The sequence below is a fragment of the Fistularia commersonii genome, chromosome 11 (assembly GCF_037954325.1).
Source record: "Fistularia commersonii isolate RoL2024-O1a breed Wild chromosome 11, RoL_Fcom_v1.0, whole genome shotgun sequence".
NCBI lineage: Eukaryota > Metazoa > Chordata > Actinopteri > Syngnathiformes > Fistulariidae > Fistularia > Fistularia commersonii.
The window spans coordinates 11,698,743-11,823,649 of NC_141294.1; the positions used below are offsets into that span (position 1 = coordinate 11,698,743).

At 40.4% G+C, this 124,907-nt stretch overlaps 7 protein-coding genes across 10 annotated transcripts in view; 6 read left to right on the top strand and 1 right to left on the bottom strand.

Annotated features, from left to right (window-relative positions):
* The window catches only part of LOC147229469 (TGF-beta receptor type-2-like), a 31,987-nt gene extending 29,529 nt beyond the window's left edge, over positions 1 to 2,458 (top strand). The window contains exon 10 of the mRNA XM_086154932.1: positions 843 to 2,458. Coding sequence (XP_086011058.1) covers positions 843 to 1,106 — 264 coding nt within the window. The 3' untranslated portion in view covers positions 1,107 to 2,458. The remainder of the gene's footprint in view (positions 1 to 842) is intronic.
* Positions 2,459 to 3,810: 1,352 nt separating this feature from the next.
* Positions 3,811 to 11,472, bottom strand: myl4 (myosin, light chain 4, alkali; atrial, embryonic). Its single transcript, XM_086154934.1, has 9 exons — positions 11,449 to 11,472; positions 11,064 to 11,207; positions 10,744 to 10,771; positions 8,266 to 8,415; positions 8,098 to 8,171; positions 5,177 to 5,276; positions 4,836 to 4,913; positions 4,719 to 4,755; positions 3,811 to 3,915 (listed from the first exon to the last, which is right to left on the bottom strand). The coding sequence occupies exons 1-8, from the start codon at positions 11,455 to 11,457 to the stop codon at positions 4,727 to 4,729; spliced, it is 612 nt and encodes a 203-aa protein (XP_086011060.1). The 5' UTR covers positions 11,458 to 11,472; the 3' UTR covers positions 3,811 to 3,915; positions 4,719 to 4,726.
* A 12,681-nt stretch (positions 11,473 to 24,153) lies between these two features.
* On the top strand, positions 24,154 to 48,024 carry scn4ab (sodium channel, voltage-gated, type IV, alpha, b). The gene is given in 30 exon segments (XM_086154931.1): positions 24,154 to 24,379; positions 24,974 to 25,157; positions 27,347 to 27,484; positions 27,625 to 27,742; positions 27,818 to 27,908; positions 28,307 to 28,435; positions 28,518 to 28,609; positions 28,897 to 29,097; positions 29,903 to 29,966; positions 30,069 to 30,210; positions 30,776 to 30,973; positions 31,120 to 31,207; positions 31,283 to 31,521; positions 31,744 to 31,815; positions 31,899 to 32,000; positions 32,109 to 32,465; positions 32,828 to 33,011; positions 35,867 to 36,039; positions 36,115 to 36,220; positions 36,341 to 36,495; positions 37,300 to 37,713; positions 39,211 to 39,495; positions 39,654 to 39,707; positions 39,868 to 40,005; positions 40,191 to 40,295; positions 40,392 to 40,662; positions 40,976 to 41,597; positions 41,673 to 41,817; positions 45,167 to 45,244; positions 47,130 to 48,024. Coding segments are annotated over 30 exon segments (5,403 nt in total). The 5' UTR covers positions 24,154 to 24,275; the 3' UTR covers positions 47,484 to 48,024.
* A 5,975-nt stretch (positions 48,025 to 53,999) lies between these two features.
* On the top strand, positions 54,000 to 57,064 carry gh1 (growth hormone 1). The gene is made up of 6 exons (XM_086154935.1): positions 54,000 to 54,009; positions 54,703 to 54,836; positions 55,001 to 55,117; positions 56,307 to 56,450; positions 56,783 to 56,929; positions 57,002 to 57,064. Exons 1-6 carry the CDS (start codon positions 54,000 to 54,002, stop codon positions 57,062 to 57,064), a joined length of 615 nt encoding a protein of 204 aa, XP_086011061.1.
* A 5,725-nt stretch (positions 57,065 to 62,789) lies between these two features.
* Positions 62,790 to 79,816, top strand: cdc27 (cell division cycle 27). Its single transcript, XM_086154928.1, has 20 exons — positions 62,790 to 62,957; positions 66,230 to 66,305; positions 66,885 to 67,032; positions 67,537 to 67,662; positions 67,795 to 67,892; positions 67,983 to 68,128; positions 70,032 to 70,252; positions 70,339 to 70,438; positions 70,581 to 70,690; positions 70,764 to 70,863; positions 71,031 to 71,211; positions 73,923 to 74,095; positions 74,220 to 74,372; positions 74,447 to 74,527; positions 74,921 to 75,048; positions 75,124 to 75,241; positions 75,394 to 75,522; positions 75,895 to 75,969; positions 77,113 to 77,242; positions 79,449 to 79,816. The coding sequence occupies exons 1-20, from the start codon at positions 62,931 to 62,933 to the stop codon at positions 79,538 to 79,540; spliced, it is 2,412 nt and encodes an 803-aa protein (XP_086011054.1). The 5' UTR covers positions 62,790 to 62,930; the 3' UTR covers positions 79,541 to 79,816.
* A 1,805-nt stretch (positions 79,817 to 81,621) lies between these two features.
* crhr1 (corticotropin releasing hormone receptor 1) lies at positions 81,622 to 108,122 on the top strand. Its single transcript, XM_086155880.1, has 14 exons — positions 81,622 to 81,803; positions 86,480 to 86,573; positions 87,094 to 87,138; positions 87,214 to 87,333; positions 99,283 to 99,365; positions 100,150 to 100,256; positions 103,114 to 103,234; positions 103,390 to 103,543; positions 103,664 to 103,724; positions 104,626 to 104,698; positions 104,950 to 105,035; positions 106,105 to 106,243; positions 106,717 to 106,758; positions 106,894 to 108,122. Exons 1-14 carry the CDS (start codon positions 81,783 to 81,785, stop codon positions 107,032 to 107,034), a joined length of 1,287 nt encoding a protein of 428 aa, XP_086012006.1. The 5' UTR covers positions 81,622 to 81,782; the 3' UTR covers positions 107,035 to 108,122.
* Positions 108,123 to 108,636: 514 nt separating this feature from the next.
* Positions 108,637 to 116,826, top strand: syngr1a (synaptogyrin 1a). 4 transcript variants are annotated; one of them, XR_015106793.1, is made up of 5 exons: positions 108,638 to 109,228; positions 111,016 to 111,253; positions 111,332 to 111,477; positions 112,544 to 112,718; positions 116,329 to 116,435. XR_015106793.1 is itself a non-coding variant. In XM_086154930.1 (4 exons), the coding sequence occupies exons 1-4, from the start codon at positions 109,146 to 109,148 to the stop codon at positions 116,452 to 116,454; spliced, it is 447 nt and encodes a 148-aa protein (XP_086011056.1). In that variant the 5' UTR covers positions 108,637 to 109,145; the 3' UTR covers positions 116,455 to 116,826. The 4 variants fall into 4 exon arrangements, 2 of the variants coding, with proteins under 2 accessions (XP_086011056.1, XP_086011055.1); XR_015106792.1 differs by having other exon boundaries at positions 108,639 to 109,228; positions 112,423 to 112,718; XM_086154930.1 differs by lacking the exon at positions 112,544 to 112,718 and having other exon boundaries at positions 108,637 to 109,228; positions 111,162 to 111,253; positions 116,329 to 116,826.
* Positions 116,827 to 124,907: the final 8,081 nt, after the last annotated feature.

Genomic DNA, 124,907 nt, shown 5'->3' on the forward strand with positions numbered 1-124,907 from the left:
TCCATAGCATTTGCAAAACTGACCCCCCTGCAGGGGTCAGGTACCTTTTTGATTTGGAGAGCCATAAAAGCCAAATATTCCTAACTGTATTTCATTGAGAGCTATATAGTATTTTTAACATGTAATAAATTAAATATGTTTTACTTTTAATGCAACCTGTGGCACTGCATGGATTTGTTCGAAGTGACGCTTTAAATTTGACTGTTTCATCTATGCAATTTTATCATTGCATATTAGACATACCACAGATCTATATGCAAATTCCTCTGTCCACGCAGCCTGAGGTGCACGCTAATCATTTAAACGCTTTTTTTTCTTTTCAACATCTTTTCCATTACGAGGGTTGAAGCGGATAAACTAGTTGGCTATCTGATAAAATTAATTTCTTCACCTTTACAATGAACCGGAAGCCATTGGTTGCTGACCCGGCCAACGCTTGACCGCTTGAAATTTATCCTCAAAACCAATTCTGTTTATTTTAAAATGACACAGTACTATGGTGAAATATCAAAAGTATTTTAAAATCAGTTCCAAACTGATTTTTTTTTTCAACTCAAAATTGTCCGGGTGCCATATGCCGTCACTGGAAGAGCCATATATGACTCATGAGTCATAGGTTCCCGACCGCTGCTCTATGGTTATAGATTAAGTCACCTGAATCTTTTTTTGACATAGTTATCACATTCAAAATGCTCTTAATTATAATGAGTTATTACACTTCAATTACAAGACATAGAAGGCAAAAAAGAGAAACAACTGTTAATCAGTCTTGAAATTGTACCTACATAGTTACCAAAGTGAATCCCAAATCTCATATCCCTCCTGTTTTGTTCCGTCTCCAGGGCATAGCTGTGTTCTGTGCCACTATCATGGAATGCTGGGACCACGACCCCGAGGCCCGTCTCACCGCGCAGTGTGTCGCCGAGCGCATCTCCGAGGTGGAAGACGAAATGGAAAAACTGCATAGCCGCAGCTCGTCGGCAGAAAAAATCCCAGATGAGCTGGAGATGCCGGTGGTTGAGGTGGAGATCCCAGAGGAGGAAGTGAAAATCACAGAAATACAGAACATCATAGCTATGGACTGTTCAGACAGTGACAAGAAATGAGATAAAGCTTGTCATGTTCACGGACTTGAAGGGAAGATTGTTTTGATGTTGTTTGTTTTTTTTTGTTCTAAATAAAAGTGCCTACTTTGTTAGGACTGATCACGATAACCTCAGGGAGGCTGAGGTAGAGATAAGGAGCTGCGCTCCACTCACAGCGTCATATAGAATTCTGCCAAAGCAAAAAAAAAAAAAAAAAAAAAAACATAATCAGTCTGAAAGCTAAAGTGCCAAAGTTAACTGGAAGCTTCCAAAGGTGTACTTTGCAAGAGATCGATGCTTCTCGAAGCAAGAGATAACTAAACAAGCCAATAACTAGTAAACCAAAGACATTTGACATGCACTTTACCGCCTGAGAAGTCTGTCTGTTGTGATCGCAGGTCCTCAAATAACAATACTTTAACTTTCTCTTCCCTGTTTTAGTTATAAAAATAGGGAAGCGGCGGATTCGTTAGGACCTTTGTGATTCTTGTTGTTGTTGTTTAGCGCCTGGCGGTGAAAGCTCCTGAGACGTATTGAGATGCTTTACGTTCCTCTGACATTGTTTTATCTTCTGCCATGTCATTATTCTGACATTTAGTTCAGATAATTGTACTACTTTGTCTTCTTTCGAGCCAAGTTATCTCCAGTTATCCTAACACTATTACTCTGTGGACTTGCCTTCAGAAATTCAGAGGTGTTGGTGTGTGTGTGTGTGTGTGTGTGTGTGTGTGTGTGTGTGTGTGTGTGTGTGTGTGTGCGTGTGTGTGTGTGTGTGAGATCAGCAACTGTTGTTGTTAATCAAAGCACAATGCACCATGTCTATGGAGGTTCTAAGTCATCCGGGTCATGGTAATCCTGGTCAAAGTTTGTTTTGAGGCAACTGGACTTGAATTTCTTTCCTTGAAGACAGTTTCACACAATTAGAATTTTAACAGTACCTATTCAAATTTTAAACTCAGGTAAGTCCCCCAAAGTTTTACCTTTGGTCCCCCCCCCCCCCCCCCCACCTAACAAGTACCCCCTTGAACGCAACATCCCCATTTAACCTAGTTACTGCAAAATGACATTCTCATTAATGTAATAACACTGAAGAAGCCTCTCTGATGAGAATTGAAACTTCTTGAATGGAAGTAAAATTGGAGTCCAGCTGCCATTAAGATATTTTGACAAGGAGTGACAATGCACAAAATCAGCCAACAAGGGAAAGTAATTGTACTAAGCTGCACTTGTCTACATATGCAAAGATTTTATAGATATTTTAATGTATGTGTTCTGTCAATATAAACAGATGCCAAAATGTATTTTACACTACCCTATAAACAGAATGTGCCATTTGTAAATCTTTTATGAATTAAAGTTAGTTCTAAGATTTACGCCGCTCTTTCTTCCAGGCTTGTAGCTGATATTCGTGTTGTTGTTTCAACCTTTCCAATTTTTCATTCACTCTACTTTCTTCACTATACTTCTCATCCTGGAGGCCAGAGGTCCAAATAGTCATTCAATTGAGGGTCTCCAATGAGCCTTATTGATAGATTGATTCATTATCTATAACTTATCCAACACTAGTCGCGGGGATGCTGGAACCAGTGCTGGCTATCAAAGGGTGAGAGGCGGATATCAGTCAACAGTCGGGGCCAAATATCAAGGCAAAACTACCATTTTGGATTGAAACGAGAGAAACCAGAGAATGTAGGAGGAAACTGGAGAAACCCACACAGAGAAAGTGGGAATCAAATCTTCTTGCTTAAGTGCTAACCACTGCGCCACTGTGTTGCCTCTATTGATATCTAGTATATCTATAATTTGAGATGTGAGTTTGAGTGAGATTGACTCAGTTGATTGGAGGCAAAGGGGTATCCTTGACTTTACATCATCATTTGTCATGTTGTTTCTATCTTCAGGCCATTTCGCAGGTGGGTTGGATCAGAGATAACACACATGGCCTTCTTCTGGACAAGGTTAGAGCATAATGAATATAGAACCGGGAAAGGACTCTGTTGTCCTTAGCCTTGCAGTGCCCAAACCACACCTTCACACAGGATGCTCTCAATTGCGCCAAAAGGTACTTCTCTGACCACAAACCTCAGCCATGCAGTGAGAGTGCCAATCCTAACCACAAGACCATCCAGGACTTGTGAGTGTGATGCCTGTTAGTTAGTCTGGTAACGATGAAATGAAATTAGAAAAATCCATCAACCGACGTCTGCTTTCATTTTTTTTTTTTTTCAAATTGATAGGAAATGCTGAAACAGAGCATTTGGAGTGAGCTTTTGTTTTAGAGGTTTATTCCCAATGGGAGTTGGACTCCCATTCAATTCATAATCTTTATGGAGGGGATTCGGTTACATTTGGTCGCGATAATGCTTTTTTACATGTGAAAAAGGGGAATGTAAATTTGTGAGTAACTCTAAGAAGATAAATAAAAAATGATGGTTTTATTTATTACTGTGATCTTGGAACTGATATTTAATTACCCTTGCACACTAGAAAGTGTAAAAAGTGGAGAGTAAAAGGGGCAGGTGTTCCTCTCGGTGGGGGATCGATGGTATAAATAAGGGATACATTTCCCACACCAGGGTGAAGAGGGTCAAGGGTTTCCTTGACCTTTCACAATTGTTTAATCAACATCCTTGCAAATAAAGTTTGTCAGCCATTTCTCATCATCAACCTTGTCATGAAATGCGTACTTTAAACTCCCTCAATGCAATCATGACTCATAGGGAAATGTTTTGAAATTTTATTGAACCTGAACACATTTCCAAGGTTTATCCTCATAGATATGCAGCAAGATTTCCAGTTGACACGATGTTCGTTGATGAAGAAGCCTGGCCTTGGAATAAAAGAAGGTAAAAAGAAAGAAATATCTTAAATATTTTCTTGGATAAGAACGCTGTACCGATGTTTTGTTTGTGTCCTTGTGACTCTATAATGTGTTGCATGTCACTGGTTATTTATTCATTCAATTACTTATACCACTTATCCCACACTTATGGTCACCGGACGGGGGTCTATTCCAGCTGTCATCTGGCGAGGGGTGGGGTTCACTCTGGACCAAGCAGCATAGAGACAACCATTCACCCTCTCATACACACATTTGGGTAATTTAGGGTGTCAATGAATGTACTGCGTGTTTTTGGCATGTAGGAGGAAACCCAAGAACCCGGAGAACAGTGGGGAGAACATACTACTCCACACAGAAAGGCCCCAGTGTCAAATTAAACCACAGACCTTCTTGCTTTGTGACAGAAGAGTAACCATTCTACCAGTACAACCCATATATATCATCAATGTCTGTAACTGGTGATGTTTTTCATTAACCTTTGGTTAATAAAGAACATCATTCTCAGAGGACATTGTTATTGTGAACTTTGTTTCTGTAAGAAACGCCAAAATCCAAGTATCCAAATTCAGTTTTTGGGAGCTGACTCTAAAAATGGACCCATGGTTCACTGCTGTCAATCAAAAAGCCGTCATAAAGAATAGAGCTTGAATTCTGAGTCCAGGAGGTGTTGTGGCTCAAATGGCACAATTCCCAGCTCCAGGACAGACCACGGGAGTTATCTTGGCCCGGACTTTTGTTGTCATGGCAGTAGAAGTGTCATATCAAAATAACCAATGTTCACTTTCTACTCACCAGACCTTCAGCCAGCCATGACGTGTTTCACGAAAGCTGCATCATAAAAAGTAATCCGTCAGTAAAAAAGTGAAAATCTGTCCTCATGTGATCCTTTGCATTGACGCGAGCCTTACCTTCATAGTTGATGCATCCATTTCCATCCTCCTCTCCGGCCAGCAGCTGGTCCACCTCGGCCTCTGTCATCCGCTCCCCTCATGAAACAAAAGAATAAAAATATTTTTTGGGTTTATATGTCACCCCCCTCCCCCCCCATCAATAATTGTCATAAAGTGTGTCCGTCTCTAAAAAGGACAACTGATAAGAACAGGAGATCAGCTGGATTTATTTGGCAGTGACGGTATGTGAAAAAGTCAAATTCTGATCATACTCAGACTTTTCAAATGTGTTACATCAAATTGTAGAACAAATAGTGCATTTAAGTGTTTCTTTCAACAGGGATGTCAAGTGTTCATACCAAGAGTAACCAGCATGTGTCTCAGTTCAGCTCCCATCACAGTTCCGTTCCCTTCTTTATCAAAAACTCGCAAGCCTTCAACAAAATCGTCATATGTCCCCTGGTCATGCATACACACACACAAACACACAAACACACACAGACACACAAACACACAATTTGATTGTAGTCGACATCTGACCTAACATAAAAAAGACATTTTTTAACTATCAATTACCGGGAACAACTTTAGAGAAATTTCTGACTCATCAACCGTTAAGGAAGCGTGAGCGACACCATATTTATCTAAATAATCCGAATCTATTCCAGAACATGTCTTTTTAACTTTTGTAGACCTAGAAAAGGCATATGACAGGGTGCCAAGAGAGGAGCTCTGGTATTGTATGAGGAAGTCTGGGGTGGCAGAGAAGTATGTTAGACTGGTGCAGGACATGTATGCTCGCTGTGAGACACTGGTACGGTGTGCTGTAGGGGTAACAGAGAAGTTCAAGGTGGAGGTGGGACTCCATCAGGGATCAGCTCTGAGCCCCTTCTTGTTCGCAATGGTGATGGATAGGCTGACAGATGAGGTTAGACAGGAACCCCCATGGACCATGATGTTTGCGGATGACATTGTGATCTGTAGTGAGAGCAGACACAAATCTAGAGAGGTGGAGGTATGCTCTGGAAAGGAGAGGAATGAAAGTTAGTCGCAGCAAGACAGAATATATGTGTGTGAATGAGAGAAACTTGGGTGGAACGGTGAGGCTACAGGGAGTGGAGATCAAGAAGCTGGAGGATTTCAGGTACTTAGGGTCAACAGTCCAGAGCAACGGATAGTGCGGAAAAGAGGTGAAGAGACGGGTCCAAGCAGGTTGGAATGGGTGGAGAAAAGTCTCAGGGGTACTATATGATAGAAGACTTTCAGCCAGAATAAAAGGAAAGGTGTACAAGACAGTGGTGAGACCAGCGATGATGTATGGACTAGAAACTGTTACAATGACCAAAAGACAGCAGGCAGAACTAGAGGTCGCAGAGCTGAAGATGTTGAGGTTCTCTTTGGGAGTGACCAGGATGAATAGGATCAGGAATGAGTCTATCAGAGGGACGGCACATGTTCGATGTTTTGGAGAGAAGGTCAGAGAAGCCAGACTGAGATGGTTCGGTCACGTACAGAGGAGGGATAGTGAATATAATGGTAGACGGATGCTGGAATTGGAGCTGCCAGGCAAGAGGTCTCGAGGAAGACCAAAGAGAATATTTATGGACGTAGTGAGAGAGGATATGAAGGTAGTTGGTGTGAGAGAGGAAGATACAGAGAATAGGGTTAGATGGAGAAAGTTGACTCGCTGTGGCGACCCCTGAAGGGAAAAGCCGAAAGAAGAAGAAGAAGAAGAAGAACTGTTCAATATATTACCTTCCTAAAGCCATCGCTACCCTATTTGGCACCTTGGGAAAATTATTATATTTCGCACCATCTACCTGCAATTTACATTTGCTTACGAAATAACAGGTGGAAAAGTAGCAAGGCTAGAAGCTTAGGTTCAGGTTTTAAGTTGTACCACCATGGTATTGACAGGAAATAAATTTAGTAGGTGTTATCTTGATGGAGGACATTGTGAGGAATGTTCTGGAAGTGCAAAGGGGTTTCAGAGGGAATGAATAGTCTGAAGCTAGAAATTAAAGGTGTGATGCCAAATGTTTAGCGGCTATGCTCCACAGGTGGGATGTGAGTTGGAAGAGAAGAAGAAGTTCTGGAATGAATGAGATGAAGTGATGCAGAATATCCCCAGAGGTGAGAAGTTGGTGAGAATTCATACTTCAATGGACATGATGGTGCAGGAAATAGATGTGACAAAGTACTGATGGACAGATTTGGCATCCAGGATAAGAGCACTGAGGGACAGGAGATGGGATACTTTGCAAAGATGTGAATCCTTTTTCCACAAGAGGCAAGAACATAGGTAACTTATAAAAGCGAAGGTATGAGCACGCAGGCAGACTACATGTACATTACTTGTATAAACAATCCAATCTGAGGGAGATCAGTGACTGCAACGTCGTGGTAGGTGGGAGTGTAACTAGACAGTATAAGATGGTTTGAATGATAGATGGGGTGACAAAGAAAATAAAAAGGATAAAGGGGGGGCAGTAGATGAAGTAGTGGAAAATGTATTACATTGTTGACTATATATAATATAGGTATAATAAATGACTGCACAGAACTGTGCAAATTGTACAATTGGTAGAAGAGACAGGCTGGGAGTGGCTGGTATGGCGATAAGGGTTTGCACGGTTCCTGGGAATTGAGGAGTTGGACAGCTCTGGGGACTAAAGTTACCCTTTCCTCTGGGTTTTGCAGGTGGGGCAGCGGAGTCTGTGACCTGAAGGGAAGACACTCAAAGGCTGAGTGTAAGGTGTGGGACTGATCTTGAAGGATCAGAGTACAGAGAAGGTCAGAAGGAGCTGCATTGTGCCTTTGCAGATCTTCAAAAGCATAGACAGGAACTATGGTACTGTATGAGGCGGTCTGGAATGGCAGAGATGTAGAGAAATTAGACTAGTGCATGTGCATGTGTGAGACGGTGGTGAGGTGTGCTACAGGTGTGACAGAGAAGTTCAAGATAGAGGTGGGACTACATGAGGGATCAGCCCGGAGACCCTTCTTTTTTGGAAAGGTGATGGACAGGCTGGACAGATGAGGCTAGACAGGAATCACCATGATGTTATAGATGACATTGTGATCTGTAGTGAGAGCAGGCAGCAGGTGGAGGAAAACCTCAAGAGTTTAACTAATCAAAAATAACAGATCGAGGTAATATGTGCAGTGCACCGCCATGTACACGACCAGTGTATTCTGGGAGCAATTTAAAAAAATACATTTGTCATGCTCAACTGATCCCTATATTCCTGTCCTCTGAGACAAAGAAGATTTATTTTACTTGGTCTTTGGACTGGGATACGTGTTGCAACATGGCCAGGAAGGTCTCAAAGTCCACCTCAGTGCCATCCATGTCTGCACAAAGAGATTATCAACTTACCATTAAACATGGGGATTTTGTGATCCTGACACATTTTCAGTGTGTGCATGTGTCTGTGTGGGTGTATACCCTCAGCTTTGGGTCGCCCCAGGACACGGACGACTTCGTCATTGGTTGGGTTCTGTCCAAGAGCTCTCATCACATTTCCACACTGAGCCAGGGAGATTTTCATGCAGTTTTCGGGAGTCCTGTCAAACAGCTGGAATGCCTCTTTGAACTCTGCAGACCCATCAAAGGTTACACTTAGCATATCATCTCATTATCACAAGGATAACCGTAATTCGAATATACATCTTATGTTTTTCCTGTGGTTCGTGACAAAAAATGTATCCAGTGAGTAGTGTTGATTTTTCTTTTTCTTTTTTTAGCCTAAATATTTTACTAGTTCATGTCCAAAAAAAACGTAGACAAAGATTGATTTCTTCTCCTTTCAGCTTTTTCCTTCAAGGGTCACCACAGCAAATCCACTTTCTCCACCTAACCCTATTCTCTATATCCTCCTCTCTCACACCAACTACCTTCAAATCCTCTCTCACTACGTCCATAAATGTTCTCTTTGGTCTTCCTCAAGACCTCCTGCCTGGCAGCTCCAATTCCAACATCTGTCTACCAATATATTCAGTATGCCTCCTCTGTACATGACCGAACCATCTCAGTCTGGCTTCTCTGATCTTCTCTCCAAAACATCTAACATGTGCTGTTCCTCTGATAGACTCATTCCTGATCCTATCCATCCTGGTCACTCCCAAAGAGAACCTTGACATATTCATCTCTGTGACCTCTAGCGCTGCCTCCTGTCTTTTCGTCATTGTAACTGTTTCTAAGCCACCTGTCATATACACCTTTTCATTAATTCTGGCTGATAGTCTTCCATCGCATAGTAACTCTGACACTTTTCTCCACCCATTCCAACCTCCTTGTATTCATTTCTTTGCCTCTTTTCCACACTCTCCATTTCTCAGGACTGTTGACCCCAAGTACCTGAAATCCTCCAACTTCTTGATCTCCACTCCCTGTAGCCTCACCCTTCCCCCTGGGTTCCTGTCAGTCACACACATATAATCTGTCTTGGTGCGACTAACTTCCATTCCTCTCCTTTCCAGAGTATGCCTCCACCTCTCTAGATTTTCCTCAACCTGTTCTCTACTCTCACTTCAGATCACAATATCATCTGCAAACATCATGGTCCATGGAGATTCCTGTCTAACCTCATCTGTCAGCCTATCCATCACCACTGCAAACAAGAAGGGGCTCAGAGCTGATCCTTGATGGAGTCCCGCCTCCACCTTGAACTTCTCTGCTAGCCCTACAGCACACCACACCACTGTCTCAGAGCTAGCATACATGTCCTGCACCATAAGTCTAACATACTTTACTGCCACTCCATATTTCATCATACAATACCAGAGTTCCTCTCTTGGCACCCTGTCATATGTTTTTTTCCAGGTCGACAAAAGCACAATGCAGCTTCCTCTGGCCTTCTCTGTACTTATCTATTAGCATTTTCAATGCAAATACCACATCTGTAGTACTCTTTCTAGGCCTGAAGCCATACTGCTGTTCACAAATGCTGACTTCTGCTCTCAGTCTAGTTACCACTACTCTTTCCCATAATTTCATTGTATGTCTTATCAACCTTATCCCTCTATAGTTGCCGCAATTTCCAAGTCTATCTGACATTCTTTTCACCTCCAGAGCGTTTTAACAAACTCCTCCTTCAAGACAACTCCTACTTCGTTTCTCTTCCTGTCAGTACCATGATAGTACAACTTATACCTGCTCCTAAGCTTCCAGCCTTACTACTTTTCCACCTGGTCTCCTGCACACACACTTCCACTTTTCTTCTCTGCATCATGTTGACCAACTCTACCTTTTCCTGTCATTGTCCCAATACTCAAAGTCTTTACTCTCAGTCCCAAACGCTTGCCTTTCCTCTTCTCTCTCTGCTTCAGTGCATGCCTTCCTCCTCTTCTTCTTTGACCTTCACTAGCCCAGTTTCCATTGGTTCCCTGTAGGTCATCGGTACCAATGGCAGTCGTTGTTTACCCAGGTCTCGACTGATCCGATATGATCTGAGTTTTTTGCCGGATGCCCTTCCTGAAACAATCCTCTGCATTTATCCGGGCTTGGGACCAGCTCAGGAAGACACTGGCCCATGCCCCCTCGAGGCTGGCTCAGGGAGACAACAGCCTGTGCCGCCTTGAGGCTGCATTAAATTACTTTAAATTTAATTACATTTAGATTACATTACATTTTTTACATTGCAGTCATTTGACAGATGTTTTTATCCAAAGTGACTTACACAATGTAGAAACAGATCCCTCTCTTTTATTTAGCTATGTCTTCATGTCGATATAAACAGATCATTCGGATTAAGAATTTGAAGTCCTGGAGTGGGGCCACTTCTGGTTTTGGTTAAAACAGACATGAATTAGGTCAAGCATAGACCCAGCATAATCAATTAAAGTCGATGTTTTTATTAGGATAGCTGTGCATTGAATTTAATGTATTTGCATCTGTATGTGCACATGCGTTTGTTTACTTCACCTTCAGTTTGTTCAGTTGTAAATTGAATCTGGAAGAGATTAAAAAACAAAATATATTAAAAATATTTAAGGCTGATTATCTACAACATAACTAAACATTTTCTAATGACATTTGGGCACCAGGATTTCCCGGTTGGAGATCACTGCTATAAGAACACATTTACTAAATAATTATATCACATTTTACGTACAGGTGTCTGCTGGTTACCAAACTCACAGTATATCACAGATGTCACATGAAAGTTTGAAATCACTTCACATTACACTGCATATCTTAAAGTGCACTTCATTTGATTTAATGATAAATAATGATGACACTACCTTAGTGGTCTCTGGGTGAAAGTCTGGACCTTTTTCGTCTTTGAGCTCTGAGGATATCTTCACTTCCATCATGTCTGATTGTGATTTTTTAGGGGCCATGATGGTCAGACGGATACGGAGAACAAAGCAATGGATGAATTCTGACTAGAGAAGGAGATGCAGCGTTTGGGGCTTAAATACATCGTGCGCACCATCACTATTTATGGTCAGAGACATGAATTAGGTGATAAATGAATCTCTTAGGAATGCTCCCATCAAGACGCTTTAAATAGATCTGGAACGAATTCCACCATCCTCCACTGACTCACCATAGAACACAAGCTCTGGGGAGAAAAGCTTAACATATGAACATTTAAAGAGTATACCTTAAATAGAAAACGTTTACCAGTCGCATTTTAATGCCACGATGTCTCTTATTTTTCACTGAAGCACTGGTGAACTGCCGTCTTGTCACGTCCGCCTCTCTGAGGAAATTAAGTGTTCTCAGTTGCTCCATGCAGTAAGAATTACTATACTCTATAAATTCTCCCGAAGAATAAAACATTGAGTATCCCTTTTTCACAGTTCATTGAGGTTATTTAAGAACTTGTAGTTTTAACAAAATAATAAGAAAGTACAGCTCTGGCAGCCAGCATGGAAACTGCCCTTCCCTTCCTGTTTAGAGGGATCGGCAGTCAGCTCCTGGTGGGAAACTTTGACTTTTTGATATTAAAAGTCATGATATTGATGTTATTTTTAGTGGTTACAGGTTTTACGGAGATACATCTGATACTTTACACTGCTCCCAAATTTTGTTCTAATATGACAGTAAAAGGAGCCAATCGGCTCTATTTTTTTTTACTTTTATCCTCGATTGTAACCCTCATCACCTTCATTTTCTATCACTTAAAATAAAGCATTTCCAACTATCAAAATTGTTTAAAAAACCATAAATTCTGAATGTGAAGCCACAAATGCATCACTGATGCCTTAACTGCTGATACAGGACTAAAAACTAAGGCAATTGCAAAGTTCGCTTTTATGGTTATTTAACAGTTTTGGTGTAATAACTATGTTGGATATATCAGTTTACCAAGTATTTGGTTTTTATGATTACCTAAATCACCTATCAAATTTTTCTAAAAACCCATAAATTCTGATTGTGAAGCCACAAATGCATCACTGATGCCTTTACTGCTGATACAGGACTAAAAACAAAGGCAATTGCAAAGTTCGCTTTTATGCTTATTTATCAGTTTTGGGGTAATAACTATGTTGGATATATCAGTTTTGTTGTTGTTGATACAGTTTTGTTGATATATCAGTTTGAGTTGGTTGTTTGAACAATTAATTATGAACCAAGTATTTGGTTTTTATGATCACCTAAATTAACTTTTTAAATAAAAAAAAACTTCTTCCCACAATCATGTGGTTTCAGAAAATGTTTTGGATATGATTGTGACCCCCCTAAACAAATTAGTTTGTTTTTATCGCAGATGCTACACTGGACAGTGAATTTCTCGAAAGGGGTCTCGAAAGTTTTGAAGAAATCCGTTAATGTTGCTTAATAGCAACTGATGAACATGTGACCCCTGAGTGTGTGTGTGTGTGTGTGTGTGTGTGTGTGTGTGTGTGTGTGTGTGTGTGTGTGTGTGATGACACAGTACCTGACCTCTCGGGTTTCATTCAGCCAGGCGAAGTAACGCTAGGCCAAAAGACACCAGACAGACAGAAAGACAGAAGGAAGGAGAGACAGAAAGAAGTTGGAACTCTGTTGAATCTAGAATAATTTCACCAGAAACAACATTGCCAGGTAAAGATGATCCATTGTTTGTTACAAGACTGATACTCTTTGTGAACGTGTGCCTATGTGTGTGTGTGTCTGCATGTGTATGTGTGTGTGTGTGTGTCTGTGTGTGTGCATAGTGCACTTGTTGTGCTGCTGTTAAACTGATACTCTGATTTTCTTAAACTGGTCTTGGACCGGAAAGATTTCTGTTTTCGAAAGAAAAGGAATTCAGTTGCACTTGTCGAGTTCTTCACCTGCAGGTGCTTCACCTGCTGAGGTTTGAAACTTCAGTGTCATTAAAGTAGCAGCTGATGCTATAAAACATGAGGTCTGGTAAAGGAGTGTGTGTGTGTGTGTCTGTGTGTGTGTGGAGGTGGGGGGGAGGCTGTATTCAACTGAAACGTGCTCCAGAAGCCGAGAAGTCGCGTACATGGTATGTTCGAGCTCAAGTAGATAAGTCGCATGAAAAGCAGTCGCTAGGCAATGTAGAGGTTCTTTCATGACTCGTAGGCTGTTCAAGAAATGTTGCCAAATCCTATCTTTTTATTTATAATCACCAAGAAAAAGTTAATCCAAGAGAAGTTTACTTTCCATCAGATTTGGCAGCTCTATGACCTTCAACAGTTAACTGTCCATCAAGCCTATATAGCAAGTCTTGTCATAGGTGCCTCCTCATGTGTTAAAGATGAAACAAATTCCAAATGGAAGGTAATAATCTGTATTAGGTGTGATAATGGCATGATAAAGTCCTCAGGACCACTTGAACAAAACTAATGGCGGGTGGGAGAGACCTGAAATCCTACAGGATATGTCACGGATTGTCGCTGAGTCATAGGGCAAGTCAGAGGATCCCGAAATTAATTACAAACACAGTGTTGGTGCTTGATCGGCCACGTCAGTGCCATGACCCCGAGATGATCTTTTACCGTCCAGGTCGGTTTGGATGAAACATCAGCTAATGTGACTGATCTCAGTTACCCTTTCTTACCACTGATGGAGATTTGCACCGGTTGTAGTTCTCGCAGAGGGAAAGGATGAACTGTCATGAGGTGGAAACATGTTTAGCCCCATCAGTCATTGGATGTGAGGCTCTTACTTCAAATCGACTCCCGCTGCCTTGTTCACCACTCTCAAACAGGATAAACGTTGTCCCCCATCAAACCGCAGGCCCTGTAATCCAGTGGGCCTAAAATATAAATCCGCCAGTAGGGGAAGAGCCGGCATTGTGGCCCATCAAGGGATTATGGCCTCTGGAGGTGACCATAAAATCGGGGAAAAAAAATCACTTTCACTATAATATAATATAATATAATATAATATAATATAATATAATATAATATAATATAATATCATATAATATCATATAATATCATATAATATCATATAATATATATATATAAATAAATTATAATAAAACCAGCTGTTACACTTAACTCTTAAAACGCAGGAGCTCATATTGATTAAGAATATATAGCAATGCCAAGTTAATCTTTTTTACAAATGATACTACCAAATAAGTGCCCCTGCCCAAGCTCATCAGGCATCTGGCTCATACTCACTTTTTATTGATGTGATCGCTTATTGAATTTATAATTTTCCAATATTATTATTATTTATTCACTTATTTTTAGGGCTTTTTATTTTGTGATAAGGGTATAATATAATTGTTTAGATTTTTTTTGTATTTGTTTGATATTTGTTAAGCGCATAAAATGGGGGGACATGCTATCCACTGAATAAATGAAAATGTTAAAGGTAGTGCCATTTGATTTCATTTCGAAGCATATGTAAATTGCAGATGAAGGGGGATGCTATATAATATCTTTCCTAAGGTGCAATATTGGGTAGGGGCAGCTCCTCCGGGCTTTGGCCACACTGGGACCACGGAGGAGATTCTCCGCAAAATAAGATACAGACTTTAAATAGTTTTAAAAGGCCAACTCATCAGCCCGAAGAAGAGAATCATGTCAAGAGGAGTGTTTACCTCAGGGAGGGGGCAACTGCAGCATCTGTTCATCTGCATCTTTGCTGTTAAAGGGGGGCACTCTGGGGTCAGTCTGCACCCTGGTGCAGCGAAATCACAGATTTTTAAGGGGTTCTAGAAAATGAAAAGTTTTTTTTTTTCAAATTTCTTAAGAAAAGGGATTTTTTTTTATTTTGGATACCAGCTATGAATTGTGGTAATAAAGGATGTGAGCCTTTTTATGGTGTGATATCACCACTTAGAGATTCAAATAAACCCTTGAAAATATCCCATGAGGCATTGGAAAACTATTAAGTGTGTGTTCTAATTTTCACAAGTATAAAAATGACAACTACACAAACACATAATAACAACCCTTACACAACACCAGAGATGCCAGTTATAAAATGTCATTGTACAGCAGTCACACACAGACACACCCCTTTGTTCTTGTTTTGGCCGGAAAATGAATGACTGATATTCTTCTTTTATCACGTTTTTGGAGATTACTCTTCATGAGAAGCAGAACATTCACTCGGGTGGAGAAGCGGGTAGAGCAGCCCAATACCCTCTGCAGCAAACTTCCACAACAGTTCCCAGAAGCCGACACGTGAAAACTCGAGTCAGATGAATTTTACTTGACAGCGGATAAACAAAAGTAAGAGTGCAGGAAGGATCACCTCAAAAGATTTTTCAGATTTTTGGTTATGCATACGGCAGATGACATGATTGTGACAATTCAGGATCCAGAAACAGTTGATCTCGTACAGATTGTTCAGATGTCTTACTGCAGAACCCATAGGTTCTCTCAGAAACCACAGCAACCTTAAAGGAACATCTGGTGGTTCTTTAATGATTGTTATTACGGAATGGATGCTGGGAAAAATAAAAATCTGGAGAGTAGGGGTCAGCTGTAGCCTGTCATTCAAAAACACTCACAAACACATGTGGGAGCGAGCACGCAATTACACACAGACATACACGCACACACACACAGAGTTTAATTCAATATGAAGAGCTGCCATACAGAGACAGGAAATGCCTGGCGTCTCTGAGCAACAACATTCTGCAGTCGACAGTGTTACACTCTCTCTCTCTCTCTTGCTCTCTTTCTCGCTCTCGCTCTCTCTCTCTCTCTCTCTTGCCACCACACTTATGCACACCCTCACACACACCACATAACACACACACACACACACACACACACGAACACACATATACACGGCATACACGGAGAGCATGTGTTTATCAATGACATCCAGACAACTTAACAGCTGTGTGGATGAGTGTGTGTGTGTGTGTGTGTGTGTGTGTGTGTGTGTGTGTGTGTGTGTGTGTGTGTGTGTGTGTGTGTGCGTGCGTGCGTGCGTGTGCGCGTACACGTGTGTGTGTGTCCACATTAAACTTTGTACTGGCTGACTTATCTTCAAGCACCCTCACAAAAAAATATTTTACATTTTTTTGATGTTGAATATCATTGTTGATACAAATTTTCATAGAGCAATCAAATATTTCTCATGTAAGTTAAAGTCTACACCATAGCATCAAATAATTTCAAATAATAATTTGATTTTTGGTAAATTTGTGTGTCAGGATGGGGTCAAGTTTTCTCAGTCAAGAACTAATTTTACAGATTAGCGACATTATATAAATGCCCTTTACTGTAAAATCAATACAGAGCCATAACCACCAGATGTAATCATAACTCATTGATGCTTGAATATAGGCTTCTGTTTAATTTAATGTATTTATTAACTGCAGAACTGTCAGTGACCCCTGATGTCCTTCATGTTACTGCTATTGTTCGCATTTCTTTGGCATTCTTTGTGATATTGATTTGGCTGTAGTTGTGTCTTTCATCAAAATTTGAGACGATCAGTTTGTTTCCTCTGTTCTTTATAGGAGAGTGTGTTCCTCATTTTTTCCGCATCTTTTTATTCTCTTCTCCTCTCCTCTCTGAGTTTTTGGGAAGCTAATACAGAATGCTGTAAAGTGCTTTAAACTGAATAAACTTAAACTAAACTAAATCAAATATATCTTATGAACCGGTGACTTGCGTCACTGGTTCACCTCAACACTGAATAAATAGATCAGCAGATAAATGAATACATTAAGAAATGAGTTGATTAAATAGGTAAATAAATAAATGCTGATAACACATTGACAGAAACATTGATAAATGTCTAACTGTGTTTATTCAAACATTTGCTATAAAACAATGAACCACATTCTTACAACATATATTATTTTCCAATCACAAAGGTATATATTGGAGCAATAAAAGGAGTTTACAGAGTTACACAGGTCATGCAGGGCAGTCGACACCAGAGCAAGCCATCCATCCCAGAGGACAGTGAGCCACCTGTCTGTCGCTGAAAGCTGCGTAAAGATTTTAATTTTTGGTTGTTGTAACTCAGAATTCCCAAGTCTTTTCAGTGTTTGCATGTTTGCTTTGGTATTGTGACACAAAGAGGAGTTTCTCTCTGCTCCTAATCATATTGATACTCGGATATGTAGATTATTAGCAGACAGTGTTGATTGTCATGCTGTGAGGTGGTATCGGTGACAGTATAAAACCAGAAATATCTAATATTTCAGTCTTGTGCTCCAATCAAATGGGTGGTGCTCGCTGAACTGATGATATACAAATATGCAAGCAAATACACACCAGTCAGTCAAACCATGTGCATTAGGATTCTTTAGCATATTAGCGAAATGTAATAATAAAAATAATAATAATAATAATAGTAATAATAACAATAATAATAATAATAATAATAATAATAATAATAATAATAATAATAACAATAATAATAATAATAACAATAATAACAATAATAATAATAATAATAATAATAATAATAATAATAATAATAATAATAATAATAATATGCCTGGTACATCACTTCCATGTTTGCCTCATCCAACCATCAGGTAAAATTCAGCTGATGAGGCTTTCACAGGGGATATTAAGTGTCTTTCGGTGGTCTTTTTGGTTGTTATTGAAGCACTGGACATTTCTTGATACAAAGAAGTCAGATTGACCAAAAGAGATGACAATAGTGATGAAAGTTTTATTCTTCTGATTTTTTTTTTTATCTATTGTTTAATTTATGTAATGTCAAAAGACTGGCGCCACCTGACGCAGAAAATGTTATTTGATATATGTGTACGTTATTTCTCTCATTGTTAGATCTGGTAACCTGGCGATCACTTCCATTCACCAATGAAGAACGTGCCAGTGTTTGATGAAACCATGTAAACTCCTGAACACAAACGTTCTATGGCCAAATTAGGCCTTGCAACTGAAATGGATTTGAGATTTGAGATCTGAGACTTCAGGTGACCACAGGACTATGACACGAGTCACGTGTTATTGCTGGTTGTTTGAAGAGTACAAGCGCAAGTGTGCTTGTTAGACTGTATTTAGCCTGCATCCTGATATTTGTGGGAACCTGCAGCCGACAGATGATCTCAGACAGACTTTGGTTGCCGTAGTAATGAGCAGTGTCCATACATTTAACCATAAATCAATTTGCTTGCGTCATCTTCCTTTCTGTTCAAAAGGTACATCAAATATACTGTATTCTCATTTTAATTTGTTAATGTGACCTTTGACCTTCAAACATCCAATGACAAGATCAATGACATCACATTATTGACCTGTGATTGGCTGAAAGTCAATTAAGGTGATGAAGAGGCATGTGTGTGTCAGCGCGCATGTGTGTGTGTGTACGTGGGGGGGGTCTGTATGTCTGTGTTTTGGAATGAGCTGGATCATCGTACTGTGTGTAACTTCACACCGGGGAGGGGGGGGGGGTCAAACTGAAGACTTGCAACAGCTGCTGTCATGGCAACATAAGGGCGTGGTCACCCCTGGCAACACCCCGGACACCATAGATGTGAAAGACAGAGCGAGAGTCTGCCTCATATTTCAATGGCAACCTGCAGTGGTTCATCTGACAATTTAATTAGGGTGATATGTAAGATCTGTTTTCCATCAGTGATAGAAAAATCCATGCAGGTTGCTCTGGTGTTGCCTAGTGGGTGGATATGAGCGCTGCATGATTCTTTCAGACACTTTTTTTTTTTTTTGTAAGTAAACAAGGTGAATTGTAACCGAACACAGGGTTGGCACTCAGTTGCGGTTCGACCCGGCACCCAGACCCAGCAGAGGAGCTGCGGAGTGAAGCACGGTGGATCTGAGCCAGTTGATCCATTCAAACCTTAAAATGCCCTCGCTGCTTCAACCCTCACAACCTTTTAACCCTTTCCAGGGGAAACGTCATGATATGTGCCTGGCACGGTTAGAGGACACAAAACCTTTGGTTTTTGTACCTTCGGTACAATCAGGTCTTTTACTCTGATGTTAAAGATGAAAATTAGATAAAGAACCATCAATTGCTTCATCTCTGGGTTTGTACAAAATCATGATCACTTTTACCTGCTTCATTACATCTTTATTGGTTTCCCCTGAACTATGCTGAGTGCTGAGTGTATTAAACTCATTGACAATCACAATATAGCTGAACTGGTCAACTGACAAACCATGTTAAAAGTGCTATAAAATGACATGAAGTGACCAGTAAGGATCAAGTGTTGGTTGGAGATCATTGAGGATGAAAAAAGAGGTGCCCAAATCAGGGGGGTTTGGGTAACTGCACAGAGAGCTGCAGCACCACCACAAGCCACATTTATCATTTATCCTTTGTTAATCCCTTGTGGGGAAATTCATTCTCTGCAGGGGAGCAGTCAGGGGTTCAGTGTCTTGCTCAACAACACTTTGACACACTAGGAGGAGGCTGGAATTGAATCAGGAATGCTCGGCTCCAAAGATGATTGATCTACCTCCTGTGCCACGCCGCCCCCTAGCATGCACAGCTACTAGTTCTTTGATGTTTAAAAACCTGCTAAAATGATCCTAATGGCATGCCAAAAAAAAAACCTGTAATATCAGGAAGAGACTTGTTCATCAAATCATGAAATGCACTGGCAGTTTATTTCAATTACAAAATATTACATGGTGAGCTCATTTGAGTCAAGCTATTGAGCAGCCTGATAGCTGACTAGCTGCCCGGATGCATGAAGCCGGATGCAGATTTGACCTTGAAAAGGTCAGGGAATGGAAATGGTAGTAATCCACTCTACTAGATGACACAGGGTCCAGGCATATGCCAATCTTTTGGCAGAGTGTATAAAGGAAATAAATGATAAAGAAACCCGGCCAAGCCAAAAAGTCGAAAGATTAACCAGACAGCGCCCATTGCAACAACAGGAAAATGATTTCTGATTTCCTAGAATAATATCTGTGTTGACATTAAGGTCTCCACTCACAATGTGTTAAATGTGATATGCAGAGGCAGAGGTCTCATTATCCTCTAGAAAACAACAGACCCTCTGATGGGGCTGCGGGAGCCACATAGATGTATCCCGGAAGAAAGAGATTAGAATTTTTTTCACACACACATACACACGCACACACACACACACTATGCACCATCAGTGAGCCAAAGTTCATGGCATGTCTGCATGGCATCACGATGGAGACTCTGACAACTTGCGCAAACATGTGCAGTGGGATCAGCGAGGTGCAGCAGCCATATGCCAACAAGTGGAGCTCTGGCAACCCACTAAACCCTGCCAGCCTGTCAGTTTTGCATCTGACCCAAGTAATAGCAAAACAAATATGGTGGATGTCATCTGCTTCATTGATAAGGTGCTGTTGTTGGGTTGAAAATAGGAGCAGGAGCCCTAGCTTTATTCCGTGCCGGGTAAGATTGACTAAAAAAAAAAGAATGAACACTTGATTGATCGGAGCGACCATTCGACAGGAGGTTACTTTGAGAAGCAACGTGATATCCATCGCCAGTATTAGCTGTGACTCAAGAACACAGTGGATGTCGGGATAAATGAGCAGCTGGCAAACGTGGTCTATCTGAGGCGATTTATCAGTATGTTAAGTACAGGGAGAAGTTCATCCCACAGCTGACTGTGACACAAGTCACAGCTAAAGCTCCTGTCAGAGAAGAAAGTGCTGACTTGGGAGTGTGGAGCAGGCCGCAGATTTTTAAGAGCTTTAAGATGCACTGTTCTTGCCATCGGCGTAAGCCATGTAAGATCTGAAAAGATTATATTAATAATGGCATATGTATAATCTTACAGTTTATGAGGTGTTTCTTTCTGGGATTGGGTGTGGACAAAGGTAGACTATACAACTTAGTGATGGACTGGGAGGTTGAAGAGATAGTCAGATGACACCGCAACCCCCCTTATTTCTCGCCAAAGAAAAGCAGTAGCAGCACAGTGGAGCACCCACTGGAGTGTCTTCGAAGGAAGGCTGTGGCAGGTTCAACTTAATAGAACGGTATAAAATCCACTTCTGGTGCAAGAACCTGCTCTGTCGGACTTTGGCTAATGAACTGAGCCAAGCAGTGAAAAAATAGAGGGACTGCCAAAAACAAGGTTAATCAGTACATTTCCTTAGGCTGTGGGGTAATATTGATGAAAAGCAACACACTTTTGCCGAATAATTGTGATTTATTTCATGCGGCATAGGGTTCTAGATGAAAAATAGAAAAACGAAAAGACAATATCAATCAAACAGAATATTTCTTAACAGGTCCAGATAGGAGCAGACAGCCAAAACAGCCAAGATAGCCAAGCCATGGAGGTCGAATAATCACTCTATGGTCAGGTGGATCAATGACAGTCTAACCTTTCATTCTAGGCAGGGGAGATTTGGTGTTTTGTTACCGTTATACAGGCAATACTACAAATCCCCACAAATAGACTGTGGGCAATGGGGAATGATGCCATAGGTGGTCAACATAAAAGTAGCTATACTATGACGGGGGACATTTCAGGTAAACCATAATTGAGGGCATAGCCTGGAACAGATACATTCCATTCAAGATACAGATGGACTCAATGTCTATGAAGAGAATCTCTCCACTGTCAGTGATTGAATATTTTTAAGGAAAAGTTGTTTCCCAGTTTAGTTGAAAACATACTTACAAACATGCAACTTAAACCTAAACAAATATAAAGAATTTATTCCAGACAGTAAAGACTAAAAAAGAGCACACATAGCAGAGTCAAAGTGTGGGAGGGAAAAAAATAAACACTTAAAATGGAGGTCAAAGGTCTTTAGATGAGTCAGTATATGATGGATCAATATCATCGATAGATAGATAGATAGATAGATAGATAGACAGATAGATAGATAGATAGATAGATAGATAGATAGATAGATAGATAGATAGATAGATAGATAGATAGATAGATAGATAGATAGATAGATAGATAGATAGATAGATAGATAGATAGATAGATAGATAGATAGATAGATAGATAGATAGATTTACATATTAAAGGAGGCAGTATAACCTAAAGTAAAGACAGTGTTATCAGTACAAGAATAGATATACGTTTATGAAGAGTGTACTGGATAAGTTAGCAAGAATAAACTGGAAAGTATTGAAAATACTGCACAAATAATGTACACTACAGTTCTGTTTGAGTGTGTTTGCATGCAGTGCAGGAGATGTTGGAGGCACCTCAGTGCAGCACCTCTGCTTAACTAAATCAGACAAGATGTACAATCAGATGGAACAGGCAGGAACAAAGCCTTGTATCCTTCCCTGAGACATCGAGGTTGATTCCCATTCAGTGACATTCTTTTTTTGTCCCCAACGGGCAAGTCAAGGGCACATGGGGTAGTATAATCACCCGAAGAACTACACAGATATAAATACAGTAGCTGTATGAGTACGTTGCTGAAGTTGCTCTTGAGATTTTCCCAGTGTTTTTAAGAAGAAACACTTTTGCCAAAATTGCACTTTTGATTCAGTTTGTTTAGTTTATTCCTTTCAGTCCTTTGCTTTGATGCCTCCATTCCAACAAACCTCCACAAAGAAAATGGTTGTCTCAACACCAGACTTATAGAATATATGGAGCATCCTGTTGCATACATAGAAAGACCTGAGCCTCCGAATGAAGCGGAGGCAACTCAGGTCCTTCTCTTTCAAGGCCTCTGTGTATGTGGACTACAACGCATTGTTTGGTACTTACAGGTACTTATGGCATGTTCCCATCTCCATATATGTCCTATTTATAGAGATTGGAGAGGCATTGTGTTTTTTTTCTGCAAAAGTCTAATGTAATCTATCAAGTTTTGTCAACCAGCATTAGCATCATTCCATCTGATGTTTGAAAGTGTTAAAGGGAAAACAGGGAAAAAAACAAATATAAAAAAAAACATATATAGATACATACAATACAAAGGGAATTCTTTGTCTATAGGGAACATACAAATGCCAAAATACAAGGAGGAATGGGCTGGAGTTAGTTTTCTCACAGTTCCGTCAAATCTCAACTTCAGAACCTCAAACCAAAAGCATTTATTTAAATTAAATCATAATATTGGGGAGGCTGCATTTTCCTCTATCACATAAAAGGCCACAGTGAGAATTGAACCAGGGACTTTCTTGCTACAAAGTGCAAAACCACTGCAGCCAATGAATGTTTTTTGTATTTTCATTCACGATACAATACCCAGATGATTTCTACTGTTATGGGTTTGTTCAGTCACACTGAGAGTATAATGGGCTTGGTCTTGGAATGAATTCGAAAAGGATATGGTAAAACCCAAGGGGAGAGCCCATGAACTCATAAAGAGAACTTACCCCAAATAGACAGGCTGCTGATGCCAATGTATTTTCAACAGGGATGCATTGTGACTAAAAAGGGATGAAAAGTCAAGTAACACAGTCTCTTAAAAAAAACCTAAATGTTATCTCAATGAATATTTTAGGAGTTTTATACCTGGAAGCTCAATGAACGCTGATGACTGAAATTATGAATCCATTAAAATTGTCCGGAAGAAAGACAAAAAAAGGATTTAATGTTCTCCTTCTGCATGTGTGTGTGTGTGTGTGTGTGTGTGTGTGTGTGTGTGTGTGTGTGTGTACAAGGGACAGCTCCTGGAAATCACAGTGATGTTCTCTTTTAGGAATTTTGATAACAGGAAGTCTCTTCATTGCTGTTCAATGTTCAAGCTTCTCTTTGTATGTGTGTGTGTGTGTGTGTGTGTGTGTGTGTGTGTGTGTGTGTGTGTGTGTGTGTGTGTGTGTGTGTGTGTGTGTGTGTGTGTGTGCGTGTGTGTGTGTGTGTGATGAAAAAAGTAAAAAAAATCTCAAAAAATCTCTTTGTGGATGAACTACAAATGTGGGTATTGTTAAGCTGAAAAACAAGAAGCATGGATAGCAAGCACACATGACATTTAGAGTATTGCAAAAGCTTTAGGGCGGAGTTAAAATGACTTACTTGGAAAGCCTCTACATAACTGGACAAAACAACAAGATATGTGAGATAACCATAAACTAAAGAGGGAACCAGTTATACAGCAAGAGACTGGCAGATTAAAATTGACCATAGCTGAAGGGAGTTCAAGAAGAATTTTAGGGCTCTGAAAACTGCAGCAATGGCAATTAGAAAAAGGTCAGTTTATGAGATATGGAAAACCAGGTTCGAGACGAGGGAACTCCTGGAGAGAACCAGAAAACTGCATCTTTTGCCGTCGCAACTGTGAGTCCGCCTGAAAATTACAGCAGCTCTGGACATTAATTGACACTGACATTTCTCTTTGATTTTATTCGTATTACAACTGTATCTCAGACACAAAGAGTAGCCAACTGTGTTTTTTGTACCCATTTACAGATACATCAATGCAGAATCAGTAGTACAAAGTGATGAGGTGAGGTGGAAAAATAGGCAGTGGGAGGGCGAAGACTGTCTTGAAAGGATTAACAGTGATAGACTTGTAGTCAATGATAAATGCTAACGTGGCATAATCAATATCAGTAAAAGATTCTGTGGACTCAATATATTTCTGTTTCTGATGAGCAATGGTCTTTGACGATCAATGTTCCACTGATGGTATTGCCTGTCGTGTTTCACATTACGGTTAAAATCGTGGTGTTAATTTGAATAGTGTGTGATATCCATGTTCTATCTCGACACTTGTGAGAAATGTTCTTTTCCCTTTGCCGCTCAGTGTTATCGATTATTTGGTTTTCATGTCTTTCGTCCAGTTCAGAAAGGTTCAATACAAATAAATGTTATCATGCACCCCTCCCCCCAACGCCCACCCCTACACAAACAAACAAATTTGCACAACAGGAGCCAACTTCTAGGCGACAGTGGAGTCCAGGAGAAACTGCACAATGCCAGGATGGCACCGCTACTGCCCCCTGTCGGTATGGAGGTCTTCCGGTCCTTCACACCTGCATCATTGGAGAAGATCCAACAATGCATTGATGCTGAAAAGAAGGAGGAACAGAGGAGGAAGGAGAAGAACATAGAGGTATATAGTATACCAATCATCCATTAGCTGTCAACAGAACATGAAAGTTGTGTTTGTCATTAATAAACACTAACAAAAATCAATCATTATCATCCTCTTCATCTTCATCCTCATGACAAACCTTTTTTTTTCTTGGACAAAGAGTATCATACCTTCATACATATAAAAGTATCAAGTGCGTATCCTATGCAAAAGAAAGATGCCTCCTTGAATCGTTGAACTCGAGGTAGGGATTGAGGTGCAGCCACACCAGTATGTTAGTTTTTCCACCAACTGTAAAAAAGGGTCACCTCCCTTGGTTTATCTGGAGAGGGAAGCAGGTCTCTGACAGTTGCTTGTTTTTTTGTGCGACATTGTACACCGGAGTATCCAGCCCTCTTGGAATCACTGATTGGTGTCCTCAATTTTGGATTGTTGTGGCAGTAGCCTGAGAACCTGTGCATGGACACCAGAAAGAGACTATCCAGCCAAAGAAGGTGGCAATTTGGGCTTGATAGGCCAACAGGGTGTCCTGACACTGATGGCGAGGGCCAAAAGGCTAAAACGACTCTATCTTTGATGGTCACAGGACCCAAGAGATGAGGTTGGAGTTTGGAGACAGTGAGGAACAGGAATTGTGTAGCCTTGAGGAACTTCTGGTGACTTTGGAGAGAAAAGACTGGGCTTAAGCTGTCAGCAGTGAGATAGGACATCTTTTGCCTTGACCTGGGATATAATTGGATGATGAAAAGAGCACTCTGGAGAACTTCTGGGAGTGTAATTCCCTACTTGGTGGAGACTTAGCTGAAAAAGTCAGACAAACCTTTGGATATCACAGGCTACTTAATGACAAGGTGCAACTTGTGCCAATCCCTGGTTGGATTAGATTTGTACAAAAGATGCTATAGTGCCAGACATTGTATGACTATCTTGGCAGACAACCCTCTTCAATGTCACATGGAGGTTGGGGATTTTGCGAGTGTGCTGGCATGCCGCGCAGGGGGTTCCTATTTCTATAAAGGGGGACTGGAGGATGTTTTCCAACAAGAAAATTCCAACGGTCAACTTGAATTGTAAAGCGCATGCCTGATTGAGAGGGAACAATGTGCAGTCTGTGTAGATTGTGAAATACTGAGCCAGAGTTTCCTCACATCCTTACAAGGATCTTCGATTGGAAGTACACTTATCCTGCCTGCCTGTGGATATGGGGAAGGTATATGAACAACTGTAAAAGGTGTCTTGCGTAAGATCATGTGATACCAGGGTTATTATAACGAGACATCTGTACGCTCTATAAATGTCACAGGAGTTGTGTCTGTTCTCTCAAAACGGCATCAAACAAGTCTCTCAGGAGTGTTTGGCGCAAATGGTTTAACAATCAGAATCTATAGGTTGGTTGGTAGAAGAACGTATGAGGCCCTCTTGTTTGCTCCTCTACTTTTTGCAATTGGCCTCATCACCCCATGACTGCCGATCTAATCCGGCAGATGAGTTTCTGATGTAAGCGAAGGAATTTAAGCTTTTTGTTTACAAGTGAGGATGAGCTGGTATGTGTATCTGACAGGTGAATTAGATAGGCCATAGCAGAGAGTGGGGTGCTACACCAGTATTGTGGCAAAAAAGGAGCTAGGCCAGTAAGTAAAGTTTTCAGTTTGCCAGTCCATTTATGTTTGAACTCAACCCTAAGCTCAGGACCTTCGGAATATGACAGAATAAAATGAGGCCACAGCTGCAAATGCCTCACACATAGTGGCTGGACTTGGCCTCAGAGTTAGTGTGAATGCAGACGCCTCAGGGAGCTTGGAATAGGGTATTTGTACTTTCACTCCAAAAGGAGTCAGCTGCAGTCGTCAAGAAATGTGCCTTCTAGTCACCTCCCGTAAATGTATTTCATTGACACATATCGGCAGGAGACCATTTGGTCAACGCAGAGTACATTGGAGAGATTATATATTCTGTTTGGTCAGGGCACACACCAGTGTTACTGAGAAAGTGCCACAGAGTGTCACCAAGGACAGAAATGTTTGGCTTGACCTGTTCCGTCTGCTGCCACTGGCTAAGCTTGTGCCGATGAAAATTAAGTTCTAATGATAGAGAAGGTAATTAAATAATACGTTTATTTCTTTATGAACCAGGTGATACTCTCTGAGGAATCTTTTTTGAATGATGTTTAACAAAATAATACCTTGTTTGGTAATGTCAAATGACAGCTGGCAGAAGAAGATCTTCCAAAACCCGCCAGTGACTTGGAGGCAGGGAAGCCACTCCCATTCATATATGGAAAGCCACCCCCTGAACTGCTTCAAACCCCGTTGGAGGACCTGGATCCCTTCTACAAATCGCAGAAGGTGTTCAGAAAAAAATAAACGCATAAAAAGAAAACATGTATAATATTTGTTGTTTTGTGTTCAAACCATCTAGAAAATAACTTTGTCCCATGATGGTCTTTTTTTGATGCTGACCTCGGCTTGCTTTTTTGTCCCTACAGACCTTCATCGTGCTTGATAAAGGAAATGTTTTATATAGATTTAACGCTGAACCAGCCTGCTACCTGCTGAGTCCGTTCAACCCACTGAGGACTTGCGCCATCAAAATTCTTATTCATTCATATCCTTGATTACATTGATACGCTGAGACAATGAGATGTGACACCAAAAATGAATTCTTCCTTAAAACTAAAACATTATTCAGTTTGTTTATCATGTTGACGATTCTGACCAACTGCGTGTTCATGACTATGAGTGACCCACCAGCATGGAGCAAAAATGTGGAGTGAGTTGCATGTTTTGTAAATTGGATCAGAATCACCAGAATGTTTTTAAACCAGCGAAGTCTTTCCTAAATTTTTATCCTTTCCCTTTGAGGAGCAGATGATGGTATTTATTCACTCATTTTAGACTAAAAGACTTAACGCCAAGAGTTCTGACTGAATTTTAGTATGCAATCTATTTTAAGTCAAAACCTTTTTCTTTAAAAAAAAAAAGGCAGATAAACCTTTGTAGCATATGGATTAATAGACTGTAAAGATCGTTTTTTGGTCTTGTTTACAAACTGGAACTTATTATTAACACTAATTGATGAAAATATCTCTATATATAAACAAATATATCCGTGATAATCATAACTATAATTATAATTATATGTGAAACTATGTTTTCATCTCTGAGCAGATATGCTTTCACTGCCATCTACACCTTCGAAGCGCTCATCAAGGTGCTGTCCCGAGGCTTTTGTGTTGGGAACTTCACCTTCTTCAGAGACCCATGGAACTGGCTGGACTTCATGGTCATCAGCATGGCGTAATATATGCAAACACAGCCAAAGCAAACATGACAATGGCAATTGTGAAGGCGGCAATCAAAACCTCTTTCTGTTTTGTAGATATCTTACTGAGTTTATCGACCTAGGGAATGTTTCTGCACTGAGGGCCTTCAGAGTTCTGCGAGCACTAAAGACCATCACGATCATCCCAGGTGAGTTCCTCCGTGTTCATGGGATCAGTCCGATCCTTGCTGGAAGTTGCAAGATGATATTGCTGAGCAAAATTAGGTCACTATCAACAAGGCAAATTCTATAGACTTTGAGAGCAAGAGAGGAGGTAAGCTGTCAGAACAGTCAACTCAAAGAGGACAAGCTCAGAGGAAAAGCTCAGAACTCAGAGGACAGCCCGCTTTTTCCCACAATTTTATGCATTAATCTTTAATCTTTAAAAAATTATGATCTGTCACAGTAATATTGAGACAATTTCTATCCTGATCAGGTTTGAAGACAATTGTTGGAGCTCTCATCCAGTCCATGAAGAAGTTGGCCGATGCCATGATCCTGACAGTCTTCTGCCTGAGCGTCTTCGCTCTGATTGGTCTACAGCTCTTTATGGGAAATTTGAAGCAAAAATGTGTTTTGGATTGGTCTCACAACATGACGGAAGACTTCAACTTCCAAGACCACATCAGTAATTCTGGTATGAGATGATGGTGATGATGATCATGATGATGATCATGATGACTAATCACTTCCCAACTTTAAATGCTGGCAGCTGAGAAAAGTATATAGGAAGTAACCAATCATTTTCAATGGTTTTACACCATACTTAAAGTAAGGTCAATGACATTATCGTAAGCTGTGTGATTTCCTGTCATTTCTGGACACACACAGCTTCTGAATTGATTTCATGTTTGGATTTATATATTATTTTCATGTTTATCTCTGTTTTTTTTTTTTTGCATCCGATAGTTTTTTTTTTTTATCAAGATAGCCTTTATTTTAGCTCTAAATAGCTGTAATGTGTAATTGCTGCTCAGGGATTTAGAAAATGCCTAAGTCTCGCATCAATTCTCATCATTTATTCAATCAATCATTCATTATCTACTGCAGGACAGCAGTAGATAATGATAATGAGATGCATGGCTATTATTGCATACTATGTAACGCATACTATACTCATGCTAATGAGTTCAATATAACTCATTGTTACAGATGTTTATTCTGTCACAGGTCCCCACTTCATAGAATATTCAGTTTATAGTCTGCAATGTTGTAGTAGTAGTAGTAGTGGTGTTTTGACAGTCCTGTTAATGTAGGAGCACTGTTAAAGTGAATTGTACTACATTGTGGTTAGAGAAAATCTTTCACTTTGTGACGTGGAATTAATCTTGCAGTTGAAAAGACACACCCTCATGCAAGATCTTGAACATGCTGCAAGAAACTTCCTTTCTTGTTGATATCTCTGGTAATCATCATATTTTCTCTGTCTGTCTAATTGATAGAAAATTATTACTACCTTCCTGGTCAATTTGATGCTTTGTTGTGTGGAAACAGCTCTGATGCAGGGTATGTGTCTCATGAAAATAATGGCGGTCATATTGACAAAAGTGATACTGGTATTAATGAAGATGCTGATAATAACTGTAATGATGATGCTGATGTCTCCAGGATCTGTCCAGAGGGTTATATTTGCCTGAGAACGGGTAGAAACCCAAACTATGGATACACCAATTACGACTCATTCGGATATGCCTTCCTTGCCCTGTTCAGGCTGATGACCCAGGACTTCTGGGAAAACCTCTTCCTGCTGGTTAGTCCAATTCCTGTCCTGGGTTGGGTGTTGTTTATTCAAGGTCCCAGTCTGGTCCCTGTCCATTGTCAGTCAGATTCAAGATTCAGAGATTCAAAGCATTTATTGTCACATGAACAGTGTAGAAAAATTTCCTCGTACATTGAAATTCCTACTTTGCTGTTCACAGAGCATTTGAATATGTATTGATGAAAAATAATGATAGTAAACGTTATTATAAACATGAACCATGTTGGCAGGGCAAAAAACATTTGAATGCAGCTTGTTGTGCAACTCACAAAGTGCATGTGCAAGGATGAGTGTAGTTTAAATGGGCAGTAGTTACATGTACAGATGAGCACACCACTGGCCGTGCTGCATGTAAAGAGCAGGCAAGAAAAAGTCAGGTGCAGGTCCCAGTCTTGGTCAAATGTGTTTCCAAGATTTCCAAAGTCTAAATCTGCCCTCTGTCAGGCCTTGATCAGTGTGCTGTTGACTCAGTCACAGTCCCGTCTTATCTATCTCAGTCTGGTAAGTTTCTTTTCCCGTCGCTCACCTGCCCCTTCTCTCTCTTGTCTCTCCACAGACATTAAGAGCAGCAGGTAAAAGCTACATGCTCTTTTTTGTGGTGATCATCTTCCTTGGCTCGTTCTACCTTGTCAATCTGATCTTGGCGGTCGTTGCGATGGCGTATGCTGAGCAGAACGAGGCCACAATCAGTGAGGCCAAACGGAAAGAAGAGGAGTATGCACAAATTCTGGAGGCACTGAGAGAGAGGGAGGAAGTAAGCTGACAGCGCTAACATGATCTTATTAACAATTTAAAGCAACATACAACTGTATTACAAACTTAACAGGTAACACTGCATTAACTACAGGCCTAAACTATACGACAATGTGTGTCTGTGTATCTGTGTGTGCACCACTCAAGGAGCGATTAGAAAAACAAGATTCAATGCCACAGGGAGACCATGGAGACCACGAAAAGAATCACGGACAGGGAAACACTAACAAGGAAGGTACACAAACATACGGTCGATTAATAATAATGGTATCTGTGATATGTTAGATGAATGTGTGATGCTGGATTTCAGACTTCGAGGATGATATGCGGCCATGTCCGCCCCGTTGTTATGTGTTCTTGGACACATTCCTGAAGTGGAACTGCTGTGGCTGCTGGCGATGGCTCAAACAACGGCTCCACACCTTTGTAATGGACCCATTTTTTGACCTTGCCATCACGATCTGCATCATCCTCAACACAATCTTCCTGGCAATGGAACATTACCCAATGACAGAAGAATTTGACCTCATGCTGAGCACTGCAAATCTGGTACGTGACTGGGAAACACAAGCAAAGTCAGTATTTCTATGTGTGGAGTATTTCAGGAGAGCTTGTTTTTTTTTGGCAATAAAGTTTTTTTTGCCTATTTTTAGTGCCATTATTGTCAGCAGTGTCAGTTTCAACAATTGAGTTTTTATTTCCGAAGAGTCTGTTTCTTCCAATTTATTGGAGGCAGACAATATTTTTCATCAGTCATTTCTTATTCCTCAGATCTTCACAGGGATATTCACAGCAGAGATGGTCCTTAAACTTCTTGCTATGGATCCATACTTTTACTTCCAGGTAAGATTTCCTGGACTCTGGTAATGATATGGTAACAATTTGGAGTTGATTAGTCATGACTGTGTTTATTGGCACGGTTTCAGGTGGGTTGGAACATTTTTGACAGTCTCATTGTCACCCTGAGTCTGGTGGAGATGGGACTGGCTGATATCGAGGGCTTTTCTGTCCTGCGGTCCTTCCGACTGGTATGTGTCACGACATTATCAGCTTTGTCATTAACATCTGCAACAGCTGCTGTGAATTGCATGCTCACGTGTGAGTGTGTGTGTGTGCGTGTGTGTTTGTGCATCTAGCTGCGAGTCTTCAAGTTGGCAAAGTCATGGCCGACACTCAACATGTTGATAAAGATCATCGGGAATTCAGTTGGAGCACTGGGAAACCTGACGCTGGTCCTCGCTATCTTCGTCTTCATCTTTGCCGTGGTTGGAATGCAGCTGTTTGGGAACTCTTACAAAGACTGCGTTTGTCGCATCTCAGAGACCTGTGAGCTCCCTCGCTGGCACATGAATGATTTCTTCCACGCCTTCCTGATCATCTTCCGTATACTGTGCGGCGAGTGGATCGAGACCATGTGGGACTGCATGGAAGTGGCCAGTCAGACCATGTGTCTGGTTGTCTACATGATGGTCCTCATCATTGGGAATCTGGTGGTAAGTCTGGTCTGTGTTTCTGTCAATCGATGCAGGTTTAGATCAAACAATAAGTCTTGAAAGAGGCTCAATTAGGAAACGTAATCTAACATCTATAATTTTCTCCTTAATCAACTCAGTCTAAATGTGCAATCTGATCCCCTGTGATTATTTGAAGCCATAAATGTGGACGTCCTTGTTTCAAGCTGGTGTTCTTGTCCCTAGTCTGATTACAGGTCCTGAACCACCCTGCAGCTTGTTTGTTTTTAGGTCTTGAGCTGATTTCTTACACTATTTTAGGTCCTGTTTTACCTGGTCTTGTCTCCTGTCCTTCATCTGTTTTTGCTTCATGGGATTGTATCTTTTCTTTTGTCATCTTTCAGGTCTTGAACCTGTTCTTGGCACTTCTCCTGAGTTCCTTCAGTGGTGACAATCTGGCAGCTCAAGGAGAAGAAGGAGAAAACAACCTCCAGATTGTAGGGAATCGAATTGAAAGGGCTGTGGCATGGGTCTCGAACCATTTCCGGACTATGCATGGAAAAGAGTGTATGGACTCAGACAACCCAGGTAGGGCCAGACAGTTATTGTGATGTCAGATCTGTATTCACTCAGTGACTTCCTTCATTCACTATCTATACCGCTTGCCTTGCAATCACTGTTGTGCGGGAATTTGGAGACTATTCCAAGGTGTCATTGGGCGAAGTAGGGTTTACACCCTTGGCCAGGCGGCAGTTGATCACAGGGCCACATGCAAAGACATACAACCATTCACTCAGTTATTCACAGGTCTGGGCAATTTACGGTCTCCAGTTAACCTACTGTATGTTTTCGGAATGCAAGAGGAAAATGGAGAACCCAGAGGAAACTGATATAGACAGGGACAGTGGCATGCAGTGAGGTTCTTGGATGGTGAGACACCTTTGGAGTCAGTTTTATAATTGTAAAAACTCAAAAGAATATCTTATTCAGTATTGATTTGGTAACATACACATTAAGTCCTGGTAAGATATCACATCTCATCAGCATTCCTCTATCTCTCACACAAGTACAAACACACACCAACAGATACGTACATGTACACAAACATATACATAGGGACATATTTGGCCCAGAGAGAATGTTTCTTTTATAGGGGCAAGAGATAACTTCTTCTTCTTTTTCTTTCGGCTTTTTCCCTCAGGGATCACCACAGCGAATCAACTTTCTCCATCTAACCCTATTCTCTGTATCTTCCTCTCTCACACCAACTAACTTCATATCCTCTCTCACTACATCCATAAATCTTCCCTTTGGTCTTCCTCAAGACCTCTTGCCTAGCAGCTCCAATTCCAGCATCCGTCTACCAATATATTCACTAACCCTCCTTTGTACATGACCGAACCATCTCAGTCTGGCCTCTCTGACCTTCTCTCCAAAGCATCTAGCGTGCTATTCCTCTGATTGATACATTCCTGATCCTATCCATCCTGGTCACTCCCAAAGAGAACCTCAACATCTTCATCTCTGCAACCTCTAGCTCTGCCTCCTGTCTTTTTGTCATTGTAACTGTAAGGGGGCAAGAGATAACATACAGACCAAATTGCTATGAGCCCTCCATCAATGTTCCCTCTAAGTTTTCATATGTCTGGGCATACAGACAACCTCCCTGAGCAGACTGAGGACCACTGTGAGCCACATTCGATGTGCACGCCATGGCTACACACCAGTATCACATCTGGGATCATAGCAAGTTTCATGGCTTATTAAAAGAATCAAATTACAACAGCAATTACATTATTTTGCTTTTAATATAACTCATTTGGCCAACTGACAGCATTGATGCAATCATTTTGATGGCAAGTAAAATATTGTCAATGAGAACTTTAACTTGCTCAGGGTCAGACTTTTTTTTTTTGTGTGACCGCTTGTTATTTTTGTCCTGGTCATTTGCGATCTCCCGCAATAATGTACCAGTACCTTTTTCCATCTTGAGTCTTCCTTTATATCCAACAGCCAACAACATTCATATGATTTTTCAGCTGAATGTGTCACTTGAGGTAGTCCAGCTTCCATTTTGTCCATATTTTTCCATCAGAAAACTCGCTTACTTCTTTAGCTTTGCTGCATGTTTTGCAAAGCAGACCTTTTGCACTCGAAAAAAAAAAACGCTTGTTATATTTGCACATACTCAGACAGCCATTCCATCTTAAAAGAACCGCATTTCTTTTTGACTTTGCTTTTGTGAGTGGACAAATCACCTTCACTGCCCGCTCATTTCGCCATGACAAAGGGTTAGACCCGCTTCACACTTGCTCTGCATTATTTGCGATACGTGGCTGACAGCGAGCTAATGAAGCCATGACACCCTCAAAACTACTTTCCCACACAGACACCAAGCGTCTTGCATTAAAAGACAAGCCTTTAGATTCTTTGGACAAAAAAAAATGTGAACAGGAAGGACATAAGCAATTATTGAAGGCCAAAACATGATTAAGGAATTGTCTCAACATAAGGAAGACACTTTGAGCATCATTGTCTACCATGACCTCAAGACTGGGTCGTCTAGTTCTGGGAAAACAAGGCTAGGGCTAATGTAAGGCGTAGTGGTAACATTTTCTCTGTTTTTATTACTCCCCCAGGTCCAGGAAAAAGTTGTCCGGCATGAAAGTTCACGACTTCTTCTTCTTTTCAGCTTTTCCCTCAGGAGTCGTCACAGCGAATCAACTTTCTCCATCTAACCCTATTCTCTTTATCCTCCTCTCTCACACATACTACCTTCTTATCCTCTCTCACTACGTCCATAAATCCTCTCATCGGTCTTAGAGACCTCCTGACTGGCAGCTCCAATTTCAGCATCCGTCTACCAATATATATTCACTATTAAAGTTCAATTTGCTTATTAAGGTTCGATTTGGATTTGGCACAAGTTTTATGCCAGATGCCCTCCCTGACACAACACTCCACATTTATCAGGGCTTGAGACCAGCTTAGAGAGAGACTTGCCTGTGCCCTCCGGAGGCTGCATTGACCATTGTTCCAAACAATTCATATTAATTTTAAGAATTAAAATAAAAATAAGAACAACTGTATTTATCTCCAAGGAAATTGTTGAAAAGCAGCGCAACATTTAAACATTGCTGCCACACCTCAGGTTTCTAACCTGTAATTGATGGGGAAATGCAAAAATACAGCGATTTTTACTTCACTAAATGTTAAAAATGATTGCAATAATAAGGGAAATACAGTAATATGTCATAGGTCAGTGATCAGATTTTATGTTATCATCATTCGTTAGGTTCTGCCAACAGAAAGGCCCCCTGTCAGAATCAAACCAGGAGCCTTCCCGCCCTCCAGGCGAAACTTTTAATAACCATGCCATTGTGCCACCTGTACGTTATCATAATTAAACCTACCTTTTTATTTGTTATTTTTGTCTACACCAGGCAACATCACCAATGATAAGGAGCTCTTGGCATTAACTTCAGTGACATCAGAGCAGGAGCCCCACGGCAACCCTGTCAATTTGACCACCCTGAGGGTCCCCATTGCTACAGGAGAGTCAGACACGGAGATGGTTGACGAGGCCAATGAAGAGGATGATGAAAATCAGTCGCAGGTAAACTCTTTTTCGTACACTCAAACAGAACTAGGGGCAAAAAAAAACATCTAAATAGATCTAAATCTGTTTCAGCATGATGAGTCCTCTGCTTGTAGCAGTGTCCAGATACACCGTGATAGTCCTGTGGAAGAAAACGACACCGATGTCAAGGCCACTCCGGAAGACTGTTGCACCGATGGTAGGAACACACAAACATACACAACCATTCAGTTACACAAGACAATCAAGCATCAGAAAACACGGAGCAGGAGCCGATCCGGGGCCAAAAAAAGCACTCTGTGTTTGTGTTTGACTGCAGCATGCTATCGTCGATGCCCCATTTTGGGTGTAGATGTGTCCCACGGCAGAGGAAAAGCCTGGCTCCTCCTCAGAAGAACCTGCTTCTCCATCGTGGAACACAACTACTTTGAGACGTTCATTATCTTCATGATCCTGCTGAGCAGCGGTGCTCTGGTAAACATCTTGATTTAGAGATGCAAAGAACAACAGCATCCAAAAGATTTATTAACCTGGAATGTTCACTTTCCGCTTCACATCACCAGTGACGCATTCAATAAGGGGGAAAAAAAAAAAAGCTTTCCTGCGGTTTCCAAAATCGATCAGCATGTATCAACATGTTATCCCCAAGTGGTTCATTCCTCCATGTGTCAGGGGATTCTGGAGATCCTGTCATATGTGAGAGTTCCTCTTCTGTTTTCAGAACAGGTGGAACAACTTCTGATATTATGCCATCCAAAGTTAAGTTAGAGTTTCTGGCCTTTCAACCTACCGGTGATAACAAGAGTGTTCAGCTATCCAGTTGTCGATGTTTGAGGCGATGCTGCTCTCCGGAATAAAACCCACAGTTGGTTTGATCAGGTCACACAACAGAGCAACTCACTTTATTGGCCCTCGGGAGTGAGAGTGGCATGCCTACTAATCTGTGGATACAACATTTGCCCCTGAGCAGCAAGCTGGTTACTGACCACAGGACTACTAACACCTTTGCCATGACCAGTAATAAGACAACGGGAATCGTTCGCTACTAACATATCAACCTGAACTCTATCAAGTAAGTTTTTGATGAACTAACTCTGACTGATCATTTTGATTCATGAAAGACATTTTTGTTGTAAATATGTATAAAAAAAGAACATTCTAATCCAATTAACACAATGTGAGGATAAGAACTGAAGTATTTGTTGATCTTTAAACTTGTAACTGCTACTAGTGCCTGGCAAAGGTACTGAAATACTCATTGCGCTATAATGTGATCAGGCATTTGAGGACATCTACCTGGAGCAGCGGCTTGTCATTAAAACAGTGCTGGAATACGCAGACCAGGTGTTCACGTTTGTCTTCGTGTTGGAGATGGTCCTAAAGTGGGTCGCCTACGGATTCAAGACCTACTTCACCAACGCTTGGTGCTGGCTCGACTTCTTGATTGTAGATGTAAGACACTTCATATCATTGGTATCTTGTTTATTCTCAATAAATCAGACCTTGGTCATGTCATGTTCATTAACCTGCAAGTAAACTATTGAAACACAAGTGTGTCTTGCATTCCAGGTGTCTCTGGTGTCTCTAACAGCCAATATCCTGGGCTTCTCAGAGCTGGGGGCCATTAAATCGCTGAGGACCCTGCGAGCTCTGAGACCCCTTAGGGCTTTATCGCGCTTTGAGGGCATGAGGGTAAGAAAGACAAATGTTCTGGAGTCAAAAGAGTTGCCCTCATTTTTAAAAAAAAGTTTATAAAAGCCACTTGAGCCAATGGATCCAACAGTGGGCCCTACATGTTAAAACCTCATAGCATATAAAGGATTAACAAAAGTGAACAAAATTTGTTTGTTTTGTATAATTTTTCATTAAGATGTGCGCTTTGGTCTCTCAAATCTCAAGTCAGACTCAGCACAGACTGATCCAAGCTAAGACATCAATTATGTTACACATGATGTAAGAATATTCTCTTCTTTTTTAAGTTGTTCAACACATTTCAGATGTTAGAATCTGGAAAGTGTTGAATACAATGATCATATTGGGATTATATAAAATGATCCTGCCACAATTTTAGAATTTTCTGGAATCCTCATCTTTCAAAAACTATTTGACAATTTTTTTGTCTGTAGTATTTTTCCATTAGTTCTGCTTCAGTTATTATTGAAACAATCAATATAGTGAGTTGCCTGAAATGCAAATATTCATGTAGTCATATACCGACAATTCACACATTTATTTTCATTTTTGTTAATGTCTAGCTGAGCTAAATTGTAATGGATTAAGGCAAAATGTATTGATTTGATGTGCCATTCTTTGACTGGAATTACTTGGTTCTTTGTGAAAGGAATCATTTTAAAAATCTATGTTATTTGGCTGCATTACAATTGAGCAATAACTAGAAAAAAGTATTTTAAAAAAGTCTTATCACTAATCTGTGTTACAATTTTAAAATTGCATCTCAAGTCTCACCGAATCATAGACATCAAGCTCACTGGACATAATCAGGATAATTGCTGAGAAATTATTGATTAATTATTTCTAGTTATTATCTTTATGTACACGATAAGCTGTTGATAGAGAAAAAATGCAGATGAATGTCCCCCTCTACATTTTAAATTGTTTAACTGATTTAAGAGACAATTCAAATCAAAATTTGCCCAGCTCACTAAAATATAAGTGAAAAATAAGACAGTAATAATTGAAAATAATCTCTAGATCAATTTATATTGGCATTCAGTAAATATTTAACATTACTCATTTATCTAACATCTATCCAACAAAAAACAGGCCTCATCATGATTTAGTAATTACTTCAAATTGCCATAGTTAAGCTGTTCCCTTAGCAATTTTAAATGTTAGACAGATTAAATAGAGAATAGAAAGGAATGTACTTAATCGATCCATAAAGTGAGAAATTAATGGCATAGCATTGTATATATCTGAATATATATATAAATATATGTATATATTTTATTTAATGATTTATTGACCTTAAATATTGTATTTATCTTTCATTTTTGATATTACTTATATAATTATACATCCATGATATATAAATGATATGAGGTGGCATTCACTGGGGATCCATTGCTAAAAGACAGGTTTCAGACAGATTATAATTTTGTTCACATCTCAGCAACTTTTAAAAGCTTGTCCAGGAAGCACAGACCTATCTTTTTCTCTTCCCCACAGGTGGTGGTGAATGCTCTGGTCGGAGCAATCCCGTCCATCTTCAATGTGCTACTTATTTGTCTTACATTCTGGTTGATATTCAGCATCATGGGAGTGAATCTGTTTGCGGGAAAGTTTTATTATTGTTTTAATTCAACATCTGAAGAGTACTTTCACCAGGATGAGGTCAGCAACATGTCAGATTGTTTTGCTCTGATTGAGAGTAACTTCACTGAGGTCCGCTGGAAGAACCATGCCATAAACTTCGACAATGTTGGGATGGGCTACCTGTCACTCCTGCAAGTGGTCAGTGTGGTCTTCCATCACAAATTCAAACACTTAAGAGATTTCGATGACGGCCGGTTTCACGCAAATTAAGATGTTCTTGGCACAGTGACCTGCTCAGTCAGTCTGTGTAGATGATTGTATGATCAAAAAAGATCACCAGGCTCTATTTCTTTCAGGCGACATTTAAAGGATGGATGGATATCATGTATTCTGCTGTGGACTCTGGACAGGTTGCCGTCCATTTATTACCAATGATGAAAGCACCCTGTTTGTTTGCCACTGATATTTCACATCCTGTGTGTGTGTGTGTGTGTGTGTGTGTGTGTGTGTGTGTGTGTGCGTGTGTGTGTGTGTGTGTGTGTGTGTGTGTGTGTTTGGGTGTGTGTGTAGGTGGAGACGCAGCCAGTGTATGAGCAGAACTTGTACATGTACCTGTACTTTGTCTGCTTCATCATCTTCGGATCCTTCTTCACCTTGAACCTCTTCATCGGCGTCATCATTGATAACTTCAACCAGCAAAAGGCCAAGATACGTATTAATCCTCTGAAACAGAAGTTGAAGTTCAAGTTAAAAGTAGTCCACCAACACTTGCCCAAAACTAAAACCTTTGTGGTTTCTTTTGATATATTTATAAAAGTCCGGTTGGTATCTGGAGGGAAAAGAAAGTTTTATTGAAACTGGAATATTCATAACATTTTTCTTTAATTCTTTACTTGGGAGGGACAGACATTTTCATGACAGAGGAGCAGAAGAAATATTATAACGCCATGAAGAAATTGGGCTCCAAGAAACCTCAGAAACCTATTCCACGACCAGAGGTCACTTCCTGTCTGCTTATTGTCTTTATTACCACTTGTTCACTTACTTCCCAGTTTGAGTAAAAACTTCAATTTCACTTCTTCCGCATCTCTTAGAATCTGTGCCAAGGCCTGGTCTTTGACCTGGTGACCAAACAGTTCTTTGACATCTTTATCATGGTGTTGATCTGCCTCAATATGATAACTATGATGTTGGAGACAGATGACGACAGTATGGAGAAGACCAATATCCTGATGTGGATCAATTTTGTCTTCATTGTCATCTTCACAGCAGAGTGCATACTCAAGATCATTGCACTCCGCCAGCACTACTTTACTGTCAGCTGGAACATATTTGATTTTGTGGTTGTCATCCTATCTATTGTAGGTGAGTCAGCATCACGATGTCATCGCCTTAGCACTGATTTTCAGTTTTTTGTTTTTTTATTTACCTGTAATGTATTTCTTTTTAATTTAAATGATGCAATTCTTGCAGATAATGAAATAATTAACTACTGATTTGTATCCTATGATTTGTAGATTTTGCATAATCATTCACTCTTTAAGAGTTTACCTTTGCGCAGTTGCTGATATATAAGTATAAGATTGTTTTCCTTGAATCTGTATTATCCATTACTATAAATAGTTGTCTGGGTTTTTTCTCACATCAGAATGACCACAGCTCCGCTCTGATCCCACAGGTCTCCTCCTCTCTGATCTCATTGAGAAGTATTTTGTCTCACCAACACTATTTCGTGTGATCAGATTGGCCCGTATCGGCCGAATCCTCCGTTTGATTCGTGGTGCTAAAGGGATCAGGACTCTACTTTTTGCCCTGATGATGTCGCTTCCTGCCCTCTTCAACATAGGGCTACTTCTCTTCCTCATCATGTTTATTTTCTCCATCTTTGGCATGTCAAACTTTGCCTATGTGAGGAAGGGGGCCGGAATTGATGACATACTAAACTTTGAGACATTTGGAAACAGCATGATCTGCCTATTTATGATCACCACATCTGCAGGCTGGGATGGGGTCCTGCTCCCCATTATGAACTCACCGCCGGATTGTGACCCTTATATTGACCACCCGGGAACATCGGTCAAAGGAGACTGCGGCAGTCCTGCCGTGGGCATTGTCTTCTTCACAACGTACATAATCATGTCCTTTCTGGTGGTGGTCAACATGTACATTGCGATTATTCTTGAGAACTTCAATGTAGCCACTGAAGAGAGTAGCGAGCCACTTTGTGAAGATGACTTTGAGATGTTCTATGAAACGTGGGAGAAGTTTGATCCAGATGCCTCTCAGTTCATTCAGTACAGGTGAGCTACTTTAAAGGGAATTGGCTATGACACTTGATGGGTGGGGCCTAATGATCTGATCTATTTGAATTGCAGTGAGCTGTCAAACTTTTGTGATACCTTGAAGGATCCGCTGAGGATCCCCAAACCAAATGCCTTCAAATTGATACATCTGGACCTGCCACTGGTTCCAGGGGACAAGATTCATTGTCTAGACATTCTGCTTGCACTCACTGGGCAGGTAACTTTGTCATGAAAAATCCGTCTGCGACACAAATTACAAAATTTGTATGTATGTGTATACTAGTATAGTATGTCATATAGTATCATGATTTTTAGCGGTCAGATGTTTGTCTCAGTCATCCGGATCATGGTACTTGCTTATTTAACTATTTCATCAGGGAATATTGAAATTTAATATTTCATGAATATTGAAGCCATTATTGTATTATGTCACCAGAACATTCTAGCTATTAGCACTGCTGTTGTTATTAGCATGGGATTGCCTGTACTTGTCCCTCCTAGTCCTCATACCACCTGTCTCTGTCACATCAATGCCTTCTATCAATGAAAAAGTGTTGTGAGACAACTCTGCTGTGATTTGGCGCTACATAAAGAAGATTTGACATGACTTGACTTATGAGTCTTATCATGGCAAATGGACATTGTTAATTTCCCAAAGACATTTGCTTGTCATCCAAGAAAATTATTTTGTTCCAACTATCTGTGGAGATAATCAAGCACAGTGTGTAAGCCTTGAGAATAGGGTTTACCCTCAGCCCACTTAAAGCTCAGGGTAAAAGTAGTCAGTAACATCTTGAGAAGCTGTGAGGTCACTTGGCTTGGGCTTTACCCGTGACATCTACAGTTAGGCCCAGAAATATTTGGACAGAGACACAAGTTTTGTTATTTTAGCTTTTGCTGAAAACATATTCAGGATACAATTATTTAATCAATATGGAAGTGCAGACTCTCAGATGTAATTTGAGATTATTCACATTCAAATTGGACCAAAGGTCCAGGAATTACAGCTCTTTAATACGTAGCTGCTTCTTTTTCAAGGGACCAAAAGTAATTGGACAATTGACTCAGAAGGCTGCAAAAAAAAAATAACAAGGCTGCATGGGCTCTTCCCTCGGTAACATGTCATCAATTCAGCAGTTAAAAGGTCTGGCGTTGATTCCAGGTGTGACGTTTGCATTTGGAAGCTGTTGTTGTGAACACACAACCTGTGGTCAAAGGAGCTCTAAATGGAGGTGAAACCGACCATCCTGAAGCTGAAAGAAATAAAGAAATGCATCAGAGGGATAGCAGAAATGTTAGGAGTGGCCAAATCAACAGTTTGGTACATTCTGAGACAAAAAAAATGCACTAGTGAGCTTGGGAACTCAAAAACGCCTGAACGTCCACAGAAGACAATGGTGGTGGATGATCGCAGAATCCATGGAATGGATTCTGTGAAGAACACTCTCCAGGAAGTAGGTGTATCAGTATCTCAGGCTACCATAAAGAGAAGAATTCATGAGAGTAAATATAAAGGATTCACCACAAGGTGCAAACCATTTATCAGCCTCAAAAATAGAAAGGCCAGAATTGAGGGGGCCAGCCCAGTTCTGGAACAGCATTTTTTGGACAGATGAGACTAAGATCAACCTGTACCAGAATGATGGGAAGCTGGAACAGCTCATGATCCAAAGCACACAAGATCTTCTGTAAAACATGGTGGAGGTAGTGTGATGGCATGGCCATGCATGGCTTCCAATGGCACTGGGTCACTTGTGTTTATTGATGATGTGACAGAAGACAGAAGCAGTTGGATGAATTGTGAAGTGTGTAGGGATATACTCTCTGCTCAGATTCAGCCAAATGCAGCAAAATTCTTCGGATGGCACGTCACAGTACCGATGGACAATGATCCAAAACATACTGCAAAAGCAACCCAGGAGTTTTTTAAATAGTAGAATAGTAGAATGGCTAAAGTAGAATATTCTCCAATGGCCTAGTCAATCACCAAACCTCAACCCAATCGAGCATGTATTTTTTTACTTGCTCAAGACAAACTTAAGGCAGAAAGACCCACAAACAAGCAACAACTGAAGATAGCTGTAGTAAAGGCCTGGCAAAGCATCACAGAGGAAACCCAGCGTTTGGTGATGTCCATGGGTTCAAGACTTCAGGCAGTCATTGCCTACAAAGGAGATTATTCAACAGGATCTTAGAAAGTGAAAAGTTGCCTGGAATGTAGATGAAATATGATGGTGCCCATTTTTAAGAATAACGGGGTTGTGCAGAATTGAGGCAACTACAGAGGGATAAAGTTGATGAGCCATACAATTAAGTTATGGGGAAGCGTGGTGGAAACTAGACTGAGAGCAGAAGTCAGCATTTGTGAACAGCAGTATGCCTAGAAATAGTACTAAAGATGCAGTATTTGCTTTTAGAATGCTAGTTGAGAAGTACAGAGAAGGCCAGAGGGAGCTGCTTTTTGCTTTTGTGGACCTAGAAAAAAGCATATGACAGGGTACCAAGAGAGGAGCTCTGGTATTGTATGAGGAACTCTGGAGTAACAGAGAAGTATGTTAGACTGGTGCAGGACATGTATCCTAGCTGTGAGACAGTGGTGCTGCATGCTGTAGGGGTAGCAGAGAAGTTCAAGGTGGAGGTGGGACTCCATCAGGGAACAGCTCTGAGCCCCTTCTTGTTTGCATTGGTGATGGACAGGCTGACAGATGAGGTGAGACAGGAATCTCCATGGACCATGATGTTTGCAGATAACATTGTTATCTGTAGTGAGAGCAGGGAACAGGTTGAGGAAAATCTAGAGAAGTGGGGGTATGTTCTGGAAAGAGGAGGAATGAAAGGCAGTCGCAGCAAGACAGTGTATATGTGTGTGAATGAGAGGAACCTGGTCGGAGGCGGGAGTGGAGTGGAGATCAAGAAGTTGGAGGATTTCACACTCTCGGGGTCAACAATGCAGAGCAGCTGAGAGTGTGGAAAAGAGGTGAAGAGATGAGTTCAAGGAGGTTGGAATAGGTGGAGAAAAGTATCAGGGGTTCTATGCGATAGAAGATTATCAGCCAGAATGAAACAAAAGGTGTACAAGACAGTGGTGAGACCAGCGATGCTGGAAAAGAAACAGCTACAATGACGAAAAGACAGTGCTGGGGGTCGCAGAGATGAAGATCTAAGGTTCTCTTTGGGAGTGACCAGGATGGATAGGATCAGGAATGAGTCTATCAGAGGGACGGCACATGTTAGATGTTTTGGAGAGAAGGTCAGAGAAGCCAGACTGAGATGGTTCGGTCATGTACAGAGGGATGGAGGGATGGTGAATATATTGGTAGACGGATGCTGAAATTGGAGCTGCCAGGCAGGAGGTCTCAAGGAAGACAAAAGAGAAGATTTATGGACGTAGTGAGAGAGGATATGAAGGTAGTTGGTATGAGAGTGGAGGATACAGAGAATAGGGTTAGCTTAAGAAGGTTGATTCGCCAAAAGGAGAAGAAGAATAAGCTGCTAAAATGAGATTTATCAATGATTGTGATGGACTGTAGTTTTTCTAATACTTCTGCAAATCATACCCATTGCAGGTTCTGGGAGATTCGGGAGAGATGGATGCACTGAAAGCCAGCATGGAGGAGAAGTTTATGGCCAACAACCCTTCAAAGGTCTTGTTCCATTTCATTCTATTCTAGCATTTAGATCAGTAGGGAAAACACAGCTGCCACTTTACCAGTGCCACATTGTAATATTCCTCCCCTGAGGATCCAACTATGGCACCAAATTGTTGAATTTCTGTGTCTCTTTCTTGATATTTTAACTCTGGTTTGCACTGTGTTTCTGTTGTACAAATCTAAACTCCTTAAACAACGTCTTGTACAAACTGGACTTCTCTCAGAGCATTTTAGAGACCTTTTTTTTTTTTGGGTTACACAAATAATTAGCAAAAAAAAGCTAAGATAAAGATGCTGCTTCCTCCGCTGCAACTGAACATCCCCGGATTTGTCAGTGGAACAGACTTGAACCCTCTCGAACTTTTCCTTCTTCCCTACTCTGTCCTTCTCCTCTTGCCTCTGGTCCCACCAACTAACATAGATACATATCAATTCATCAAAACATTTCTGGAAATATAATATTTGTAGTTGTTTGTCAACATTAATCAAAGGAACATAGTCCAAATATATGTCTCTTACAGTGTTCTCATGGCGCCCCTCAGGGACAGGTCTAGGTACCTGCAGGACAGTCTGCAGATAGTTTGAGAGACTATCATGATCGGATCACTAGTGAACCTGGCAAGGACATGTTGTCCAACACAGAGTATATATATCGCAGTTAGGGCAGGAGAACCATAATTAACTGTGGAGAGAAAAATGACACTAATATTCCACAACATGGTATGGAGGTTGTTTTAGTCCTCAAGCAATTCATTAAGTTCCTAATCTTTTTAAAACAATAGAGAAAAAAATTCAAACAGATTTTTTTAATCTCCAAAATTAATGATGATTACAACTTCACGTCATCACACTGGAAAAGAGACTCAAATATAAGTCTTGTAGCTCAAATGACTTATGCAGAGCTTCCCATTTACAATTTTCAAGGCTGACAACTGGAATTTGGAGGGAAATCTTAAGAGTCATAGGGGAGTCCTACTTGAGTTGCTGCGTGATCCTGTCATCTAGGTCATTAAATGTAAACTGGTAGTCTTACAGTCTTAGCAGTCGTAGCTCAGTCTTTGCCTAGTCTTGGGGCTCATGACAGTATCAAACGTTTTCGATATCATCGCAAGTCTTTGTGTTACGTCACTGTAAAGACTGAATCAACAACCAAAAAGGTGAGCTCCAGCAAAGACCAAAACAGGAAATCCTAACCCTAACCCTAAACCTAAACAATCCAGTTGGAGCTTTCAGTAAGTTTTTTCAAAATCTTTGCAAAGTCTTTTGATGTAGGATCCACAGTCTTTAGCCTCAGACTAAGCTGACACTCAGCTGTGACGTAAAATTCTAAAAACTAGTATTTAGACATGAGGTGATAGTTTTACTCAAGTCTTTCTAAAATCTTTTCAAAGTCTCAAAGTGTCAATAAGTCAATAAGGTGTATAATCATAAATCCGTGAAACAGCAGCATCTAGTGGATGTTGGTATCTTGGCTGGAGGCACAAAATTTTACACTACAGTTTGTAATGAGAGATATTTTTTTGACCTTTTGGGTGGCCATAATCTTTCTTGGGGATCCAAACTGTTATTTTTGTGACTTCTATTCCAAATATTGAGAAAAACGGGAAAGAAAGGTGATAATATTATGATTAATCAAACGTGTAAAAATGAAAGAAAGAGTTGAATTGAAAGAGTAAACGAAAACATCATTCAGAGGTGAAAACTAAATGGATTTAACAAAAAGGAATCAAACTCGGTAGATTAAATACTGACCAAGAATTTTGAGTTACTAGATTGAGCTTCTGCTACCTCCGAGGCTGTGTGTGTGTGTGTGTGTGTGTGTGTGTGTGTGTGTGCGTGTGTAATGAATATGCTCTGATCTTGCAACCCTTATCTACAGGTGTCATATGAGCCAATCAGCAGTACTCTGAGGAGAAAACAGGAAGATGTGGCAGCAACGGCAATCCAAAGAGCATACAGGAAACATCTCCTGCAGCGAACCGTCAAACTGGCATCCTACAAATACAGAGAGAAGACAGAGGGGCTGACGGATGGCAAGGAGCGTCCAGAGAAAGAGGGTCTCCTTTGTGAGAGAATCAGTGAGTTGTATGGAGACAACACGGAGATGGCAGTGGCCGAAGAGCTACCCCCGACTCAGGTTGTGGTTCAGAGTGAGGTTCTCCTTCACTCTGCCCCACCACTTAATCCATCCAACTTCCTGCAAGATGAGACTCTAAGGGAGTCTAATGTGTGATAGGAACTGCAGATAGTTTCCTGTTTGATGGCTTTGAGAGGCTTGTGATCAAAAATAAGAAACTCTGACAGTCATCTTCTTCTAAAATGTGCTGTAATCAATGATGCTGCGGTGGTCACGTCTTCCAAGTAACATTACTCTAACTAATACTAACAGTGATGTCATCAGCAGCTTGTTTTACTAACCTGAATAACCAGGCAGCATTGTAACGCCATTGACGACAGATTTGATAAAGCAAGATAGTGCTGACCAGTCAAAACTGAATGTCAACAGGCTACATTTATGACCCCTGACATAACTAATATTGATATGTAAAGATTAATGTCTCTCATAGCATAATATTCTACATTTAATAAAAAATAATGATAAATAATAATAATAAACCAAACAAAAAATGAAATGTAAACTTGTAAGTCTTTGATATTTCTTGTCTGCCTATGTTTAATTTACAAGAATGTGGTGGCTTAAAAAGTGGATGTTTTGGTTAACTGTGTAGTCATCTGTCTTTAACAGTAATACAAATAAAGGTTTTATTGAAAGAGCTGAGCCTGTGTCTTCACTTTGACAGCATGAGAGCTCAGTGCCAGATTTATTGATTTCCTTTTCCGTTACACATTGAATAAATCATCTTAAGCATGTGGCACCAGGAATTTAATAGACCGGTGGCTTGGACAGGGACTGAAAGATCTCAGTAAGGGTCTCTGCCATTAACAAAGAAGAATTTTGGCCCCCATTTTAGTTTACTCACAGGGTGACTGCACTAAAATGGATTTCTGATTATTATTGACTTTAGTTTGTTAACACCAAGAGTGTATTAACTGTATACTGAAATAAAGTACTATTTTTTTATTCTTCCTCCTGTCTGTGTTTGAGAAACTAGCCAATGGTCAGATTTGCTATGTCTGAAAAATAAGAAGACAAACTTTAAACATTTGTGCGCTTAATGGACATTTACATTCATCATTTAATACATTTGACAGCTCTGTGTGCGCCATCACACAAGTCTGCATGTTCCATGATGGTGTATCTGTGTGTGTGTGTGTGTGTGTGTGTGTGTGTGTGTGTCTGTGTGTGTGTGTGTGTGTGTGTGTGAAGGGGGGATTGAGTTGTACACAAGCACACGTACATGCACATTGAAAACAATTCCCATTCATTTTAGACCTCAACTGCTTTTTCCTGGAAAGAACCATCACACTGCAGTAAGATTATTAGTCTTGATTAGAGCTTTAAATTCTAGTTCAGCAGTATTTGAAAGGAAAAAATAATGTTCCTATTAGTGATTTTTTATTCTTTTCCACGTTCGTATTTCTTCCTCCTTGGTTTCCTGATCTTACAGGATCTATATGTATGTATTTTCTTTCAGCAATTAAAAAGTTCCTGTCCTCAAAAAAGAAAATCTAAACTAAAATAATAATCATAAAGCTTTAAATTATCAAGACCCTAGTCCTGGTTTGGTTCCCAGTGCTGGTCCTAGCTCTGGTCTTGTTCTTGGTTGAATGACAGTGGTACAGCAGCTGCTGTCACAACTAAAAGGTCAAAGTTCACTAAAGAGAAAAACAAGAAGAGTAACAGCTGCTAACAGAGATGATGTTACACACACACAGACTGACAGACTCACAGGCACACATACACTCACACACATACAAACGCAGCCAACACAGTAATAAAATACATACAGGGACCCCCATCTTAATCTGGATCTCCATCTGAAGTGACTCGACTGTCTAAGTAAAGATATCTAGGATTGATATTCTTTTAGAATATCAAAGATATCTAGGATTGATATTCTTTTAAATAAAATACTTCCATTTGGAATATGGTAAAAATGTATTGTTTCTTCTTATCTTTTTATGATCAAATACATATGCATTCAGCAAATATTTAATGTATCCTTGAGAATTGACAAGCTTGGCAGCGACTGCCAATAACTCTTCATCATGGCACTCAAGTCAAGTAATCTTATGTCAGGTTACACTGATAACTGAATAGTAAAGAGACTGCAAGGCGTCTCCTCCTACAAGGCATCCACCAAGCTTCGGGTAGCTTGCTGGCAAGCTGCTCCTGGGCATGACATATCAGAAATAGTTGGTAACTGCCCAAATAAATAGTGTAGAGCCATCTCCCTTTGGGCTCACCAGGGCAGGTTGAGATACTGTAAGTGCAAGGTGCAATGTAATTCGGGTACCAGACAGAGATGGATATCTTGGGAATACTCCCAAATGCTGTGGTTCTCCCCACTGAACAAGAATATCACCTTTTAATTATGTGGGGAGGAAAGGATATCTATGACACTTTATTGCGTCTGTGAACCAAACATCCGCTGCTGAAAACATTCAGCGTTGTGGGGCTGCTTCTCCATCGTCCCATGGAAGTTGCAAGCTGCTTATGGAGTGATAGACCAGGATGGTGACAAACATTTTCAAAAAAATGGGGGACCACAGAATGCACAGGGTAATTACGCTGCCCAGCCTCACAAGGACAGTTTATACAAAGAAACTGAAATAGGGTCTAAGAATGTGGGTCTCTGACTTGGGGAAAGAATTCAACTGCATCCCAAAAGGCGTCCTGTGGGGGACTCCAAAGGATTGTTGGCCTCGAGATGAGCCAATTTGTCTCATAATATACAGTTAGGCCCAAAAATTTTTGGAAAGTGACACAATCTTCATGATTTGGGCTCTATATATGATTATACATGTAGGAATTATAACTACTTTTATACAAATGCTCCTCATTTCAGGGGCTCAAAGGTGATTGGACAAATAAACATATCGCTAAGTAAAATGTTACTTTTTAATATTTGTTGAGATCCTTTGCAGGCAATGACTGCCTGAAGTCTGGAACCCATGGATATCACCAAACGCTGGGTTTCCTCCTTCGTGATGCTTGGCCAGGCCTTTAATGCAGTTGTTGCTTGTTTGTGGGTCTTTCTGCCTTAAGTTTGTCTTGAGCAAGTGAAATGCATGCTCGATTGGGTTGCGATCTGGTAATTGACGCGGCCATTACAGAATATTCCGCTTCTTTGCTTTAAAAAACCCCTGGGTTGCTTTTGCAGTATGTTTTGGATCATTGTCCATCTATACTGTGAAGCGCCATCCAATCAACTTTGCTGCATTTGGCTGAATCTGGGCAGAATGTATATCCCTATACACTTCACAATTCATCCGGCTGCTTCTGTTGTTCTGTCATATCATCGATAAAAACAAGTGTGTGTTCACAGCAACAGCTTCCAAATGCACCTTTAATCAACTCCAAACCTTCTAACTACTCAATTGATGACCGGCTACTGAGCAAAGAGCCCATGCAGCCTTGTTATTTTTTTGCAGCCTGCTGAGTCAATTGTCCAATTACTCTTGGTTCCTCGAAAAAGAGGCAGCTACGTATTAAAGACCTGTAATTCCTAAACTCTTGGTACAATTTGGAGCTGAGAATCTGTACTTTAAACCCATATTGATTATGTAATTGTATCCTGAATGTTTTCATAAACAGCTAAAACAACAAAACTAGTGTCACTGTCCAAATATTCCTGGGCCTAACTGTGCATTGAGAGAGCTGTGTCTGCATTTGATTATGACATCCAACACATTTCCGGTGGTGCTAGACTCTGCCAGGGCTGGCCTTTCTGTTTACAGTCTTCGAGGAAAGTATTTCTTGGCACAATCTGGGGGAAGAGACGGGGGTCCGGCATGGGGACCTCAGGATCGCTTTTATACTTTTGATGGATGGTGCAGTCCTGTTGGCCCTCATCACCAAATGACTGATGTTGTGTTTTGCGTAAAAGAGGCGACCGGAGATATTAGAGTAGCACTTAGCTATTTTACTGAAGAGCAGAGCACAGGTGATGATAGCAATTCGTACCAACAGACATGAGCCCACCTACAGAGAGTCTGCGCATGTGCAGATTGCAAGTAAACATATATGGTTAACTGTTCAATATTACTGTGTCCACAGTCAATATTCTACAACTGACATTAGGTGATTCAGTTTTGTGTCCAGTGTGAAGTGGTTGGCAAGAAAAAGCTGGGTACCTCTAAATCAGAGACAATGGTTCTGTTCCGGGGAACCAGGGGATCGCCCCTTTTTAGGCTGGAAGCGATGTACGTTCTTAAATGAAGGATTTAAGGAATAGCTAAAGCTGAGCATAGAATTAAGACACTTTTTTTGCCCCCCAAAGACAATTGAAGAGCACATGGAGTAGCACATACATCCTAAGAACCACACATCTATAAATGTGCTGAACATCTGTTATAAGTTGTACATGTATACAAAAGGATGTAGATCCATCAAATACACTATGTACCTAAACAATGTGCTGTACATCTATGTCAACAACAACAACAACAAAACACTTGGGGTGGCTGGGGGAGGGGCGGCGAGGGGTTTGGAGGTGTTGGGAGTTGAAGAGCTTGGAGAGAATATGACTCTATGCAACATCCACAGTGATGAATGTTCTGCATCGGTCTAATGCAGTGAATAAGGAGAGCAAGCTCTCCACTTACCAGCCTTATTTAGTGTTTGCATTTTAACCTCCAAAACAAACTTTGACCAATGACCAAAAGAAGGCAGTTAAGGATACCAGTGGCCTAAATTAGTTTCCTGCTCAGGGTGGTTGGGTCTACCTTAAAAGTACAGTAGGATGGGGAGAGCTCATAATAGAGATGCTGATCCATTGCGTTAAAAGAGTCAATTGGGGTGTTTCTTTATCTCTAGACAAGAACATATCAGGGAGGTTTAATATTCCATCTGGTCTGGGACCACCTTAGGTTCCTCGAGGGATGGGTTGTTCGGGCCAGGGATGCCTGGGTTGACTTACTCGCATTATTCAAGACCCCTTGAATGAGCTCCTCAGCTGAGACAGAAGAATTACCTGAAGGATAATAACTCTGGGTGGAAACTTATGATACTTTACGAATCACGAAAAAATGGTTTTCTTTTTCAATGACGACAGTTCAGAAGTCAGTCATCTTGAAAATATTAAACAGGATAGTCTCACAGGATACACTTTGTATTAGCAAATCTCCATTAGACTTCAGATTTCTCGCACTTCTGATGATTCCTTGTTCAATCTGATTTCTATTTCAGTTTGTTTGGTTTGCTGGTGTTTATACTAGCAGTAACTATGTTTCCTACACACAATTTAGTTACTTGACTTGTGTCTACTGCATTTGGCGCTACATTTTTAGGGTAGTATACTACAGAAGAAGAATATTTTGACCTGAATGGATCTCTTCTTCCAAAGCTCTGCTCTGGACTGCATCAATGTTAATGATGACAAACATTCAAAAACAAGATGTTAAAATAAACTAAAAATAAGCAGACCTCCATGTTTCTTGACCCTAAAAATTCACCCTCTGACATTGTCCTATCTCCATAGAAACATTGATGACACACTGGTCAGAGCCACTTCCTGTCAACAGACCACTGAAAAAACAGATAGTGAATAATGTGGCGCCACATTGACACATGCATGACGGAAAACTGCAACATGAGTTGTCAGGGGTATTCATGACCTGACAGAACAAAACTTATCTGTCACATTTGATATCAAATATATTGTTAATTCTTGATCAGTTTTCTGTATAAAAACCCCGTCAGTCTTCTAAGTTTAAGTTACAGTTATATGATTTTTAAGTCCCTTCAGACTCCCATCACGTGCTTCAATAATGATCACTATTATCATCAAAAAAGAGGACAACATTTTGAGGAACCAGCAAAAAGCAGTTTTTTGAGGTGACTCCTGATGAGGGGACAATATTTGTTTATTTAGTTGATTGGTTGGTTGATCTGTTTGTTTGGGTTTAACCTGATTCTAGTATCATCAACATCATACATGATGGCTTTGAAAATATCTTTAAAAGCAGTAACTAGCTGACATCTCTGAAAAGGGTTATGAATAAGTGCAAATAATAAAATGCTCAAAATGTGTATAAAAATCAGAAAACAGTGAACTAACGACTTATTAAAACCTCAGCCTTTCACTACACTTTAAATGGAAGTTTTGTGTGGATACAATTTAAAAAAAAAATGTAAAGCCTGAGGGATCCTGGAAAACAAGTTATTTTTTTAAGCCTGTTTTTTTGTAACAACTTGTTTTCTTGCAGTCTTGTATCAGTTACAATGTAAAGGTGTGGATGCGTCTCAGGTCATATCGCTGTCATGGAGTATTGAATATATTCAGGTTCCTGTGTGATGCAACCCTGATCAGTGACAACATTGAATAAATTCAGAACTTAAAATGTTTATTTGAAATCAGCATATCCTGTGAATATACAATAAAGACAGAATGTCAAAGATATAAATAAAGCTATTGAGTTATTCATGTTGGGGGGGGGATGTCACCAGTAATATACACATGAAAACTGGTTGTTGTTTGGCTTGCATCAGGTTTCTCCTCATAAATTTAATCAACAATTATTTTATTATAAAACCTTGAATTCTGAGTGGAAAGCATCACAACGACCAACAGAGCTGCAATTACCTGAACCGCAACCAAGAAGCATAAGTGAAGCAAGACTAGCCATGGACCGAGGTGAGATATTCTCAAAGTTTTTTCTTTTATTTATTTTTACTTTCCACAGAGCGGGCATGGTCTCTGAACCACACAATAACACCATTCTGATAAGGTTCTGAAAATCCGACATTTCAAAATGATCCTAGGGAGAACAGCCGAATTTAACAATTTATGATACACACTGCAACATCACAAAGAAAATGTTTGTAATGTTACTTAAACATTCCTAGATGGTTCTTTATATGTCTTGTTTCCTCAAAATTTCCTAAAAAAAAAAATCTCTTGTCACAAAGTTGGGATTCCAAGATTATTGAGAGAGAATCCCTTCCGTTTAAATGGATTTGATCTTGGAACCTCCTCAAGTTGTTGTGGGAAGGTTCCCAATGGTGTAAAGAATTCTTTTTATCTTTAAAAAGTTGAAGATGCGGTTTTATTGATGGAGTAAAGAAAGTAATTAAGAATATTGAGATTTTGTTTTGACAAGATATATAAAGAATGCTCCACCTAGGGCTTCACTATGCGTTCAAACCGCTTATCACAAGAAACATTTGGGAACCCGTAATATTGTCTCTATTTTGCCAGCACATCACATTTTGACTGTCCATTATGTTCCAAAAGCCTTTAGAGAGAACTTTTTGGGGGGAATGTGGTACACGTTTTTTGCTCTGGAAACTGAACTAATAGAACATTACTCACCTGTCTGTCTTTCAGTCTGTCTCTTGCTGTCAATCCTCTCTCTGGGTGTCTCCTCTCAACCAATTACAGACAGCCAACGTCTTTTTTCCATCGCAGTCAGCAGAGTGCAACACCTCCATCTGCTGGCACAGAGACTGTTCTCCGACTTTGTAAGAATCAAAAGATGCAGATAAAATATTAAATTAAAACCCACTCGTCGAGACCCCATCATATGCTAGATTCCTGTGATTACAAAATTTATAATGCTTTGTTACTGATAATGGTGCAGCCGCCTTTCACTTTTTTTAATTGATGCATGTGTGTGTTTTTTCAGGAGAGCTCTCTGCAGACGGAGGAGCAACGTCAGCTCAACAAAATTTTTCTACAGGATTTTTGCAACTCTGATTATATCATCAGTCCTATCGACAAGCACGAGACACAACGCAGTTCCGTCAGTAAAACAGCACAAAAACCTATGAAAAGACTAGTATTGCACCACTATGTAACTCTCACTTAAAAAGATGAGAGGTCTGTAATTTTCATCATGGGCACACTTCCACTATGAGAGACAAAATGAGAAAAAAAAAAATCCAGAAAACCAGTCTGATTTTTAAAGAATTTGCAAATTGGGGTGGAAAATAAGTATTTGGTCTCACGGGGTGAGATTTTGCGTGGAGCCCAAGATCGAGGGAGATTATCACTGGTCTTGTCTGTCTTACATTTTCTAATAATTGCTCCCACAGTTGATTTATTCAAACCAAGCTGCTTAAGATTCAGTCTCCCCAGCCTGGTGCAGGTCTACAATTTTGTTTCTGGTGTCCTTTGACTGCTCTTTGGTCTTGGCCATAGTGGAGTTTGGAGTGTGATTGTTTGAGGTTGTGGACAGGTGTCTTTTATTCTGATAACCAGTTCAAACAGGTGCCATTAATACAGGAAATGTATCAAGGACTGAGGAGCCTAAAAGAAGTTACAGGTCTGTGAGAGCCAGAAATTTTGCTTGTTTGTAGGTGACAAAATATTTATTTTTCTGAGGAATTTACCAATCAATTAATTAACAAACCTACAATGTGATTTCCTGGATTCTTTCCCCCCCATTCTGTCTCTCATAGTTGCAGTGTTCCTATGATGACAGTTACAGGCCTCTCTCGTCTTTTTAAGAGGGAGATGTTGCACAATTGGTGCTTGACTAAATACTTTCTGGTCCCTCTCTAGCTAGACAAGATTCTAGAAGAAAAAACAACTTCAAATTAGAGAAGCTTAAATCTTTACAAAGATTCAGTGAAGAGAGGGCCAGATGCTGTGATCCTCAGTGTCAGCACATACAGATGGAACATTGCATAGCGAGACTATTGACAATATTTAGTAACATAAACAATAAATATGTCTTTGTGTTTGACAAATATACAACAAAATCAAAATGACAGTTCCAAACCTTGTCTTCACACAGACACGCCTGACAAATCAATTGCAACAAATTTCATCATAATGTTATTTCAGTATCACATACTTATTTATAAATCCGTCAGTAAAAATTAAGAAGGGAAGCAAAGCAGGTTTTCAAAAAGGCTTTAGTGTTTCCTGGTCTTGAAGAATCCATTGACTCATGATTAGTTGACAAATTATTTTATTATCGGTTCCAGGTACTGAAGCTGTTGTCCATCTCCTTCCGTCTGGTGGAGTCGTGGGAATACCCGAGTCGTTCCCTGACTGGCGGTTCAACCCAGAGGAACCAGATTCTACCAAAATTGTCTGAACTGAAGAGGGGAATCCTGCTGCTGATCACGGTGAATACACAAACTTTGGCTGATCAAAGTTTCTTAAACTGGAGTGATTTGAGGTAGAAGCTGGAGTGATTTGAGGTTTCATGAGGATTCAGTGATTTTATGTGCTGATGACTGAATGAATGTAAAGATGTGTTGTAAAGGCGATCGCTGTTACATGGGCTTGTTGACTTAATAGCAATGACAATCATGATGGGTTGTACAAGTGAGCTTGTCAGGTGATTCAAGATACCGAGGTGTGGCCCTCCTCCCAAACCTGTATTAACGAGTTCATTCGTAAAAACACAGTATTATCTAATTCAGCCTCTGACATGACTTCCTCTGTGACGACAAAGTCCAACCAGGACGGAACGGAGTTCATGGCTGATAGCTCAGCTCTCCAGCTGGTGCCATATGGGAACTATTACCACGGTCTCAGCAGTGAGGAGTCTCTACGGCGCACTTATGAGCTTCTGGCATGCTTCAAGAAGGACATGCACAAGGTGGGTTGGCCAATGTTTCTAAACCTATCACAGACTATATCACAGATTAAGCAATGATGATTATAATTGCAGGTGGAGACCTATCTGACGGTTGCGAAGTGCCGACTCTCTCCAGAGGCTAACTGCACCCTGTAAAACCACCCTCAGATAATGACATACCTATAACTCTGTAATAGTGTGTAGGTAGCCCTTGCTCTATGATTCTCTGACTGCTTATTAGCTTTAGGATAAGCTGTTCTCAGTGTTGTTTCGCAATGAAGCCTGTAACTGAACTGACATGAAATCTCTGATTCATGAATAAAGTCTGAAGCTGCACCTCCATGTGTGGTGAAATGTTGTGAGGCAGAATCATCTTCATCTTGGAGGTTTCACAGTACTTGTCAACACATTACTATAAATAGGTCTGTTAGAAAAAGCTTGAAGGAAGCAGAAATACATCTCTGTGGATACCAAGCCTACAATTTTTTCCTTGTGTGCAGAGCCGGCAATATAGGCAAAGGCAATATGGGGGCATTGTGACCTCCATGGAAGTGCCACAAAGACAGGAAAAAATTACTCTACAATATAACTGTATTGAAATTAGCTATTACTATTAACTCTTAAAATGGAAAAGTGCACATTAATAACATTGTTATGTCAATTAATTTTACAAATGACGATCCCAAATAACAGGACGCTATACAAAATCTTGGTAGGGTGCCTCATTGAGTAGAGCGGTGTGTGTGTGTGTGTGTGTGTATGTGTTTGTGTGTGTGTGTGTGTGTGTGTGTGTGTGTGTGTGTGTGTGAGTGCATGTGTGTGTGATAAAAGCAGCATCTCAGTTTTTGAGCCATTGGTAGCATTTGTCTGAAATTATTTTGGGAACTAGTTGTCAGACCTGTATCGTTTTACCGAAATCATTGCATCTGATCTCCTATTTTCAAATCTCAGATTTTCTTCAGCCTATAAAGTAATTGCAGGCAAAAGCAGTCTTAAGGGTCACAGGTAAAATCCAAGTTGATCCCATGCATCTATTTGCAGTAACATGTTGTAATCATGACAACATCTTTCTTTTTTGTGCTGGACACAGGGCTTACTGTTTAGCAACCAAACCTCATCTTACTGAGTGAGCCTGGGGGTCCATTACATGAAAAAGTTGAAAGCCTCTCTCATAGACAAACCTCAGCGATTTCTTTTAAATATCATCCATTGCAAGCAAACGACATCAATATTTTTGATGAATATTGTAGTCCCTCTCTCCCAGCTCTTGCATACACCAGTCAGATTTATTTTGGCCTTTGGACCATAGATCTAACCACACAAGTGGCTGCCCACTCCTTGTGTTACCGGGCTGGTCGGCAGCCATAGCCACAAAATCAATCCCAACATGCACAGGGCACGCAGGAAACCGCAACAGGCAATCTGCAATGGGTAATGAGGCCATGCTTGTCCAGACTGCGGAAAACGTGAGTTAGGTGCTCCAGGTGCACATCAGTCGAAGGGCTCGCATTGAGTCCGTGAGCCTTTGGAAGGTCTGGGCATCTCCTTTCGATCCGAAAGGCATACGCAGAAACTCAAATGGGCCGAATGGGGTAATCACCGTGGCCTTAGGCACACTGACAGCGCATACGTGCACCTGGTGATAACCGCACACCAGGTCCACTTTAGAAAAGATGGTGGTGCCCGACAGCTGCATGGAGAAATGGAGGGCGCCTTGCCCTTGCAAAAACAGGCGGCCCTATGCCGTGCCCCCTAGACACGCTGGAAAATGTAGGTGTCATCAACGATGGAAAATCCGCTAATAAACATTGGTAACCATCCCCCAAAACCAAAAAACTGGCGTGCATACACGGCCCAAACTCCTTGTCTGGCATGGATAGGTGGTGAAAGACACTGCATGAATAAGACGGTGGTTGACGACATCTACCAACAGGTCGTTGGCACACACAAATCCGTGCCAATGATGGGGACCATAATGGCGGAAATTACAAACTTACTATCTCCACCATAATGGCGGAGATTACATTCGTTTTGTATGCAATCAATTAACTGTAAGAGTAAACACGATTAAAGGCTTGTAAGAAATGTTTAACTCTAATAAAATAAATAAATGGCAAGGGAAACTCGGTGGTTCTAAAGACATATCAGTCATAAAACTGTATATTTTTTGGGTTTTGGATTGTTCCATACGTTCTAAGGATTTTTTTATATAATTCCAAATTGTTTATAAGAACGTAAAATTGGGGGAACATTTTTGCATTCTGTTTTTGTGTGTGAAGAACTTGGCCAGGCCTAAAATAATATTGACACAGAGTTCATCTCTTTTATTGCTTAAAAGTAAACCAAATGTTATATCATCTCTTGAGAAAGAAATTGGTGATGATAGAAATTTGTATTTAATCAATTTTTTAGTTTTAACCCAAAAGCTTTATACTTTTTTGCATGAGAAAACTTGTAGTCTGTGGTGTCAATGTTGTCTTCACAAAATGTACAAATATTATCTTCAATATTAAAGGGTATCCGCAATAATTCTTTAGATGGTTGGATGTCAATCATAATTTTGAAGTGGGTCTCTTTTGCCTTGGGGGTATTAGTAGCTTTGTTGGGAGATAGTCAACCCACTGCAGTGTCAAGTTCAGCAATTGTCAGATGCTTATCAGAGCTGTGCTTGTAGTTGTTGTTTATTTGGGGGATATATTGAGCAATATCTAATGCAGCCACGGGGCGGCACTGGCCTATGTCTCTCCAAGCCGGCCTTGGGGGGGCACGGAGCAGCGTCTCCCTGTGCCGGTCCCAAGCCTGGATAAATGCAGAGGGTTGCGTCAGGAAGGGCATCCGGCGTAAAACTTTTGCCAAAACCAAATATGCGAGTCAACCAAAACTATACCATACCGGATCGGTCACGGACCGGGTTAACAACAACCGCCATTGGTACTGATGACCTACAGGGTACTAATGGAAATTGGGCTACTGTGGGTCGAAGAATAAGAACAAGAAAAAGAGGAGGAGTGTGTGTTTGGAAGCAGAGAGAGAGGAGGAAAGGAAAGAGTCTGGGACTGAGAGTAGGGACTTTGAATATCGGGACTATGAAGGAAAAGGTAGAGAGTTGGTTGACATGATGCACAGAGGGAAGGTGGATATACTGTGTGTCCAGGAGACCAGGTGGAAAGGTAGTAAGGCTAGAAGCTTAGGAGCAGGCTTTAAGTTGTACTATTATGGTACTGACAAGAAGAGAAATGGAGTAGGAGTTATCTTGAAGGAGGAGTTTGTTAGGAACATCTTAGAGGCGAAAAGAATGTCAGATAGACTTATGAGTCTGAAATTGGAAATTGAATGTGTGATGCTCAATGTTGTTAGTGGCTATGCCCCGCAGGTGGGATGTCAATCTGAAGAGAAGGAGAAGTTCTGGAATGAGTTGGATGAAGTGATGCAGAATATTCCCAGAAATGAGAGAGTGGTCATTGGTGCAGACTTCAATGGACATGTTGGTGAAGGCAATAGAGGGGATGAAGAAGTGATGGGCAGATTTGGTATCCAGGATAGGAATGCAGAGGGACAGATGGTGGTAGATTTTGCAAAAAGGATGGAAATGGCTATAGTGAATACCTTTTTCCAGAAAAAACAGGAACATAGGGTAACTTATAGGAGCGGAGGTAGGAGCACGCAGGTAGAGTACATCTTGTATAGACGAGGTAACCTGAAAGAGATCAGTGACTGCAAAGTAGTTGTCGGTGAGAGTGTAGCCAGACAACATAGGATGGTGGTTTGTAGGATGACTCTAGTGACAAGGAAGATGAAGAGGACAAAGGCAGAGCAGAGGACAAAATGGTGGAAGCTGAAAAGGGAGGAGTGTTGCATGGTTTTCAGGGAGGAGTTGAGAAAGGGTTTGGGTGGTCAGGGTGAGCTTCCAGATGATTGGACAACAACAGCTAGTGTTATCAGGTGTTATCAGACAGGTAGAAGAGTACTTGGTGTGTCATCTGGAAGGAAAGTAGATAAGGAGACTTGGTGGTGGAATGAGGAAGTGCAGGAGTATATACAGAGACAGCGGTTAGCGAAGAAGAAGCGGGATACTGTGAGGACTGAAGAGAACAGACAGGAGTTCAGAGAGATGCGGCGAAAGGTAAAGATAGAGGTAGCAAAGGCAAAACAAAGGGCTTATGATGACTTGTATGCTCGGTTGGATAGTAGGGAGGGTAAGAATGATCTATACAAGTTTGCGAAACAGAGAGATAAAGATGGAAAGGATGTACAACAGGTCCGGGTGAATAAGGACAGAGAGGGAAATGTATGATACAGATGCAGTACTTGTGTTGAGAATGCTAATAGAAACATACAGAGAAGGCCAGAGGGAGCTGCATTGTGTTTTTGTAGACCCAGAAAAGGCATATGACAGGGTGCAGAGGGAGGAGCTCTGGTATTGTATGAGGAAGTCTGGAGTGGCAGAGAAGTATGTCAGACTGGTGCAGGACATGTATGCTAGCTTTGAGACACTGGTACAGTGTGCTGTATGGGTAACAGAGAAGTTCAAGGTGGAGGTAGGACTCCATCAGGGATCAGCTCTGAGCCCCTTCTTGTTCGCAATGGTGATGGATAGGCTGACAGATGAGGTTAGACAGGAATCCCCATGGACCATGATGTTTGCGGATGACATTGTGATCTGTAGTGAGAGCAGACAACAGGTAGAGGAAAATCTAGAGAGGTGGAGGTATGCTCTGGAAAGGAGAGGAATGAAAGTTAGTCGCAGCAAGACAGAATATATGTGTGTGAATGAGAGGAACTCGGGTGGAACGGTGAGGCTACAGGGAGTGGAGATCAAGAAGCTGGAGGATTTCAGGTACTTAGGGTCAACAGTCCAGAGCAACGGATAGTGTGGAAAGGAGGTGAAGAGACAGGTCCAAGCAGGTTGGAATGGGTGGAGAAAAGTGTCAGGGGTTCTTTGTGATAGAAGACTTTCAGCCAGAATAAAAGGAAAGGTGTACAAGACAGTGGTGAGACCAACGATGATGTATGGACTAGAAACTGTTACAATGACCAAAAGACAGCTGGCAGAACTAGAGGTTGCAGAGATGAAGATGTTGAGGTTCTCTTTGGGAGTGACCAGGATGGATAGGATCAGGAATGAGTCTATCAGAGGAACGGCACATGTTAGATGTTTTGGAGAGAAGGTCAGAGAAGCCAGACTGAGACGGTTCGGTCATGTACAGAGAGGGGATAGTGAATATATTGGTAGACGGATGCTGGAATTGGAGTTGCCTGGCAAGAGGTCTCGAGGAAGACCAAAGAGAAGATTTATGGACGTAGTGAGAGAGGATATGAAGGTAGTTGGTGTGAGAGAGGAAGATACAGAGAATAGGGTTAGATGGAGAAAGTCATCTCGCTGTGGCGACCCCTGAAGGGAAAAGCCGAAAGAAGAAGAAGATTGAGCGATATCTGTTAGAAAGGAGTCACAATCAGTTTTTGAGAATTTAGAACTATATAGGTGGCAATAGAATTTAAAGATTTCAGAGGATATTATAGCCTCACCTGTAATTTCCTTGATGTTAATTAAAAGAGATCTGATGCTATTTTTCTCTAATCTTCTTTTTTCTCAGCCACAAAAATATGCAGTTTTTCTCTGGTTCTTCGATCCATAAAATTAAATGTTTTTGAGCTGGGGTAACCAAAGAAACTATGTCAGAAAATGCGACCACCGAGCATAAGGGTCTCAGAGGGCCACCGAATACTGGGGCTAACAACTAGCAATACCGCGCAACTATGTTTAATCTACCGCAGGCGTCCACCAGAGGGCGACAGTTGAATTACCTTGATTTCGCCAGCAGAGGGCGCAGCTACGGTTTCCCGTGACGTAGTGGCTCACTTCCGCCTGGCCCCACTCCTCGGAATTTTCCGGAGACGTTCGGCTGCTAACGGTCGGATTTGTTCAAATCTTCGGCTACTGCACCTCCTGAAGTAAAGAAAGAAGCTAGGGGGAAAACGAAAAATAGACGACAGAACCGGATAGTCAGAGTCTCTGAGCGGAATGACTGTGCTGCAGGAACCTGTCCAGGTAAAGCTTCATCGTCGCATCGTTGTCACGTTCGTGGAGCCGAGAATTCACGAAGCCCGTGTGGATTTCGATATCCCGGCCTCAGTGGTTGCTTGAGTCCGCGGTGTAAGAGCCGCCTCCCCGCCGCAGGCCTCGCAACTATCGCTAGCGGGACCGATGGGTTTGTTTGACAATCACCATTGTAACGATAGAGTCAACCCTTGCAAGCAGGTCTTAGACATGTGAGACTTCAACACCATGTTAGTAAGCGATCCGGATTCCTGTTTAGATAAATAATGCCTCATCCCCTCAAGAAATCTACTAGATAAAGATCCGCGATGGTGTCGGTCAAAAATTAAACGAGGTTGAAAAATTTGGCACACTTAAATTATTCCACTGTGGCCATAATTGTGGGTTAGGTTCAATTTCAAGATAACAACAACGTTTGGCACATTTATTTTAAGTAAATGTTCAAAATATTTTGCGATCTTGCAACGGTCTACAGTGTCAGTTCAAACAGCCATGCAAGTTTACATTCTACTGCAATGAGGCATAACGTGTTGACTTAATTTTAACCCAATTTGTCAGTTGGTGGTATTGATTTCGTCTTGCTTTGAGCGGGGCTGTGTTTTAATGGGTGACAAAACCGATAGTGAAGTGCTCGATTTCAAACCAAGTTTTGTATCTTGGATTGATGCTAGCTCAGAATGCTAACAGCGATGACTTGGTTGCGGCTAACAACCTTTAGCTGAGCGGCTGCAGTCAGCTGAAACCTCTTTTTACCCCCAGAACTGGAGGGGGTTTCGATGAGACTGTATTTTGGTTCGTAAAGAGAATCTGGCTTTACGTCAGATCAGCCAAAGTTAGCCAGCAGCTGTTTAGCTCTTAGTTGCTTGTGTTAGCCCATGATGGTTGTTCGCCGGTTCACCCGAAGAACGTTAAGTCTCAACTGATTTCCAGTTCTGTAAGCTGCAGTTGGATATTCATCCCACTGTAGCAGATGCAGCTTAGTTAATTTGGTTAGAGATGTATGCTTTTCAGTATTCAATTTATCTGGTACACCCAAATGACGTGAGAACGATAGGCTTCATTTTATCATATCGCAAGAAGACAATTGACAAGCCAGTCTGTCAGGCAACAGCTGCAAATACACTCACTGACCGGTTACAGAGCCGCTGCATGTAAACACCAGCAACTTTCAGTGCGACACTGCAACTCTTTACTGTGAATGGGAACTTAATAAAAATATCAGGGTCTTTAAGGGACGCGGCTAAGTATGTATTGTTGCCGTCGATTTTACAACATGGCAGTGCAGTAAAAATTCATCAGCACTTAATACAAAGTATGTTAATTTATACTAAAAATTGTATCACATGATTTGTCATAAAGATTTGCATGTAGTGTCATCTCTGCTTCCTTGCACTTGGTTCCTGGCCTCCACTTATGCCTGAAAAATTGTCCCTGACCCTGGAGTTCCCTTTGCTGGCATTTAATAAGCTATTTTCAGTTTGTAGGACCCGACGTCAGTCACCGACTAAATTCAATCTAGAGATTCTGGTCTAGTTTAAGTCTTCCAGGGGTGAATGATAATCAGCAGCAGAGCTGGTGATTGAAAATGCAAATCAAGTTCTGTTTTAGATATTCCTCCACGAAATTTTGACCCCGTCTCCCAAAGGATGAAGTTTGGGCTTTTTGAGCCATTCCCTGAGTTTTCCCATTAATGTTTTGCCAGAAAGGAACGATATAGCTGTCCTAAAATAAGGGTATGACGTTGCATGTGTTTGCATCCCGTTTCCAAAACAAAGTCCTCTGTCTCAGGCCCATTTTATGAATCCTTGTTGGTGTGGCTGAGCAGTAATGTGTATTTTACCACCTGGGTATACGAAATAGACTACCCTCGATTTGTATTCAGTGTTTCAGTTTAGATCTTTCTGCCAGATTAGTTTTCTAAGCTGTTGTGCCTCCTACATTGAGTATTTGCCACAATAGAATGCTGAGTGAGTAGACTTCCGCAGCTGAAAAATAATAGCATGGATTATTTCTTGATGAAACAAGGTCACTTAAATGACACTTTAAATGTAATTTCCCCAAGCCGTATAGTATCAAAATAGATGTCAGTAAGAAAATGAATTGAATTTCCCATTGCTTTGTCATTGCCTCTTTATGATATTTGAAAATGCATCTTAATGAAAATCCTCTCCTACCCAAGCACCATAGGTCAGGTTTAATTAAGCAGGAACCTTGAGGGTGGATATTCTATCCCTGTATAGAATGAGAAGTGACTACAAAAGTGGGAATAACTGCTAAAATGTTAACTAATTTTCTGTGAAGCTGGAGAATAGGACTGGTTTGCAACCTGATACCCCCTCAAGAAACCTTTTATAACCTGTTGTAATATACGCTACTAAAAAGTTGCAGGATTTTCCTGGTGCTCATTAGACATGGAAGCAACACAAGGTGATCTGATTCAGCGACCATGTTAACTAATCACACTCACCAAAGTAATAAAGTCTGCTTGCGGTGTTTTGCTGCATTTTTCCCATCCCCAATCTGCAAGCAATCGCATCAAACAGCAGCTAATATGCAGTAATTGCAGTTTGAATATCAAAAGAAAAGAAACCCCAAGCACTGGGGGCGCCATAGCGCAGGAGGTAGAGCAATCGTCTCTGGAATCGACATTCCTGGTTCAATTTCTGGCTCCTCGTATTGTGTCGAAGTGTTTGTGAGCAAGACACTGAACCCCTTACTGCTCCCCTGGCACTGGTGGACAGTAGCCTACTGCTCATGGTTCATCCATGATGGGTTAATTGCAGAGAGCAAATGTCCCCACAGGGATAAGGAAAGGATTATTTATTTGTTTCTTTATTTATATGTTTTTTTGATTAGAAACATCCAACTATGTGTTGGGAGAGCGCAGGAAGTTTAAAGCATCTGCTGACTCGTCTTGCTCTTTTACAGTATTCAATCAGTGAATGAATGAATGAAATTGAACAAAAATGTACATACTGTGTTCTCTAATCTGCTGCAAAGCAGTAGTGTAATGTGTAGAATAGAGTGGCGTGCTAATACCCAGAGTTTTGTTGTGAAAGACATACTACTGGTGGATCTCATACAATTTGATGAACAGTGAGGAGCTTAACCTTTGTCAGAACACAATATGTCTATCATGAGCCTTTTTTCCATGATCCTCAAATGACAACAGTAAAGATACTATGAAAATTAACATTAACAAGAAAGTGAGAACCATGCCAATTATCCCCTCTGTCTATTTTTCTCTGTCTGTCTCTGTTTAGGCTGCAGTGTGGCAGGCTCTGAACCACTATGCCTACCTGGATGCTGTTTTTCTTGCTGAGAGACTCTATGCTGAAGGTACCGCTGGTCTGACTGACCTTTTGTTTGTCCCCATCTCTGTGTCGGGATTCTATTTAAACCTTTCTATTTAGGGATATTAAATATCAATTATATATATAATAGTCACATCAATGGATGTATGCCCACTTGCAATGTCAAGTTAACTTGAACATTTCCTGGTTCATCTTTTTCTAAAAATGCAATTGAGATACTTCAACATAACTATCACTCCAACTTTTTTTTAACTAACTCATTAGATGCATTTGTATAAAAGATGATCTAGATGTCCTCAATGTAGGAGTGCCAGAGTGTCCTGACACTTAATTTTCTTACGTGAGGAAGAGTAGTGACTTTGTATGAACCCTTTGTGTGTCAGGAGACTATGCTTGCTTTTGCTGCTTCACAAGGGCATTTCTCCACTTCCATTTGTGCCACTGATCATTACATTTTTTTGGCGGATGTCTAAGCACTCCAGTGTAGGCCTGTTTAGTCTGAGTAAGTCCAAATACTGTTGGACTGACCAATGACAGTGAGTTATTTTCTATTTTTATTGAACAAGTCCTATTTTGAACAAGTGTTGATCTTGTTGTCTTTCAGTGAGGTCAGAGGAGGCTCTCTACCTGTTGGCCACATGTTACTATCGGTCAGGGAAACCCTACAAGGCATACCGGCTGCTGAAGGCACACAGTTGTTCCACACCGCAGGTTCGATTTCTGTTGGCCAAGTGCTGTGTGGAGCTCAGCAAGTAAGAACAACCTAAGACACTGTCACTCTCTGACCACCTCTGAAGCCTCTGTCACATATGCACTGCAAGCCTTAAATTTGCTGGACCTTATATGATAAGGAAAATGTTAAATAATGTAGATCAGATATTGAACTGTCTTAACCCAAACTGTTCTCTCACACCTCCTGCCTAGTTTTTTAGTTTTTTGTACAGCACTTTCATCATTCGATTCACAACAGTGCAAATGTGTTACATTCTTGATGAGACACAAGCAAAATGCAAATATCTATTGAGATATGTTCTTCCCATAATATGCCAATCAAGAGCAACAAAGCTTCTTAAACATTTGAAGAAAAGATGAGTCTTGAACTTGAAGTACAGTTGCTAGAGATAGCAACCCTTAAAGTCTCTGTGTAGTTGATTTGTGAAAGGTCTATGTCAAAGTTATATTCTCCTTAATTTTTGTTCAGAATTTTTATATTAAAAGTGCATTTTTGCATGTCTGACTGCCTCTTTGTCATATAGGCTGGCTGAGGGTGAACAGGTACTTATTGGTGGAGTGCTGAACAAACAAAAAAGTCAGGATGACATCATAACAGAGTTTGGGGACTCTGCCTCCTTCACCCTCTCATTACTTGGACACATTTACTGGTAAAAGTTCTGTGTTTATTCTTTCATTTGTTTGCTTCCATTGATTTGTTAAATGACAGACTTTGGAATTTTTGTTTATTTCCATCGAGTTAAAAAAAAAGCCCTATGATCTTTCTCTTTCTCTCTGAGCAGTAAGACTGATCGTGTTGCTAAAGGAGCAGAATGTTTCCAGAGAAGTTTAACTCTCAACCCATTCCTGTGGTCACCTTTTCAGAACCTCTGTCACCTTGGTAAAACATAAACATTCATCCCCTGCCCACATCGTAGTGTCAGACATCTACGGTTGTTTCAGCAGACATCAATGTCGGTCTCTGTTCCAGGTGAAAAACCAGATCCAGATCAAGTCTTCAGGTTGTCTTCTTTTCAAAACACCTCCGTAGCCCCACCCCCGCAATCTGTTAGCCCTGCCCAGAACACCTCCCATCGCTTAGATACCGCCCTAATGGAGACGCCACAGGACACACTGGTAAATTGTTTTAACACATCTTTGATACTGTTGTCTGGTATTAGAATCAGTCTGTATAAAAGGATTAGACATAATCTGATCAATAGCTGTTTTCCACCAACCAAACATTTCGACATCACAAAAGTAAAGTTTTGTAGATTTCAACGTGCAATACATTAAAAGATCATGGAGTAAAATTTTAGTGTCTTTCATAAAACCCATCTTTCAGACCTGCGGTGAGAATACAGAACCCTGTTCATTGTTCTAGCAGATTATTCATTTCACATGTTTGTGTTAACTGTGTCACAAACCTTTTTAACATTCTGTGTACATCTTTGTACTGGCTAAAACAGGGGTCTCCAACACATAACTCCTTTCCAAGTAGCTTGCCAAAGATTGAATTAATCATACATAAATTGAAGGACTTGATCATTCATTCGACAAACCTCTACCTTATATCCAATCAAAATTCCCAAGATTCCCCTTTCTACTCACAAAAAGGGAGGATATGCCAGTTGGTTGGCAGTTTAATAGATTTGCTGCTGTTAACCTTTATGAGTTGTGCAGATGTGAAGTGGGCAGGAGTCATGACCACTGGATGTACTCATACCTATAAGAGCTTAAAAAGCACTTTATAAGCAGAATTTTGTTTCGCAAATGTAAATGAAAAGCATGTCATTTTTTTAAAAGGTTTAATGTTGCACGCATTTCACAAAAGTGCACAGTGACTTTTCACAGGACTTTGCTGATATGAGAAGGTAAAAAAGCTTCTGCTTCCCCAGCTGAAAACAACAATTGAAGGACAACAGTCTCATCTAACCAAAAAAAAGAAGAAAGATTAATTTAAAGTGGTGCCATCTTTCTGAAGCGCAAAAAGAAATTCACTGATGGCAGGAATTTAAAGGAGGCCATGACCGCAGTTGCTGAAACATTATTCAGGGATGATAAAAGAAAGATAGAAATCTTGTCCTCTATTGCCGCTATTACTGTGGCAAGGTGATGCAGCAAAGCTGTTGGAATCAGACATGAACAGTTGCAAGTGTTTTTCAAATCTCTGTAATATGGCTCAGTCAGCGGGGTTCATTTGCATGGTGCTTGATGACTTTACCCACCAAAGAAGAGTCTTTGATCTCACTTAAAATTAAAATAACAAGAAACCAAGTTGATATTTAGAAAGTAGTGAAGGACTTCTTTTCAGCATTTCTCAAACTGCATAGAGCCACATAGCTTCAAGAATCTTCACCAAGCAGCTCGGAAAATGTCTGCTTTGTTTGGGTCTGCATACCTCTATAAGGCAGCCTTTTCTGAGATGAATCATGAAGTTCAGAAAAAGACTGACATAAACATTTTAATGACTTCATAGAGTGTACCTAGGCGCATACACTCTTTGTTGTTGGCTACATGCTGTCTTTCAGCTCACAAACTTAAAAACAACGGAATATACATCACACATACAATGTGCGATACAATGATGTGAACAGATATAACAAATGAATAATGTTTTGACAAGATTCATATTTCTAGTTAATGATGTGAGATGCACAGAAAAAAGTGTATAAATACAAAATGAACATGCTGGTGATTTGAATATTTACGAAGTTACTACAAAATATTAGATGGGGACAACAATATTTTGTAAATGTTCAGGCAAAACAAGCTTTTGAAGTTGTTTGGGATTAAATAAGGTATGAGAATAACTAATAAAAAGCTAGAGTTGGTTTTGGCCATTTTCGTTTTGATAAAGTAGTTGGTAATGGAAAAAATAGTTGGGGACCCCCGGGCTGTAGTATATTTCCAGCTCCTGGGAAAAAGCATGCTTCCCTGCTTTTCCTTACATTTTTATCAACAGATTAAGTTAGAAGACATCTAGTCATATCAGATTTTACATTGTCAATTAAAGTTTGTTTTCTAATTCCCTCTTCAGGAGTTAAATCGGTTGAACCTAGAATCGTCCAATGGGAAGCTGACATCTGATCTGTCAGTGTCGTACATCGACTCCTCCCTCATTTCCCCAGAGACAGGCTCCCTATTGGGGAACACAGTTACTATGGCCTCAGCGGGCTCCTTGTTGGCCAAACAGAACAAGCCCAAAAGTGGGCGGAGTTTACTTGGAGGGCCTGCTGCTTTGAGCCCCCTAACGCCCAGGTGAGCCACACAACGTCACTGTAAAGGTTGAACGTATATTCCTTTTTGGTTACACTGAGCATGTGTATATGTGTGTGTGAATATAGTTTTGGCATCCTACCCCTGGAGCCAAGTCCTGGAGACCCCACATATCTACAGAACTATTCAACTACAATGGAAGCACAACCGACAGCCCCAAGCAAGAAGGTACTGACACACAGATGATGTTGTCTGCATACACAACCATATTCATGCTTTGGAAATGTGTGAATACAATGATCAAAACAGGCACAATAAGCCACTTGGGTTTCTTTACCATGACCTGACTGTCACTTGTATATCATTTCAGTCTGTTTCAAGGATTAGTCAAACAAAATCAGTCTTCAGTCAGAGTGGAAACAGCAGAGATGTCCTGCCCATCCCCTTCAATCCGTCACAGAGCTCTGCCCCCCATGCGAGGTAACCGTAATGAAACTCTGACTTCCTCCATGCTTGTTTTTTAGTGTTTCTCACTACCTGTATATATTTTCAGTGGCTCTCCTCAGGTCCTTAGTCCCAGCATGTCAGGTCCTCCAAATGTTCAGCCTCGAAGAAGTTCCAGATTGTTTACCAGTGCAAGTTCAACTGCCAAGGTACTGATACTTTACTACCATAGAGGTAAAGTAGTACACAGGGTTAGCAGTGACTTACTCAAACAGACTCCTGCACTCAAAGGGTGCACTAGTTAATTACAAGCATGTACCATAATATAAATAAACAGTTACGCCAATATAAAAATGATGTGCGTGTGATTTTGCAGGAGAACAGTAAGAAGTTGAAGATGAAGTTTCCAACCAAGATCCCAAACAGAAAGACAAAATGTAAATCTGCAAAAACGTCCAACACCAGCAATCTGAACGAGAGTCTGGACATTCTAAGGCTTGATGCCAGCCTGAGTCTGCCAGACACCAAGACGCCACAGTATCAGAGAGCTGCTGCAGGTACAAGGGGTACCATAAAACAGAAAATGTTTTTACTACAGTTAATTTTCAATACTCATGATTCAAGACTTTTATTGTCATATAGGTTTTAACAATATGGTGATTCAGGATATGCAATGAAATACTTACTTTACACACTCCCTTCACACCAGATGAATAGCAATAATTGATAATAACCCTAGACATGACAACAATACACAACAGTATGGGAGACAGCTTACAGAGGCGTATTGAAAAAGAAAATTCATTTTTAGAAAAGATGTTTAATTTCATTGCAAATAACCTTTACCCCTGCCAGGCTAGATAGCAACAAGGTACAATAAGACGTTTGTCCAGTAAAACATTAATCATTTTGTCATGGTACTGTTTGTACCAATACAATCTAAAAATCTTTGCGTTGTCTTGATAAAAAAGGTCCGACTTTGATGCCGGCCCCAAATTTAGCATCACGATTCATGAGTTGAAATGGAAATGATATGAGTTGATCGGGAAGCAAAATCTCCATAAATGTAGACAGTTTGATTTTATGTATATCATGTATGTACACCCGGAAGGAAAACCATGATTCTACTCAAGGTGTTGAACCAAGAGGGTTCCTGATTTGAATCTGGCAGGGGCCTTTCTGTGGGAAATTAGCATATTGTCTCCTGGTCTGTGTTTTTTTTTTCCAGGTTCTCCTCATGAGGTTTCCTCATGCAATCCAAAAATTGCATTTATGACTTCTTAAAAATTTCTAACTGGCAAGGCAGCTAACTTTGCTAATTTGGTTCTCCTCCAAAATGTGTGCCACTGATGGGGTTGGCAGGGTCATAAATGTTTCCTTACAGACATGACATGTTTTGCACAGATAAAATGTGTTTCTTACTCTGTTATCAGTAAGTGCGTGAAGTAGAAGTAGACCTCAGTAACCCATTTTGTTGCTCAACATGGATCGTGGATGTTGATATGTAAGAGTATGATGAGCTGTCGTGGTCATACTTAGTGGTGATTGATGAAATGAAGCTGTAGCCCATACAGTAGAGGTGAATTAGGGCTATTAATATTCTTGGCTACAGGGAGTATTCTCTCTGGCTCAGAAGACCACACAATTAGAGAGAGACAGAGATTGATTGATGTATATTCATTCACTCATACATTCTACTTTGGATATTCAGACTTCTACAAAGCAATCTTGTATTCCAGGTATTTGACCGGAGTAGGTCATGGAATAAAAAGTATCTCACATTAGACAATTCTTACACCAAGCTATCAGTGAAGTAAAAAAGAAAAATAAATCAGAATTTATGTAATTTTGTGTTGGTCTTTCTCAAACAGATTTTATGGTGTACAGCAGGGTGGAGTCAGGGCACCATATATTTTCTGGCCAGGTTAGGAATGCAGGCAGGCAAGTCAATCAACCTCTCTTTCTGTTGCCATGCTTAAATAATGTGTGCAGAATTTGATTTGGCATTGTCCTGTTGAAGTTATGTAACATGTTGCTTCAGAATCTCAGAATGTTAGTGCCTTATAAACAGTTGTTGTTTTTCTTTAACATACATATGTACATAGGTCAGCAGTCGAAGTAACACAATGCAACAGCATAGTAAGGGGGCTCCTTTCCTTTTTAGTAGAGGTAGCTCAGTGGCATGTAATGTTGGAAAAAAAAAACAAACATTTACTTTTATTTTCTATAGAGATTATTGGCCATCCAGGTCATTTAACTGAAGAGGCCTCTTGGAAGAGAGGCTTCTTCCATGCCTCATTTTCAAGTGAATACATTTTCAAGAGAAGAAATCAATTCCAGTCTCCACGATAAGATTTTACAAGGATTAACTTGATTTATTTGGGCATTAAATCACAGTGGCATGGCGGTTACCCCTTAACGCCTCACAGCAAGAAGGTTCCAGCAACAGGCCTGACCTTTCAGTGTGCAATTTGCATACTCTCCCTGTGTCTTCGTGGGTTTCCTCCAGGTTCTCCAGTTTTTACCCAGAGTACAAAACATGCAGTAGATTAATTGGAAATCTCTAAACCCCTCTGTGTCCCCGATTACATGCACGATAGCCAATAAATGAATGAATGATTTTCTACTTAGTTATTAAATCTCCTGGGCCGTGTGGACCAGTAGATTAAGCTCAAGGGAGACTAGCCCTCAGAAACATGAATCCTTGTCACATGATTGTCACTTTTTGTGACAAATGGTAATATTCTGGGACTAAATTAAATAACGATACCTCAGTTGGTCAACTTATGGGGTGTACAGTTTTGGCAGCCTCATTTTGAATCAATTTTTACCACATGTTTTTTTCCCAGATCCTTCTTTTTTAAGATAAGATGAACTTTATTGATCACCATAGGGGAAAGTCTTTACAAGAAGTTATCAGTGGTTTGAAACATGGTGATCAATATCTATTTCAAATGACATCTTCAAATCGTTTTATGTCCGTATTGGCCAACCCTTTTGGAATGTTTTACATATCTGATTGGCAGGAATTGACAATTATTTAAACTTTTATTAAACAGTATATCTTGTATTCATATTTCCATGATTAACTCTTTTTATTTACACTATCAAAATTGTTTGAGTATGTTTTCTTTTTTCCTTGTTTTTTTTTTTTTTTTTTTTTTTTTCTCACTTCTAATGTTGTGGAATATTGTACCTCTCCAGTTCGGTTTAATTGGGTCTGTTATTAACAGGATGTTGACAGTCAAAACTGTTCTTGTACATTCAGACAGTGTGATGGCGTTGCTACGGGAATTGGGACGTGGTTATCAGGCACTATGCTCATACAACTGCAGAGATGCGATTAGCATCCTGACATCCCTGCCACCCCAGCACTACAACACAGGCTGGGTCCTCACGCACATTGGGAGGGCGCACTTTGAACTGGCTGAATACACACAGGTACTACATGCGCACCTGTAAAAATCAAAGAAGTATTTGACACAGAGTCATTTTTAGATATCTGATAATCTACTAGTTGATCTTTGCTTTTTTTTTTTTGATGCCATGATGGTGATGTTTGCAGGCAGAGCGTGTGTTCAGCGAGGTGCGTAGGATGGAGTCATACAGGGTAGAAGGGATGGAGATCTACTCGACAACTCTGTGGCATCTGCAGAAGGACGTTGCCCTATCTGCTCTATCTAAAGACCTGACGGACCTGGACCGAAACTGTCCTGAGGTCAGAGGTCACATATCTGTGTGTGTGTCTGTCAGATGATAAGTGTGTATCTGATCATCGGTCGATGTTTCCAGGCTTGGTGCGTTGCTGGAAACTGCTTCAGCCTCCAGAGGGAGCATGATATCGCCATCAAGTTCTTCCAGAGAGCCATTCAGGTGAGATGCTCTTACAATGGTAAGACATCCAGATGTTGACGTGCTAGTGTTGGTCAGAATTTAGGATAAAATTCTTTGTTAGACCTTTTTTGGTTTCTAGTTTGAGACCGCTTTTTCATCAGAAAGGATTATAAGTTAACATTGGAGGTCATGACAGTTGGAACTTAATATTAGATCAATGTAAAAGGTCAACTAAAGGTACGGTTTGGATCTTCAGTTGAATTAAACTTTCAGATTGATAGTTTTCTTCTGTCCAGGGGAAACTCTTCAGCAGTACATGAAGACCACGTCAGGGTCATATGGCCTGCTGGACAATCATGTATTATTGAAGTTTTTGTTCTGTGATGTGGACACTGACTTGTATGTTTGTCTGTCTAACCATCTGTTTCCCAGGTGGATCCGTCCTTTGCATATGCCTACACTTTATTGGGTCATGAGTTTGTTTTGACGGAGGAATTGGACCGAGCACTTGCCTGCTTCCGTAACGCTATCCGAGTCAACAATAGGCACTACAATGCCTGGTATGTAATATCTGCTCATAAGTAGTGTTCCTTTGCCAAAAAATATGTTGTTAACAAAATTTTGTGCATGCACAGGTATGGTTTGGGAATGATTTACTACAAACAAGAGAAGTTCAACTTGGCTGAGATACATTTCAAGAAAGCTCTCAGCATAAACCCGCAGAGCTCAGTACTGCTGTGTCACATCGGAGTGGTATGTTAGCATGTTAACTTCAACTTCAAAAAGTTCACTCTGCTGTTTACATTGTGTTTACACACATTAGATTAATCATGAGGTGCTACGATTAGCTTCTGAAACCCATACTATCTCCATGGCATTTTAACTCTTCTCTTGCTCTCATGCAGGTTCAGCATGCCCTGAAGAAGTCTGATGCAGCTTTAGAGACACTGAATAGGGCAATTGGGATTGACCCAAAGAATCCACTCTGTAAATTCCACCGAGCATCCATCTTGTTTGCTAATGACAAGTACAAGGTAATCAGTACGAACAATAACCATATCCTACCAATCAAATTCCATCCTGCTTGTTTTCACATATTATTCACTCTTTACACTTTGTCAGTCTTATGTTCTTGGTCTTACACTTCAGGAGTTGTGGAGTTTCAAAAACAAAGGAAAAGAGCTATGGATATGTAGTGGCCTCGCTTTTACACCAGTAAAAGAAGAATATAGAAAAAATGTTTTTGCTTTAAATTGAAGACTTTTTTAAGACTTTTTAAGACGTCTTCGACGTCAACATCTATTGAACTGAATATTCTTCAAAGGTTGTTGCATCCGTTAGTCTTTCTGTCTCTGTCTTTGTGTGTGTCCATGTGTGACCTTTGACCTTTCCTTGTCCGTCTGCAGGCAGCCCTTCAGGAGTTGGAGGAGTTGAAGCAGATTGTACCCAAAGAGTCTCTTGTTTATTTTCTCATAGGAAAGGTAAATCAAACCTTGTTTTACCTCTGCCCTCTGATAATATATTTTACCTGCACACTTTATGATAAACATTATTAAGTCATTTCTTATTTTAGATTTCCATTAAATAACCTTTGGGATTGTGTAGAAACTGGAAGGTGAGGACTTGTCAGCGACAAGGTCATCTAAGCCTAATTCAGTAGGAGGTAAAAAAAATCAGGCTAATCCTGTAAGTAGATGGCAGCATCAGCCAGGTAAATCTTGAAATACAATTTCCCAAATGGGGGAGTGGTTAAAAGATAAAAACATTCATCGAAGCATGAAAGGAGTTTATTTAAAGCAGAGGTAAAAGATTCCCACCAGGCGCTATGCTGTTAATCACAGCTTCAAGAGCAAGGCAGACACAAGAGAGTTTGTGAATTTTTTTTTTTTACATCATTACAAGGCATGACAAGTTTCTGCTTGAGGATGCACCAAAACAAGTGCAGACAGCATCTCAGGCAGCCAGCAGCTAACAATTCTGTGTGTACACGGCCTCTCCCTCTAAGCCATGAACACTGGGACATGAAGGTTAATTGCAAAACTGATGCGGCAGTATTTGATAAGTTGTACAGCTAAATTAATGAATGTATACGGGGTGGGGGGACTTCACCTTAATCCCAGATATCGTGAAGAATTTTGCTGAACTATCATGGAATCATTTTCAAAAGGTTTTAGTCATGTTTTGATTGCAGTGTTTTCAGGAAAGATGACATTAACTAGTCGAGCCAAAATTTCAGCAGAGAATGTTGAAATTGAATGACAGAAAATCAGGTAGCTGTTGAGTCAGTGTGATTATAAAGCAGCCCTGCGTAGGCGCAAAACAGTTGATGCAGGCATGCTGTTCTGACCAACATGTCACAGCACACAGTTTTCTTCAGAGTGGCTATATGTTCTCAGAATCATAACTTTAATGTTTTTTAATTTTTTTTCTTTTATATATACACAAGTAACAAAGAACACCGTCCTGACTGAACTATTACTTATTAGTTTTTTGAACTATTACCATGTCAGATGTGATAACTGTTTTTCGACACCATCTCCCTTCAGCATGGACAGACAAGCAAACCCTGGACTGTATCAACATCTAAATTTCGACAGGTTGACTGACCTCTCCCCTCTCTGCAGGTGTATAAAAAGTTGGGCCAAACTCACTTGGCCCTTATGAACTTTAGCTGGGCGATGGATTTGGACCCGAAAGGAGCCAATAACCAGATTAAAGAAGCCATTGATAAGAGATACCTGCCAGAGGAAGAAGGTAGGCAGTGCCAACTGTGGCTTTTACTTTTACATTGGCATCTTTCAGAGAGAGTGAGACCATATCACTTCTTAATCTGAAGCCTGGCTTGGCAATATGAAACATTAATTATGCAACATAACCAGACAACACTTTATTTTCATTAGACAAATTAGATAAAATCCAGAGCAACATCCGGCAAACCGATATCCTGCCCAACACTGTCTCGGGTTGCAGAAATATCCTTTGAGGCTGCTCCTCAACTGAATCTATATCAGCATGTAAGATGGAAAAAAACAGGGTTAGTGTATATTTCACCGCCTGGGATCCCACATCCGTTTTACCTCTCTTTCATGTGCAACAGCAGTAGAGAGTGGCGAGGCACAAAAAGAAACTACTATATACAACGCATCCTTTAATTTTGTTGTTAGTAAAACATAAATACATTTTATGTATTCATATTCTTTTTTTTTTCTATCTCAACATACATTGATAGCCAATTCTTGTCAATCAGGACCAAACAGAGACAACATTGCGTGACAGACCACTGTCGAAGACCTCTAGAAACCTAAACTGACTTGTTCACTGCCTTTCAGTTTAAATTGACGAAAACATGTTCATCGATCTGGGCAAAACTGATTTCTCCTCATGCTCACACATGCTCGTCTAATCAAACTTAGCATTTCACTCACACTTAATCATAAGGTTAAGAGGGTCAAAGGCATTTTAGAGAAGTGTGATTCATCTAAGTTGGGATGTCAGACCCATGCATGGGGCCAAAATGTACAAGTCGAGGGCTGTACTTGTCTGATGTTGAGTGAAAACTTTTTGAAATAACCTTATTGCTCATATTGAGCCTAACAAAGCCTATATGTTATTGCCTATAACATATCTGTCGTTTTATAAATTTTATAAAAAATTAACAGATAAAACCAGTTGCATTTATTTGTTATGGGTCTATCTGCAATTTCCTCTGAGTAACTTCAGGTGGAAACATTTTTCTACAACAGCCGAAAACTCATTTCTTAAATGGAAAAATTAAATGCCCTGTAGTTGCAAGAGGAAAAAATAAAAAAATGAAACTGCATTAAAAACTGAAAATGTGTTAAAGTTAATTTAGCTGCTCTGTGATTGGCTATTGGGCATAATATGTTATCAAGTCTCTTAAATGTAAACAAAGCTGTGTATGGTGAAGTCTGTGATTCATTACAAGGCAGATTTCCATTCATTACCCCCGTCTTGATGTGCAAGATGGCAGTACGGACACACGCAGAGGCTCAAGGCTCTTGGCTTCTGTTTATTTTTATGTTTGTCTTTGCGGTTCCCGTACTATGTCTACACACTTCAAAACCTTATTGTCATGGCGACTGGACTCTCATTTCTTCACTTGAAGATGTTTCACACCTCATCCTCCAGTTCTGAAGCAGCCTCTTGGTTGAGGGGTGAAACGTCTTCAAGTGAAGAAATGTAAGTCCAATTGCCACGAATTCTTCGACAAAAATTCCCCATGACCTGGATGACTGAGAACCTTCACAGACGTATATTTGTACATTACTATACATGTATATTGTATATATCTACTATATATACCATATCTCCCACCCTTATCTATACGCTTATGCCTCACCTGTTTTTTTTTTAATTTTTTTATACATACTCTGAGCCGGGACCTCTCAATGAAATTTAATTATCCTTGCATATGTTACACCACTCCAAGACCAATGGGTGTAGAGAAAAATGAGTCTTTAATCACTTAAGTCAGCGGCATACAACAATCCAGCCATACATCAGTGGTCTTCAGTCTTTTACGCTCACAACAGAATGCATTTAAAAAAAATTTTTGTGCACCTTGACCCCTGACTCATCGCTGACTTTAGTGCCACCTATCGGCGGAGATGTATAACTGCATCTTTAACATGCTTATTCTGTGAACAATTTTCATTACGGTATGTTTTGGACAGTTTAACAGTTACTTTTTCAAGTGCTGCACATAATGACCATTGGAAAATCTTGAGTCAAACCTGTGTGGCAGCACCTCGGTGGCATGTCATACAGGCGGTTTGGCTTGGTATCAACCAGCAACACGAGTCAATTTAAATTTTAAAGTCAGTCAAAGATGGTTTAATTCTCAGACAGGCAAGTTTACTTTGACTATGTCTTCCAATGTGCTACTTGATGTGTTTGATTCCAAATTGTCTGACACCTAACCTGCCTGTCCGCATCTCAGCAGTGGAAGTGGATGACAGTCAGGAGAGCAGCATCATGACGGACGCAGACGACACGCAGCTTCATACGGCAGAGAGTGATGACATCCTTTAGCCCCGCTTCCCCTCCAAACTGTGACCCTGCTCGAACCAGCCCCCCGTCCCCTTTCCTGACCGGCTGAAGGAGCCGTATCAAATCATCAGATAACGCTCCGCCCCAGCCCTTCTCTTCTCCTCTAATTGGTTGAAACAGACTGCTGCTGCCCTGAATCCTTATTCCCTCTCTCACCTCCTGTATGTCATCGAGTTTGACCTCTGACATCAGAGCAGTTTTTTATGTTCTTTTTATTGTAATGGAAATAAATCAATAAAATGGTGAAAACCCCGCCCACCTCAGTCTTTCCAGATCAGTTTGTTTAGCAACAGCAAACCAGAGAAGCTCTTTGAAATCATGTTTGTGAGGAGAGCTGGCTGTTTGTCATATTTAATGCAAGAAAATCAAATTATATGAGGATCAACTATTTCCGCTGTGAGAGGAACTTTTTCTCATTTTTCAGAGAAGTAAGCAAAATTACTGAAAACATCCCATAACGCCCAGAAGTTGAAAATTTCCATTTCCACATACAACACTCATGAAAATGTATCTAACCGTCTCAAACTCATGAAATACAATATGAGTGAATAAAGGAAAAGTAAGGCCATTATGTAATGATTATCTTTTATAACACACAATGACATTTCCAAATCAACCCATCTGTACTCTCCTCTCAGTGTAGTTCTGACATTGTCCAGCAGGGGCCTGACATAATCCCAACCCATCCTGTCTCTTACTTCACTGTGTTTGTCAGTCACTTTCAGCATGACTAACATCCTTGAAAAAGAAGTCAACCAGATCACCTGGAGCCAATTCCATCCCACTTATTTTGTTTTGAATTTCTAAGCAAACTGAAAAAAACTGTCTCGCCCCATTTATTTGTGACAGTACTTCACGTTTCCCCCAATAAAACAAGTGTCAATCAAATGTCCAAATCAGAAATACTTCAATTAATCATTGAGGAAATCCTGGTTCTCAGTTGCTCCAAACAGGAAAGAATAGAAATAAGATAACAAATTATTAAAGGCAAAATGTGACAAGCGTCAAGAAAAATCATTAGATAGATATGAATACAACTAAAGGAGAAAATATGTCCAGATACTAGAATTAGGATCGAGATTGTGTGCGTGTGTGTAATTCAGTGTTACATGATTTAGAGTTAAACATTTCGATCACTATGGGCAAGAATGGCTTCCTGTGGCGTGCAATTGTGCACCTCGGTGGAATCAATCAACTGCTGAACAGACTCGTGATTGGTCAGCATGTCATGGTGTGAGCAAACGGGATTGTTGAGTATCGTCCTCATCTTTGAAAACATTCTCCTCTCAGACACCACTGTCAAGAGAGTCCAGCTCCAACCACGTACCCTTGCTGGCCTTTCGGACCAATTTGTTAAGTCTGTTGGTGTCAGCCGCTCCAGCATGCAACGATGGCGCTTGTCGGGGTAGACTTATCAAACATCCTCAGCACTGTCCAGCAGATGTCAAAGGCCCTCAGCTACCTCAGGAAGAGACATTTGGAGTTTTTTTCCAGTTCAGTTTATTGTCAATGTGGACTCCGAGGTATAGGTTGTCCTCCACAATGGGTGGATGTGGATAGCCAGCAGGTGTTTTGTACCATTTAAAATCCATAATCAAACCCTTCGTCTTATATACGTCCAGCTGTAAATTGCTGTGCTTGAAAGATGAATAAGACCAAAAACTCTTTCAAACAGCATGTTAATAGGGCAAAATCTAAGAACTAAAATACAAAAGACTCCAGGAGCGACTGAGAAGCTGCATGCAGGCCGGCGCATGCGCACATCACAAACTATAGATACTTCTCAAGTCACCGGGACAATTATATAAATCGCAATTTAGATTTTTTAAATACAAATGAATAATTTATCGACATGCATTTTTTTCACTTGGAAATGTATTTTAATAAATGGCACAAGTAGCGGGATTTTTAATTTAATCCCTGCAAGAAAGCAGAAATCAGCGGTGGATGTAATCGATACTGCGCGTTCCGTGACCACCACGTGACCACCCAACTGTCACCTTCCGCGCATCTGTGACCGCCTCTTCACCGGCACATTGGACCGCCTCAGTCTGCATGTGCGCCTGTGTGTGTGTATGTGTGTGTGTGTGTGTGTGTGTGAACGTTGAGTGTGTTCGAACGGGTCCCGGTTCGACTCAATGGCTCTGGATTTGTGCTCAGCGCGTCCCATACGGACCGGCGTGTCGCAGAACTCGAACCGCAGCGCGGTGTTGTGATCGAGGAGATGGAGGGAATGCTGAGACAGGTGTGTTTGTGTGTGTGTGTGTGTGTGTGTGTGTGTGTGTGTGTGTGTGTGTTTGTGTGCTCTTCTCTTTGTAAAATAGTTGTAAATGTCATCCGGGTCCTGGCTACGTGCACGACCCCCCTTCACATATGTTTTCATTGTCTCTTAAAGCTTTGTGACTTTTATTTTTATTGGGGTTCTACCGTTTCCCTCACTTTTATTTAACTCACTGGGCAGCTGCTGTTATAACCATGTTATAAACATTTTATAGCGGCATCCACACTTTATACATCATCAAAATTCATTCGCATTGCTATTTTTTTGGGTATATATCTGTATATATATCTTCAAGACAAAGCTGTATGACCGTTTTCTATGCTAAATATTGACATATCATTTTTCAGAGTCAATATTATGACTCATATCGCAACACGGTTGGATGGAATTTCGCAACAAGCGAGAGCATCAGTCAAATGATGAAAATGTGCAATTGGAGCATGTGAGTTGTTATTATTATTATTTAATTTTGTTAAAGAATTATTGCCTTAACTTGATGTGGAGTGTCACAAAATACATAGTTAAGCCGGGATCGAATCACTGAGGACTGCAGTGTGTGAAGCTGCAAGATTCAACACCTGGTTGACAGAGCCTCAAAATATCAATCTAAATGTCAACATAAAGTTTTAATATGTTGTTGGAAAATGTATAGGATTTAGTGAGTTGGAAACTAAAACATTTTTGGAAACTAAAACATCAGCTTTGTCAGCCTTCATGTTTTGGAGGAGAAGTTGCTCTTCATCAGTTTCAACATGCTCTAGGTATGGTTAGAGGTTAAGATTCAAGAAGTTGAATCGCTTAAGAAATTGTAAAGGATGAGTTGCTGTGTTGTGGTTTTTTTCCACAAAAAAATTTGGATGTAATTTTTGTTTGTTTCAGTGTGTGCAGTTGAGATAGAATCAGAGGCAATATCATCTGCAACCAAAAAAGTATACATTTCACCCCAGATATGGAGGGTGTTCCTTGATTCATTCTCATCTTTACCAGCATGTACACGCAGAGCTCTCTCCCCCAGCAAAATCATCTTTGTTTACACAATTGTAATTAGTTTTTTTACGCTTTGATAGTTTTTCCGGTTTTACAAGGATGTTCACTTTATGGCCCCGTGTGAGAGACGATCAGTCAGATGACTTATCTACAGTGCTGCTCTTTCAGGTGATTGCATAACTTTTAAAAGTAATACTTCAGTAGATCTGTTCTTATCCTTTTGGCCAAACATTCAAAGTAAAAGTGACATCCAGTTTCTTCACGGAAGATTGGATAGGAACTGTGGAAGGTTTGATTTTGACAGTGGGGCCTGTCTGTGGGGAGTTTGCATATTCTCCTGTGGGTTCTCCAGTTTCTTGCCAAGGTCCGAAAAACGTGCAGTGGGTTCATTGGAGATCCTAAAATGTATGTCTCTAAGTGTGGCCCTGTGATTGACTGGCGACCTGTCTGGTGTGAACCCCAACTGTCACCAAATTACATCTAGGACAGGTTCTGCTCCCCCCCTGCAACCCTGTGTGCAGGATAAGGAGTATAAAAAATGAAAGACAGAAGGTTTATCCTTCATGTTTTTTTTATAACAGTATAACCCCCACCACTTAGCTCCCTAAAACTGTCCTCTATAATTAAAATTTGTAGAATTATATTGATAGTCAGACACAAGCTCTCTGCTCATTATTACCACGTTGCACTGTGTGTATGTGTCTGCTGGACACCGGAGCATGCCAGGCATGTTCCTTTTGAATGGAGGACTTAACTAATATTAATTCATTATTCATGTTTTTCACACAGCAGCTGGCACACTTTGGCATTAAAAAGAATTATAATATGTCCTTTAAATTTTCCAAGTTTATATATATGTGTGTGTGTGTGTGTGTATACATATATATATATGTATGTATATATATATATATATATATATGTATGTATACAAACATATCTATATACAAATGTATATCTCTCTCCATATATGTTTATAATAGCATTTATATTCTTAAAACATATCCTGTTTAACATAGAATTGCTATGTTATATTTATATAATTTTTATATCAGAAAAGGTATATGAAATACACACACACACACATATATATATATATACTTCATTTAATATTTTAAAGAAGTCAAACAGTCTTGTACCTTTGTAGATCTAGGAAATAACAAGGAAGTCTGGAGTGGCCGAGAAGTATGTTAGAGTGGTGCTTGACATGTATGAAGACTGTAAGACAGTGAGGTATATTAGAGGTGGGACTACATCAGGATCCGAGACCCTTTTTGTTTGCAGTGGTGATGGAGCATCACTTTGGCTTTGGAGGCATTGATTGTCAGACCAAACTGTCCGTTATGTTCTGATATAAATGAATGATAATGGATGTTTTTATCATTGTATGATTTCTACCAAATGCTGTCCTCTCCATTGGCATTCAGGGACCAGAGAACGAATCAGGTGTGATAAAGGAGAGTCGGCAAAAATAAGAATAAGAACAACCTGATCTACAAGGATGAGGAGAAAATAAGCCAATCAGAAATAGACTGCACACATTATCAGTCTGTGATGTGTGTCCTGGAACATGAATCAGGCGGGAGATGGAGGCAGGTTGGTCATGTGGCAGCGTTCTGAGTGATGCAGTCCATCTGGCAAGGTGGGCAGCAGCCAGCAGACCTCAGATCAGAGAAGTGATTCCTTTATTATTTGATTTATTTTTATCATATTTTCCCAGAGGAAACCACAACTAATATTGAAATCTGCCGCTCCTGTCGCTGATTAAAAATTCAAAGTCCCCCTGAGTCGCCGAATAATAAGAAAATTAGATGAATCAGGATATTTGAATGCGTTAGACTCAAAGAATCCCAGAAGGAGCAGGGAAGAGCTGACGAGAATAAACAAGACGTATGAAATGCGTGCGTGTCTTTATTGAGAACACAATGATGTCTGGAGACACAGCTGCTATGAACTTCATTTCGTTTGTGTTTCTGACTGTTGATGCCATTTGGTTTCCGCACGAACAAGCACGCACACACAAACACATCTCACCACAAGAAGCTCCAGAGCCCTAATTTGCCCATCTCTATATATCTCTGCAAGATGTGTGAATGAGAGGGTGAACGGCTGTATGTCTCTGTGTGAATGACAGTGTCAAATCAAATGTCATTGGGCGCTGTGGATCAGGTGCTGTGAGCAACACAGACACACACCAGTGTTTTGAAATGGAACTCCCTAAGTATGCGTGTACAATTAGTTGTCATTATATTTATGTCAATCATTGTCACTGTTTGTATGAAAAATAATGCTTTCATTTGTTTTTTGTTTTTCTTGCTCTTATCACAATAACAAAGCGCTGCAGATTACTGCATCCATCTGCAATTGGCTGGTAGTCTCTAATAAGAAAAGCCTTTCTATGAAGGAACCGCCCTCTATGTACAGAAAAAGTTCTTGTCTGTGAAATGCATTAACATCCAGGGCCTGGATGTTCTCTACATGAAGGATTTTTGCTTTGTGTTGCTTTCTATGGGTGGTTGCTGCAGCAGCCCCTTTCCCTTTCAGATGCTGGAGAAATGCATTATATTATGGGATGCCCAGGTTAGGACCCTCAAAGTGATCACCTGCAGAAATGTATATGTAGCTAGGGTGTTGACCTCAGCCACCTGATAAGTGCCTTAATACCAAAATCTTGAAATAGCACATGTTCCAAATCAGATTTTGTTTATATAGCAGAAATCACAAGGCAGTCGTCTCGTGACACTTGTAGTGCAGATCTGGACCACACTCTTTAAAATGAATTACAGAATCCAAACATTCCACCCATGAGCAAGCACTTGGCAATAGTGGAGAGATAAAAGAGCCTTCTTGGTAGAAACCGTGGACAGATCTGAGGTCAGCGTGGGCCTCATGTCTCAACCACTTTGGGAAGAAAGACAGAGCAATAGAGAAGGACAAAAAGATAGACAGCAAGCGTGCGATGGAGAGTGGGGATATGAGGGTTGGGAGGGACAGACACAAATGATCTCATGGTAATTATGACAGTAGCGCTGACAGTTACAAAGTTAGAGCTGACAACATACAATAATAGCTTTAAAAATCATTCAAAGATATAATGTCGGGAGCCTAGCAGGACCACTACAGTAGATCAAGCTGAACCCTCGAAACCCGCAAAATAAGAGAGCACAAGGACTCGTGAGGAAATGTGATGTTACTATCATGCACTGATGAAGTGCAGACAGGATAGGAAGACTGGAATGAAAAAAAATGAGAAATGAGAAAAAAAAAAGAGAAATGAGAGCATATGACTCAACAATGTGAGCCTATGGCAGCACAACTAAGGGTTAGCATTAGCATTCAAAGAGAGGGTGGCCGGCCCCCGGATCGTGATCCGAAGACGGTTCCTCAGAAGAGGAGCGTGGTAACTGAGTGCACTGGCCTTCTTTCTGCTTTTAGAGACCCTGGTTGATATACTCAGCAGGAAAAACTTCTGCACATCTATAACTGCCTGATTCATTTCATCCCTGGCATAATTGATTGAGGTACAGCACAGGCCTCCTCGTCAAGCAGTTTGGTTTAGACGCTCTTTGAGAATCACCAAGCCGTTATGTGAAACATGACATGATATGACTTGCTTGAAGTTCCGATGGAAGATCAGAATTGTTTTTGTCTCCCAGATGGTGTGCATCTGTGTCTTCCTGATGGCACGGTTTCCTTCGACTGAATTAACCTGCGACATGCTGCACCAGCTGCCACATAACAACCTGACGGGTAACTTCCCTGTGTCTTGACCTTTGGGTCTCCTGTTTTGTTTTTCAGATTACTACGTAAAAAATTCACGTCACACAATCAGCGTGGAAATTCGGGAAGCATTCAGCAACATGGTTTAGTGATGTTAGAGAGGATACAGTGTCACAACAGAATAACCAGGGAAAGAAAAAAAATATGTCGCAAGCATAAATGATAGGGAACATAAAATAAATGCCATAGGAGCAGTTTGCATCTCAGTCGGGTTTTAATTTCTTCCAGAAATTGCTAGAATGCAGAACATTTTAGTGCAATATTTTTAAAAAGACAGATCTGACCTTGTTGTCTGTGTAACCATCTTACTCAATTTCTTGGGCACATGAGGCTTTTTTTTTGACATTCACAACTTAAAAAAATGGTTTTATTCTCAGGACATGTGAGAAATGTCTGCATAGTGAATATTAAAAAGCTAAATAGATACGTTATGTGACGTCATTTAACGTCCCCCCCCGATCTGACTAACTAGATTACTTTTCTTCCCCAGCCAAGATGCTTCCCAACCAGACTTTCACAGTCAGCAACGCTTCAGGTAGAGGAACTTTGACCTCTGTTATACGGACAAGAGAGTGATCTTGCATCACCCTGTCTGATTGTCTGTCTGCAGGTCTGTTCTGCGAACTGTCTGTCGACAGGATCGGAACCTGTTGGCCTCAGAGTCCAGCGGGGGAGCTAGTTTCTAGACCCTGTCCTGAACAGTTCAATGGGATCCATTACGACACTAACAGTAAGAATCAGATTAACTTTAATTTACCTGCTTAAGTGTTGTATTACAAAGTTACTCTGACCTTGAAATGCACACATCTCATAATTAGCACAGCTACTTCTTATCTCCATGGTATTTTTCAGTGTTTCTCTTTCACCTGTCAAAATAAGATCATTAAACAAAACAAAGATAATTTAAAAATATCTACATATAGTTCGCTGGTTGATCACCCATAACATTTGGAGACATTTCATATCCAGGAACAATCACCAGTTTTTGATAAGTGTCATGTTGATAATATGATATATCTCCTCTCTCCCCCTCAGCAGAACTGAATGAATTGAATGTTAGCCAATCACAGTTCTGCATTTTGTTGTCTGCCAGTGCAAAGTAACAAAAGCAAAGATGTAACCCAGAAGCAGACAAACTATTGGTCAGTTGCTCTCCAGCATTCAGCCCTCACAGAGGTGTGAGGACAATTGAACCTCATTAGTGAGGATAGATAAGTTAGCTAAGGTTCATCCACAGTGGTTGCTGGGGTAATGCACAATATGAATATTTCAGTGATGACACTCTTATCAGCGAGAGCACTTCTTATCACTTAATATTCAAAGGATATTCAAATATTCAGTTCATCTCTTAACTGCTAATGCCATGGACAGGTTTTTTTTTTACAGTAATCATAAAATGTCCTCTAAAAAAGTGCCATGTGGGAGCTGAGAAGAAATTGAAGCTGATTTCAAGAAAATTTATGACATGTGTTACATGACAGCTCAAATCGTATCCCTCAGAGTAATGTATTTTCAAAATCATACACTGATGTGTCAGATTTCAGTTCACAAGTCTGCTAATCAACTTGAAATAACACATTTGAAATAAAATGATAGAGATAGAAATTAACTTAAAAGGAAAATAATTAAGATCTTTGACAGCATCTGGTCAACAACATATAACCCCAACATCAAATTTTTATTTTAAACCATTTTCAATATATTTAACTTTATCTTTTCAGGTAATGACGTATAAGTGACTGTTTTTTAAATTAATCTTTATTAATTCCTCGCTTTAAATTATTTCTAGGGATTTAACCCACCATGGATGAACCATGAGCAGTTGGCAGCCACATAGTGGGGCCAGGAGAACAGTTAGCGGTTCAGTATCTTGTTCAACAAACACACTGACAGGCTTAGACCACTCTAACCCCGAGACATGCCATCCCACATATGAGAGAGAGGAGATACCAACTACCGGTAAATTGTAATCCTTGTAAAGATTTATGAATTCTTTATAACAGTGATTTGTAGTGCTAGAACCCTCATATTAGTAAAGGGCATGCAAGAGCTTTGCACAATGACTGAAAAGAGCAGCTGCCTATAATTTTCAGCAGTAGTTTAAAGCGACATCCACTAATAAATTATAACAGATGAGATGAAACTTAAATTGATGTGAATAGTAACAAATCTAGGAAGGAGCGGCTAAAATTGAAATGAATGTGTAATCCATCTTACTCCTGGTTTAGAGAAAGTTGGAGATGACTCACTAGAATCGAGTGGGAGAAAGTTACCAGATATTCATCCATTTGTCTGCTGCTTATCCTGCACTCGGGGTCGCAGGGGATGCTGGAGCCTATCCCAGCTGTCATTGGGTGAGAAGCGGGATACAGCCTGCATGGAATTACCAGATATTCAAATCAATATTGCAGGACATACATTAAAATTGCAGGTGGTGTACGGTCAGCACTTTTAAAAGAACAATGCATCATAGTAAAGTTGTATTTAGCTGCAATAATTAATAATCTACCCGAGAGAACGACACCCTGTTGGATCACACAACAGTGGAGTTGTGTTAGAAATGAAGTGAGCCAAAAAGCCAAGAGAAACTTCTCTCCGTGAGGTGGGAAATAAAATTCGAGGCAGTCTCAGAAATACTGGTGGTTGGTTAGGTATGTTTGGAAGATGATGGAAAAATCTCCGATGGACACAGGACTCAGCTACGTAGAGTCCAATGTAAGAGTTTTTAATTATTAGAAGAATGGGACATTGACCCTGACCAAACAAAGATGCACAGTCTGTATTCTCTCATTTGGGTGTTGTTCTTTCCAAATGTATGAAGTGTCAAAAGCCTATCATTCATGGAGTCAGTTTCTTGATCTATTCAGAATCAACTTTTTGTGCAGCTGCAACCACAGCTTTTCAGACACTGTTCAGAGAGGCTACTGTTTACCCTCACTGTAAATTTCCTGCTTAAGAAAGGCCCAAAAGTTCTCAATAGGGCTGGAGTCAGATGAAGGGGGCCATGTCAGTTTTTCATCGTTAAGGCCTGTCTAGCCTTGAGAACCGTCCAGCCACACAGTGGAGAACTTTAATGCAACTTTAATGTTTTTCTTTCATAAAAATCCAAGTCTTCTGGAAAGATGCAGTCTTTTTTTTCCCATACCACTGCTTGAAGAAAGTGTCTTCTAAAATTGCCAGTAGGTCTGAGTTGATTTTGAGTCAATTTTCAACCCAAAAAGGTCCAGCTTGCTCATCTTAAATAATACCTGCTCATACCAGTTCCCCAGCACCACCTTGCTGGTGTCGGAGTCGAAGTAGAGCTCTGTGTCTGTTACCTATCCAACCACGGGCCCATCCATCTGGTCCATCAAAAGTCACTCATCTCATCAGTCCACAAAACCTTTGAAAAATAATCTGTCTTCAGATATTTTTTGGCTCATTCTTGATGTTTCAACTTACGTGTCTTGTTCAGAGGTAGTCAGGTTCCAGCCTTTCTTAACTAGGCCATTTCTCTGGCAACTGAACACCTTGTACTTCTTGACACTGCAGGTAGGTTGCACTTGTGTTATATGGCAGCACTGGAGGATAATGGGTTCCTGGAAGCTTCATGTTTGATTCTTCAAAAATATTTGGGGGTTAATTAGCATATTTTCTTGACACGTTTCTTGCAACCCAATTGACTATTTGCAACAAAACGTTTGATAGTTTTGTGATCACGCCCCAATATCTTAGATATTTCAAGAGTGCTGCATCCCTCTGAAAGACTTTTTACAGTTTTTTTAGTGACTTTTCAGAGTCAGTTAAATCTCTTTTTTGGCCCATTTTTCCTGAGGAGAAGAACCTTCCTAACAATTATGCACACCCTTATATAGGGCGTTGATCTCCTTAGGCCACACCCTCCATCATTACACAAATACACATCAAATGATGTGCATTAAATACAATAAATTGTTGTTGGCAATTATGGACAAAATAATGATATGATCAAAATAATCACTTGCCTAATAATTGTGCACACTGTATTTCTTGTCCATAGGGTTAGATTCCAGGTTTGTCACCACCGGTCCTAATATTCATGTCTATGTCGTCATGTTTTGGTTGTTTCCTCTGCATAAGAAAACTGAGCATGCATCAAACTGAACACTACGAGTTCCTTCTTCAACAAAGTCAAGGTTCACCATTCCCTGCATCCATTGCAGAATATCATACCTATTCCCCACACGAGGATTGGCATATCACTTGGGTCTGTTAAGAAGTGGAAGAGCTTCTGTGCTATTGGACAGGTCTATTTTAGTCTGTTGGGTTTCTCACCACATGATTGGTATTACTATTTGGACTGGACCGACCATGAGAGTACATGCCATTCCTTTCATCCCTCAGAGACCTGGCCTACATAATGGATGCCATGGTCTGTTGCTGTTCGTTTTGGTTCCTAACATTGGGTTGCTTACTACCGCTCAGAAATACTTTCCCCTCTAAATCTCCACAACAGTGAGATGTGAGTCAGTTTGAGCTGGGCACCCCCACTGGACGCCCCCCATTTGTAGCGGCTCTCTCTTGAATCTGAGGCAGTAGTGTCAGCACACTGTCCACCAGGGAAAACCACCCTTTTGCAGTGTGTCAAGTGTATCCAGGAGTGTCTTTCGGTGATCTTTATGGCGGTTGATGTGGACAGCAGCCCTTTGTATGGTCTCTCTCACAGTGGTGAGCTCCAGGTTTTTTTTTTTTTTGATAACTTTAATGAAGATCTGCTCTCCTGGTTTTACAGTGACCGGTTGTTCCTTCTGTTCCTGTGAGGCAAAGAGACTGGAGAAAGTAATTTGTCTTTCTTTCAAAAATTTCCACACATATTCATATTCAAGGTTTTCTGCAATTTTTTTTATCATCTCTGACAAATAGTTTTATCTGTAGAAGTAAAACTGCTCTGCTATACAACATTTCAAAGACTGTTAAACCTTTGCTGTTTCCTGTCTTTATGGCGTTTTCATCATTATTATCATAAATTATTTTTCCAACTTTGTCCTGTTTCATCCATTGCTTTCTTAAGATTGGATTTTATTGTCTGGTTTGTCCTTTCCCCTTATCCTGCCAACAGTGGGTGGTGTGAAGAGTGATGTTTCATTTTCAACGCCTAAAATCTTAGTCAGACGATGCATCGCACTATTTACAAAGGGAATACCGTGATCACTGTAAAGATTTTCACATATTCCTCATCTGAGTATCATCTATGTCACCATTGTATCAGCAACTGACATAGCATCTGGACTCAAACATGGAACTAATTAAGCATATCAATGGTTACAAGGCAGTACTACTATTCCTCGTGTTTATTTAGTTCAATAAAATCCATACAAAGATACTGAGATGGGTATTTTGATTGTGGAAGGCTGCCTCTGTTTGGTCTTATATTCCCTTAAGAATTGTGTTTTTTGCACATTATGCAGCCTAAACAAAAGATGTTTTGAATCATTTGCAAATGCATCCATCTTAAAGACTATTATTGTATCTATTACAATATCTATCTATTATTGTAGATGCCTGTCCTCCTGTTGAGACATGGTCAACACCGTGGCTCACTATTGCAACATATATATCTATCAATTGTTTTGGCAAGATGATAAGACTTCTTGTTGGATTCAGGTAAAGATATTGCTCCATCGTAGTTTGCTCCAATTTTTAATCACAATTCTTTTTCTTGTGCTCGAGAACTGTTCTGCATTTCTTTTAAAATATCATGATTTATGGGTGGGTGTAGATTTTGGCCTCAAGGGGGCGCTGTACAACCTTTTTGCCTCTTTGTCGGCTTTGTGATTTTATAAGCAAATGCATCTGTTCCAGTAATGTAAGGCGCACATTTGCATTTGGCCACACGTGGCAAGTAACCTCTTCACGCAGCTTTAGGATAAGGTCTTTGTGAGTTATGGGTTTTTCTGTGGAAGTCGCGATACCTCTATGTTTTCAATTATGTGCAAAAGAATGTAGGATGAAAATGTATGGCACCACCCGGATAGATATTTACTGTTTTGGTCTTTGCTTTTTTGCCTCTTAAAATGTTATCAGTTCAGATGCTTTTGCTGAGAAGTGTGATGGTGATGACTAAGCTTTCAATGCCTGTGTGTTTGTCACCACTGCATAACCAGTTACATTTGTACCATCTGGGTTCTTTTTGCACAAGCGTTAGCGCATTAACTCAAATGGAGTGTCTTTTAGATTTATTCAAGGTATTACTCCGTGTTCTATTTCTTACAAGCAGTTATGCGGTTCACCATTGGCCAGTGTAGGCATTAAGGTCGAGGGATCAAGAGTGGTGTAATGTTGTATCTTCAGGTAAGGTTGATTTAAAAGCACAGTCATACGCCATAAACATCTTGATGTTGGCAAGTACCATATTTTATCCTGTATCATTATTATCAATCCTGCATATGGCCACTTCAATGTCAGCATGTGGAAAAGCACTGTGGCGGCTCAGAATTGTATGGCTGCTAAGGCGGCTACTACTGATTGTATGCATGGTGGCAAGCCTTAAACCACATTATATAACTCTAAGTACTAAACTATAGTTCTCTCATTGTCATCATGTTTGTGGGTTTAAACTGATGTCATAAAATTTCCTTTACAGTTGACTGTCTTCTTAAAGGGTTTTGCATAGTCAAGAAAATATAGCAGGACTTCCACAATACGCTTATGGGATGTGGGTATATGTATATTTATTTTCCTCTAAATGTATGCAAACCAGTATTGGCTTTCTCTTACAACATGTACAGAAAAAATACATTTGCCAGATCGATCACAGAAAAACATCTCTCATCAGGCTCAAGTATTTTAGCAATACATTTAGATCAGGAACCACAGATGCTGTATGGATTGCTGCTTGTAAATATTGCACCATTCTCTGTCCTGTAGTTTCTAAAACCATTTTACTGGGAAAGTGGTGTATTATGGGGTGAATCTGGACAATCTGCTCCAGCTTTGAACAGTGACTCACTTACTGGCTGAATGCCATTATCTGTTTAAGGTATTTCTACTTAAGGTATACTGTGTTTGATGTAGTAGATTTTAGAATTATCCTGACTGGCTATTGTCGGTAGCCCACGGTATAGTGCATGTGATTTGGGTCTTGTTTTTTGAACTGATGGTGGGCCATCTGAATCCATCTTGCTCAAGGCTGTTGTGACTGACACTGGTCCTGTAGTTATTAAGTCAAGACTATGGTAATAGTTTGGTTAGCTCTGGCGCTCCTTGACCACGACATCTGTCATTCTTTTAGAATGGTTTTGGAATTACTCCTATGCCAAGATATGCAATTAAGTCTCAACTTTTTTGTTAGGCATATTTGGGATAATACGAAGGACTAGTCGGGTACTTTCCTGGCCTCATGGTCTTTTAATATCAGAGGACACAGCATGTTTTACTTTTGGGTAGTTATCACAGAGCTAGTGTTTTGTCTTAACAGGGTATAACTTTCACTTCCTCTACATTTAATAAATGTGTTTCAGTCCCTTCTTCTTTTGTTTTCTCATCTGCGAGTGTGTGTTGTGTGTGCATGCCACATGACCTGATAAGTGGTCATCTAGTCAAGCTGTCTGGTTTTCTGGATACTCCTCTCTGGTTTCTTCCCAAGGCATGGTTGGGATTGGGGCAGTCTCATGCCCAGTGTCAATATTGGTCGCAATTGTGGTGTGCTCCATCGTTTGTTGCCCCAGGGTTTCTGCGTCCATCCTCTTGTGCCCTGCCTACGTCTGCCCCCGTCATTCCCTCAGAAGAGCATTTCATCGCCATTAATTTCACAGATCACATATAGACCCATAGTTTAAGACGTGTCCTTATCTGTGTGTTGTATGGAGCTCAGTGGTGAAGCGCATGTTTTGCATGTATGAGGTCCTGGGTTCAATCCCTGGCATCTCCATTGTAAGTACCTTTGGTTAAAAGCGCCTGCCAAATGACTGTAATGTTTTATGGCACCATGTTTTTTTGCATATGTTCTGCCAGTACCAAGTGGGGGGAGTCTCGTGATCTGTTTGGTGTTTCTTTCCGAACCCAAAGGATCTCCTGCCCCAGCCAACAAGAATCTGTAGCTCTGTCCTCACTACCTCCATGGCTTTTTTTTTTATGTCACTCATATACTTTTGTCTGTATACATACACTTAGGCCCAGAAATATTTGGACAGTGGCAGAAGTTTTGTTATTTTAGCTGTTTACAAAAAACCTATTCAGGATAAGATTATGTAATCAATATGTGCTTAAAGTGCAGGATCTCAGCTGTAATTTGAGAGTTTTCGCAAATATTCCAAATTGTATTCCAAATTGGAGCTGGGGTTCAGGAAATAGAGCTCTTTAATACGTAGCTGCCTCTCAAACATAGGATACTATTCTTCATCAGGAGGTGGAGTAGATTAATGCTTACCCAACAGGGTTGTGCTGGAGGAGACCAAACTGGCTACTTGATACTTCTGGCCTCATCATATGGGGGGAGGCTAGGGTGAATGCGCTAGCAGAGGTCCTGGAGTTGGAGCTGGATCACTTTGACAGGATCAAAATGCCAGGATCGGAGTGGAGGAGTAAAAGGAGGACCCAAGGCTTTGCTTCCTTTTTCTCTATTTCTCTGTGTGCTTTTCTGTTCCTTTCTTTCTCCTCTTGACTACATTTAACCATAGTTTAACTTACATATTTTTATTCAACTTCCACTTACCTTCACGTGAATCACTTTCTATCTGTCACTACTTTTTGACAATCTTTTATGCTTAGTTTTTGTGTTTTTCTTCCTTTTTTTCTTCCCTGACCTATTTTGAGAGTTTTTGGTCTTTCTTGTGAACCAGTAGCTTACAAGTCTATTTCAGTACTGTCTACCTTTTTCCAAAAGATTTCAACTTACTACCTTTTGGACTCTGTGGTTGCTCTTGGTCATCGATTTACATGGTGATCTCATCCCCTCTCCCCTGTCCAGTGTTTTTTTTTTTTTTGCCTCAAATTCATCCATTCATTTAGGAGTCTTCGACTCCACCATGCTCGGTTTCTTCTCTGGGAAGAAGAGGAGATCTTGAGATCTGGTTCAATGAACACAGGAGTCAGTTGCCTAGAGTCCAATTTAAGATCTTTTAAGAATGGATCATTAACATAAGCAACACAAAAAAGGCATCACAAAGAAAACAAAGTTATTCAAGATCTTTATTCCCTCAATTGGGTGTTCTGTCTAAATATGTAAACACTTCATTTCTGACAGTGCCAGGTTGCTGTCTTCCCAGGAAAAGATTCAATCACAGGCACCTTCCTATCATGAGGAGTAGCATCTTCCAGCTACATACCAAAGGCAGTGTTCGCTACTAAAGGCTACGTTATATCAGCAGTTTCATGACACGCGTACATGGAGGCTTTTTGTATTTTTGCCTCCATGATTGGGGATGATCCAAAGCTCGGTTCAGATCAAGTGACTGATCATTCTCATTAGCAGCAGCCATCATGATGTCAATAAAGTGAATTTACCTAAGACATAACTCCTAGCATGTGTTTGAAAAGCATCTGAAGAGTTTTAACATCAACTTTTTTCCGGTTGTTAAATAGATGTGGCATTCATATGTAGTAGATTATATGAATATAAGACTTCAATTTTGGTCTAAATGACTTCTTCAACATGGCTAGAGACAGAATAACTTGAGAAAAAATGTTTGATCAAAGGATATAATGGTTGAGCCGAATAAATATACATCCATTCAAGTTCAAGGATGAATGAATGATTTCTTGCAGGCCTGATTAAATCTCGGGAAAACAGGGGGAAGTACCTGCCAGACACTCAAAGCATGAAAATTCCAAGGCCCTTAGGTTCTGATGGAGCTGACGTCTCACAGTAGGTCGCTCTTGTTTTGCAGAATATTAAAATTTGAAGCCAGGGATCTGTGAGGAAGAGGACCTACAGTGATCCTACAAGAAAAGTCTTAGGAGAGCCACCCTGACAGTGACCACTCATCTTGAGTACAAACCCCAATCCAGTGAAGCTGGGGGTGTCTGAAACATCATGGAAATCATGGATTATTTGCAAAGCATTTGACCTATGTACAGTTGAATATACTACAAGAACAAGATATTTAATGGTCGAAATCTTTAAAAAAAACAAAAACAGGTTTCCTGTTGATTTACATCTGTAGTTTTAACGGTATTCAGGAAGTGTTTGGGAACTTCCATCCATCCATCCATCTTCCCCCGTTTATCCGGACATAAACGGTCATGGGGGCATAAAAGTTATGAACAGAATCTGTGACAAAGGGCAGCCCTGGCGGAGTTCAACTCTCACTGGAAACGGGTTCGACTTACAACCAGCAATGTAGACCAAGCTCCGACACGATCATACAGGGACCGAACAGCCCGTATGACGGGGTTTGGTACCCCACACTCTCGGAGCACCCCACACAGGATTGGACATGGGACACGGTCGAATGCCGTGGTTGGGTAAACTCCCATGCCCCCTTGAGGACCCTGCCGAGGGTATAGAGCTGGTCCACTGTTTGATCACCAGGACTAAAAGCACACTGCTCCTCCTCGATCGCCAACGATCCGGGGGACGCTCTTCTCCAGCATCGCTGAATAAACCTTACCAGGGAGGCTGAGGAATGTGATCCCCCTGTAGTTGGAACACACCCCAGTCTGCCAGTCCAGCGGCACTGTCCCTGAAATCCACGGAAGACGGCAGAGGTGTGACAGCCAGGACAGCCCTCAGCATCCAGAGCCTTGAGGAGCCCAAGGCGGACCTCATCCACCAGTTTTGGAACTGAGACTGCTAATTGTTCAAGCTCTTGAGTTTGAATTATTCCCTTTCTTGCTTAATGTTGTAAAGATTTGACTGATGTCACATAGTGACTGACTTGGCAAAGATGAGAATCTAAATGCAAGACTCAGGACTAATGTCAGCCAAACAATCTTTTATAAAGAGTTGCAAAGAACAGTAACCATACACAAAACCGAAATCCTAAAATCAGCATTCCTGATACTGACAAGAAAATATGAACAAGAACATTAAATCCAGGGCATAAGATCAAGAAACCGATAAACTGGGACCAACCAACCAAGACAAAGAGATGCAAGTCAACTCAAGAGCCCCAAGTCAAAATAGAGTTGCCTCATGGCACTTAACATTAAAAGCAGGTCTGTACCACACTTTAAAATGGCTTAAATAAATCTTACATTCTGAAACTGCTGTTAACTGGACAGAATCCTGGGACGGATGCAGACGGCCTTCTGGTATTCTTGTTTTACTGGTTCTTTTTTCTCATGCCTTGGATCATATGGTTTTGTGCCTTTTGGTCTTTGGGATTTTGATATCTACGGTTGCTTACATTTTTTCTTTTGGTAAAGACTATTCAGCCCCCAGTTAAGCATTTAGGTTCTTCCATCCTAGTCAAGTGAGTCAGTCTGCCGAGTCGTGACAGATGTGCAACTTCAGTAGTTCAACTGTCTGTTGTCTGGCCTGGCCATCTAGTACTCTTGCACTCTTACCCTGCCGATATGTTTTGTTGTTACGCATGCAAAATGTGACTCGGTATCATCTTGCTTAAATAAGCAGTGATGTCCCTTGGTAAGATGTTGCTTGGAGGGCAGCGTATGACAGCTCCAAAACCTTTCGGCATTATAGTGCTTTCACAGATGTGCAAGTAACCCTCGCCATGGCCACTTACACAAACAAATCCATCACAGATTCTGACTTTTGAACTTTAGGAGGAAATAACAAAGTCTGGATGGTCCTTTTCCACTTTATTCTGGAGGACACAACGTCCATGATTTCCCCCCAAAAAACCTGGGCATTGATGATATATGGCTTTCGCTTGGCATAGTGGAGTCTTCATTTGCACATGTAGACAATATATGTTCATTGACAATGGTTTGCCAAAGTGCTCTTGAGCCCATGTGGTAATACTATTTTCAGAATGATGTCAGTATTTAATGCAGTGCTGCCTGAGAGACAGAAGTTCACAGTAATTGAATGTTGGTTTTCAACCTTGCAGCTAACAAGAAGCTATTTCTCCATATCCTCTGAATCCTTTGATATTCCAATTAACCTTTTCACCCGTTGAATAGTGTCATACAGGTATTTTTTGAGTGTTCCTCAACTTTCCCAGTATTTTTTGTTGCCCCAATACCATATTTTTTTGAAACCTGTTATAACCTTAAATTTCAAACTGAGAAAATATTTTGAAAAAAAAAAAAAAAAGGATATTATATATAATTTTTATATTTGGAAAAAAACAACAAAAAAGTGTATCAGAATCATCATTAAATATCTTGTCTTTTCAGTGGATATAATCCATAGAGGTGGAAAAGTATTTATTAATCAGTGCATTCTTTATTTATTCATGTTTCACACAACGTCCCAATTTCATTGGATTTAGGCTTTATAGTTCCAGCAGAGGCAAGAGGCAGAAATCTTAACACCTTGATCGCAACTAACTTTTAAAAACCTGTTTATTTTCCAAGGGAAGGAAAATAGCAATTATAACATTGGAAGAATTCTGACGCACACAAATCATCGCAGTTCGGTCAGAAGTCAGAGGTTGATGAACAGATTTCAGCAGCTCCACGTGTGTTCTGCTATCAGAAATGAAGAAGCACTAAGTTGACACAAGCTGACACAGTTGGTTTTCTGTGTGTGTGTATGTATACGTGTGCGCGTGTGTCTGTGTGTGTTTGTATGTATTTGTGTCTGTGTGTTCAGACCGGGTGTACAGGCAGTGTCAGGCTGATGGTAGCTGGAATCCCCGAGGAAACTACAGTCAATGCACCGAGATCATCAGCCTGGTTTGTATTATCAGTACTTCATGACACACTTTGTTCAACTCGGTCTAAACTTTTATTTCGATTCGTGCAAATACTGCACTGTGGAGAAACATTGCCCTCTAGTGGGTATGACTGAACACTTCAAATTGAATTGAAGAATAATTATATCAGCCATGAAGATTGAACTAAGAAATATCACAAACATGCTGGGTTTGCTTTGCTAATACGTTCTTGTTGTCTCTACTTGCAATAGCAACTGTGCACAAATATTTAAAAAAATACAGTGAAATATCATGGACGATTTTTATGATTCCATCTAAGGTTGATTTGGTCAGGCACAAAACCATTGACCCAACTGTGGAATATTTAAAGCAAAAGGCTTCCAACTAAACATTGTGGAATATTGTTTTTCTGACAGCATAGAAATAAGCCAAGGTCGTTTCAGAAAGCAGGAAATTATATCAGTAACTTCTATGAATTAAGAGGAACATTTATCTACAAAACAAAGGCTCCTTTTGGGAGTGGAGCAGAAACATGGAATTAAATCAATGAGTCAAGTAAACAACTGGCTTCTGATCTTATCTGACAGGAAGCTGGCACTTGCGAAGGGAACCAGAACGTTTGTTTGACCAAACTGCAGTTTGATTAATTTGCAGTTGATCACACTGGATTCAACAGATCTTTCATTCACATTAGCAACAGTTTTCTTGCTGATCCTTTTAGGTTTGAGTCCAAGACATGGCACTGACATTTGTGTATGTGTGTCTGGGTATGTGTGTGTGTGTATGTGTGTGTACTTATTCAGCGGAAGAGTAAGGTTCATTATCAGGTGGCTGTCATAATCAACTACCTTGGCCATGTCATCTCGCTGGGAGCTCTTCTGCTTGCCTTCGCTGTCTTCAAGAGGCTCAGGTAATCTTTCTTATTTTGTCTGTCCAGCTTAATTTCAATCTTTATTTCTATCTAGCTGCAAATTTGTATAAGCATAACAGCAATGTCTAAAAGAAGAAAAAGCCCTTCCTTTTTTTCAGCAGAGCCTCCATCTCCAAGGTCCTCTCCCCCCTATGACGTAGGGCAGGGGCGTGTAAAAAAAAAAAAAATATATATATATCTATATATATATATATATATAGATATATATATATATAGATATATTTATTTATTTATTCATAAATACTTTTAGTATTGGCAGGCGGCATGGTGGCACAGGTGGTTTGCCCTTCGGCCTCACAGCACGAAAGACCCTGATTTGATTCTGACAAAGGGACCTTTCCGTGTGGAGTTTGCATGTTCTCCCCTTGTCTGCATGCATTTTCTGTGGGTTCTCTGGTGTCCTCTCACAGTTCAAAAACATGCAGCAGGTTAATTTGAAGAAAACTGGTAAAAACTGCCCTGAATATTTGTTTGTCTGTATATGTGGCCCTGCGATTGACTGGCAACTAGTCCAGGGTGTACCCTGCCTCTTGCCCAATGACAGCAAGGATAGGCTCCAGCTAGGCTCCATTTTTCCTGATGATGTACCTGTGGAGGTTTGGAAGTGCCAGCATGTGGAGCGGCAGCGGTACAATTTGTGGCTAGATTATTCAGCAGGATCTTCAAGAGTGTGAAGATGTCTGCAGAATGGAGAAGAAATGTGATGGTGCCCATTTTTAAGAACAAGGGAGATGTGTAGAATTGCAGCAACTATAGATAGATAAAATAGAGACATACATTGAAGTTATTGGAAAGATTATGGAAACTAGACCCAGAGCAGAAGTCAGCATTTGTGAGCAGCAGTATGGCTTCATGCCCAGAAAGAGTACTACAGATGCGGTATTTGCAGGTAGAGAAGTACAGAGAAGGCCAGAGGGAGCGTTGTGTCTTTGTAGACCTGGAAAAAGCATACGGCAGAGTGCTGAGAGATGAGCTTTTGATCGTATGAGGAAGTCTCGAGTGGCAGAGAAGTATGTTAGACTGATGCAGGACGTGTATGCAAGAGTTGAGACAGTTGTGAGATGTGCTGTAGGTGTGACAGAGGTGTTCTAGGTGGAGGGGGGACTACATCTGGGATCAGCTCTGAGTCCCTTCTTGTTTGCAGTCGTGATGGAGAGGCTGACAGATGAGGTTTGACAGAAATCTTCACGGACCATGATGTTTGTAGTTGACATTGTGATCTGTAGGGGAGTTTTGCATTATGTAAGTGCTTGGGTGAAGAGCGGGCAGTGTTACAGGGTTGAACAGGTTTCAGGAAGTGCAGTGGTTAGCGCTTCTGTCTCACATCATGAATGTCTTTAGTTTGATTTCAACAGATTTCTGTGTGGAGTTTGTATTTTCTCATTGTGTCTGTTAGGGATTTTTTGGTTTCCTCCTACATCTTAAAACATGCAGTAAGTCAATTGGAGACTCTGAATTGCCCAAATGCATGAATAAGAGAGTAAATGGTGGTTTGTCTCTGTATGTGAGACCGACTTGTGATTGGTCCAGGGTGTCCCTGCCTCTTGCCCAATGACAGCTGGGATAGGCTCTAGCACCCCAGCAACCCTGAGAAGGACAAGCGGTGGAGATGGTAGAATGGACACATAAATCATGCTAATATATGAGCCATTTGGGAACGAAGGTAAGAACTCAGAAAGCTCCCTTGAGTCTGTTCTCTGGCCAGAGTGCGGACATCGCTGTCTTCAAAAGAGCGGCCCTTGTCTTGAGGTGTAAGTGGTTTACTCAGCCCTAACCAAACCCTTTTGAATTTTTTTAGATACTGGCATTGTAGTTGCAGTGATGTCTATTTTCCTTCCCTTGGCTGGGTTGGGGATGTTTTTCACTTGATGGTGAAGAGTTCTAAGTTTGTGTTCAACTGGGTGGTGAAAATGCAAAATTAATCGGTGTGTGTTGGTTTCCAGTAGATCCTTTTTGTCTGCCGTGTATTTCACAGTCCAAAACAGGCAATTAGTTGTCAGTGACATCCTTCCTTGTGAATTTGATTGGGGTGTGAACCACATAAAGGTGTACCATGAATATGTGGTGAATGCATCCACCTCTTGTTTCCAGATTTTTTCACCACCATCAACATCCATGAACAGAACGGGGCCTCCAATGGGACCTTTCACCCATATACAACTTGTTGCTGGGATCCACACATTCCTACCTGCATAACTATCTGCCATAACTCACCTGGGAAACTCAGCAACCCAAAACAGGCTGCAGCGACTGCAACTCCTGTCCAAACTTTTAGATAAATTAACAGTTTTTCAATGAGCTACCTAGTCAGAGCTGGGTTTTCCCTGCCCTCTCCTTTTCGTAAAATCGACTGTTCCAGTTTATCCCTCTGCAAGAACACATCCTAAGGGAGAGGATGGGATTTTTTTTCTTGTTCTCCAGGATATTCTGGATCTCATCTCCTGTCTCGCTCTCTACTACCACATCCCGCTGATGTGTTGGTATTCAATTATTTGCTTGGTGCACCAACTGCAGAGGGTAAACACAGCTGCTATCTACAAGCTTTAGTTGTTGAAAGTCTGCATCAGATGGTGTAGAATATCTAAACATGTGGTATGATTTATAAGGTGATCTGCAGCTGAGGCTTCAAACTTAGTAAAAATAAAAGATTAACAGGGCTGGAACATTCATGTCAGCTCTAGCATGGATTACCTGCCTTAATGCAAAGGTCCTATCATACATACAGTGTCTCTCATTGGGAATTTCACACAATTGGTTTGTAAAACTACAGGTGTGTGTGTGTGTGTGTGTGTGTGTGTGTGTGTGTGTGTGTGTACATGCCCATTTACATGCACAGGAGCATCCGCTGTCTGAGGAACATCATCCACTGGAACCTGATCTCTGCCTTCATCCTGAGAAATGCCACCTGGTTTATCGTCCAGTTAACAATGAACCCTTCTGTTACTGAAGGGAACCAGGTTAACAGAAACAAACATACACAACACACACACATCCTCCTGATGAAATTAATTCAATGTAACATCACTGGTTAGTTGGTTTTTTTTTAAAAAAAGGAATCTTCTCCAGTTCCAATATCCCCCTCTTTCTCCTCCTTCCATTCTTTTCCCTTCAGGTTTGGTGCAGGCTTGTCACGGCAAGTTACAATTACTTTCATGTCACCAACTTCTTCTGGATGTTTGGTGAAGGATGTTATCTTCACACAGCAGTTGTCTTGACCTACACCACTGATAAGCTCAGGAAGTGGATGTTCATATTCATCGGTTGGGGTCAGTGACTACTATATAACCACGAAGCTGATCGATTTGTCACCATGATGATTTCCCTGCTTCAGTCAGCATGACAGCGTGATTGTCTGTCACCACACCAATGTGCCTGTATCTTCACAGGTATCCCGCTTCCAATCATCATGATGTGGGCTTTAGGGAAGTTTTATTACGACAATGAAAAGTGAGTCACTTGATCAAAGACAACATGCCGAGTCTTGCAAAAATGTGTTTCCATAAAGACATTTGCAAAAGTTATGCATTTTCTGTATTCGCTGTAATTTCTGTAATTCGCTGTAATTTCTGTAATTGCTCTTTTTACTTTGTGATGGTCTTTAATTGTAGATTACAATCAAAAGAATATATATAAAGCTTCTGTTTGTTGGAAAAAACACCACTCAGAAAATAAATTGATGAATCAAACTCGGAACTTACCTTTTAATAGCTGCCATGATGTCTGCAATGGCATTAGCAATATGCTGCTGCTGCGCCGTAAAACACATGTAAAGACAACATCAGATTAAAGAGCCCCAGCTTGATTTATTGTATAAATCAAGACAGCTGGACATTTTTTTTAACCAAACATCTACATTTGCTTAGCAGCATACCTCTTTCTTTGTCATCTTCTGCTGCCAAACTGCTTTAAAGTTTTGGGTTAACAACATGTTGATACCGGTGTGATATTTTTAGAAAAGAAAAGTTTCCATACGCTAACATTCTTTTGTAAGCCTCAGACTACACTATAAAATGTCTGTGTAGCGTGTAACCGCTTCACAAGAGCGGGATTTGTTTGGTCTTCAAAAAATATTATAATGAGGATTCGTTCCGCTGGTTTTAACCTCATCCAACAGATTATTTTGTCTTATTTGAAGAGACTTCAAAGATATCATAATATCATAATTTCAAATTTCAAGGAATAAAATACCATTTCACTTACTGGTCTCACAAAATCTTCTATTAAAATGCACTCACCTAATGGCACGCATTCAGTTTTCACTGATACTCTGGTGATGTCAGAGCTTCAGTTTACTCTTGGTGTGACGACTTTTTTTTTTTATTAATCAATATTTTTATTGGGTTGGCAGGTGCTGGTTCGGGAAGAAGCCAGGAGTCTATACAGACTACATCTACCAGGGTCCCATGATATTGGTCCTACTAGTAAGGAGACCAGTTCTGATTCTAACTGCTTTTGAATAGATTCAAACCAACACAGCGAGTCGAATGTAAAATATGTGCACGTCATTCCTACATAAAACTCATAAAACTAAATACCATTGTAGTTTTATGATCAATAATTTTGGTGGACATGAGCTGGAAGGCAACTTCCTCAACAGTGTCCTCCTCAAACATTTTCCAACAAAATAAATGAGGAGCTAATGAACTCATCTTCTATGTCTTCAACCTGTCAGATTAACTTTGTCTTCCTGTTCAACATCGTCCGCATCCTGATGACCAAATTGAGAGCGTCCACCACCTCAGAGACCATCCAGTACAGGTTGGGTTCCCTCAGCGCTGACTTATATTATTGACATGTTTATTCCTAAATGATATAAGCAGAGTAGACGGTAAGTAAATCTGTAAAATCCGGAACTTGTCAAACGTAAACACATGCAGTCGTGATTTAACCAAAAAATTTAAATTTATTACCGTTAACTCAACTTCATCACATTGCATCAATGACACTGTGCCATCTCTTTGTTGATAACCGCTTCCTGCCCTTTTTTATCCAGTTATACATTACTGGTCATTATCTTATGCCAAACCAGTTACACAATGTCATGTCCGGTCAAGCTTTTTTAAAAACTGGAAACGCAACCCCAGCCTCCCATTCCCTGGGCACTGCCCCTCACTTCCATGCAACACTAAATAGGTGCGTTAGCCAAGCCATTCCCACAGTATTCAGTGCCATCAACATCTCTGGCCAAAACCTATCCACATCTGTTACATTGCTACTGTTACGTTTCTTGACTGGCTCAGCCGCTTCCCTCACTCGTATGAATATCCAGCTCTGCCTACTTGGCTGAGAACGTCAGCTGGGTTCAGGAGTTCCTAGAAGTGGTCTTTCCACTGATGTCGCCCTTCAAGGTTAACAGATCTCCACCCATGCTGTAGACCAGGTTTGGGCAAACTACGGCCCGTGGGCCACATCCGGCCCGTTGGTCTTTTTTATCCGGCCCGCCAAAGATTGGTGCAGAATTCATACTTGACATGAATGATTGCATTATTGGATCAGTGATTGTGGGAACTCAAACAAGAAATTTTTTTCATTTTGGAGCTACTTGAGAATTTTCCTGGCTAAACCCTGTTTCCCTTTTCCTGAGTTATCTGATCATTTTCGAGAAAGTCCTCAAGACCAATCAAAATTTTTTTTCCGTGGCCTCTCCAAAGAACTCCCTTCTTGAAATATATATACATATACTGTAATATCAAATCACACATTATCCTTAGGTATTATAGCATATTGATATTTCATCGGTGACACACTGCTCCTATGCCAAGTCACCAAGACTATCTTTCATAACTCATTCAATAACACAATGCTGTTGTGTCTCATGCAATGACAGAAAGGCAGTAAAAGCCACTCTGGTGCTGCTGCCACTCCTGGGAATCACCTACATGCTGTTCTTTGTTAATCCTGGAGGAGAAGATGAGGTTGCTCAGATTGTCTTCATCTACTTCAACTCCATTTTGGAGTCTTTTCAGGTTTGATTATCTTACATTAAATGGTCAGTATTACATGTCAGATTGGAGGTCCCAATCGTCACAGCAGTCATAAGATATGAGGAGAGGGTCTCGCAGTGGGGTAGAAGTAGAGTCACTTTACCTTAGAGGTCACTTTAGAGTAGTTACACTCACTGTTTATGTTTCTGGGGAAAACAAGTGGAGAACAGAAGCGTGACCAAAAAGAAGACAGTAATCGCACCTCACTCAAATCAGTGGTAGCACAAGACTGGTACAACCATTTGGTATCACTTGATAACAATAGCAGAATAGAACTGAATGTTCCTCGAATCATTTAAATACTTTGATATGTTTTTTGTAATTGATTTGATTCGACATTTAAAAATAGAGGGATTACGTTTTCAATCATGTTATCATGATTAGCATTGTTAGCACTTTGTTCTGTTGGCCCTCTTAGCACTGTCACCTGCTAAATTATCTTTCTGTCCTTCCAGGGTTTATTTGTCTCAGTGTTCTACTGTTTTCTCAACAATGAGGTAATTCTCCTGTCTGTGGAGTCAATGGGTCGCAGATTTAATCAGGCAGCCATGAATAATTTCCGTGATTTACTTTGTCTGAGGATACATACTGTAACTGACCAGATGTACTTCTGATTCCAACCCATCTCTCAGGTTCGCTCAACCATCAGGAAGCGCTGGCTTCGTTGGCAGGACCGTCACTCGATCCGCAGCCGGGCGGGGCGCACAATGTCACTGCCTACTTCTCCAAGCTGCATGTCCTTCCACAGTGTCAAACAGTCCTCCAACATCTGAGCCCTAACTGAACTCTTTTGAAACAGTCAGAAACCTGATTCATATTGCACCAGCCAGCAACAGGACCAAGTTCTTTAGAGCACATAAGATACAGTCAAGCCCAATCCTTTAGGTATGCCAGATCTTCTGCTCCATAGCCGTTCTATCCAATAATCAAAGTATTTATTGATACTCATGTTAGTGGAGAACACACTATTGTTATATATTTCATGCCGACACAGACACACACACACACACACACACACACACACACACACACACATATACAGTATTTTAGAATATGACAGAGATTTGAAGACTGTGTGAGTGTGTATATGTCTGTGTTTTTGAATATGTGTATTTCCAACAAATTTAAATCTTATTTATTTATCTTTGATATTTATTCACAATCATATTGAAATCCCATTTGAACTTCTGCATTTCAGAGCTATTTGATTTCATCACCAGAGCTACGTCTGTTTTTTTTTATGTCTCTTAAACCATTAATTATTCGGATGACTCTCATCTCCCCTCTGCCATTGTGATTGTCTCCTGATTATATGAGGCCAGTGTTCACAGCTGAAAAACATGCCTCTTAGTCATAAGCATCTCATAATAAAGCTCAGGTCATACATAAACACCCCCCTCCCAACATACACACACACACACACACACACACACACACACACACACACACAGCCAACAAGGACCAGCAATTAGCAGTAACTCACAGCTTTCTTGGACTGAAACCATACAAGAGACCTGCAGGCTCGCACAGGCACCACCAAGAGGCCACTTTTGAGTAATGTCTTGCCGCAGACTATGTACTGTATGTATAGTGTTTTGTTAAATTGTTACAAGAGCTTTCTGAAAATGAAAGTATGCCTGTCTGCAAATGTGCAATGTAAATATAACAACACACATTAATACCTAACAGTACAATCACAATAGAACACCATGAAAGAACTAGAGAACCACAATGTAACATTTACAGATTTTCCACTTTCTTATCTTTGTGAGATTCATAACAAGGTAAATAAAATTAATTCATCAAAAAATTCCCAGAAGTGAAATGCACAACCTGTCTTTTTTGGGATGTTTGATGCCGCAACCAGTTTTACTAAGAAATTAAATGCAAGTAAAATGTCAGTCTTCATCTATAAGACAGTGGAGAATAAGCTTCAGCAAGTTCTTCAGAAGGACAGATGGCATTCACACTGATCCTATTAACAAACACACACAGAGCTGTGTGTAAGATGTTTCCATGTAAACCATTTCTACAGGCTTGAGAACTAAACGATTAAAGATAATTTGACATGAAGGGCTGCCCAGCCAGCAAACTGGGAAATAGTATTATTTTTAAAATCATAACAAAATGGACCTTAAGCATTTTTTCTTCACTAATCAGCATTAATTATCTCCACTCATATAGATATTGTTGTCTGTAATCATTCCCAAAAAAGATAAATAATTATAAATGATTCTCAATAAAAAATACTCATGATCAGTAATCATAAACAGTCGGTCTTTTTGTGGCGATAGAATTGGAGGAGGTTTAAGGAGAGAACACTAAGTGGTTGAGCAGAATGGAGGTGGAGCCTCTGAAACTAAGATGAGGGCAGAAAATCTCTCGAGGAGGAAGGCTAGGAGGATGAAGAGGATTACAGACAGATGGATTCAGGCGGACAGAGCTGGGCTCAATTGTTTTGAATTTACCTGGTTTGTTGTGGATTGGAGAGTGTTTAACTGGTGTGTAACACACTGAATTGTCCTTGATTTCGATGGATTTTGGTTGTCTCTATTGGACTGAAGGGAGCTATACTGGTTTGGACTTTACCGTACTGGTCTGTATTTGACTTAACTGGTCTATACTTGCACAGTTTCCATTGCATTATAGTGGATTGTACTGATCTATAGTAGACTTTAATGGTCTCAGTTAGACTATAGTTGTCACAATTGGCCTCTGCTGGACTGACCTGGATCAAATGGTTTGCTGATAAAGTAGTCCCAGTAGCCAGACCATACAATACTGTACTGGTCTGTACTGGACTGAGTTGGATGAACCACACCGCGCTGAACAGGAGTAATCAGACAAGCAAAACAGGAAGTGGACAGGATGGACCTCCAAGCTTATGGAGCGGGGAAGACCGGAGGAGCTTTTGACCCTCTCATCTTCATCAGACAACCTCAAACTTTGGCAAGGATTGTCTGCTGGGTGAGTGATAAAATTGACTGTGCAATTTTAAGAATCTTGTGTAATCTATCTATTGTTGTAAGATATATTATAAGATAAAATATATGGTGGGACAAACTAGCTGGTAATGGCTTAGACTATAAAATTACATCCATAATCTGGTAACGTAAACTTCTCCTTTTTACCATGCTAACGACAAGATGTAGATGTAAAAAAATTATATATAAAAAAGAACTACATTTAAGTGTAATAATGGATGTCACAAAAACCAAGGTGTGGCAACAAATGCAAAGGAAGGTAATGTAACTTAACGAGATAATAAAGACTTATGAGATAATCTTATAAAATATACTAATATGGTCTCCTCAGTAACCATAATTACTTTTGCAATGAGTAGAACAGAATAATAGCGTCCAAGGTGTTACATTTCTATAACCGTATATTTATAAAGATTGACAAATGCTTGATGAATTACCATGGCTTGTTTGCACTGCAGAACAATTAGTGATTTTCATGTGATTGTTCTAACAGAATCTTTGCCCGTGTTAGCACGTGGTGGCCTTATTGACCTCCCCGAAAGGCCTGTTGTAAGTGTTTCTGCTCTGTTAGCATGCCTCAGCATGCAATGGCCTGGTTGTGTTGTGAGTCAGCTGATAATTCAGTGTGAGTTAAGTTGTTGTTATCGGAGCTGGAGGCTGCAGTCATGAGACCAGAGTTAACATTCCTGGGTCTCAACACAAGACTCCCTGTATGATCCAGCAGCCACTCTGATTGGACAGAATTTCGTGTGATGCTATGGCCGCTCAAACCCCGTTTGAGCTCTGTGATTAGACAGGATCCAGCAGAGTGGTTGAATGCAAACCCAGAAAAACATTTGATGATCTCTACATTCTCCGAAAACTTATGGATGAATCATGGCACTTGGCAGGGATACAAACAGGATCGTTGCCATAGTGTCTTTCTGACGGTTCTCTGTGGCCTAGCCAACAGTTCTTTAGATCTTTAAAGATCCACTAGAAACTAACTAAGCTATTCATGAACCTCCACAGAAATTATGGCATTCTTAAATTGTCCCATGTTGTTTCTAGAAGTTCCACGCATAGTTCCCTATGTAAGGCTACAAGACCTTTGCAGTAATTCAGTAGTCAAATCTTATAACTAGCTTTCAGCAAATGAAGAAATCGTTCCAAAGAGGTTCAGAATTGATCATATATCATATTCACTTCATGACTTTCAAAGAGGAAATCATTCGACAGCCATCAATTCAATGTTTTTTCTTGAACAGAGGGGGAAAATTTCTGCTGGAGATATGATTTGTTCTTCAAACAAAAGAATATTGTGGAGTTGGATGAAACACCTGGCAACAAGAAGGTTTTTGGTAAATCTAATGGATCAATACAATCAGACTTTTTCTTTAGTTTCTTTACAAAGTGCATCAGTAACCTGAATGATGCCATAGAAACCTACACAGAAAAGCTTTGGGGTCTTTTTTTTCTAAAACACAATTAACTCCTGTTGTAGTAATGTCTACAGGAAAAATGGTGATTGTCTCATAAAGGTTTCCTTAATAGAGGTTCTTTAATATCAACCAAATGGCGTTTTCCTCACCATCAAAACATTACATATGACTCCGTCAATGTTTTGTTACGCACTGGGAACATTATATAGCAACCGTTACAGCAGTCATGTGACCAGCTTGCATTTTGCGTATTTCTATGATGTTTCAATAAAAAGTTTGCTGAAGCCTCTGCAATAATAAATGAGTCTTTGTTTTAGCAATGAGACAGCAAGCATATGTTTTTCCACAGCTCTTCTCCATTGTGGTTCTGGGCTGCGTTGCTAACGAAGGTTATGTCAACCGTCCTGATGAGGTTGAAGAGTTTTGTATCTTCAACCGCAACCAGCATGCCTGCAGCCTTGCCGTTGCCATGGGAACACTGTGCTTTCTCTGCAGCAGCGGCTTCCTGGCACTTGACATCTACTTCCCTCAGATCAGTGGTTTGAAAGACAGGAAGAAGGCGGTGATGGCAGACATCGGGGTGTCAGGTGAGACACTTACACATCTGCTGAGACACCAGCTGCATTGACATCTCCTCCTGACTCTGTGACCTCTGACCCCTGCAGCCCTCTGGTCAGCACTGTGGTTTGTGGGTTTCTGCTTCTTGGCCAACCAGTGGCAGGTTTCCAAAGAAGAAGACAATCCTCTGAGGGAGGGCTATGCTGCTGCAAGAGCCACCATCGTCTTTGCCTTCTTCTCAGTATTCAGCTGGGTATGTGACTGTTGGTTGACTTGGTCAGCGATCTGTAGGGTGGTCGTTAATTCTAGCAGAATAAAATTGATTGTCAAAGTCCTGCTAGGAAGTAATCAGGTCATTGGAGAGATCCAAAGTCATTACATTGAAAAAACAAGTCTTTAAAAAATTCCCAGATACTTTGATGGGATTTCATGGGTTGTTGAATGGAGTCTCTGAATCTTTGAATGCACTTTTCTAAAGTATTGTCCAGGCTTGGCCAACCAGCGGCTACTGAGCCTCATGCGGCTCTTGCGTTCATGTTGAATTTTGTGTTGTGTGTTTTATTACAGTACGTGCACAATGTTCCCTCCAAGCTGCGCACTTGCGCAATTTTGCACTTCTCCAACATTCTCCATGCACAGTCAAAAAAAAAACCACACAAACACGAAAACTGACATGAACATAAGAACCGTGTGCGACTCGGGAGCCGCAGGTTTGCAAGGCCTGGTACAGCCTATAGTCTAAATAACCTTTAGGCCTGATGGTGACTATGGTTGACACCAGGGGTCTTTGATTGGTCTCTTAAGGTCCTTTAATAGATTTAAAGGCATTTATGTGGACCCAAAGGTCAATGAAGTCATTCTAAAGTCTGCACATTGACTTCAGAAATCTTTGAACGTCCTTTCAGACCTGTTGTAACTTGTTGAAATTATAGCAGTATAACAGTTTTTTGATTTAGGTAAGAAAACAACCCTCAAATTTGAAGCAATTGTAGCATATTTCAGTCCTCATCTTTTTATATTTTTATACACTTGTATTGCTTAATATATATGTGTCCTTTTTCACTATGTTATTTATTGATCATAGAAAGGAGGTCACCACTCTGCAACACAATCCTGTGTGTTACCAAAAGACCATATGAGCTGTGTGTGCACATATAATTGGTGCATGAACGTTTGACCTTGTAACCTGTGTGTGCAGGGAGGTCTCACTCTGCTGTCACTGGAGCGTCTGAAGAGAGTATCGTTTGAGGAGGAGTACAACAAACTGTTCAGCCCACCACTAGCATGACAAGCAAGCTAACTTCACCTCTTTCCTCCAGCCGATCACTTCAGCTCTGTGTTTCCTGCCCAACTGGCTTCAGTCTGGACTCTGATTGGCCACCCTAAGTGCCTTTCACCTGATGTGCCTTCCTGTTGCCGTGGTGACAGCCTCACTGGTTCCTTCCTCAGATGTTTCTGTTTCAGTATGATATGATGTCATGAGCATGCCATAATGTGAGTGATATTAAAAATATAAACCCAAGAACAACAGGCTTTGTTGTCATTAGAAGGGACACCATGTGGACTAGGAAATGAATAATGTTTAAAAGGCAGATTTGGAGTTGGTCAACAAATGATCCTTGGCTTGCAAAGTCTCACTGACTGATCTAGAAACAGGTTGTAGTTTGTAAATATTCACAACAAAGAATGATACAATTACCAAGAAATTACATACTAATTACTCATAAACAAAAATTGCGATTGGTGTACTCAGTATTCACCTACAAATCAAGAAGAAACTATTGAATGATAAGAAAGGCAGTACCCAAAAATGAGGAATATGACAAAATGTATTGTAAATCGGTAAAATATGAGCACGAAATTTCTTAAAAACAAGAGATAGCGATAAATTCAGTCGGTAAATACTTCAGTCAGGAAAAAAACTATAATCATTGAATTAAGCAAAAAATACCAAAAGGTTAACAAGATATGAATTGATAACATTGCATAAAAGTTACATTCGTGAGCAAGAAATTGCATAAGACCTTCAAGAAACTGGTTCATAATTACCTCCCCTCCCCCACAAAAATATGATTTAAAACTGACATTAAATACCAAACAATGCACAACAAATTATCTTTTCTTCTCCTTTTCCTTTCAGCTTTTCCCTTCAGGGGTTACTACAGCGAATCAACCTTCTCCATCTAACCCTATTCTCTGTTTCCTCCTTTCTCACACCAGCTAACTTCTTATCCTCTCTAACTATGTCCATAAATTTTGGTCTTCCTCAGGACCGCCTGCCTGGCAGCATCCGTCTACCAATATTTTCACCATCCCTCCTCTGTACATGACCGAACCATCTCAGTCTGGCTTCTCTGACCTTTTCTCCAAAACATCTAACATTTGCTGTTCCTCTGATGGACTCATTCCTGATCCTATCCATCATGGTCACTCCCAAAGAGAACCTTAGCATCTCTGCAACCTCTAGCTCTGCCTCCTGTCTTTTCGTCATTGTAACAGTTTCTAGGCCATACATCATTGCTGGTCTCACCACTGTCTTGTACACCTTTTCTTTCATTCTGGCTGATAGTCTTCTATCACATAGTAACTCCTTCACACACGTATATTGTCTTGCTGCAACTAACCTTCATTGCTCTCCTGTCCAGAACATACCTCCACCTCTCTAGATTTTCCTCAATCTGTTCCCTGCTCTCACTACCGATCATAATGGTCATCTGCAAACATCATGGTCCATGGGGATTCATGTCTAACCTGTCAGCCTGTCCATCACCACTGCAAACAAGAAGGGGCCCAGAGCTGATCCCTGATGGAGTCCCACCTCCACCAAGAGCTTCTCTGTCACACCATTCGCACATCTCACAACTGCCTCAACTCTTGCGTACATGTCCTGCATCAGTCTAACATACTTCTCTGCCACTCTAGACTTCCTCATACAATACCAGAGTTCCTCTCTCGGCACCCTTTCATATGCGTTTTCTAGATCTACAAACACACAATTCACACAATCCCTCTGGCCTTCTCTATACTTCTCTATCAGCACTTCAAAGCAAATACTGCATCTGTAATTCTCTTTCTAAGCATGAAGCCATACTGCTGCTCACAAATGCTGACTTCTGCTTTCAGTCTAGTTTCCACTACTCTTTCCCAGTACTTCACTGTATGGCACATCAACTTCATCCCTCTATAGTTGCCGCTATTCTGCACATCCCCCTTATTCTTAAAAATGGGCACCATCACACTTCTCCATTCCGCAGTCATCTTCTCACTCTATAAGATCCTGTTGAACAATCTAGTCAGAAACTCTGCTGCTGCCTCTCCTTGACACTCCCACTTCTCCAAAGGTATATTTCAGGACCAACTGCCTTTCCACCTTCATCCTCTTCAAAGCCTTCCTCAATTCACTTTTACTAATTTCTGCTAATTTGTGGTCTGCAATAGTCACCTATTCTATCCTTGCCTCTCTTTCATTGTCCTCATTCATCAGCTCTTCAAAGTACTCCCATATTCCCATCACTCTTCTAGCATCTGTCAATTCATTTCCCTCACTATCCTTAATCACATGGGCCTGTTGTACATCCTGTCCATCTCTATCTCTCTGCTCTCTATTTTGCAAACCTGTATAGATCATTCTCTTCCTCTTTACTGTCCAACCAAGCATACAAGTCATCGTATGCCCTTTGTTTTGCCTTTGCCACCTCTATCTTCACCTTATGCTGTATCTCCCTGTACTCTGTCTGTTCTCTTCAGTCCCCTTAGTGTCCCACTTCTATGCTAACAGCTTTCTCTGTAGGCACTTCTGCACTTCCTCATTCCACCACTAAGTCTCCTTATCTAATTTCCTTCCAGACGACACACCGAATACTCTCCTACCTGTCTCCCTGATCACATTAGCTGTAATTGTCCAGTCCTATGGAAGCTCACCCTGACCACCCAGAGCCTTTCTCAACTCCTCCCTTAAAACCATACAACACTCCTCCCTTTTCAGCTTCCACCACTTTGTCCTCTGCTCTGCTTTTATCCTGTTGATTTTCCTTGTCACCAAAGTCAACCTACAAACCACCATTCTATGCTGTCTGAATACACTCTCACCTGGCATTACTTTCCAGTCACTGATCTCTTTCAGGTTACCTCACCTGTATAAGATGTAGTCTACCTGTGTGCTCCAACCTCTGCTCTTATAAGTTACCCCATGATCCTGTCTTTTCTGGAAGAAAGTGTTCACTACAGCAACTTCCATCATTTTTGCAAATTCTACCACCATCTGTCCCTCTGTGTTACTATCCTGGATACTGAACCTGCCCCTCACTTTGTCATCACCTCTATTGCCTGCACCAACATGTCCATTGAAGACTGCACCAATTACCATGCTCTCATCTCTGAGGATATTCTGCAACACTTCATCGAGCTCATTCCAGAACTTTTCCTTCTCCTCTCAGTCACATCCCACCTTTGGGGTTTAGCCATTAACAACACTGAGCATCACACCTTCAATTTCCAATGTCAGCCTCATGAGTCTGTCTGTCATTCTTTTCACCTCCAGAACATTCCTCACAAATATAACACATAAAAATAACATTGGTCCCAATATTCCACTAGAATGTTGAAATGGCAAATGAAGAATAAGATACTTCCATAAATGTCAGTAGACAGTTTTGAAATACAATGATTACCAATCTCATTATTAGGGACACATGATTGTTGTACCCAGGACTCTATGATCTTATTGTTGTAATGTGATTACCTTGGAGCGAATAATCTGAAAATGTGATGTGCTTTTTATTGCATATTTTACTGGTAGCAGTCATATCACAGTACTTACAGATATTGCCCTTGTAATCTTAATTGGAAGCTACGGTTACACCACTATGACATTCAAATAACCACCTTCAAAGACTTGAGTGAGTTAATGAGTTATTGAGGATTCAGAGAGCAGTAGCTGGGACATCAAAAACAAAGCCTATCTTTTTTCACATTTGTTAGTTTAGTTTTTTGGTTGTTTTTCCTCTTGATTTGATTTGTGTCTTTTGCAAATAGAATATGTTGAGCAGTTGCCTCATGTCTATTGCTATGGCAGGTGTTGATACATTTGGCTTTGTCTCTGCAGGCCGTCCAGTGTTTGCTGGCTGTGCACAGGTTCCAGCTGGGTGTCGACTCTGCCCTCTTCGGTCAGGAGTACATTGACCCGAACCAGCAGGAAGCTCCAACAGAGGCGCCGCCTGCTGAGTACTAAGGGAGTAGTTAGACAAATCCATGCAGTATTTGACTAAAACAAGGCCAGATTTGTTTTAATAACAACAATAGTTTTTTTTCTGGCTTTTATGTGCTACATGTGCAGCTGACATTTTATTCTGTGATGTTGTATTAATTTATTTTTCAGTCAGAAAAAACAAAATAAAGTGTAAAAACACCAGCGACTTGCCAGGGTACAACATTATATTTGATCTCATCATGCTTCTGACTCTGTACCAATTCAGTATTACCGGATATAGAATAAAGAAACCATAAAGATACAAGATTTTATAGGTGACTGCATTTAGTTTCGGCTTGTTATTTACAAATTGAAGCCTACCCCCTCTCAGTGAGTGAGAGGTGGGGTGCGCCCTCGACCGGTCGGCAATCGATCACAGGGCCACATTTAGAGACAAACAACCAGTCACTCTGTCATTCACGTCTGGGCAATTTAGGGTCCCAATGAGTTCACCGCATATATTTGGACTGAGGGACAAATTCCGACAAGGGGACCTCTCTGTCTGGAGTTTGCATGTTTCCTCGCACGGTACAAAATATGCTGTAGGTTAATTGGAAAAAATGAGTGACTAAATGATTGACCCCGAGTGCAGTATAAGTGGCAGAAGATGGACGGATGGATGGATGGATGGATGGATGGATGGATGGATGGATGGATGGATGGATGGATAATATAACATTAGTCAGTTAAAGTCAAATATAATGTCAATGCTGCCATTAGTCGCAAACATTCAGAGGATTAAATAACACAGAATTTTAAATATTTAAACAAACTGTTTAAGACAAAGACCAAAGAGAAGACCAGTATATGACAGTTAAACAGCGCATGTGGGTAATAAGGTCCATTTTGAGGTAAAGCCCAGAGAAAAGCCAATAGTGGTCTAAACATCAGGAGAAAATGTAAGACCAGAACATTGGCTGGATCCTGATCAGTTCTTAAAGGCAAGAGGAAAACAGGAAGAAGTGGAGCAATGCCATAGTGTCAGTAATATATATATATATATATATAGAGAGAGAGAGAAACCATTGCAGAACAGCATCTCCTTGGTTCAGTGTTTCCCACTTATTTATTCAATGCACATAATTTGTTTTCATGTCTATCTATGTGGGCAGCATGCAAAGATAGGAAGAACAATTCAATGCTCTTCCACTAGATGGCAACAGGTAGTGAATTAACCTGTGTATCTACCTGCTGCTGCGCAAACAGTAACAGCCTGTATTAAAGTTCAAAATGCATGTTTAAAGGACGATAAGGCTATATGTCAGGGTGTTTCCTTGTTTACAACCAGCACCATTCATCTCTGTTGCACAGTTGCTCAGCACATTTGGCTATTTAAGGAAAGGTTGGTGGTTCAAGCCCACAAAGGGATGTGTGTGTGTCTTATGTTGCAAGCACATCCCCACTTATCCCGTGTTCACACCTGATCAATGTGGCTGGTTGTCAAGAGGAGTAGCCTTTCACGGACTTCGTGTCAGAAACTCGGCTAATTCGTGAAGACTTTGTTTGGAGTGCAAGTACTGCTGACAAACCTGTTATTGTCATTGTTTTGTATATTAGATAATTACCGGATTATTTCTTGGTCTGGTCAGAAACCTACCAGTATATAGCATGCATCCTTCCTCTGTCTTTTCTTCTCAGGCTCAGCTAAGTATATCCATCATCTCAGTTTGGTTCAGTGATGTACCTGCCCAATACCATTAACTGAGTTAAGGGTAAAAATTTTACCAACAAGAATAACTCTTGTTAAAGATTAAGAAACTCAACACCACACCATGCGTTTAGTTCCGAGCACATGGCTTGCTCAGTTGGCAGAGCATGAGACTCTTAACCTCAGGATTGTGCATTTTGAGCCCCACGTTGGATGTCAACCTTCACAACAAGTCGACACTTCATTCGACCCAGCCCGGTGCTCCACCCTGTCCTTGTATGACTTGTTCCAGAAAAACCCCAAGGTACGAATTGACAAATGAAATAATGGCGAAGGCTAAATAGCAATCTTCTGCTATCGCATTCATATCCACACTTATGGACATTGATTAGTGGTGCAATCCAGGATTGTTTGAACAACCTGTATTAAAGTTTAAAATCTGCAAGCCCATTTGTCAAAGAATCCCAAGCCCATTTGTCTGGGCGTTTCCTTAGTTATATACAGCAGTGCTCGTCGCTGTGACGCAATAGGTCAGTGTGTTTGGCTGTTTACTGAAAGGTTGGTGGTTCAAACTCACCCAGGGACATGTTTGTCCTCTCTTACCAGGCTCCCTTCTTCACAATGTTACATGCTCAAGAGTGAAGGTTGACATTGGGGAAGAGAATTATAATTATAATCTTCGCCAAGGAGAAAACTGGGACCCTCAAAGTATCCATAAGGAAACTGTAGGAGCACCTGAGCCACCTGACCCGCTCTGACAATTAGAGCCATGTGACAGCCAGCATTCCAGATGACGCCTTCATCTAGTCGTGTTCAGTCCAAACCAACAAAACTAAGCTGGTATAACAATGGTAATCTCTTTGGTTTCTTGATAACAGCGATGGAGGACCAAAATGCTAAAACTAAAGCGTCCCCCCGGAGTGATGCTTCAACTCAACAATGTGGTAAAACTTATTTAGATTGGAATACAGATATTCAAGAATAGGGTTTAATTACTACAGGTATTATAGTGTTGTTCAGTTACAGTCAATAATTTCAATATGTGGCAATAAGTTCATTATATTATAGTTCAACAACTTAGTTGGCACGTAAACTGGCTTACTGTTTATTTTCTGAAAGCTTTCAGATCTATCATATATTCATCTATCCATCAAATGCTGTTTATCCTGCACTCAGGGTCTCAGGGGATGCAAGGGTCTATCCCAGCTGACATCGGGCAATAGGTGGGGTACACCCTGGACTGGACACCAGTCAGTAGCAGGCTTTCAGATCTATTTCTTGAAAATCATAAATACTGAGAAGTCTATATGCAATTTGAATAAAAAATAACCTATGTTTAAAAGCATAGAATATGAATGAACATTATTCTTCTTGTAATTGGTTTGGTTCTTTCTATTAATCGGATGTATTAAGAAGTTTCAAACATAATTCCTGCAGCATCTAGGAGTACATAGATTGCAGAAAGCATCTTTAAATAGCGTAACAATTATTAAGGCATCCTTGGAAAATGTTTTCCCCTGCATACAGGTTGGGGTGTTACCATACCCCTTGTCCCATTCTGGCTGAAAAGAATTTAAATACCGGTACATGGGTTTAAAGAATAAAAATATTATTCTTGTTGTTAGGGAGAGAAAAGTAAAATGTTGTATGTGTGTGTGTGTGTGTGTGTGTGTGCGTGTAAAAAGGAAGTTCAAGCTGAATAGAAGTACTTTTAATAAACTTCAAAGCTTCCAGCCATTTAAATGACAGAAAAATAACAGCGAATACAAAAAATGGGCGGAAAAAATAAATAAATAAAGTAAAGGCAGGATCATGTTGTATGAAAATATGCACTTAAATAAATAAAAATTTGAAATATAAACCAAAGTATAAATTAATCAATAAATATAGATAGATAGATAGATAGATAGATAGATAGATAGATAGATAGATAGATAGAGGAGCTACGTAATCCAGTGACTGAGCAGAGATGGAGCAGGTCAAGAAGCGTTCCTCCAGCTAAAACAAGCTTTGTGGTCACTGACTGCAGACCTGAGGACTTCGACCATATCCCTCTTCAGAGCCATCCAGCCACAGGAGGCACTGTCCTGTGTGACACACAAACATACACGTTCCCTTCAGATCTGACCGTTCAAACAGCATTTCATTGAATTACACCATGAAACTGATATTTTCAATTTAATCAAACTAACATGTAAGAGGAATGAATTCATTTAATTGTATTCATCGAATTCAACTTTGATAGTTGTTGGAACTCAAAGGTTAAGGTCAGTTAATACTTTTCCGCATCGAATATACGGATAAAACATCACTTCTGCTCGCCCTGATGTGAGTGTTTATGGCTGGAAATTAACTTAGCAGGTCTCATGGTAGCATTTTTTTCTATTTTGGCACAAGTTGTGTCTGAATTTACCTGCTGCTGCAGAACTGAGGTGACGTTCACGAAGTACGATGAGAGGATACCCGACGACGCGACATCATCGGTCTGCCCCGGCCTAAGGCAGTTGCTCCCCAGCTGCACTAATTGGTCTTGAAGGTTCTGGAACTCATCCAGTTTGTTTTGGTCCCACAAAGAGCCGCCGTCTTCTCCTCCCGGAAGGTCGTACACTTCGAAGATTTCCTCCGCCCCCCGGAGTAACTCATACAGCACCCGTGATACAAGGTGGCACTGCAAGGATTGAGCGGAGGTCACTTAAGGATGCCGCAGCATAACAGGAACACCTCTGAAACTGGTTTGACAAGCTTTGGGTACCTGATCCTGATCGGCAGATGCAGTGAGCACAACAGAGACATTTAGGGCGATGATGTGGTTGTAATGACGACACTGTGAATGAAACGAAGGCCCCTGCAGGAAAACAGCAACAACAATCAGAAAGGGGGGAAAACGCTAAATGGTTCGAGAGCTCGGGAATAAGATGACCCACTAGGCTGTGGAGCAGGTGATGGCACGTTGTGACAATGTGGCCCGGTAGCTGGCAGGATGGTCTTGCACTGGCCATGAGCTGAAGGCCAAAGAGCTGGATGAGGAAGAAGACTAATGATGTCATATTTTGATGATCCTGTGGATTCTTGTTTTGAGCAGTTCTTGAGAATCAGGTTGTAGTTCTGGTCTTGATCTTGTCAAGCAGGCAGCTTCAGGTGTCTTCAGGTCAACTGGACACAGAACAAATAATTGGTTACTGATATTTCACTTGTTTATATGTGTTATCGTTTCACAGTTTCACAATTTTAAATGACATGGATTCTATGTTTCTAATAACCAAACTTATGTTTCAAGGTTGGTATTGTTATGCTTGTGTGAAAGGTCTTTAACTGTACCATTTAAACATTTGGGGTTTTTGAGGTCACAGAGATTACGGTGGAAAAGTAATGATAAGAATATTTCACATTGAGGACAAACAGAGGAATGAGAGAAACACACGCTCATTGTTTGTGGGTTTTTCTTGTTCTTTTTTCCGTTTCCATTTCCATTATTCTTGCTATCTTTGAGTTAGTTTAGTGGCAGTTGGTAAAAAAAACAATGCTTTCATTCTGAGTTAATTTTGAAACAAATATGGTTACCACCTGCCCTTCCTCCTTCATTCATTATCTGTTACATTATCTGTACTATTTATGCTGCAGGAATAGCAACTTCCAACAGCTACCTATTGTTTTCATATCAAACTTTCTCCTCATCATCATTACCATTATAATTATAAATTAAATTATTGGGATATGATTTCGGACTATAAATCACACTTTTTTTCATAGTTTGGCTGGTCCTCCAACTTATACTCAGGTGCAACTTATATATTAAAATATATATGAAAATTTCAGATGTTTGTTATTTTCAAACTGACAGAAGCGGGAGTTCGCTCTGGGCTTGTGTGCCATTATCTGCTACTCTTATTACTCCTGTATCACGGAAAATTTAAAATTTAAACTTATAAAGAAAACTGAGAAGGACTGAACAGAAATGCCCCAAGAAGGAAAATCATATTCTGCAGGTTACAAGCTGCTAGTAGTGAAATATGCAGCCAAAAAACACTAATCGAGCCGCAGAAAGAAAGTTTGGAGTGAGTGAGAAACTAGCGAGGGGGTGAAACACAGAGGATATTCTAACTGCAATGAAGAAACCAAAAAAAGTTAATAGAGGGATGAAAGCTAAATGGCACTGAACAACGTGGTGCCGAGAGGGACTTGTCACCGGTGCAGTTACCGATCCACGCCCAGGTCGTTGGCAAGGCGATGAATATAAATGACTTTAAGGGAGGACCTTCTTTGTGTTACCACTTCATGTTACTCAGCCGCCTCTCTATTAGAACACGGACAATAATGTCCCAAAAAAAAGCCACGCAGAAGAAAAAGCGGCGCACCATCTACTGCAGGAGTTAGCGGGGTTGCTCAGAGTGACACCGAGTATTAAAAGAAAATGATAGATTTAGTGATTTCGAGTGAGATTATGGCAAATTTGTTATGCTATGTTGTTTATGCTAGAGTTATCTGAATAGCTGTTAATATGGTACGTTAACATACCAGACACCTGTTCAGCCAGTTGTTCTCTAATCTATTGTTATTACTATTGTAATAGTAATAACAATGAAGAACATTACAATAGTAATGTTCAAAGTTCTGTTATTTCCTACTGGCTGTGAATGTGTTTTGGGATGAGAAAGAGCGCTGAGAAAAAGATTTCAGTGGAGCCGCAGTTGCTTAACTGTTATAACTGTTCAAATAAAGATAAGGTTTAACCAGCAAATCTTCATCGTTGGGCAATAAAAGGGGAAATGTCTGTTCTCGGCCTCTGATTTTATCAAATAACCCCCCCCCCCCCCAAAAAAAAAAAAATGTGACATATGTTTTTTATTCTTCATTATGCCTGTTTTGGTTTGACACGATTTATAATCCAAAGCGATTTATTGTCCAAGAAGTACAGTATTATCCCAGCTGGATTGTGCGAGATGCCCTGGACTGGTTGCCAGTCCATTTCAGGGTCACATACAGAAAGATTCAACCAGTCAGTTTCTCATTCACACATCTGGGCAATTATAGGTCTCTTAAACAAACTCCACCAAGAAAGGAGCCCCATTGGAATTGAACCAGAGGCCTTCTTGCTGTGAGACAAGTATGAATTTAGGAATGCAGTCACTTCTTAGATCCCAGCTCACCAGTTGTGAACATATTCCATTTTGAATATCACATTATTGTTCCATTACACCTGGATTTCAGAGAAGGTGACGACACTAATGTACGCTTTCATCAGCCAGATGGACAAACTTCAGCATGGCACTAATGACAACAGTGATGCCGGCAAAAGTGACTTCTATAGTTTCCGTACGCCTGGCCTGCGTAGGAGCTAAGCGACTATATGATGAGTCTCTGAATATTACTGTTTGGAAACATTTGAATTTACATTTTAATTTTCGAAAGAACTTGGCCAAATGATATGTATATAATGTTGTCATTTTTTTCTTTTTTGGTCGTCAAATCACTATTTCAGTAAATTGTTCTCAGGTTATTTCTAGCCAATTGAGTATTTTCCCCACTCTTCCAAGTCATTTCAATTACTTTACATCCGGCTTCAAGACTTTTACATGACAGTTAGGATAAAAAACTTTTATCGATATGTTATTATTAATAATGAAGGCATCAACATGATTGTAATTATTATTACTATTATTATTATAATACGTATTATTATTATTATTATTATTATTATTATTATCATTATTGGAAAAAGAAGTAGTAGTAGTAGTAGTAGTAGTAGTAGTAGTATTAGTAGTAGTATTGATGACTTTATTTTGATTATTATTATTAGTAGTAGCAGTAGTAGTAGTAGTAGAAGTAGCAGTATTAATGATTTTTTTCATTATTATTATTATTATTATTATTATCATTATTATGTTCAGAAATAATATAATAATTAGAACAATAAGTGAATTTTCAAATTAAAACAAAATACATTAATATAATAGGGTAAATATGATAAGCAAATTAATAAAACTGTTTTAATAAGACAAGCTCTTGAATAAATAAAGTCAAACCATCAAGATAATTTTCCGACAATAAAGAATGGAGATGATATCTCTACTTTCAATAAAAACTGAAACCACACAATGTGTAAATCAAAACTGGTTTCATGAGTCACATGGTGCCAAAACATTACTGTTCAACATATATTATTTTATATATATATATATATATATATATATATATATATGTGCATGCATGTGTGTGTGTGTGTGTGTGTGTGTGTGTGTGTGTATATGTATATGTATATATGTATATACTGTTAAATGATTGACCTCCGGTACAGAATGATCTAAATACGTTCCACTTTCTACTTTTTCCGCACGAATTTCAAGAACAATGACCACAACGTTACCAATTTATTGATTCTTTGGATTGTAGGTCTTATAATAATTGTAATGCAAATAAATTTGATGAAATTGAATATTGTATAAATTAGAATTTATTATACATGCATCATACCGCTATGAAAGTACTTGCAGAGTTTCTTTTATTTTCCATTTAAATTTCAAAGACACGTTCTTTCCGACAACTTGCAAACAAGCCATACCAGATGGAAATGCACTTGTCTGGGTTTATCAATGAATGACTGTGATACGCATAACAACCCTTGAATGAATCAGTTCATATATTACAACATATAATGTTGCGACCATGCTTAGGGAAATGTTTTCTTAACTATTATCAATTGTTTCAAATTTCAGTACTTAATTTATGAACAGTTTCAGCTAGAACCATAGATTATACAGTCACAGTAACTTTTGAAATATTCTATTGC

Bases quoted from the DNA above. Each gene is read 5' to 3' on its own strand.
- myl4 (XM_086154934.1), bottom strand. The intron at 8,416-10,743 runs GTGAAGTAAACA...ATGGGTCTGCAG, and splicing joins TACAACTGAACAAACTGAAG to AGTTCAAAGAGGCATTCCAG. The intron at 8,172-8,265 runs GTATACACCCAC...CTCTTTGTGCAG, and splicing joins GGGGCGACCCAAAGCTGAGG to ACATGGATGGCACTGAGGTG.
- gh1 (XM_086154935.1), top strand. The intron at 55,118-56,306 runs GTCAGTAAAACA...TATCGGTTCCAG, and splicing joins ACGAGACACAACGCAGTTCC to GTACTGAAGCTGTTGTCCAT. The intron at 56,930-57,001 runs GTGGGTTGGCCA...TTATAATTGCAG, and splicing joins TCAAGAAGGACATGCACAAG to GTGGAGACCTATCTGACGGT.
- cdc27 (XM_086154928.1), top strand. From the start codon at position 62,931: ATGACTGTGCTGCAGGAACCTGTCCAG. The intron at 70,439-70,580 runs GTACTGACACAC...ATATCATTTCAG, and splicing joins CGACAGCCCCAAGCAAGAAG to TCTGTTTCAAGGATTAGTCA. The intron at 74,096-74,219 runs GTACTACATGCG...TGATGTTTGCAG, and splicing joins AACTGGCTGAATACACACAG to GCAGAGCGTGTGTTCAGCGA.
- crhr1 (XM_086155880.1), top strand. From the start codon at position 81,783: ATGGAGGGAATGCTGAGACAG. The intron at 87,139-87,213 runs GTAGAGGAACTT...GTCTGTCTGCAG, and splicing joins CACAGTCAGCAACGCTTCAG to GTCTGTTCTGCGAACTGTCT. The intron at 100,257-103,113 runs GTAATCTTTCTT...TTACATGCACAG, and splicing joins GCTGTCTTCAAGAGGCTCAG to GAGCATCCGCTGTCTGAGGA.
- syngr1a (XM_086154929.1), top strand. From the start codon at position 109,130: ATGGACCTCCAAGCTTATGGAGCGGGGAAGACCGGAGGAGCTTTTGAC. The intron at 111,254-111,331 runs GTGAGACACTTA...TGACCCCTGCAG, and splicing joins GGCAGACATCGGGGTGTCAG to CCCTCTGGTCAGCACTGTGG. The intron at 111,478-116,328 runs GTATGTGACTGT...TTGTCTCTGCAG, and splicing joins TCTTCTCAGTATTCAGCTGG to GCCGTCCAGTGTTTGCTGGC.